The sequence below is a fragment of the Gymnoscopelus braueri genome, assembly GCF_963280865.1.
Source record: "Gymnoscopelus braueri genome assembly, chromosome: 7".
Classification (NCBI taxonomy): domain Eukaryota; kingdom Metazoa; phylum Chordata; class Actinopteri; order Myctophiformes; family Myctophidae; genus Gymnoscopelus; species Gymnoscopelus braueri.
The window spans coordinates 38,492,017-38,636,195 of NC_137608.1; the positions used below are offsets into that span (position 1 = coordinate 38,492,017).

Consider the following 144,179-nt stretch of genomic DNA (forward strand, 5'->3'; position numbering starts at 1 on the left):
ACACTAAAGTGCTATTTTGAGGCTTATCATCATCATGTACCATATTGGCCATGGCAAGACAAGACAATTTTATCTGTATAACACATTTAAACAACAAGGGAATTCAAAGTGCTTTACACAAAACATTAAGCATTGAGACATTAAGACATAGAATATTAAGACACAAAAGAAACACACTATAAAATGGCATTTTAAATACAATTAAAAATAAAACAGACAGATAAAAGAATACAGTGCAGAAGAAATTATTACAACAGTCACTTTCAACCATTTCTACAGGGTCTATTTCACACCATTATCTTACAAGTATTTTGCTGTATGCTGATATTAGAACATCATCATTATTGCTATTATTGCTATGGTGTGTAATGTAATGATCTAGCCTATTTGGATGGAGAGACTAGTGTTGCCCTCTGTGTGTGTGTGTGTGTGTGTGTGTGTGTGTGTGTGTGTGTGTGTGTGTGTGTGTGTGTGTGTGTGTGTGTGTGTGTGTGTGTGTGTGTGTGTTTTCATAATTTTATGATGCGTGATATGATGATAGGCTATATCGTCATGATATAGGCTACATACAGTATGTTGATCTGGCTATTGGCGCTGATTGCAAAACACATTTCCATGAAAATGGACAATAAAATATTGGATTGCAATAGAGATATTAAACTGTTGATGTTTTCAGCCAAGGGTATAATCCTTAGTAGCTTTGATACAAGACTGTCATATTATTATGACCGTCTTGATCCAAGGCTAAATCCTAGGAATACACTCAGTATGATGACAATAGTATGTATGTAGCCAATGAACTTGAAGTCAAATCAGAAATAGTCAGTGGAATCAAATAGCCAGTGGTGGAAAGTAAAGTAAAGTATAGTATAGTAAAGTATATTTCCTCAAGTACTACTTAAAGTACAATGTTTAGGTACTTTTACTTTACTGGAGTATTTCCATTTTTCAATACTTGTACTTACATCTTCACTACATCTCAGAGGCAAATATTGTATGTTAGTTTTTTTATTTAAATTATTATTACAAAACACATACATTAACCACTTCAGCCCTATATACACCCTTTGGAAATGTGAAAATAGCCGATCTACAAGCTCATACCTAGGGGCGGTGCGAAACATTATGAGCTTGTAGAGCTGCTATTTTCAAAAGATTTTTTAATACATTTTAGACATTTTGAAAGCATATTGAGTACTTTTACTTTTGGTACTTTAAGTATATTTTGATACCAATACTTTTGTACTTTTACTCAAGTACATTTTGAATTCTGGACTTTTACTTTTACTTGAAGTAAAAACATTGAGTACTTTTTCCACCACTGCAATTGCAAATAGCTAAATGTTGGATATAAACAATCAATCGCCACGACATATTACTTATTTATGACACAAATAATTAATTGTGTACTTGATTTCAATTCATAAATTTGTTCTCACCGAGGTTAGCCTGTAACTTGTCATACCTTTCTACGCCAATCCCTTCATTCCCTTCCCATGCACACACAGCCCCCCTCCCTCTCTCTCCCCTCCCCCTTTGAAGTCATGATGGCGGAACTCTAGAATTCGGGGCGAGAAAAGTGTGCCACTCTCTCCCAGTTCAGCTATTTTTTATTTATTTATTTTATTTATTCGCCTTTATTACTTCCCCGTAATGACCCGTTGGATCCCAACTAAAAAAGAGAAATATGGCGTTGGTAAGTTTCTACAAACTACTAGATGTTATTGAAACTTCGACGTGGGTTTGTTTTCTTTGCTCTGTCTGCTGCAACTGGCTGTCTCTTTGCTCTTCCCACTGTTCCCAGTCCTGTGGAACTTGAAAGCGGCTCTGAAACCTCTGGAGACGCAGCTTGTTGTCATTGTGTTGCTATTTGGGGATGAAAGAAACTCCGCAAACATTATGCAGTGGTGGAAAAAGTACTCAATTGTTTTTACTTAAATAAAAGTATCAATTCTACAGTGTAGAAATACTCTGTTACAAGTGAAGGTCCGTTTATTCAAAATTTACTTAGTACCAAAAGTAGAAAGTACTCATTATGCAGAATATCCCATTTCACAAGTTTTCAAATGTACAAATTGTATAAACATCTTTTGAATATAACAGATACAAGCTCACAGTGCGTTGCCTCTGTGGTGGAGTAGAAGTAAAATAACGGAAATTTGGAAATACTCCAGTAAAATAAAAATACCTAAAAATTGTACTTGAGTACCCTACAGTACATGGGTAAATGTACTCAGTTACTTTCCACCACTGCATTTATGCGACGAATGCAATGTGAAGCGTTTGGACACAGCACTGACGTGACGCTTTCAATGGCTCTTGCCAGTTCGAGTTATGAAATGCTTAAAGTTAGCTGTTGATTCATGGGAAGCTTTGGCTGTTAAACTTATTTTTGGCTTTCGTTACTCACCGTTACAACTAAAAGATTGTTTCATTACAACATGGTTGTTTAACTACATGTTAGCTACTTTGTGGTTGTAGGGTGTCCCCTTCTCGTGTGTGTGTGTGTGTGCACAGCACACTATCAGGTATGCCTCCACGCCCTCAAGGTAAATCAGTGTTACAGGAAGTGGGGAAACTTATGATGACGCCAACGTTAGTGAACAGTGCTAGTTGAGTCTTAATGTGGGATAATACTGAATGCAGTTGAAATGTTGATGTTACTTTTATGTGTAACTTTAAGACAAACATGTGGGTCACACAAAGAAAGGCCTGAATTGGGCACACACCTACCTAGCACACACCCCTAATTCTTATCTTGACTGGCTACCTGTCCTGGATGGCTGGATCACATTACTGCTTTTATTTTTGTACGGGAAGTATTCAGTTGCCACTAGTCTGGTAAAACACACATTTCTTTGCAGAAATTCCAGTCGGGTTTAGAGAACTCCACGGCATAAAGACCCTCGATCCTCTTGGTTATATATAGCATGATCTTTTTAGAAGCCGATGTGGAGGAATTCTTTCTGTCTTAATCCTTGCAGAGCCAACCACCTTCAGCACTGTTATTCACTCCATTCTGTTTGACTGTAGACAACAATGCTCTTGCCATGTGTCTAAGTTAGTACCACTAACAACACAGTGGTGCTCAACCTTTTCAGGCCATGATACCCCAAAATGATCATGTTTAGACTGGGGACCCCCCACACTGACAAGCACTTGGAATGTAGGAGTTGAGGCATTCAATTTAGTTTGACTCCACAGATAAATGTAGTGAAAATATAAGCTCAAAACGGCAGGCATTGATCGGCTATTTCTTTTTCTTATATTATTTGACAATTTGGCCAATGTGTGACCAGTTTTTATTGTAGGCTATAGTTTGTTGATTACTTTTGATGCAGTAATGGTCTTTTTCTATATTAAAAAAGTCTTAAAAGTCACTTCACTGTCATCCGAGGACCCCCCCCCCCCCAAAATCATGTGGGGACCCCCCTGTGGGCCCGACCCACAGGTTGAGAACCACTGCACTAACACACAACACTCAATACTTTAGACTTCAGCAGGCCCTGTGCTGGGTGTGATGTTTTAATTTGGGATTAGCATAACAAGGCTCAGAGCATATCTATAAATAAGACATCACTCGAGGTTACGAGGTTTCTGATCATATCAATGAATACACATGCTCTGCCTCGTTAATATGGAAACTGAGATAATAAACCTAGTTGTAATGGTGACACTGTCATATAACTGAATGGCTTCCCTGGATTCTCTTCACAGGCTCAAATTAAGTATCAGTAGCCCAAGTGAAGATACTGGAATCAGCAGATAAAGAATATATGCGTAACGTATTCCTCAAGCTAATGGAAAAGTAAATGAACCCAGGCTTTAAACAGTTACTGGAAATTGTTACTTTTTGTCTTGTGTTTTCCTTCGGACGAAGTAAGATTGTATACGTTCATAAACTGTGGCTAGTCATGTGTTTGTTGGTTGAAACATTACAATATAATAATAATAGTACACTTTATTTATATAGCACCTTTCATGACACGAATGCAGCTCAAAGTGCTTTACGGAGCAAAACAAAAAATAAAAATAAAGCAGAAGTGCTTTACAGAAAAGCAATAATACTTTAAAGGAGCACTTCACCCCTGGAAGAAGTTCCAGGGGTGACCACAGGGGGGACCACAGGGGGACCACAGCGTATCACTGCCTATAACTTCAACTCCCAGAATGCTTTGGTGCCTTGTGGCAGGGGAGGTTCCATGTGGGTGTGATCTCCAACAATAACATTCAAACAGCATGCCAGTGTCGCCATGTCTGCTTATTATAAGCGGCTTCTTTCTAAAATGTAGTTGATATTTGGGCTTGTTTCCAAATGTTTTGATTGCTGTTTAAACCAGTGGTTCTCAAACATGTTCATGTATTTTTCCACAGACCCCCATCTGAAATTATAATTTGTGGCAGGGAGCCCCTAACAAATATGTGTCAAAAATATTCCACATTTTGAAAAGCAAATAAAAATATTTTGCAAAAAATCCACATTTTGGACTTTTTCCCCCTCAAGATTTTTTTGTAAATAGCAGATCTACAAGCTCACAATGGGTTGCGAAGCGTTGTGAGCTTGTAGATCAGCAATTTTCAAATATATAATATCCCATGTCTAGGTAAAGTGCTCTTGGCATAGTTATTTTTCTTTTGGGCTTGTTTTCATAGACCTGGCTGCTTATTTCTCTCACAATATCTGGCAACACTGGCTGTCCTCGCAAACGTTCAACTAGTTACATATTATGTCCAAGGATTCGTTAGTGATGTCATATCACTGGGACATATAAGTATCTTCATGCAGTTTCACTTCCGTGTCGCATAGTATTGACATCACTGTCACATCCTTGGTATTATGATCCTAGCCTTTCGTGACGGTGTTTGTTTACCAGCGCTGCTACTCCACGCTGTATTTTTTTTTTCAAGCTTGCGCTTATGAAACACTACACAGGATTATTATTTCATGTCAACATTCAAGTACAACTATCAGAAGATAACTCAGGTAAAGTAATACCTCACTCTGCAAGGGCCGCTGGCCGCAGCTAATGGGAGTGGCCGAGTGGCGAAAGAAGGTTGAACAAAGTGTTACGGACACCCCATTGGGGCTGTCTTTTGAGATGGTCTGACTGAGACACGCCGAGACATGTAGTGCGGAAAGGAATGAGACCAATCTCTCATGATGCAAATAACGTCACGAATATTGCGAAGATTACTAGATATCTAAAAACACAGATTATTCACAAAAAAAACCCAGGATCTTGTTTCTTGACTCCTAAACTTCATTAAAAGACCGAAAACTTCTTCCAGGGGTGAAGTGCTCCTTTAACAATAACGCAAAAAGAAGAGCAAAGGCAAAAATAACATTAAAACCATTTAAAATAATGGCATTAAAATAATGGCCAAAACAAAAAGGCAGTGAATCAAGCAAAACAGTGAATACATGAATAACATGTCTTCACTTTTACATGTCCAATAAAAGTTTAAAGCTAACTTGTTCTGCAGTATGTGTATCCATCCATGGTTGGATCGGGGTCAGGGATGGGCAAAATATGTTATTACAAAAATACACAGCCAAAACAACTGTATCGTTGAAAGACATTTATTTGAATTTTCAAAATATATAAAATACACTTCTCTTCAGACCTCTGCAATAAATGACAAGATGAGTTGTAGTGCTACATGCTCAAAAAATCTGGGTCATGTTTAGTAATTAATGGTAGGGTAAGTGGTATTTTTTGGTTAAAACAAAACGTTTTTTTTGTTATGTTAAAAGGATAAATCACTATCACTATTCTGAGAGTATATTGCTAGAGTGTTTGTTCAGTCACAGGGGTCTCCCTGTCTCTCCATCTCTTTAATAAATAGTAAATACATTTTCAGGCAATCAGGAGAGAGTACCCATTTAACAGCTTCATTTTTATAGCGTTCCAGTTCCGATTTTCTTTGAGTCATCATTTCCAATTTCACTTGTTTAATCTGTATCCTGACTGAGTTCTCTATCCTGTTGGGATACAATTGGTATCCCGACCTGAAAATGCATTTTCTGTTTAATAAAGAGCTGGAGAGACATAGAGACTCCTGTTACTGAACACTCAACACTATAGCAATGAGTATAGAGAATATAGAGCCATTTAACACTTATTTTAACCAAAGAAAATTACCTTACCATTAATCTTCTAACATCTTTTAGAACTAAATATTGAATACCTTAGATGGGGGCCACTAAGATTTGATTTTGACATGTCCACTTATATAATGATGAAAGTGAAGGTTAATAATAACAATAATAATAATGTACAGTATGTTGTGAAATAGAACACTGCGATTGGTGTGATAGGCAGGACCCCCCTCCTGCGGGTCCCCTGCAGGTGCAGTCATCCTCTGCACTGTCTAGATTCACGCCACTGATGCGTGTGCTCAATGTACTCAGCTGGATGGCAAACTCTTTTTGATGTGAACTGGGTACATTTCATAAGAAGCTCATAACTTCCTGGGGGAACATGCATGACGTGCAACACAGACTTCCTATTTAGTTCTGTGGACTTGCTGGTTCTCCCATTGAAATGACCAACATTAGCTGTGTTTTCACTACAGTGCCAGTATTTTACAGGCAAAACTATTTTGCATAACTTGCTGGAATGGCAAGTACATTTTAATACTGTTCTGAGAAGTATGCTATAACAAATTACATGGGCATTTCTTCAGGACAATACAAATGACAAAATACAAAGTAATGGAATATATTTCAAATACATGTAACTGAAATACTGCCCATGGCTTTAGCATATCCACCCATACACTGGAAGGAGTGGGTTCATAGTAGGGCAGTATAATGCTGTTGATCTTTGACCCCACCATTTCTGAGCACACTGAATGAAACACTACTTACAGAGGAACTCTACATATTGCGTGTTTTAACTCTCTACGGTTGTTCTGATGAAACAATCAAGACCGATATGAAATTGTTATAACTTTGTAGCCATACAGCTTTCAGACATGATTAAACCCAGAGGATTTGCACTTGTATTATATCACAGTATAATTTCAGTGATGATAATTTACTTAAAGCAAAGACCTATCTCTTCTGTACACAGTAATTCCTTTGCTTTCTACCTTGTAGACATAGTGATATATAAGGCCTTAAGCCTAGGAAGTACAGTATGGAGTGAGTTAATGTTTTATTAGAAATGGTGTAGTATTTTTCTTAAAGGAAAGGGTTTTGCTGAAGTTTATTTTAAGCTAGTACACTTGTGTTGTCAACTTGGTTTAATGTAAACGGTTTCAGATTCCTGCTGGTCTCAACACAATATCCATTCTCACTCTAATAGAGTATCAGTATCAGAGTGAATGTTTCTGAGCTGCCAGCAGCCTAGTCCACCTTTAAAGATACCTGAGTTGGCATCAAATGTTTCCCAAACTTAATGATAATAAATGTGAGATCGTTCCACTTTCCTAACCCCATAGATCACAATCTTAGCAGTTTGTTTTCTAATGCCAAGCCTGAGGGTTGCATAAAACTTAGACACAGCATTGTTGACCTTGTTGTAAGGTTTGCTGAACTGATACAAAATATATAAATGCTATAAAATGTTACAGCAAGACTATTGGCCAGGTGAAAACAATCAAATGAGATCACATTGTCTCTATTTTAGCCTTAATTGTTTCAACATTAGCTTTGAGTTTTAGAAGTGACTTCACTGACTTTATGATTCATTGATAACTTAAAGATGTTATGACCTGGAGAGCACTCTAAGATATTTGGAGAGATCCCTGGCTGACAGTACTGTACATTGATGGTTAAAGGCCTTTCCATCAATGTTTGTCTGTTTTGAAATGTCTGTATCTAAAGAAATTTTGCTTGGCAGGTGAAAATCTAAAACAAATTTTAATAGACCTGCAATTACGAAAATGTTTTTGTAGGGTGCTCTTTTATTCCTTTGAAGCATTTCAAGTTTGTTGATAAGGAATAACTCAACTACATTTCTATCCGTTTATCTGTTTTGAAATTGTATATAATGTTCATGCTGCAGTTATATTCTCTGCGCTAGTATTGCTGTTTTCAAGGTTCAAGGTTTTGAATAGTTCTGCAAATGATGAGATAATTAGAATTATTTAATTGCATCCATAATTGCAATATGGATGCAATTGCCGTTGCCCTACTAGTACTATTTTGTTTTATCTGTTCATTCAATTGATAGTTTTTCCTCATGAAAACAGCTCCACTCGGTATTGTTTAGTTCTTTAGGCTATTTAAGCATAAAGCTTAAATTAGTATTTCAGGATTTTTGCCAAAACATACAATCATTGCTTATCTTTACATCATTGTTAAAATGCAGTCTTTTGTAAAAAAATAAACTAGAATAAATGACATAGAATGTCATTTATTATGACTGTGGTAACAGGCGTTTTTTCATGCCTCGTGCCCAGGCTGAGCTGTCCCCCGTCCTGGTACGACTCACCGTTTGGGCGCCATCACCGTTTTAAGCCGAAAAGCGTAGATCTGCAAGCACCGGCCAGCGCAGGCCGCCTGTGTCCGCTCTGTGGAGCGCTGTGTCCGGCGGCCGGCTCCGGCCACTGTGGACCAGATTATGTGGTAGCACACTAGCATTGCATCACTTGCTCATGTCTATATGCTAAAGCTATGCAAGTACACGTACATGAGATATTCACACATACCTGAGATATACAAAGTTTTTGAAGGCCTGCAGACGGTCTTCCCACATATCATGATATCGTTGCTGTTGTTATTATCCTGTTCAGCTCTGCCTGCCGTATCGAAATCTCTGACCGCCCCTCCAGAGCATGGGAACCAATCATCATCAAAAAAATTAAATGCCCACATCTTGAAGAAATGCCCCCTTTTTGCCGGGTAAATAAAAGGTGAAACGCCCTTTTTTGCGAAGAAACGCCCCTTTTTACCAGCTAAATGTGGGACTGGTTACCCCACTCAAAAAGAGAGAAAAAAAAAAAAACTGTGGATTATCTCTAGACTTTTGTGTTCTATACAGGCGCAGGGTGTTATGTGCAATGTTCCCATCCTGGTTTTCTGTTGTGTCCATGTCTGACCACCAGATATTATTCATCCAGTTCAGTTCAGTGATAGCACATTCTAAATCCTGCTGACTCTGACTCTGACCAACATTTAATGATGACGCTGCACTTGGACCTGCTAGGAGAAAAGTTTTATTGGATTCCTATAAGAAAGGCCCTGGGCCTAACGTTTCTCTGGCGTTCAACAAGTTAATGTTGGAAATGGTGTGTCATAGATTTTCTGTTGCACCACTGAGCTGTGCTGCTGGAGTCCAGTGAGTGACTGTTGTCCTTAGTGGAGACAGTGGGGCATCACAACATGCTTGAATGGATAGACTGGCATATCGCCCTGCTGTTGCCTGGCCTGGACACTCTGTCAAGTTGGTGAATGGACCATTGTCACTCTAAGCATGACCAGAGAGGCAGATGCCATTTCTCTAGTAAGCTTTTCTTAGCTTTTCTAGTGAGCTTTGTGTGAGGCATCATAAGAGAGTTTTAAAAATGAAAATAGTGAATGTTGTTTTTAGGGATGTTATGGTGTGCCACAAACCTCCTATTAAAAATAGTTTATATCATGTTATGGTTTTCATTTTTAATGGCCTGAACCTGCTCCTTGCCCAGTTCAAGATAAGGGTACAATGGCATGAACAACTTTAAATGAAGCAAAACAACACCTGGTGGTTGGTATGAGGCGTTTCTAGAATCCTTTTATCTGGATTTCTGATCTTTGCTAACGTGGTTGTTTTGGTCATGAGGGTTCTCACAGCAGATGAACCAGCCCAGAGGATATGCTTAACACCCATAGAAGACATGTGCTCCCAGTGTATTTTGACCACTTGAAGTTGGCTCTGTACTTGATCCACTCATTCTTTTTTTTCCCCAAATCTCTTTGCCTAAAATAGCAGATCTACAAGCTCACAACTCATCGCATTGTAAGACGTTTAGAACTTGTAGATCAGCTATTTTCTGCGAATGTTCCCTCCAGAATAGGGATGCTAGGGTTCAACATAGACACAAATTATGAATTATAAGTCCCCAACTAAAACCATTTTTACTAATGTTTTAAGACATTTTAGTTGAGAATTGAGAATGAGAATTTTAGGCTACGATTGTTTGTCTATTCATTCGTGTGAGTTTAAGAAGGCAAGACATGGCATCAATGGGGGATAAATGATGGGGACAGAGTAGTGGTCACATTCATTATTTGTGGCGTTTTGGTATTCAGACTGAGAGGTGTGATGAGCTGAGCCAGTTGAAGCGTGCTTTGAAAGCCCTAGCCTCTGGCAACAAGGATTATCACCATGCAAGTCAGGGCACAGCTCCTGCTCATACCGGTAGTTGCTGTATCTTGCTATGAGTATGTGTCTCTAGTCTCTGTAATGACAAAGAACTGAGCTACAGTGTTGTTTGCAAAAGGTTTCTCGTGTTGCAATGCCGTGTGTGTGTGTGTGTGTGCGTGTGTGTGTGTGAGAGCACACGTGCACATTGCAAATATGTACTGTACTATGTGTACATGAGTGCTTATGTATATCGTCGCTGTCGGGCAGAAATCTTGTATCTCTCCATATTTCAAAATTTAATTTTTTCATAACTTAATGACGACTTTGTCGTACAAGCGTGTCACGCAAAGCAAAGCAAATATAGCCAAAGCCAACATAGCTAATCTACGAGCTCACAACGCGTCGTGAGCTTGTAGATCTGCTATTTTCACTATATATAAGTTGTGCGTGTCTGTGGGTTTTATAAATATTGAACCGATGAAAAGTATTAACAAGATCTTGTAACTAACTGGATCCATTGAAACACAGGTTCTTTTCTCCTTTTTCCTGAAAAGTAACAGTTTTGGACATACAAGGTTTCCAGCCGACTGCGACGATATGCATGTTGTGCATGCATAGGCCTATGCCAGCACACTGAACAGGCAGAAAGAGGTTGCAGGACTTGGAGGAGGGTGTGAGGCTGAGCAGTAGACATATTATGTGATCCTGCATGATTCCTCCCACACATGTCCTTTGGAAACTTAGAAAAGCCAAGCCAGAGCTGCCTCCAGGAATTCTCTTAAGTTTGTAAACTGAGGGCAAGTGTAGAGGAGGGCAGGTCTTGGGGATCACCCTCTTTTCATCTGTTGAGTTTAATCACTGACCAGAGGCTGATATCAAATACAAAAAAAAAAAAAAAAGGATATGATGTCAGCTGTTCTTGAAGCTGTACTTCTGTTTTTGTTTATGTTGTAACAGGCTTGGAAACTACCAGCTCCAACAGTGTCCATTCGCTATACTGCAGAGGCACAGCCTCAGGGCATCAGTAATTCCAATCGGCAGTCATTAAAAGAAAAACGTAGAAACTTCAAGCTTGACTCACGCAGGCCTGCACACAGAACCTGCTGCTAATTAAGTAGAATAAAACAAAGGCATAAATCAACTGATGTCAGACTCAAGGGCCTTTACAATTGCAAATGCAGGGTGATTTATTATATATATATTTATTTTTCAATTCAAAGTCTGATCATCTGAACCAAGGTTTATGCTGTACTCTTCTACACTAGAGTACTCACTAGGCCCATCTTTTTCTATCTTCACTACTTATTCAAAAGGGATCACAACACAGTCTTAATTATTTTCCAGCATTATTGGGCTGTAAGCAAGATTTCATTTTCAAACAGGGTTTACTATAAAAAGTAAAAACGTATAAGAAATCACCACAACATACAGAAACTGGAAATACCTAGTGGCATCCTGATAGGCAAGTGGTTAGGCCGCATACCACATGGGTGCAACTGCCTTTCCTGCCCCCCCCCCCCCCCCCCCAATATACTAGAAATGAAATACTGCATATTATGGAGAGAAGGAGTGAGAGAGCCTATTTTATCAATACAATAACCAAATATGGAGTTCCACATGGCTTCAGACGGGCCGCAAAGTACTCTGATAACGGGTATATAATATATGTAGTGCACGGCTCGCTGCATATAAGTTTATCCTCGAGTCCAAGTGGATGTTTCTGCAAAATTTGAAGAGAGTCCCTGAAAGCGCTCCTGATATATCACGTTCACGAGGCTGGGGCAGACGCACAACCTGAAAACATAATGCCTTGGGCTACGGCTTTCGCCAGCGGAGGCATAAAAACACTGGTTGATTATAAGACCAGACAGGGAGTCGATAGCTTTGATATATTATTTGTGGGAGAACTCAGCATGCAAAATACAAAGTACAGTCAGAAGACGCTGCATCATCTCATGCACAAATGAAGCAATTTGGCCTAATTGCTATGGGCACAAGCAAATCCCCACCTCTCTTAACTCTTGAGTGTAGGAATTCTAAATTCATTAAAGCCATTCATTGGTTCATTTGCTTGAACAAAACATGTCTATCAAATCTGTCATCCAAGGCCTTTTCTTTGTTAGTAATCTTGTCACTATAGTATTGTCATCGTATGTTGTTTACATGATGAGACATTCATGCTATCTTTCTCCCATAGCAATCTACAATTATGATCCCAGAGGCCAGCAGGAGCTGTGTCTACAAGTGGGAGACACGGTGCACATACTTGAGACATTTGAAGGTGAGCAAGCATGTGCCGTTAACAGGCCCCAACATATCCCTTCGTTCCTTACACCAGCGAACTGACTCAGGAAACTGAAATGAAAGACGGCGAACCAACCAGCAGTGTGATGAATCTATTAAGCATAACATAACATTTGTTTTTTATTTGCCATCCAAGAGATAATTCTCCCAACGGCTACCTGTGTGGCTGCTTCTCTCTCATTTACCCCTTCCCTGTTGCTGTTATGTTAATATATCGCTGCCAACCTATCATTCATTTCTCCTCAGGGTGGTTCAGAGGCTACACACTACGGGACAAATCGCAGAAGGTATGGCCATTATCAGTGTAACAAAGTGTTATCAAAGTGTTAATTTAACCAAATTAACACAGAGGATTTCACTGTGCAAGTGGTCTCATAACAAAATGAGCAGTGTTATTATTTTTATTTTTTTTACTAAATACTGTACCTTCCATCTGTCCTCAGGGTATTTTCCCAGGTTCCTACATCCACCTGAAAGACGCGAGAGTTGAGGGAATCGGGTGAGCTCACCAATCACTAAATAACACGACACTGTGATGATAATCCACTTTGCGTTTGCTCCGCTACACCTCGTCACTTTGGCAATAACATTATGCTGCGCTTGTAATTATAATCAGCAAGGCCTCAGTAATGCTTTTGTTGGCTTTTAGCAGGGAAAACGATCAACTATTTATCATGTATAGAAATGTGGCCAGAGTCTATCCAAATGATATGACGTGATTTGTGAATGATGGACCACTTTTCCAATATCGTATTATTCTCTTTCTGGCTGGTAGCCAGCAGGAAATAATTATCCCGGCAGATTTACCCCTGGTGCAGGAGCTGGGGGCCACCCTGAGGGAATGGGCACAGATATGGCACAAACTCTATGTGGTATGTGCAGATTACCTCTATTTCCCCACCCACCCCAAATTCTCTGCTACTTTCATCATATGCACACCCTTGATGTTTTCTACTTTGATACCCAGGCTCTTCTCTGTGATGTTGGTTTGTTAATGCATAGCATGTGGCCCGTTTATCTGACAGGCCAACAAGACTACGCTGTTCAGGAGTGTTCAGCAGATGGCCTATAGTCTCATTGAGTATCGATCTCAGATAGTGTCAGGCACACTCCCCAAGGATGACCTTGTAGAGCTTAAGAAGAAAGTCACCGCAAAGATTGATTATGGAAACAGGTATGAAGCAGCTCACTGCTTTCTTCTTGTGCTGCATCGAAATGCATTCTGACGTAAATGAATAACATGATTCACGGTGCTCTGGATAAACCTGTGTTTTGATGCTCAGGATTCTGGGGCTGGACCTGGTTGTACGAGATGAATCGGGGAACACAATGGATCAAGACAGCACCAGCACAGTCAGTCTGTTCCGGGCCCATGAGATCGCATCCCGCAGTATTGATGACAGGATACAAGAGGAGAAGGCATGATTGTTTTTCAGTGATAACGTCTGGTCACTTCACTCCCATCACATTGGTCTGTGTATGCACGTGAACATTTATACCCATACACCTGTGTGTCTTTGGTCTTTTGCAGACACGACTGCAGAACCTGGAGTCGAGGCGTCAGTCCCTCTTTAGTACTGTGCACACCTACAGTCTTCTGATGAACTTGAAGAACTTTGTGTGCAACATCGGAGAGGATGCAGAGCTGCTCATGTCTCTCTATGACCCTGACCAGTCTGAGTTCATCAGGTCAGGTTGTGTCCATTACAGTTTTAGTTGGCTTTAGTTTCATATTTAGATTACAAGTTTAATTTGTCATTTATTCTTCAATTTCTATTCACAACATGTTGCATTTCCTCTTCTTAAGGTTAAAACATGTATTAGAGAAGCAGATACCTAACTGTGCTTGTGATTGCAATTCATGCAGTGAGAACTTCCTGGTACGCTGGGACAGCATGGGCATGCCTAAAGAAATTGAGAAACTCAACAATCTGCCTGCGCTATTCACGGTAACTAAATCTCACGCTCCTGACTGTAGTATGTCTGCACTTATCTGCTACAATACATAAGCTGGACAGCCAGAAATCCATTGCATGACAAGGCAATTTGCTCCTGATTGTGGCAATTGTTATTACATTTTGTCACTGAAATTCTTAGATTCATGGCACATCTTTGAATCAATATGCTTCTTTCTGCTCTTTGTATGCAGGGCACATCCAATTACTCCTCAAGAATGATAAATGGATAAACCCCCACATTTACTACCTGGAAATAGTCGATCATAAAATGTGATTGCTGTTAAACCAAATTCATTTAGACAAAAATGATCAAATTGTTTATTTGAATTGATCTATAAATGGTTCATAGGTCAAGACTTTTACTAATACCCAAAACCTGTTAAAACATAAACCAATTTGTGAAGCGATACATTTGCCAGCTTTTTTCATACATCTCATAATTTTCAATATACCGGTAATCTCATGGTACACTGGTCCAAAGCACTTCTGGGGTCCCAGGGTGCCGCTTCTCTCTACAGCTGCAACTAAACTATATGTCAGAGTTGGGTAACGTTACTTTTAAAAGTAACTTGTTACGTTACAGGATTATTGCCATTTAAAAGTATTCCGTTATGTTACAGGATTACCTTCTGAGAAAATTAACTTGTTACATTATTTTTGCGTTACCGACGATTAAAACCCCTCTCCAAGGAAGTTTGGTAAACATAAAATCAAGAGTGCAGCCTACCGGAGTGACCACCAGTGTTGTGGAGCTGTGCTGGGCTTCACCATGGCTAATTTGCATTGACGTTCTCCTCCTATCACCAATAAATTAAAAAATAGTGTGAATACTTCCACGACCGTACTAAAGGGCAACCTTTCTGTCTTCTCTCAATCTCTGCCATGTCGCACAGGTGCGGCAAATGAATGTAATAAAAACAAGACCAGTAATACCGTCAGCCGTGTGTCACACCAAAAGTGGTCACCCATTGAATAGAATGATTGTGCAATCACCACAGACTGCTGGCCCAGTCACTGATTATCCTGCAACATCCGCAAAAGTCTCCGTTGACAGAGACGAGCTTGTCCATTTATCAGGAAACAGCGCAAATGCGTCGGATGGATTTTCCTTTTTCTTTGTGGCAAGTTGCAACAGAAAGAACACGGAAATATAGGTCTTAAATGTAACGAAGTACCGCCATTATTTTGGAAAAGTTAACTAAGTAACCGAGTACTCTAATTGCAAAACTAACGTGTTAGGTTACTCCGTTACCCAAAAAAGTATTCTGTTACAGTAACCCCCAACACTGGTCACACTGCCTGAAAGCATAATAATGATTGAATACTGTACGTATAAGCACCTGTTGGTTGAATACCTTGCATTTTATCCTTGAATGTGCTGTGGGTCTCCAAATCACCACATCTGTGGTTGCTCGCTTTATTCAGGACCTGAGCAGCAGTGACCTCATCAGACAGCGCCTGTTCCTAGTGTGTCAGATCATCAGAGTGGGCTGCATGGAGCTCAAAGAGGGCAAAAAACACACTGGAGGCCTAAGAAGACCATTTGGTGTTGCTGGTAAGATTTTTTTTTCTACAACATGGTTCTGCTGGAGTCTAGCCTTCTATAAGAGGGTCGGGTCTGTCTGCGTCCGGAGATAATTTCTCAAACCGCTGGACCAATCGGTGCCAAATATCTTGTGTAAATATCTGTATATACAGTGGTACATCCACTAATTTGTTTTCACATATGTTTTATACTTTAAAAAAATACTTTTTTATATTGGAAGACTGCAGTGGTCTCTGGAATCAGGCTGAAACCTTGATCAAATTTGGAGTCATACATACATGAATGTCATAGACGACAGACATCATAGGCTTACCTCATGAAGTATGAGAACCACATTGGAGCCACGCCGTTCCCATGTGACTGACTCTCAAGATGGACATGATGTGATTTTTCTTTTGTATGTCATGTTTATAAAGCACAAAATAAACAAGCAGCTGTGACAAGCTCTCAGACAGACTGACCGACCAACCCAAACAGAAGTGGCTGCGACGTCTATGCTTTTTATATTATTGCTCTTGCTCACATGGATGGTTGAAATTATACCCTACAAAAAGACAAAGAATCAGTGTGCTGGATAAAATTGGCACACCTGCTTAATTTTCTGATGCATAAAATGCCTTAACTCTGCTTTGGCAACAGAGTCAGTGGAAATGAGTCTAGCAGCCCTTCTTTATATTTGGGGGTGGAAGATTAATGGGCTAGATGAGAAAATAATTTCCTTTGCTGTCCCTTTAAATGAACTGAGACCGGGGCCTGTAAGAAATAAGCAACTCCCATTATTCTTAGCCAGGAAAGAAATATGCCAGAAAAAATCCTGGCTGGCATTATCCATTGCAGCAGAGGATCTGGGTCTTTCAGTCTATCTTATTGTTATTGTACTTGCTGTCTGTTTTTCGTCTGTATGCACCCTCTGGTGCTAGGCAACAGGTGAGTGAGATCAAAAATCTGATTTGGGTATCCCCAGGGGAACAGAAATTACAGTCTCTAAAGTTGCTGTTGGAAAAACTAATTTATAAAATATTCCATCATACCCCCATCATTCCCTCCAGTGTGGAAGGCACACCCACACAGGACATTTTCTTGCACCTATGGGTGCTTTGACTGACATGCACAAGGACACTTTTTGCACCATTGGGTGTGTAGACTTGTGTGCACACACATATCACATCTTGCATCACTACATAACTTGCACATAAATATGAAAGGACCGCGATGGAAATAAGCCGCTGGCTTTTTTGCGTTTTATCCTTTTGATAATGGTGTGACAATACATGTATTTTATGTTTATTATCCATTAAGTGGTCAAAGTCAAATCATTTGCAGCAATAGTAGTTGCAGCAATAGCAGTAGTACCTAACATGTGAATTGTATTGGAGCAGGCAAATTAGCTCATCCTTGACAGCCATCAACTGACAAAAGCTGATGCTCCAAATGTATTATTGTTTTTCCCTAACAGTGATGGACATAACAGATATCGCCCATGGGAAAACGGATGATGAGGACAAGCAGCATTTCATCCCATTTCAGCAGTGAGTCCTTCAATATTGTCATGGACTGCTCATGATTATGTTAACATCAGGAACATTACTTTCCGATGAGTGGTGCGTGTACTGTATAGGAAGAAAACAAAGGACCCAATGATCTGAGCTCTATATGGCTGTACTGTTTATGGGGTTTTAAATATGCTTTGCAAGTTGCTTATATCTTATTTCAAGAATACTATAGTATATAGCAGTTGTGCAAGCTTCAAAGCCATCTGCCCTCCTACCAGCTGCTTGTTCATCAGGGGGTGGGGAGGTGCGGCATATTTTATCACAGGACAACAAGCTTGAAAATGCCCCAAAATATTTTTTATTGAGTCATGACATCTAAAGTTTGCTTTAAGAAAAAACTAAACAAAAAAGTTAAAGATGTTAAAGATGTAATCACCCATTTTCATTTTCATTACCACTTGCAATTACCATCATAAACCATGCATTAATTCAGTTTTGATCATTTGAAAGTATATTTTCAGATTTTCTGACATCGTTTTTACAAATCATCTGAAATCATGAAGTGATTGAAAAATATGAATACAATAATTTTGCAGCAATTCATTCTAGTCAACATGCACAGTCAAAATGTCCTGGCCAGGGGCATATAATTTCTGTTATACAATAATTGACAGTTGGTAGGAGTATCCTTTTTCTTCTATAATCAGTTCAGAAGAACCGAGATGAGGCAACACAGGCAACCTCATCAAACTTCCAGATCTCATATTTTGTTTGGTGCCAAATTTATGTTAATTGTCCTGTACTTGTTAGCTGATATGCTGCAGCTTCAGATATATTACATTATGAAGAAGTGAAATCAACTTTCATATTTTAAACAATAACAAAGCTGTGAAGAGGGAATTTAAGCAGGCAGTATGATGAAATAGGCAAAGTGGAAGAAAAACACCAATCGCCGTAGTCTGCTAAACAGACCAATGGCGTATATATACAGCTGTTATGTGTTTTACCAAGTTCCGGAAAAGACGCGCTGTGATTGGCCAATACAGTCACTTTGATTGGCAGTTGTGCTGAACGCTCACCCCAAAACAGGATTTACGAGACTGTGGCGGCTCGTGTGTGACAACCAAGGCATGGATGCGTGTGTAATGTCAACTAATAACAGATTCATGAAAAAAATAAAACACTTTTGACCTTAACTCTCTCAGTGCCAATGAAATAAAAAAATATGTTCTCTAAACTGCCAGCAATTTTTTTTTTTTTCAAAGTAAAAAAAAAGTGCTTAGGAAGCGAGATACAGCCTTTTTCAGTTATAAGTTAAACAAAGAGTGGATGGACCTGCAAATCTTCAGATAATGATATCTTGGTTTCTGAACATAAACTCAGGATTTTTCGTTCTGGCACTGAGGGCATTCAGAAAAAACTCGGGATAACTCGGGGCTTCGCACTGAGAGAGTTAACAAGTAGTGTAAGTAGCAATATGCTTATGGGCTCCAGGCCACCCTATGCTATGGGGGCTTCTGGGGAAACTGGACAACAGGGGCAATTCTACTAATAGACCCCATGACCAGTAATTTGGGATCAATATAAGTAGAAAAAAATGGATATATGTTATTTTAGTCCGGACTTGTCCTTTAACTCATTGGCCGCCATTATCGCATTAACGCGATCTAATAAATAGCGCGCTTGGCCGCCAGGATCGCATTAATGCGATCTAACGTCTTTATTGATCTTTATGCTCTGATCACGCTATTCTGTTATGAATCAGGCTAAGTTTCGGGTTCCACTTACTTCAACCACCACTGCATCCGGTTCCATGACTTGGGTTCCGTTTTCGGTTTTACATTTTCCCCCCCAGTCATTTTCGACCATAATAGGGAAACAAACGGTTTTTCACACGCTATGAAAAGCGATCGGAGACCTCCCCTCCTATAATCTATGGTCTGGGTGACGAACAGTCATCCCCGTTGTGCATCACAAAGTAATTTTCGCCGATAACAGAATCTGAGTCATTTCACTTCCGGTTCATGTGTTTCACTGTGTGAGTGGGTCTGGGAGGGGGCGAGTGTGATCGAGAGGCGATCAAGCTTGGTATGTGCTGCTCTCTGGTGGTGGAACGATCAAAACGATTCAAGTGTCAAGGTAGACTTTCTAGATGTGAATTAAATAACAAAATAACGAAACAAAAAAACACGAAAATCGCTGGCAAGGGCTGCTATGAACGAGGTTTTAACTCTGGCAGTCAATGAGTTAATACTACATCCTTTTAACTTATTTGTTAAGATATTTGGGGTATTTTCTGCCTTTTATTGATAGTACAGGAGTAGTGTAATGACAGGAAACGAGGAAAGAGTCGGGGAGAGGCACACGCAGCAATGGTCCGTTGGGTTCGGGAATCGAACCCACGACTTGCTGTCAGGCTGCATCAGAGGAGCCCAATCCTACTTCATTTCAATGTAAAATGTAAACCAACCACAAATCTATTTGTATAGATTATATAAAATTGTGTGATTAAAAATGTCTACACTTATTTTGATAGGGCAGTGTAGAGAGAGCGTAAGCTGAGGGTTGATAGGGGGGAACGACATGAAGCCCAGGTCTGCCAGCAGTCGAACCAGGGGAGTTGTGATTATGTAGTCGACACACTCATCCGGTCAGCTATCGGCGCACTCTACCACACTTTGTATTTTGAGCAAGTATGCACAGCACTTCTGAGTTTATAAGCTCTCCCAACATTTGACTTCTCCAGACACGGTCCTCTCCCACGGTGGCGGTGGAAACAAGGTTCTACAGTCCTTACTTAAAGCAAAAACAGTGTTGGGCCGGGGGAGCAATGTCACAGCTTGTCAGGAGACCTAGATTTCCCAGCAGTTGCCTCGCAAATGCAGCTGTAACCGTTCATTTGTTTGTCACCCGTCAGGCAAGTTGACAGCTGATTTCTCTCTCTCTCGTTCCATCCTCTCCCAGGATCGCTATGGAAACCTACATCCGTCAGAGGCAGCTCATCATGTCTCCGCTCATCCCATCTCGAGTCATTGGAGAGAACGAGCCTCTTGCTGCTGTCTTCAACAAAGTGATTGCCACTCGGGAGGTCAATCACAAAGGCCAGGGTAAAGGACAGCCGCTCTCACAGTCACCGTGTCCCCTCTGAATACAGAAGGCCTCGCTTGTTTGGGGTTGATAAATGGTTGTACATGAGGCTGCATATAGTATACATCCTTCCTGTTTCTGGCTCATTGAATTTTGTTATGTGTCCCTGACAGGGCTGTTTGTGACCTTGAAACTCCTCCCTGGTGATCTTGTCCAGGTCAGGAAGGACTACCCTCACTTCGTGGATCGCACCACGGCCATCGTCAGAAAGATGGGATTCCCTGAAATCATCCTCCCAGGTGTGTGCATCTTTGTTGCTTTAGAGACAAGGGAAATGTGCATTGTAGTTGTGTGTGTATATAAATATGGGTTCATAAATCTTAAGGGTACTCTCGTAACCTTGAAAGAAAACCCCTCTGCATGCCCACCTAAAGCCTGAGTTATACTTGGTTGTGCACTGGTGTCGTACAACGAAAATAGCAGATCTACATAATAGCAGAGCTCACAACGCATTGCACTGCAACGCATTTTTATAAATAACCATAGCCATAAGTGTCTGTTTCTCCTTCTTCAGGAATTGTGAGGAATGATATCTATGTGACTTTGCTGCAAGGAGAGTTTGACCGTGGAAAAAAGAAGACACCCAAAAATGTTGAGGTCATAGTGAGTGTGCATGACGACGAAGGCAATCCTATGGAGGTGAGATGCCAGCGCCTCTGTTGATGGACAGTGAAACGCTGTACTGTATAGGCTGCTCTTTATTTGATCAGCATGTATATTTGTTCTTTCAACTATCTTTATGTGACATACTGTCCGACAGTACTTTGGTAGGTCACACTTCCTGTGATACTGTGATATAAAGCTGGATTTGTTGTGCTTTGTTGGCATTCTTAATATTGTGTAAATGTGTTCTCCTTCCCTTCTCTTGTAGAAAGCAATATTTCCTGGGGCTGGGTATGATGGGATCTCAGAGTACAAGTCTGTCATTTACTACCAGGTGAAGCAGCCATGTTGGAATGAAACAGTGAAGGTAAGCCAATGTCCAGGACTGACTTGTGTGTGTGTGTGTGTGTGTGTGTGTGTGTGTGTGTGTGTGTGTGTGTGTGTGTGTGTGTGTGTGTGTGTGTGTGTGTGTGTGTGTGTGTGTGTTTGTTTTCATACTGTACAAGCAACACCCCACAGAATGTCTCAAGCTCACCAATTACTTCCCCAAATGGATTTGGCTGAGAATAATGTAATAATCGTCTGGGGAAGTTATTGGCACAGAACGTGCTTCTCATAATAAAAAACAAAAAAACATTATGTCATCCATGTTTTTCTCAATCCCACTTACTTTCCTACCCCTGCAAGGTGACAATACCCATCGAGGATGTCTGCCGCTGTCACCTGAGGGTGATGTTTCGGCACCGATCATCCCAGGACTGTGAGTTTCCTATTTATCCGAGAGATTTATCAGCACAGTATAATGCTTGTAGCATGGTTAAAGGGGTGCTTAGCTATAACAGAAACCTGTTGGTGTGTGTGTTCCCCTCTTATGTTCCTGTATTCCCTTTAGCCAGGGACAAATCTGAGAAGCCCTTTGGGATGGCCTTTGTCCGTCTCATGAAGGGAGATGGGACCACACTGAGAGATGGCAGGCATGAGCTCATCGTCTACAAGGTAGTTATGCCTGCAAGATTATCTAATTATATTTGTGTACTGAATACATTTTAATGGGGCTCTTTAAAATAGACGGTAGATAGTTTATTGGCTTTATATACAGTACAGTTCTGCACACATAATGGCGCGTTTGACTAGCTGACAGTGTGTACATGGATTATGCATGAATCTCCCGCTCGATCAATAAATATCAAATTAGATCTCCAGCGATCAATGTAGGTTTCAAGATTAATTTCCTGTTTTATGACTTTTTCTCAGGTTGACGTGAAAAAGGCAGAGGATGCAAAGGCGTATCTCACCCTGCCAGGGACCTGGGCTGAGGTGGCGGAGAGAGAGAGACAGTCGGGGAAGACGTATCACCACTCGGGAGTGATTCCTGTGACTAAAGACAGCTTCCAGATCTCCACACTCACCGTCTCCACCAAACTCACTCAGAATGGTAACATAGGGTCCCATTTCTATGCTTTCTGAACTCGGAGCATCAGTGCGTCTATGGCACTGGTTCCCAAACAATGGGTCGGGACCCATCTTTGGGCCACGTACCAGTTTTTATGGGTCGCGACTCGCAAGTTAATATCTCCTTTTTTCCTGCTGTGTGTGTGTGTGTGTGTGTGTGTGTGTGTGTGTGTGTGTGTGTGTGTGTGTGTGTGTGTGTGTGTGTGTGTGTGTGTGTGTGTGTGTGTGTGTGTGTGTGTGTGTGTGTGTGTGTGTGTGTGTGTGTGTGTGTGTGTGGAGAGACCTGGAATAACTTGTTGCAGATCACACAGCAGCAGCGTTTCACCTTAGTGTTATTATGGTATTCTTTTTATTAATGTTGCTGATTATTATGTAGAATAGATGACTGGCATTGACCTATGGTATGAATGGGAGTGTGTGCACTGCCAGGTACTATGCATCCGCTTCATCCGCTGGTGCCAGCGTTTTTTACCTGTTTTGACGATCTTTGGAGAGCCGCAGAAGCCACGACGTGCACGTGGATGTAAACAACAAGTGTCTGGGGGGTGGGGGAGGGTCTCTTCTATCCACTGGAACAAAAACATTTCTACCGCAATCTGCCATTTTGTTGCTATCGCCCGTCGAAAATGGCTCGTTTTCACCCCCCAAAAAAAAGAATCCGAGCTAGAAGTGTTTTTCTACAAATCCTAATATAGGAATGGACGTAAGATGTTTTTTGGGATGACGTCACATCCGTCCATTCCTTCTATCAGTGTCCTTCTATCAGTGTCGAGGATCATTCCTAAGCTGCGTTAGAGCGCCCTCTTGTGGAAAAATATACCGTCTATTCATTCATTAATTAAAGCAGCAGCTTTAGTCACACATTCCTTTGTTGAGCATAGACCCCCAGGGGTCTACTGTATACTAGGCATATGCCCTCTCCTTTTCCACCCTAGCTCTCTGCGTTGCAAGCTGTATTTTCACAGAATGTTTGCCACAGAAAAGGGATGCTAGGGTTCATGTTGTTAATGCAACGCAGCATGTTCTAGGATTGATAGCTGGACCCCCCTCTCCCTTCCAAGATTGGCTTGAAATTCACTTTGCTTATCGATGTTATTAATAATTTGCTGATGTGTTAATGTTGATTGATGCAGATCTGATTAGGTTTTAATGAGCTGCATCCCCGAACCTTGATTCTCATGCAGTAAATTAGAGTTTAATGAGGAGATGTATTAACACCCATCTTTCCTGATGTGTTGATGCTTTCCAGTGGACCTACTTGGCCTGTTAAACTGGAGATCTAACCCTGAGAACTTGGAGCAGAATCTTCTGCGCCTAATGGAGGTTGAGGGAGCAGAGATTGTCAAGGTGAAACGTCTGCTTTGCAGATTGCACAGCAAATATGTAACTTTATGTTTGTTTTATAGAAGGTTTAAAATGCCCGTGTATTTTATGCTCAGTTTCTTCAGGACACTCTAGATGCGCTTTTCAACATCATGATGGAGACCTCGGAAAAAGAGACTTTTGATAAACTGGTGTTCAACGCATTGGTGAGTTTCTCACCGACTCATCTGACCAGACTTACTTGATATCTTACTTAATAGTATTGATAGAATAGTATTCATTTCATTTCATTTATTTTTATTTATTTGTTGTTGACTTACTCTTGCCTGTTCCTGTGTTCCACTCTTATGTTGCTGTGGTTCATTCATTTATCATTTCAAGACATACCTCGGGTAAGATTCTGACATGTCGTTCTATTTTTTTAACAGGTGTTCATAATCACACTGATTGGCGACATCAAGTTCCAGCACTTTAATCCGGTCCTCGAAACGTACATTAACAAGCACTTCAGCGCCACTTTGGCCTACATGTGAGTGCTCTATCATTCTGCTGTGGCACACACCCCCACATGCTGTTATATTTTTATCACTTCTTATGTTTGTCCATCTCCTCCACCCACACACAATTACCGGCATACCTTGATGTCTCTTCTTTCTCAGGAAGCTGACCAAGGTACTGAACTACTATGTTGGCCATGCTGAGGAGCCTGCCCTTACAGAGAGACTCTATGCAGCACTCAAGGCCCTCAAGTACCTGTTCAGGTTCATTGTACAGTCCCGGGTTCTGTACCTAAGGTATCTGGACCATTGCTGTATAAACATAAAAATAACTCCCTGGATAACTCAAGACTTACATACTGTAATGTCTGACCTTGTGCTTTCTTAGGTTCTATGGGCACAGTGAGGACGGTGATGCATTCTTCAACTCTATTCGCACACTCTTCCTCTCCTTCAACACACTTATGGACAGACCACTAGATGAGGGAGTGAAGATAAAGGTAGGTCTTGTAGAAGTTTAGTTTATTTCACTTTAAACACAGTAAATTGGTATTCTATATAAGGCCAAAAAGCTTTTTTGTTCAATTCCTGGCTGTGTTTTATCAGAAAATATATGTAGATGTTTGACAAAATTGATGCCAGCAATATTTTACACTTTGTTTCATGTCCTCATGGGAACTGTTGATTGTCTTTTTAGGGGGCAATATTGAAATACCTACCAAGCATCATTAATGACATCCAGAGTGTCTTTGATCCCATTGAGCTCAGGTAACTCCCTCTAGGTTTTTCAAAAATGGAAAATTATGATAATTGGCTGTCACGGCTCAATGCAAATTACAATGTTTACTCTTCTACAGCAAAGTATGTGCTCACTTTCAAACATTTGTTTCAATGTCACGCTATGGGGAATGCTCTCTGTGTCATCCTCAGAAGCTCGTTTATTGATGTTTCCCAAACATAGGGATCCACTTTGTGTCTGGCTAATAGCAATGCTTTCCTTAAGGACCGGCTACTGGCCAAACAGCCGACCACTCAATTAAGTCCAGTTGAACGAAAATGAACCGAGTTGAACTACATTAGGGTTAACTCAGTAAATGCTATGCGAGTACATTTCTGACCACAAGTAACTCAAAATAATGCAAGCATGACAATAGAGAAAGTGCTTATGGTAAAAGGACTTCATCGCATCACGATACTTGGGTCGTATCACGATATTGGGATATATTGCGATATATTGCGATATATTGCGATATATTGTGATCTATTGCGATATATTGCGATATATTGCGATATATACATATATCGCAACTACATATTGTTTATATATACACTACATATTGAGTAGCTGCAGATATGTAATAGGTTCTTTGAATGTTTTTCATAAAGCCTGTATCTGAAAAAGCAAAAAAATAAATAAATGTTTTTTGTTTTTTTGTTTTTTTATCGCGATATTGATACTGGAGTATCGATACAGTATCGCGAAATAAAATATCGCGATATATCGTGATATCGATAATATTGCCCATCCCTACCCCATACTGTGCTCTTGTCGTTGCGAAATCTCTGGGATGGACACTCATACAGCGTGGGTTTCATGCCTGGGGCTGCAACATGCCCAGGCAGCACTGGCCTCTCTGTGCTCATGTTGAACACTGCGCCTGTTTTACCTCAAAGAGCCTCCGTTGGAGGCTAACATGCCAGGCTACCGTGTCAAGCAATGACCTGATAATGAGGGAGGCTGCCTAGCTGGTCTGAGCCACTATACACCGTTCTCCCATTGTCGTATACTGGCAACAGCTGTGGCTAGCGAGGCAGATATCCTGGAGGCTGTTGAGAATATCGACTCTAATTCAAGGGTGTATCGAAGCATCTCTTGAAGGATGAAGAAGATGCCCTCTTTATTCCTTCTGGCCAAGTTTCCCCAACTGGGAACACATGAGGCTGAAAGAAATAGCAGAGCAAGCCCGCAAGCTCATAGCATGGAATGCGTGACATTGCAAAATGCAGAGCTGAAAAGCATAAAGCGAGGAAGAGATGTACTTATTTTGAATAAGGGCACCAGGCCCTTTTAAAGGTGCCAATACTGGCTGGAGAAAATGCAGAGAGCATTCCCCATAGTGAGACACCTCACTCTTGTTATCTGAGAACTGGAGTTACGGAATAGAAAGCCTTAATTTATATTGTCTGCTGTAAAATGACTCATGTACGGTGTCTGTTCATCATCATCAATGACAAATATAGTACCTGCTGTGATAAATCAACCGACCCCACATGCACTTTCAAAATACAACGTGCTGCATTAAATCAGCCAGTTGGAGATGCAGCTTTTTAAAATTCAAAACGAACAATGCAATACATATCAACTTAAACTAATTCTCTGCCAGCCATAATGTATGACTCGTAACTGCTACTAATATGAAAGCATTTCCACTGCTTTACCATAACTCTGGTCTTTTTCTCTAGCGTCCTTCTGACCAAGTTCATTGAGAGTATTCCCGACTCTCAGCTTGTGCGGCAGAAGCTGGGCTGCATGTGTAAAATGGTAGAAAGTGACCTTTTCAAACAGCCAGGTAGGAGCAGGCTCAAACATGTTTTGAGACGAATGACATTTCTCTTGAAATATACAGGAAATTGTAAAAAAAACAAAAAAATACATGGCTAGATTAAATTACAAGTTTCTCCAGCCTGCTATATACAGCTCCATGATGGCACATTTCTCTGCTTTACCCTCGTAGACTGTCGAGATGTTCTCTTACCACTTGTCACCGACCAGCTGAGTGGGCAGCTGGATGACCACTCCAACAAGCCCGACCACGAGGCCTGTGTCCAGCTACTCAGCACTGTGTTGGACATCTTGGATCGCAAAGACGTGGTGAGATATTTGACTTAACTACCACGTGTGAGTCTCACACACACACACACACACACGCACACACACACGCACACGCACACCTACCATATTTGTATTACGAATTTCATCATTTTATGGGCACGGCCACCTGGCCTTTGGTGGTGTACATTTATTTAGGTCAGGAAAGGCCAAATGCCAGGGAAGGAAGGCCATCAAATAAAACAGTGTTTGTGTGTTTGTTTGTTAGTTTGTTAGTGTTGTAAGTCCACAGAAATGATTAAATTGATACATTTTCAATACATAGTATTACTATCTATGAAATATGTACTGTACATAATAAAGCTGTTCATTTCACAAAATAAATTGGTATATACAAATTACTAATATTTGTAAAACTACTGTGTCAAAACCAAGGGGCAAACCCTCTTCGCTGGAATTGAAGCTCACTTCCGGGTTCTCATTCAGCCTGCTGTCCCAGCAGATGTCGCTATTTCACCTTCTACCGTTTGCAATCCTCCTATAATTTGAGTAACCTCTGTCTGTCTGTCTGTCTTGGGTCTTGGGTCGTGTCTGTCTTGGGTCGTGTCTTCGTCTGTGCCCGATCAAACTGCGCATGCGTCGCATCCAATCCAGCCGCGACACACTGTTGCCCGTGTGTGTGTGTGTGTGTGTGCGCAGGCGCGCACACGCTGGCTCTGTGTGTGCGTGTGCGCGCACGAGACGACTCGCGCTAAACGTTGCGTGTGTGTGTGTGTTTGCGACGGGACCCGGGGGGTTCCGCGACGGGGGGGTGTGTGGGGGGTTGCCCGTGGGGGGGGGGGGGTGGGGGGTTGCCCGTGGGGAGGGGTGACCGCGGGGGGTGCCGCGGGGGGACCGCGCTACAGGACGTGCAATAACCCCAAGTTTGCAACTACTTTCGTCTGCGCCCTTCACCGGGTATGGTCTAGTACATTATAATCTCAATAAAGTCAAACTTTACACTTGATTTTATTACCTTAGTAAATCTTTTCATAAACACTTTATGTTTTCAATCGCTAGTTTAAAGTATTTTTTAAATCGTCATGATATGCGTTTAGTAAATTATGCTCGCATTATTTTTGAAATTAATGATGAAGGAGGGTATGTTTCTAGGGTTTCTACTGGTTCTACCGAGTGAAGACCCGCCCTCGCGGCGGTAGCAGCCAATAGCATACATTTCCAGGTGCATTTCGGACCAGATATAGAAAGATGGCGGATTTGAAATCGCTGAAAAATAGGCTTAATTTACGGTCTATAGAAACCAATGGGCGTAACGTTCAGCTCAGCCATGGCCTTCATGGCCTCCGAGACATTCCTGCCCTGATGTGATCAAAATTGTATGCATGTATGCCAATTTTTGCTTTTATTTTTGGTCATTTTGAATAACCTAAAGCCTGAGTTATACTGTAGTTGAGGTGTCACACAACGAGAGACTTGTAGATCGGCTATTCTGCCCTACAAGGCCAAAGTTCAGTAACTACTAAGTTTTTTTAAAACTGATAAATGGGTTTAAAAGTGTTTCAACTGGTCAGCCAAATGTTTGGGTCTATCCAAAAACGTAGTTACTGCACTTTGGCTTTGTAGGGCAGTATTGTGAGCTTGTAGATCGGCTTATAGATCAGCTATAAACGGAGAACTATAAAAATCTGGCATAACTCCAACCCTAATCTCTCAAGAACAGATTCTGCTCTGCGTTTGAATCTGTCGGTAGCCGTGTTGACAACCCGTGCGCATTGGTTACAAGTGGGCGACTGGGCGTGCTTTCAGATCAGGAAGCAGGCCGCGCTTTACCCAATCAAATGTAGTGGGCGGGATTTACGTGTGTGCTGTTCCTTCCCCACTAGAAACAAACCGAAACTCATTTAACAATAGCGTCCTTGAAGCCGACAAGACCACGGAAAGTTAGTAACATTTTAAATTGCTCTTTCATCATAGAAACAAGTGGGCTTATATCCATGTTCTTTGGGAGAATTGGTGTTAGTGTTCCATGGAGAAATATTGTTAGTGGGAATGAAAACATAGTCGCACCACCGGAAGTGAAAGGCTGAAGGCAGACCAAAAACCCTGGTTTCCTTGCGCACGGGTGCTTCGTTGAGCTCCTCCCAGAGCCAAGTGAATAAGTAAAAAACAGCAGAGGGCGCTGTTTTTCCTTTTCATTTGGCGATGGGTTCCCAGATTGCTCCAACCCTAACCCTAATCCTCACAAATCTATTTTTCAAAACGTACAGTTTTTGGGACATTTGACCCCCTCAAGTATAGTAATATAATACACACACGTTAGAACATTTCTTTTTGTTTGACATGATTGATCACCTAAGCTTGTTGTTTTGTTGCTGCAGGGTCCCACCAGGATCCACGTCCAGACGATAATGGAACGGTTGCTGCGCAGAGTTAATCGCACCGTCATCAGCATGAGCAGATCTTCACTTCTTATTGTAAGGCACTGTGATTGTTTGGACAACTAAATTAATCACATCACCCGTTTATGCTTGGGCGACACAAAGTGTCACGGGGCGTGTTGTTCGACAACTTTTGTTTTGTTGAGCGACATGTTGCAGACGCATAAATCAGACTATGATATGGCTGCTCTGTGATTTGGCAGGGCCACTACCTTGCCTGCATGACAGCCATCTTGAGACAGATGGATGACCTACACTACGCCCACTACATCAGCACCTTCAAGACCAGACAGGATATCATTGTAAGTGTGCCGCCCCTCCACCCCCCACTCCTACCCTCTTCTTGGCTACATCTGTTCCCGAGGCATCTCGTCAATTGCTGGCATCGAACCAGCTGGGCTAGTTACCGTTTCTTAAGTGAATATTGATTATAGACATTTCACACAAAGAAGCAGACTGACATGATAAGGATGTCACTGGACTCATATTGACCTGCGTTACTGTTATCTGTTCCTTACCTGTTGGTGAGATCCCTTGGACTGGCTCCGTTAAGTTTGGCATTTTCATGTGTAGTATATATATATATTTGCATTAGCATTTTGTATTTGTGGTGCTCCCTAAAGGCAGAAGTGAATGCAATTCTGGAGGTGCGCTGTATAGAGGCCCCTCAACACACAATTCCAATTAGGAGATGATTTAAAGTTACTTTCATGATATACAGTATGGTGTTTTTTGAAAGATATAAGCCTGCCCACAAATTTATGAAGGCAATATATTACAGGCAAACTGTATGGAGTAGCAAGACACTGCTTGATGGTCAATGTCACATGACTCTCTAGAGCATTTGTGCCTAATTGTGCCTAACAGTGACATGTGTAGCATTTGTGGTGCCCCTGTAAATTACATTTTGGCTAATTTTTGGCTCTGCGTTGTTTGAAGGCCCTCAATGTGTGATTCAAATTTGGGGAAGATTCATGATTTATGGCTTTTTTGCTAAACTGGCCCCTCCCCCAAAGTTTGGAAGCCAATCGTAGCCAATCGGAATGGAATATAACAAATCTGACTGATAATTCTTGACCATATGTCTCCAGAGACAATGTGTACCTATTTGTTCGAGTTTTGGACACAAGCAACAAAGTAGCTAAATGTTTGTTTTGAAGAAAATTTAAATGGCAGAAAGTCTTGGAAATGGGTGTAGTTTATATGGGGAGTTGCGTCATGATCCAAAGAATCCAGGGGAAAATGTTTTCTTTTTGATTGTACGTAAGTACAAGGATTGTAGGCAAAAACGTGAAGTGGCACCACCATGATCATTGAAATGATTGAAATGTTTGTCATGGAGGTTCTTCCTTTGCCTATTGGGAGTGTGTGTGCAAAGCTTTTTGCTGAACAGTCCAGCGGCACTCGAAATGAGCTCCTCACGGCCACACACAGACACAGACATAATTCCTGCCCCCGAGCCATTCCGGCCTGGTGGAGATATAAACGTGCTTCTCGAGACAAACTAAAAGAAAATAATGAATCGTCGCAGCCCATATAGTGTGTGTGTGTGTATATACAGTATATACACACACACACACACACACACACACACACACACACACACACACACACACACACACACACACACACACACACACACACACACACACTGTGTAGACAAACAAATACAGAATGTCACCCTCCAAATTAATTCAATTTCATCTCCATCATCTTCCTCTTCTCATTTTGCGCTTGTCTCTATTTGACAAATTATCACTCTATCCCACTTCTCAGTTCTTGTCTCTTATTTCTTATCCTAGCACAATCTGCCTCACATGATCATTAAGGATACCAGGAACTATATAGGCCCCATCTATTTTTAGACTGACCTTGGTATTTCTTACTATCCTGGCCTCTTGTAGTGTTAATGACCTAGGACATCAAGTTTATGTTACCGTTTTGCCTGTTCAAAGCCACACTGTATAAGTGTGTCAGCTAAAAGGCCTTAAACATACCCATGTGGTAAGCTGATTGCTCTTTCTCTGCCCTTGGGACTTCCTGATAGAGACATTCATCATGTTTAAGGGCCTGATTGTGAAACTCCTTACTATTGGTTTCTTGTAATGTTAGCCGTCTTGGAATTCATTCAGGCTCATTTTGCAGTTACACCTGTTCTAAGTTGGGTAGTCTGGATGAGAGTGCCAGCTAAATGCCTGAAACATAAGATATATGTTAAACTAACTGCTCTCCCCCCCATTGCCTTCAGGACTTTCTTATGGAGACATTCATCATGTTTAAGGACCTGATGGGGAATGTCTTCCCTGCTGACTGGATGACCATGAACCTGCTGCAGATGCAGGTTTTCCGGAGGGCCATCCACCAGTACTCTGAGGTTCTCAACATGTACTTCCTAGACCAGGCTCATTTTGAACTGCAGGTATTTATGGATTAATTGCATTTCTCCTTATTACAACCTTCTTGGGGTAGAGGTTCTGATTAATTAGAAATTGAGAAAGGCAATGCTGTGACAAGGTAATTATGTCATTAATATTTGAAAATCTGTCTCTCCTTGCAGCTGTGGAATCACTACTTTCATCTGACCGTGGCATTCCTCACCCACAAGTCACTGCAATTGGAATCCTTCTCCCAGGAGAAACGGAATAAGATACTGAACAAGTATGATATAAAAAATGAGTGGTTTACTCACTACGTATAATATCAAAACAATTATGAATAATTGTTTCTTTCAGTAGTTATAATTTACTGCTATAGAATTTCTTTTCCCCTCCATTTTTATTATTGGTTTCCTGTAGTACTAAGTCATGCTAATGTAACATCACCTTAGGGATCGATAAAGTATATGTAAATTAATTCTCTGTTTGACTGTTAAGTAACATTTTTATTTTATTTACTACTACTAATAGGTATGGAGACATGAGGAAAGTCTTTGGATTTAAGATGGGAGATATGTGGTATAATCTAGGTGAGTATTTTGCACCTACATTAAAAATATCCTACTCTCAAGAGAGATTTGCAGGACGGTTTATTCAGTGGCCAGCGGTAATACGAATTATAACAAGACAATATTCTTTTACTGTCCAGTTTCACAGTGCCTTGTTGGTTTTGTTTACTGCTTTATTAGTTTTGTCTCATATTTATTGAGAAGTGAAGATGCAGCTTATTGCCTTCGGAAATTACACTGTGTAATATCCCTGGACGATTAAACCGTGCATTTCTCTCAGGGCCCCACAAAATGAAGTTCATCCCTGCCATGGTGGGGCCCATTCTAGAGGCCACGTTGGTACCAGAGCCTGAACTGAGAAAGGCCACCATCCCCATCTTCTTTGATATGATGCAGTGTGAACACAATTTCAGCCCAGCGCGCACATTTGAAACGGTAAAAAGCTAACAAGAAAATGCACTACTTTTATTTAGTTGGTGTTGATTATTAAAGCTGTTGGTTAAATAACCCCCCCCCCTCTTTCCCTTTTCCCCCTCCAGTTTGAGAACGAACTGATCACAAAGTTGGATCAGGCGGTGGAAGGCGGAGGCGGCGATGAACAATACAAACTTCTGCTTGAGAAAATGTAAGAAAGATCAAACTATTTTACTATGAAATGTATTGCCCAATATATATTAAAAAAAAACACAGCATCCAAATTTTTTATGAAAAATGTTCTGAAACCTAGGCTTCAAGGAGGCCATTGGTGCAGCCTGTTAAGTGCCAGACCTCTACCTATAATCAATAGAAGCCCATCAGTGTTGCATGCCATTTCAAAAGAACACTGCAGGATTCTCCACACGAATCTAATCGTTACAGTAGAAGAGATGTATTTCCTTCCATGTTGAGCGCTCTGGATGATCCCTTTTGAGGACAAAACGATTTGGGCGGCGTGTTGGGTTTTCTTATGTGCAGATTGCTGGAGCACTGTAGGCGCCACAGATACCTGTCACAGTCCGGAGAGGAGCTGGCTCTGCTGCTCAGCAGCCTGCTGGAGAAACTGCTGGCGTACCGGACCATCACACAGGATGAGAGCCCAGAGCACCGCATGAGCTGCACCGTTAACGTTCTGGTACGGTCCACTGGCTGACTGGCCGGGGGTGGGGGTGGGGGCTACCAGTTACCAGAGGTGTATACACATACAGTACAGTACATGTATTAGCCTGCTTTCAGTGTGAACTGGTTAATACAAAATGACTAATACATTTTTATTATGATTCCATTTTGAATAGAACTTCTACAAAGAAAAGAAGAGAGAGGACATTTACATCCGGTGAGTGATATGAAAGCACACTGGTTGGCCCACAGTGGGTTGAAAAAGAACTCTCGTTATGTAATCAAGTTTGCTTTTTCATTTGAATTTTAAAATCGTTTTAGGCATTTTACTTTCGCTTTAGTCGATTTTTTGTTATATATTGTACTCCACAAGAAATACAGCGCAGGAGGCGATTCCATTGAAGTGTTCTTTGAACCTCTTCCCTTATAGTGCAGTCTTTTGAGAAGGATTGGTTGGAAGGATGTTGACCAACAAGTAACAGTACTTCAACTTGAGTAGGATATTCTAGTACTCTTTCCACCCCTGCTGAACAGTATACTGTTCTCGCAAACCAGGTACCTCTACAAGCTGCGAGACTTGCACCTGGACTGTGAGAACTACACAGAGGCAGCCTACACTCTGCTGCTGCATGCTGAGCTGCTGGAGGTGAGGTCTCGTACACATGACTGAACATCCCACACCGGGATCAGGGGATGTTTCGGCTGCATAACCTTTGCTGTTATTAAAATGGTAGTGACCGCTTGTCTACATTTTTAATGTATAGTAATGTGTTTCCTGTCCCTGTCAGTGGTCTGACAAGCAATGTGCGCCCCATCTGATCCCCCGGGACGGGCAACACGTATGGACCCAGCAGGAACTGAAAGAGAGGCTCTTTCAGGAGATCATGTGCTACTTAGACAAGGGCAAGGTAAGCATTAACCATTTATACCATACATGGGGCAACTGGCGGCCCAGGGGCCACATGCGGCCCCCACCTCCACTTAACGCGGCCCACAGGTTAATATCAGAATACTGATATATTATTGATTTCAACAGTTACAGTTCCAAACATGCAAACATGACCCGCTTGAATTACTTCAGTCTATATTAGTAGCTTAATGACTAGTATTAAAATTCTATTGTCTTTTTTATGTCCAATGTATTTGTATTTAAGTTCATAAAGTATACATACATAAGTATAACGAAATGCATTTGAAATTAGATAAAAATGTTACTTTTCAGGATTCCAATTCAAAAATTGATCTACAAGCTCAAAACGTGTCGCATTGCGACGCGTTTTGAGCTTGCAGATCGGCTACTTTTGTGTGACATAGAATGGCGAAGTACGGTATTAATTTACGAAACAAGTGTGGCCCTCTGGAGTGAGTGCAGAAATATAGTGGCCCTCTACATCGTCAAAGTTGCCCACCCCACCCTATACTTCCTTGACCGTGATCCCCTAGAGATCTATACTTGGTCCTCTCTTTTTTTCTCTTAACCCAAAATGTCTTCAACGAAAAGAGCCGATCTACAAGCTCACAACGCATCGCACAGGCAATCTCCATTTTCATCGAATGTTCGCCTATTTTTAGGTTTGCCTATCATGACATGCCCTGAATTGGGATCCCAGGGTTCACTAAAACACATTTTTGATGTGTGAGCTGTGTGTCTAGGTGTTGTTTTGAGACGGGGAGTTTTCATGACCTTTAACTTCCCAGCTTGCAAACCTCTTGCAGAACATGAAGGAAGCCACCCTTTGAGCTTTTGTCACAAGAGCTAGTCAGAATTAACTATGTTGCTCTTTGCATGCATTACAACCACATTTCACGTGTTGACTACAGAGCTTCTTGTCAGGTATTGTTGCAACAATTATGGCAGCGTTAACTGAGGACAGCCCTTAGAGACTGACAGATGGGGCATCACACTATGCTGTTTTCTCTTCTCATTCAAGTTTCATGTGTTTTTTTTTGTATTCCCTAATTGAGCAGCACGCATGTCTTTTCAGATGTGGGAGAAGGCCATAGAGATGGGCAAACAGTTGGCCAAGATGCATGAGATCCACATGTTTGACTACATGGAGCTCAGTCAGCTGCTGGTAAGAAGACCTATTCATAGTAATTAGTCTGTTATTCAGTAAAACATCACTTTTACTACACAGACTTGTTAAATGTAAAAAAAAAAATTGTATAGAGTTTGTGGCATAATATGCTTGTGGCTCTAGATAACGCACTTCACTGCCATCACAAAATGTTTGATAGTACATTGGACTTCGGCCTTTGAGCTGCCCATGTTAAAACGAAGACACAGTACGATCTGCCATGAAGTTGTATTCAGTTTGATTGAATGAAAGCTACAGTATAGTATTGTCCTGTAAGGAGAAATTTGGTATGCAGACAGTGTTCACAAAAAAATAATAAATAAATAGATGTAAGAAAACACCATATCATATGCCATACACACACACCTCAGTGGATGAGACTAGACAGGGAGTCAATAACTCAAATCTATGCAAAAGTTACTCGATAGTGAAAATGCAAAGTTCTTATACAAGCAAATCATACTACTATGAAACTTCAAACTTTTCGTTTGACGTTTCATAGTAATTAGCCTGTTGCTTTGGGATATCCAGTAAACAAACATTCACATGCAGAAGATATAAAAAAATAATACATAGAAAAGCAAATAAATGCACATAACTAAACATGTAGACGGTCTCCGTGGACCCCTTTTCATGGATGGCTAAACACAGCTGAAGTTAATCACATTAACTCTGAAAAACACACTGGGTGTATTTCAATTAGGTGTTACTGTGTGCCAGCAAAGACAGATCCTGTACAGGAGCTGTCTTTGATAGCACCCAGTAACTCTATTTGTCTAACATCACATAACATCATGCCTAGTTTAGACTACACAGTAGACTGGCATGTCAGTTTGTCCAAGTCAATGTAAAAACAACTTCAGGAAATGGGAAAGAGATAAGAGTTGCTGTCAGAATTGTGTGCAATCCCTTTTACCCAACACAGCTCCACACAGACAGCGCCTGCTGTGGCAGTGGTCTATGCTGTATTGTTTCACACTGTATGTTTTATGTGCACTTTTTATAAACCTCTGTCTGTAAATGATTGAACTAATCCACACGTCCTTGCCTGAATTTCTGAAAGTTTTGTTACTTTGATCTCAACAATGAGCTTTCATTGCTGCTAAATAATACATTGAAATATCTGTAAACATGTCTTTTTCTCTACTGTCATGCACAGAAACAGCAAGCCACGTTCTATCAGAATATAATGCATGCTATGCGGCCCCAGCCAGAGTACTTTGCTGTTGGATACTATGGCCTTGGTTTCCCCTCTTTCCAACGGGTAAGGCAATTATTACCTATTTTCAATTAAAACAATTAGTAGAAATAACTCTTTTGAGGCTCTGCTTATCCAGTGAGATGGCTTTTTCAAATGTTACTCGGGGCAAGGTGCAATACAAGTCATAGATGTACTGCAGGTTTTGAATAATCAATATTATCCTGTCAATCAGGCTATTGTAGGAGAATGCCACACTTATATTTTGTATAATACATGTTGACATGTGTATTATATTCAAATAGGAGTTGTTTTCATTCCTTGTAATTTTCCTTAATATGACTTCTGTGCTGCAGAACAAGATCTTCATCCACAGAGGTAAAGAGTACGAGTGGCTGGAAGACTTCAGCCTCAAACTGCTCTCTCAGTTCCCCATCGCTGTGCGGATGACCAGCACAGCGCCCCCTGGGGACAACATCATCAACTCACCAGGACAGCGTATCCTTATATTAGAGTAGCAGCATATAAAAACTTTCATGTGTTTACTTGTATTGGGGGGGTTGTCTCAATTAAATGCAACTGCTCCCTGATTACTATGCTGATAAAGATTAAGATGCCCCAGGATGACTCAGGCATGTATCCTTAGCTGAACCACCCAGACATCCAGTGCTTTACCGTCAAGCCGGTTCTCACTTTGCCACCCCAGTTCAAGGACAAGGGGGTTCCGGAGCAGATATTAAAGTACAGAATAGATTACTTGATGTGATGATTTATTTTCTCATAAAGATCCTTGGATATATGGCACGGTATCATGCCTGAATCTAATTGACCCCTCTTCCTTTCCTCTTTTCTCAAAGCTATTACAGATCCAACGAAGTAGACCAGTTCCAGTATTCCAGACCCTTCAGGAAAGGGGAAAAGGACCCAGACAATGAATTTGCAGTGAGTAATGTGTTTATTTTTTAATAAACTGGCTTGAGTGCATGATGAAGAATAGATCATATCTACCATTATAACTCTACTCCCGTCTTAACACGACTCTGAAGATTGAATATTAAAGATGTTAAATTATTACAGCCTCATGTGTTGAATAATTCTATCCTGCCTCACAGACCATGTGGATTGAGAGAACTACCTACATTACCACCTATCACTTCCCAGGAATCCTGAAATGGTTCGAAGTAAAATCAAGCAATGTGGTAAGAAGCAATGTCAAAAGCCTTGTTACTCATTTTAATACACATCTCATCTTTTCTCCATTCTGTCGCCCTTTCTTCCTCTTACCCTGTTATCTCTCATCATTTACACTTCTTTTCTTGTCAGGAGGAAATTAGCCCTTTGGCGAACGCCGTAGAAACGATGGAGTTGGCCAACGAGAAGCTGAGCAACTTGGTGCAGCACCAGGCCTGTGATCACTCTCTGCCCGTCAATCCTCTGTCCATGATGCTCACTGGTATCATTGACCCCGCCGTCATGGGCGGCTTCTCCAACTATGAGAAGGTTCGTTATTTCCGGTTGTTTGTCAGTGGTTCTCAAAATGTTTCATAAACAATAGCAGATCTATAGCGACGTGTCAGCTTGCAGATGGGCTATTTTTGAGTAGCCGAAAAACAAAATGGGGCTTAAGTCTTTAAACTGTTCCTAATTTTGCTGGGGACCCCCTGGGGGTTCCCAGACCCCACTTTGAGAACCACTTGTTTTACATGTATTTTTGAGTGCAGTGTCCAAGTCATTAGGCTACCACTGTGTTTGTTTGAAGGAAATTATTTTGATTTATGACCAGTTATGACCAAATAAGCTATGGTAGTCATACTTTGTATTTTATTCTACAAATAATACATGCCACAAGTACACTCCTCACAGTGAATGGGGCCAAATTGCCCCATAATTGGCTCTGTAATAAACAAAAATGTAAAGATCTCGGACTTAAAATGTGTTTGAGATACATAACATAATCCAACACACTAAATAATATATTATGTGGTTATTTTTTGTCTCTGATTTGGAAAGTCTAGCTGAAAATAGTAGCTAGAGAAAAATTCAAAAGTCCATTACATATTAACCACACAATGATGATTAGTTAACATCGGTTATTGAGCCAAGTTCTGTAACGTTCCAATGACTATGCAATAACAAATGCAAAATAAAAAGAATGCCATTAACTGCCAAAGTTTTAAGTTATGTACCATATATGGCCAAAGCTGTGAAATGACAATGACATGTATTGACAGTAGTATGGTCCTTTAAAAATGGACATTGTGTGTAGGGTTCTTGGCAGGGCTGAATAAAACATAATTTGGTAAAAGATTGTTCAGTAGGTATTTGGGCCAATCAGACATATCAACTTTTTGTTAAAGAATCACTATTAATTAGTCATGTTTGACATTTCACTCTGTAAAAGTCCTGACTGTAGCTTTTCTGTTTATTTGCAAGTAAATGCTAATGATAACAACATACTCCTGGTTCTCATGAGCCTTACCGTAGGTGGGATTGCTCTAGCTTGCTTTGTGTAGTAAATAATTTAATTCATAAGGTCCTTACACACCGGGGCGAATTCTTCATGCGAATAAATACGTTTTTTTTTAAAACCTTATAAAGTCAATGCAAGCGTCCACATCAGTTTCGCGAAGCGAAAAAGCGTCTTTTAATTATTCGGAACGAGTCCGAATTTTGCGTATATTCGCATATTCGCCGGTGTGTAAGGACCTATACAGGTATACAGAGAGTGTCCTTGTAGTCACGCTCTGGTAACCGGGAATTGCAGCTGCCCATAGCTGTATTTTTTGTATTTATGTTATCTTAAAATGCTACTCAATTTTCACAATATTTTTTCCATCTCTGAAGGCATTTTTCACAGACACCTACATTCACGAGCACCCGGAAGACCTTGAACAAATTGAGGTCCTCAAACATCTTGTTGCCCTGCAGGTAAATCAGCTGACTTTCATTGGTGCTGGCCTTGAACGCTAGAACATGTTTACTATTGGATAATTTATACTCTTTTGTACTACGTTGTCCTGCGATATCACAGGACACTGTACAAGCGTTGAGAGCTTGTAGATCTGCTAAATCACACCCCTTCTCCCCTTAGATTCCTGTCTTGGCAGATGGAATTCGCATCCATGGGGAGAAGTCAACAGAGGAACTGAAGCCCTTACACAACCGACTGGTGACTTGCTTTGCGGACCTACGGGAGAAGGTTGAGAAGCATTACGGCGTCATAACCTTGGTCAGTTGCCAGCCGCAAACTCAATTTAATGTACAAGGGTGCCAACTCAAGCTATTGGCTCTCTTGCCTCCCTATCAAACTCCTCTCATTCAAAGCGGAGTGTACATTATATTGGTGCAGGGCCATAAATCTCCCTCTAGGCAGTCCGTTGTGACCAGTGTTTTGCCCGTCACTTTGTGCTCCTCTCCTGCCAAGTTCCCTCACGACGTTTAATCCTATTTGTGTGTCCCACCCCCAGCCCTGCTCGCTCGCAGAGAAAAAGAAGAGTCGCGTGGGCTCTGTAGTGATGCCCTACATCATGTCCTCTACTCTGCGTCGCATGTCCACCATCTCCACCGTCTCCAATGCCTCCTCGGGCATCTCCAGTGGCTCTGTGTCCTCCGACGGACCCTCCCACATCTCCTCTCAAGAGTCAGTTCCCCAGCTCTTATCTTCTTCTAGCCTAATTTATTCTTTGTCGTACAGCCACGTACCGAAAATAACAGGTGTTTTTAGCTGGAAGTCAATTATTGTCAGTGAGATGACGTGGCTGTATGACGAAGCTTAGATTAGGCTGGTCTCCCTCCCTTTGCCTCAAATAAGTAGCAAAAGTATACTTAGAAGTTGTAGGCGTTGCAATAATTTTAGATTACTTTTAAGTGTGTTTTTTGATACTTGTTGGGACTAAATTGTACCACTTGTAATGAATAAAATGATTATTTGTTTGTTTCTGTAAAACTTTAAAGGAGAATACCGGACAAATTAAGTGTTGTCTTTGATGTCTCGTTACTCACCTATCGACGTGAAAAGTGGCGTTCTTTTTTTCCATAGATTCCCCTGTCGTCATTTTTTAAACCCCCTCCATTGTCATAATGGGAGCGTGTGGGTTAGGGAGATTCGTCTATTATAACCAATGCAAAGTTGTTTTTTTCTCTACGGCTAGTCATTGTGGAGTCTCATGATAGTCAAACATGCGCTGAAATTTCCTGCTAGGCCACCGTTAATGGCGAACGACTTAACACTGGTTGCTTGTTTCCAGAACCTGGCAACACGAGTTGCCAGGTTCTGGAAAGAAACAAGCACTTTGCACGTCGATAGGTGAGTAACGAGACATCAAAGACAACACTTAATTTGTCCGGTATTCTCCTTTAAGTATGTACAATTTTAATTTAATTTAAAGTATGAATTTAATTTAATCCACGTTTTTTTTCTGTACACTTACTGTAAGTGTAATCTGTTGCATACTAAAAGTGTACTTGGTTTAATAGTGTATACTTTACCTCTTCCTTTCCCAGTGTCCATTTGGCCTTTGTGTTTGCTTTTCCTCACATTGTGTACTTTCTGTCCTACATCTTGTGAAGCATGGCAGACCGTGACGTACTGTGTATTGTCCTCATTGTATCTTTTTTTTACACATCTCTTTCTCTGGCCCGATATTGACCAGCAGTTCCTTGTTGTCACGTCCCAGCGATCGCAGGGCCTCTGTTTTGTCCCGCTCAGAGGACGACAACAGGATAAGCCGGAAGAACCGGAAGGAGTGGAGCATGAGCAAGTCGCAAGTTCTGCTGGAGAGACAGTCAGACATCGATGAGGTAAGACCTGGGGAACACATGTGTAACGAAGACCTTTTATCTCCATTGCCACAAAGCAGACTAACATAACTGGGCTCCATCCGAACTATGGTCAGACAAAATAAGACATCGGGTGTATGCTTTGGTATGTATGGGTGTATGCTTCCTTCAAATGGCAAACAAGCAAACCATCTTCAACATTCCTTTATGAGAGACACAGGCCAACAGCCATGTCTTAGTGTGCGTTTATAAATGCACTCTTAGGGCATCAGTGCACACTCTAAGTGCTTGTTTGGAAATTCAGTGTTCAGTGCATTCCTGTTTGGAAATTCAGCGCGCTGCACTCTGTGAGCGCTCAGAGTGCATACAGGTTCAGATGGGTTCAGATGATTAAGCAGAAAAGAGGGTTGTCTGAGTGGCATGGCTGAAGACAAAATGCCATGGTTGTGACTTGTTTGAATAAACATACCCAAAGTGTCACTAGGTCATCTTGTTGCCAGGCTAACATATTTTGGTATAAAACCATTACGTACCTGTGTCTGTATATAAAAATAAATAAATATATATGTATAAAATGATACAAAAATAATTCTACGCTTCGATGAGAGCACTCAGGTATCATACTGTAGCAGAGCATCAGTGTGAATTTACAAATGCATCCTTAGCTTATGGGCTCATTCCCTCCCACGTAGCGGGACAGAATTGGGGGCGGGTAACTGTGAACAGGTGCGCCTTGTCGGCTTGATGGGTCGTCCTTGGCTCTCTTTCCTTACTCAAGCTTGACCCTGCCTGCATCTGCTACAATGTTATCCCTGCTGCTTTTTCACCTATTTAAAGATACTTGGACCCATAAAGTAGAATCCTCATTGGGATGTTATAATGGTATAATTGTACTTCAATAAATAATGATATAAGTGAAGACAGTGTGCTACTTCTGTTTTTCAATGATGCCAGATTGTAATGGTATTAGAAAATCTGTGTTATTTTCAGATCTGCGGTTAATTTCTCATGGTTGAACTCTCTAATTTGTTTGACTGATTTGTGTGTGTGTGTGTGTGTGTGTGTGTGTACGCGCCCCTTCATCACAGGCCCCTGAGAAGCAGCAGAGACCTAAGAGCTTACAGTTAGGCGATCGACGCCTGACTCTCTCCCTGTTCCCCGGTGCGTCCTCTCAGCTCAACCTTTCCAGCCCTCTGAGTCCCTTACCTGCGTCTCCACAGCAAACACTACGCAGCTCCAGTATGTAGCACAGCCACACCGACCCAGTAAACACCATACTGCATGTCATCATTTTTATTTTATTTTATAAGAAAATCTGCCTTGTACACAGAAATGGAGAAATAACCTGCGTACAAAACCTGTGTAAGCATAACCTGCTCTTGTAGTCCTAATCGGGTCATACATACACACACACACACATATACACTGTATACTTGTTTGAAATGTTTTTATTTTCTCTCCTGCAGGTTATTCATCTCTTCTCAGTGAGAATGATGCAAACTCCAGTGACACCCTAGGGCCCCCCCCACCGATGCCTCCAAAGAAACACCCACATGAGATTGACAGCTCCCATTTCCCTTCTGAGGTACATGTAGGGAGGGATGGGGGAGTGGCAGAAAATAACACCTCTACACAAGTGCATACCAGTGGTATATAAAGTAAAACGACAACAATACAAAGACTGAATATTTTAAAGCTTAACTACATCCTCTCTATTTCCCCACAGTTCACTCCTCCGCTACCTGTGAAACACGAGAGCAAGCCTCCTCCGCCCCCTCCCAAAGCACGCAAGTCAATGTTCCCCTCATATGAGCACAGTCCGCAGTGAGGCTACCACCCACACACACACACGCACACGCACATTCGCACACACGCACACACACACGCTCCACTCCCCCACACACAGACACTCCTCACTGTTCTGTCAACTGGCTCATCACCCTCCTGTGATTAAACGCACGGTTCTAATTCGCAGTGCAGCCAGCACTGTTGCAGGACCTTGTATAGTATGTGGCATGTAAGCTAGATTTAGGGTGGTCATATTTCTGATGCAAGCCACTAATAATTCTGTCATCCTTTGCTCTTGGGATCCTATAATGTTTGTAAGCCCTAAGGAAGCATAATACTGTATGTGTGGGGCAATTGTTATACTGTACAAAGGATGTTACAGTCGGAGAACGGATACGCAAGCCCCCCCAATGCATACTTTCATGTCAGTATATTTTTACAGATCGACAAAACTGTGGTTCCACAATTCTCGTCAGTATATTTTTACAAATCGACAAAACTGTGGCTCCACTTTACTCCTCTGAAGAGAAGTAATACACAAAAAAGATCACTTTAATGAAAAAGGGAATGACCAAAGCTGCAATTTTGTAACATGTTTTTTTTTTATTATGTGTTGGATTGACACTGGATCACCTTCATTTTCCCTACCTGTTCACTGGCATTCCATGATAATAGAACAGGAAAGTGCTGCATAACATAACCAGTATGATCAAATCTTTATTTACGTTGATCAAGGGCAGGGAATAAAATAGTGTACAATTTTTTTATTTTATTTTGTATTATAGTGTACCTATTTTTGGTAGTGACTGAATGATTATATCCATAGCAATGCTGGTCTTTGGAAATGTTAGGAGTTAGGACTGTATCGCAATGAAAACGTTTTTAAGCCACAACGTTTCAGAGACACTGGATGGAATTCATGAATGTTATACATGTGTAGGTGTATTTGTTTTGCTGTTTTACATAACAAAATACTCAGCCTAAAGGCCCTGACTTACTCAAAGCATCACTGGTGCACGTCATGGGAGTCCCCCTGTTCACATTGTCTTTTTCATTTTAAAATATTACACATTTCTTGTGTTTCTAGAACAGTCAAACAATTGGGGGAAAAAAAAACACAAGTTTAAAGTAAAAAGAGGTTGCCTTTCTGCAGTGCTCCCGATGGTCTTGTCCATGCTTTACATCGACGCTCCAAAATAGAACTGAGTTCTGAAAGACAATGTCAACAGGTTTGGACCATTTGACGCCCCCAGTGTAGCTACAGCCATTGTAAACAAAGGGTGCATTTGATGACGCTAGTGTCTGACGCTTTGTGTGTCAGGGCCCTAAAGGACAAGTCCGGACTAAATAACATATAGGCTCATTTTTCTACTTATATTGATCCCAAATGACTGGCCATGGGGTCTATTTGCAGAATTGCCCCTGTCGTCCAGTTTCCCCAGCAGCCCCATGCCCCATAGCATAGAGTGGAGTCCATAAGCATATTGCTACTTAAGCAATTTGTTGCGGTCAAAAGCGTTTTTCTTTTCATTCATTAATCTGTTATTAGTTGTCATCATAGTTGTCCAACACGAGCTGCCACAGTCTCGTAAATCATGTTTTAGGGTGAGTGTCCGGCACAACTGCCAATCAAAGTGACTGTTCTGGCCAATCACAGCGAGTCTTTTCTGGGACTTGGCAAAACACATAACCAGACATGCAAACTTGTAGCTTTTCAGCTACAATAGCCGTTTTGAATCCAAATGGGGCAATTGTGTGACACCTGACCCGAAAAAAAAACCTTTCTCACCTCGGGGCTGTTTGCATGCCTGCATAACAGCATAACATCTGTTTAGCAGACTACGGCAGCTCGTGTGGGACAACCAAAGCATGGATGCGTGTGTAATGACAACTAATAACAGATTCATGAAAAAAAAATCACTTTTGATCGCAACAAATTTATTAAGTAGCGATATGCTTATGGCCTCCACTCTATGCTATGAGGGCTGCTGGGGAACCTGGACGACAGGAGCAATTCTGCAAATAGACCCCATGGCCAGTCATTTGGGATCAATATAAGTAGGAAAATGAGCCTATATGTTATTTAGTCCGGACTTGTCCTTTTAATGGGTTTTACCTCCCACCAGCATCAAGTTGATGTGTAAGACTGATTTATACTTAATCATACGACGGTGTCCTGTGCCAAAAATAGGCGTTCTGCAAGTTGCTATTTTCGCAGTGGGACACCATCATAGACAGAAGAGGCATTATACTTTATACAACAGCAGTGTCACTCAACAACAAATTACTTATTTTCAACTGAAGAAACTGCTAGCGCAATTTGTGTTGTCGCTTTTTTCTAAAGCTACGTCATTTTTGTAGACAGAGTGATCGACGATAAATTAAGCCTAAGTTGCGTCTTGGTTAACCTTGAACACTGTATGGTACAGACATGATTTGACTTTGGTTCTGCTTTTCAGGTGTTGGTACAGTAGTACATTTCCTGTTTTCTTTTTGATTTATATCCTTTCTCTTGTGGATTCATTGTCAAATACTTTAAATTATTTTTTATTGAAGATTTCATTCAAGATTTTTATGGTTTTGCACACTCAAGGAATACAGAGTTTATTTTTAAGCTGATACATTTGAATCTAACCATGTATTATCATTTGGTGTTGTTTTTTATAGCAACAGTTTATTTTGTGCCTTCATAATGCTAAATCTATGCATGCAAGCATCTTTCAAATGCTACTTGTGATCAATTTGAATCATTCATTTTAAATTGCCAGTATTTTAGTGTTGCTAGATATTGTAAGATGATTTACAAGGGACTAACTTTTTGTACACCAGGCATTTCATAATGAAGATCAGAGAGATTTTCTGATGATACAATGTATTCTATGTTAGCATGACAAGATCAAATGAGATGTTTATATGAACAAGACAATAAAGTTGACCAAGCAAAAATAAAGACAAATTGATTTAAAATGTTATAGATAAGGCTCTGGCCACTGCACAGGGGGTTGACTCCATATCTTCACAGACCGCCAAACACTTAGATGCCAATTTTTTCGTCAAAGCACCCATTCCAGTTCCACTTGTGTTACAAACGGTTCCATTAATTCTCAAAACATTCAGAACAGGCAATAGAGATTTTCCATTTGCATGTTTTTGAAAACAAGCTGCAGTTGGCAATCTGGCAGTAGATGGATGGTGCATTTGAAAAAGCACCACTTCTCTTGAATCATACAACAAACTCAGTGTAAATGTTAATTAAAGGTCAATAGTATTTGCTGTAAACAAAATGGTGCCTCTGACATGCGTTTTAGACTGCTATTTTTGGGGTGGTGGGTATGAAATGTTCACATCAGTCATGTGAAGTGTACTGGTTATGCTAATCTGGACTGCTAATGGCCTGTTCCTTCCTGTCAGATACCAGGGAACAGCATATCACTCTCCTCCTGTACAGTTACAGGAGCACAAACTAGAAGGTCTAGACTCAGCATGATCTGCACTGTGATGTTTGCCCATGCTTGGGGAGCAGTTCTGCAAGTGCCAAGCCAGTCTTGATCTATATCTCCATGGTAACCACCTCCACTCTTTTTTTTTCTGTGGTTGGATTGAAGTGTTTACAACCCTGTGCTATATGAAATGCCCTACGTGCAGCTAATTGCTTTATTTAATAAAAAATAAATGGCACCCTGAAGCTTCTCAAAGTGACGCCTGTAAAATTATCTGCTTATGACTCAGGGTTAGTAGGTAAAAAGAGGCCGTGTCTAGAGAGAAAAACATAACTCAATGAGAAATAGTTTGGTTTCATTCCAAAATGAGATATATCTATAAATAAATAAAAAACACATGGCTCAATCCTCAAGTATATTACGGTTTTCTAAGTGGTATTCCACAGAGCTAATGTCAAATATATTCAATATTGACCTTTTTATGCTAGCTCTCATTTTGACAGTGTAGGCCCTGCCAAGCAAAACACATTACTTTCACTTGAGATATGTGGGTAGAGATAGGAGCAGGACCGAGTTACCCTGCATCAAAGGAAAAGATGGCCTTTCCTTCTTTGTCCATTTAGCTGCTGGAGCTCCACAGCCTCTGTGGGATTAGAAACTCCATTGTATCTTCACTTTGAACTTCACTAGGTGGTGCCAGAGGGTATGAACTAATGGAGCCCTGCAAAGAGACTGTGTGTGTGTGTGTGTGTGTGTGTACTGTATGTACTGTATGTATGTGAACCAGCAATCCTGTCACAAGCTGCTTTCTCTTAACTTCAGGCTACTGTCGCCCTATTTGCAGCTATGACAGAAAAGCATTGGATAAAACCAAACATTTGTTTTCTGAGTGCTGTATTGCTTTAGTATTGAAGTCTGTGCGCTCACCGCAGTTCTGTGTATTTTTTCAATATTTCATATGGACACTGTTGCATCATCACCATGCAACCATGTCATTGTGGATATATACAGTATAGCATAGGATTACAAGGCAAAACGTTATTTGCAGTCATTCAATATTTCATGAAACAACATCTTGCCATTTGATAAACTGTCAGATTAAAGCCTGATTTATATTTACAGTAGCTAAGTGCCTGTGTTACGCACCGAAAATGGCAGCTCTACAAGTTCACAACGTGTTGCGCTGTAACGCAATGTGAACTTGTAGAACCAAGTACAAATCAGGCATGTTCCATTGGATATTTCTAATGGACATTTTGACGTCAACTTTGGATATATTAACAAAGAAAATAAGCTCTCTATGCTTGGCTTATGATATTCTGGTTTGCTCAACAAGATAACCCCCACAAATTAACACATGTTTTGAAAATGTTTGAGCCAAAGATGTTCATCCTGCAATCTGCCTATTAGATCATGAGATATCTTGTGTGCAAGTGGAAATTATGGCCAAAGGGTTCTAGTAGAGGAAAGGCCATGGGATCACCAAAATCTGTAGTGTTTATCCTCCAGGGTATGAAGGTGCTCAGCACATTGGCAATCCAACCACTTGTTTTTTAGTTGCCTTGTTCCACAGATGGATGGACTGACTAACAGACTGACCTGCTTTCTAGCATGGCTGAAACTCTACTTCCTAATCAAATCAAGCTAGACCAGAGGACAGCTTTTAACATAGTTCAGTAGTACACACTTTATTAAAAAAGCAAATTATAGTACTGCACTTTTAATAATCATACAGAAAATATTTATGGCTGTAATTGCTTCACAACAAAACCCCACCAATCAAGGATAACGATTCATTTATTTAAACACGACAAACTAACTTTTAACTTTCAGTTTTCTGGGGGGGTTGGACTATTTTCACCTTTAGACAAGACAAACATGGATAGCCATCTAGGCAGACATTATAACCATGGATCAGAGCTTTCCAGAGGCTCTTCTTCCCGTAAACCAGCACCATCGCACTAACGGTGGTGTAGATGGACGTGAAGAAGAAGGTGAGAACAATGGCGTTCTCGTGGTTGACCGCAATCTGATAATTCACATACAGGTCAACCACCACGAAGCACAGGAAGGCAAACACCAGCGACAGTGTCATCCGGATCACCCTCATCTGAGTACCGAGCTTTGGTCCATGGGCGCCGTTGCTACTGGCCTTCATATTGTGTAGGTGGATAGCCAGGTGGACCGTGATGGAGAGGCAGCATTTCATCATCAACAGCCCCGGCAGTACATCAGCCATGACCAGATACAGGGCTTCGTAGACCTGACCAGAGGTGGTGTCGGGTATCATGACCCCGCAGTCTTTGCCTTCGATGTTGTCATCGTCGTTCTCATGATGGAGGACCACCAACATGGGCATGCATGTGGCGAGACCACACACAGGAATGAGGAAAATGATCATTGTCACGTGTTTCAGGATGGCGGCTCGAATCTTAGTATAGCACTGATTGGGCGTCGCCACCAGCTTAGTGCTGTAGTAGAAAGTCAGGAAGCCTGAGGTCCACATGATGGTGAACTTGAGGCTGAACATGAGCAGAAGCATAATGGAGTAGGACATCTGGGAGAGGAGACACTTTCCGTCCACCTCGTCCATAGTCATCCAGAAGTAGCAGAGAAGCTGATGGGCTCCATTGGCCATAGACAGCGCTGTGATGATGGTTTCGCTCGCCGTCCACCGTTTGTTTTGGTTGTAATGCCACAGGCTCATCAGGAAGATGTATAGATTAAAGAACACCGTTGTCACAGCCAACAGGCCTGTCATTGCCCAGATGGCTAACTTATTAGCGCCCAGCATGATGCTGCTCTTTGCTTTCCCTAAACAATGCAGAGGAGATATTTGAAATCTCCCCCCCCCTCTTTTTTTCAGATCAGCTCTGCCTCTGTACCACTTGAGTTAACATCAGCAAGGTGTGTGTGTGTGTGTGTGTGTGTGTGTGTGTGTGTGTGTGTGTGTGTGTGTGTGTGTGTGTGTGTGTGTGTGTGTGTGTGTGTGTGTGTGTGTGTGTGTGTGTGTGTGTGTGTGTGTGTGTGTGTGTGTGTGTGTGTGTGTGTGTGTGTGTGTGTGTGTGCAAAGATTTGTTTTCAAAGATCATCTGATATCAAGAATGCAGTGTTTGTGAGGTCTTCAGGACAACATTCTTCATTTCAATGGATTCAGCAGGGTTTTGTCTCTTTGCCTGGGGAAAAGATTCACACATTTAGCTTAAAAATCCATTCCAAATATTCTTTTAACGTTTTTAATTAAGCTGCAATAACATGTAAACATAAAAGCATGTCAAATGTGTGATTGAAAAACGAAGCGCAATATATCTGGATTCCGGTAAAAGCAATCATAAAACTGTCATGTTAAAAAACACAAGTCTACCTCATATACAGGTGCCTTCGGGTTGGATCAGGAATTTCATCGTCTCAGACCTCATTAAAAAGTCTTCGTTCACTTTTCTCATTCCTAATAGGATCGGTTGTCTGACTCAGATTCTTTGTTTGTTTACCCAGTCGCCCAAAGACATTTATTAGCTGTGGCACACTGGCGCTGCAAGGCAAACACAACTGCCATGATCCTTTATATGCAAGCCTTTAACCGTGATTTGCATCTGTGTTGACAGTAGGGAATTGTGGTTAAGTATTTGCCTGGTCATAGGGTGAGGTCACAGGATGTGGAAGATGCGTGTTTATTATGCCTATCCGGACAGCTTACTTGTAATGCAGTGAGAGCGCAGTGGTGTAAGTAACTAAGTAGGCCTATATTTACTCAAGTACTGTACTTAAGTGCAATTTTGAGGTACTTGACATTTTTCCATACTTCACTCCACTTCACATGCTACTCCACTTCTTCTCAGGGGTACATTTTTACTTTTTACTCCACTCCAATTATTTTGAAAACTTAAAATGTTAAACTATTTTATAGTTATCTGTTCGCTCTACTGTATATAGACAGTCTTGATGAAGGTCCAGAGGGACCGAAACCTTAACGCATGAATGAAATTGATGCTGCTGAGCAAAAGCAGTGTGTGGGATTCTTCTTCATGAATATTTATTTGCGAATGGTCATTTGTTACTGTCCAATGCACCTGCACCTGAGCTAAGTGGATGTACGAATATTTCCTTTGCATAGTTTATCCATTTCAAAATAGCTACACTATCTAGTAGGGGTGTGCCGATACACTAATTTCCCGAAACGATACGATACGATATTGGGCGCACAATTTTGATACGATTTCGATACGATACGATACGCACTTTTTTTATTATGAAAATATATGGGGGAGAAAAAAAGCAAATGCAAACAAATAATTCTGTTTCTGTTTTTTTCCCAAAACGATACATATCGTCACGAAAACGTATCGCGATATATCGCGGGACGATATATCGGCACACACCTACATCTAGTATCTACAAGCTCACAGCGTGTCACATGCTTTTTGGGCTTGTAGATCTGCTATTTTCTAAAAAGTTTGACAAATTTGAGTACTTTTACTTTTGTACCGCAAGTATATTCTGACGCCAAGTAAAAGTAAAAGTTTCCGACTTTTACTCAAGTAAAAGTCGGAATACAGGACCTTTTTGTAACAGTATTTCTACGTTGTGGTATTTTACTTAAGTAAAACGTCAGAGTACTTTTTCCACCACTGTGAGAGTGCCTTAACAACTCAGCCAATTCACAGATTCCACTTTACGTCGATAGGGCTTAGAGAAAACCCAATGCAAATTACTATCCCTGGAGCATGACCACATATTTACAAAAGACCATAAAACAGAGCAATTTTTACATGAATAAAGGAGGAGGCATCACCTTGAGTCACCTTCAGGAGCTATGTTTACCTTCCAACATTAGTTGACTCTTCCGGGAACTAATTTTGCAGACCTTTTTTCTTGTTTGTTTTACATTCTGTACTCTGCATAATTAAAATAACAACCCTGTTTATTCAAGCACAAAGTGATTTTACAATGTCATAAACTATTTTGTGACACTCGGCAGCAATGAGGCCTTCGTTCTTTAAAATGAAAATGTTATCAAGTTATAGCAGGGGCGGACTGGCCATTTGGCATACCGGGCATGTGGGGCCACCCAAATTTTTTTTGCTCCCGTTCTAGGATTATTACGGTCATTTCCGGGTCGCGCGGCCCAATTATTAGTTACGTTAATGTTTGGGCTGGATGCTTTTCAGCAGTGGCGTAATTTACATAGCGTTGCTGGGTTAAAACATTGAACCCTATCCCCCCACCCCCCCCCCCGTTGACAAAACGGCCCGGGGGGTGGTGGGCCGGTTCAGACCAAAATGCCAGGACTGAATTTTGGTCCCAGTCCGCCCCCGAGTTATAGGGTATTGATTTCACACAATCAACACCTGTCAAAAGTAGATTCAGGGTGCTTATCCTATGCTTATTTTACTGTGTACTGTGTACACGGTAAAATACTCAGTGTTAATTTAATTCACAGTGCAAATGTAAGGGTCCAATTGGTTACATTCGTACACTCTGAGTTGAGTTAAATTAACACTCAGGATTTTACAGTGTAAAAAAAAAGGGAACTAATAGGCCTAGAATGCCCTTCCTCATGGGAATAAATACAACTTGTTTTGATAGTGTTTTACCCCCATATTTGCTTCTTGAAATGCAATTAAGATCATATTTAGACCGTAAACACTGGCAATAAAACTTTAAAGGTTTATGCTGAAGTGTTTTTGGTCAAATGTCAAATAAATTTGTATTTATGGGGCAAGTTGCTTGAATTACTGGTATATTTACTGCATTCATGTGGATTAAATGATTTAGGCAATAGATTTGTGCATCAATCACAAAGATTATCTTGTTCTTATCCTCCCTTAAAATGATGAACTGGGCATTTACATGATGAACTGGGCAAATACACACACACACACACACACACACACACACACACACACACACACACACACACACACACACACACACACACGGCACCCCTGAGAGCCTTGAGCAGAATGTAACATGCAGCAGTTATTAGATTTTTAAGAAAAGAGAACTATTGTTTAATTTATTTGTACTGTTGTGTTGTTGGTCTTTGTCTGTTATGTTATGTCATGTTTATTTGTTGAAAAATGAATAAATACTTTAATTACAAAAAAAGAAAAGAGAACTAATATTTTGAGATGCCTTTAAAAGCCAAGCATACAGTAGTTTGAAAAATGTATAAAGATCCCAGTCATAGCTACTCAACAACTACAACTATTAGCTGACCAGTTTATGAAAGTGTAAGAGTGAACAAAGGCTATTAAAACTTCCATGATATGTTTCAGGGAAGTTTTAAAAGCCTTTGTTTGTGTAAGAAATCAAAAGTGTAGGACAAGAGGGTGACACCTGAGTTCACTGCAACCTCATAACAAAATAGCCTACTGTATATAGCCTGACTATAATGACAATATGACATTACTGTTGAAATTACTGTATACAGTTTATTGTGTGTGTATACTGTATGTACTGTATGTATGTATTGACATGAATCGGTGACCACTGCTCTGATCAGTGCAAATCTGCCATATGGACTGGACATGCAAATTAGTCAGTCAAATTAGCCTGGCCTTGAATGTGATTAGTAAAAAATAAATTGATTCTAAAGATTGGAAGCCGTGATAGGATAAGAGAAAATTTGATCAATGCATAGCGATGGCTGCACAGTTTATTCATGCATATATTCACTGTACATTTATATTTGTTGATAGACTGTATTATGTTCACTCAGTTGGAGATCCAGTGCAGATACCTAGCGCAGCATTTTGTTTAATTTTAATACATTTTTTATCACCTGTACCTTTCCTGTGTTTCATTCTCACTGCAATGACACCTGACTTTCCCTCCGGGGATCAATAAAGGTTTATCGTATATCATTTTGAATATGTCAATATCGCCACTGAATATGCTCTCTTATCTGTAGGCTATAAAAACTGATGACTGTGTATGGCTGCTAGTCAAGTATCTTCAAGTACTTTCCCTGAATTTTAAATGAATAATAGGCAACGGTAGAATATTAAGTTTAAGCTACTTAAGTAATTTTCACGCAGCCCACCATTAAACATACTGTACAGTAGACCCCACCTGTATTTTAGATGTAGTCAGATCTAAAGGAAATCATCTTGTGTAGTTTGTTCTAGCCTTTTCTTTGTCTAGTTTGAAGCCACTTATAAGTCCTTTTTGATTTCCTGCAATTGGAAGAAGTGGTGGAAGAAGTACTCAGATGTTCTACTCAAGTAAAAGTAATACCACAATGTAAAGGTAATCTTGACTTAAGTAAAAGTAAAAAAAAAAAAAAGTATATACTTACAGTACCAAAGTAAAAGTACTCAAATCTTTCAAAATCTTTCAAAAATAGCTGATCTACAAGCTCACAACACGGTCCTTCTGGTCGATCGACACGGTCACGACTTTTTTCTGTTCTGGCCCCACAGTGGTGGAATGAACTTCCCACTGATGTCAGGACAGCAGAGTCACTGCCCATCTTTCGCCGCAGGCTGAAAACCCACCTCTTCAGGAAACACTACCCTTCCTCTTTGCCTGGCCTACTTGTTGTTAACTAGTTGTACGAACTCTTGTTTTATTTTTGTATTGTTTTATTGGATCTTGTTTAGTTGATACACTTATTTGTTTTAGCTCGTGCTCATTTGATTTTGCTATTTTGTCTCATCTGTTTAAGAAAGTAGGTAGCTGATATATTGCACTTTTACCTTAGCGCTAGGTATACTCTTGGTTCCTTGTTTTTGCAGGAAATGCACTTAAGACTTCTGGTGATTAGTAGTTTCGTTCCCTACCTATGTTGAATGCACTTATTGTAAGTCGCTTTGGATAAAAGCGTCTGCTAAATGACTTAATGTAATGTAATGTTGCATTGTGACACTTGTAGATCGGCTATTTTTGAAAGATTTGGAAACATTTGAGTACCACTACCTTTTATTTTTGGTATGGACATTTTTGAAGTAAATAATAAAACAAAAGTTTAAAAGTATAAAACATAAAAGGCTTCAGTGGTTCATGTATGTTTGGTAAAATGTTTTTGCCTACAAAGTAACTAGTAACTGAAATACTCAAATTAAGTAAAAATGGGCTACCCTCCTTGAATACAGTACTTGAGTACATGTACTTAGCTACTTTCCACCACTGGCTCTTATACTGTATACACGATATATTTGTGCAGTAGACCTTTTGGTGATCCGTCTGGTGCCACCGTCATTTTTAACAGTCCTTGTCAGTCAAATGAGCTCTATGCACAGCAGCAGCTATTGCTAGATATTGAAGTAAGGAAGAGGCAGATTTGGTCTGGCCCTGCTCGGTTGGGATTGAGTTTCGCTGCCCCCGAAGTTGCGGGGCACCAATCAGGGCCCAGTATGCAAATATGGGGAAGGTTTATCGCCAGATGCATTTGTTTAATTCGCCCCTTGGAAATTCAGGTTCCACACAGAGATTCCAGACTAATATCTACGTAGTGATATTAGTCTGGTCATGCCAGGCTACTATTTTACACACCAGTTCAGTGCTGTGGTAACAGGTCGGTCAGAAAACATTTATTTTGTGAAGAGGAAACCTTTTTTTCTGGAGAGTTATTATTTTGTTTTTGGAGAGTACATAAAAGGGATGTTTTGAGTTTGTTTTCTATTTTCAGATTTTCTTTTGTGTTTTTTAAAAGTGAAAACTGATTTTTTTGGTTTCTTTTTTGAACTGACTGAATTTGATTGAATTCCCTTGCCCCTCTGACTTGCAATAGAAAAACCCCCCTCAAACGGAAATACTGTGTGTTATCTTATTATTGTGAACTGTGATTTTCTGTGAGTATACAAGGGTTATGGTATTGAAAGACTGGTTTACTTCTGCATTTGCAAGGGTTCATGAGATGTTGATGACTTGATACATGCACCCTTGTTATTTGCCATTTTCATTCAAGTTTATTATTGTCAGGCCAACCCATCAACCAAAACCTAATGTACCATTTCAAACCGCTACAACCTTTCTAGATTTATTTTGGTAATGCCAAAATAAAATGTTTATGTAGGCCATTATATCATTACCAGAAATGATAACATTACACCGGAGGAATGGATGGGCAGATTTATTAATCTTGGTGGGAATGACATGATTACAAGGTCACAATCAAAGGCAAGGTCCAAATTAAATAATCACATATCTCAGGTGTAAACGGCATATATATATATATTTCTAAGATTTATTTTTGGGCTTTTTATGCCTTTATTATTGACAGGACAGTAGGCTGACAGGAAATGGGGAGAGAGAGAGACTGGGAGTGACATATGGCAAAGGCCATCGGGATCGGGACTTGAACCCGCGACGCGCTGTCAGGCTACATTGTAGCCTAGGTGCCCGGACCGCTACGCCAGCGGTCCAGGCTAAATGGCATATTTTGACTAGTTTTTTGTTACATCCACGCAGATTATCTAAAATAAAACATTCAAGGAGACAATAAAATAAAGTATTAATGTACAGCGAAAACACAGCTAGATGGAATTTTTCATATTTCAAAATAATTGTGTAAAAGAATTTTTATTGTACAAAGATAAAAAGGGTAATATACACATCTTTCAGCTTATGCCTCGTATAAAACAAATATGCATCAAAGATCCTGATAATTATCTATATACACATTTTACATACAGGATTTACAAAATAAGACTTGATATGGCAGCTAATAGCCTGTCATTTAGCATCCGTTCTCTGCAGTTAATCCATTGCACCATTCGTCACATACAGTAGGTCTACATGTCCCTTCCAAGATGTATTTGTGTACTTAACCCATTAAGACCTGTGGCGATTCTTTAAAAAAATCGAAATCCTAACAGTTTAAAAAAAAAAAAAAAAAAATAGCAGATCTACAAGCTCGTAGCGTGGCACTCGGTGCCGCGCTATGAGCTTGTATATCTGCTATTTTTGAATAGCCAAAGACATCTAAAGTGACACAGATGCGTTCCAGGTATCAATGGGTTAAAGCAAAAAGTCTCTCAATACAACACAATTTTACATTCGATACCTCTACATAATCTGTGTCCTCACACAGGGTATCCGTATTTACTGTCATATTCATATTTCTGGGGAGGAGTTATGTGGTCACCATTGGTTAGCTGTGGCGTGCCGTTGCCCCCATCTGTGTGGTTGGCACTTCGGCCAGACTCGGTCCTGCTGGGCTCTGCTCTCCTCGCCGAGCTGTAGCTCATCCCGTTGTGTGCACGATACCCCAACACCGAACGGAAACTAGAGTTTCTGCTGGAGGGCCGGCTCTCTGGGGCTGGGACGTCCTCCCTGAGGAAAGAGCACCACACAGGATTCAAAACTGCTCTTTCTCATATATTGACTACATGTGTTGGTTATTTATAGAACTTTAGGCCTATATATACACACACCCATTCTTGAGAATTGGGACAAACTAATTTCAAAAACAGTTTGGTGAAAATATATTCTTAAAGGATTTATATACTGTACTGTATATGAATTACATAAGATTTATACAATGTCTAGTTTCCTTGCACTCTTTTTTGTTTGCCAGAAAACACCCTTGTCTAAGACAAGGATTCACAACTTCAAACATTTGTATTTATTTTTTGTTAAAAGCATAAAATAAAAAAAACATGTGTATTGATAACATAGGTGTAAGAATGTACTTTTGCCATCAACTTTTTTTTTAAATATGTTTTTTTGTAAAAGTTTTTGCCCTTTAAAGTTGTGTCCAAGATCGCTATATTCTATGGTCCCCTGTCTCAATTCCGCGTTGAGGAAAAGGCAGGAAAGCTGCGAAAGCTCTGGTAAGCTTTTATTTTTTGATAAATGCACTAAATAATATTACTATGGTGTGTCCCAACCATAACATGTCAACTCCGTCAGTCCTAAATCAAAACCCCCAAAAAAGTGCAATTCTATTAGCATTAATGGAACAAACTTTGAAAAATAAATTGTCAACTCACTACGACTACTTGCTGTGGAATATTTAAAAAAAAGCATTTTGTCAACTCCGTCAGACTCCGTCAGATGTCAACTCCGTCAGATATGTCATCTTATGGAGTTGACATCTAAAAAAAACTGGGAGGTTGGCCCATTACATGGTTTAATAGTCAACACTTTGATCTTTTAAAATATATTTTCCCGGCATAATTGAAGAATATATAAAAAAAAACAAGGTTTTGTCCAATTCTCAAGAATGGGTGATAATACACTGTGTGTGTGTGTGTGTGTGTGTGTGTGTGTGTGTGTGTGTGTGTGTGTGTGTGTGTGTGTATATATATATACACACACACATATGTATATGTGTGTGTGTGTGTGTGTGTGTGTGTGTGTGTGTGTGTGTGTGTAAAGTTTCACAAAGTACCTGATCTCATTGCCAACCTCCTTTACATAACGTTTCTTAAGACAGCAGCAAACCAGGAGCCAGATGAGTAGCAGCAGCAGCAGCAGCAACAACAGAGCTCCTATCACCGCACCCACTATGACGCCGGCTTTGTTGGTAGCTAGAGCAGAGGAGAAATGACTCTCAGACGCTGTCCTCATTTACTGTCGATCTCTGCACTGGCTTTTAAATGTCAACCGATATTTTTACTTTGTCACGTCGAATATCACAGCGGATGGATGGCAATACAGCACTGGGGGATTTGCTTCGACTGGGTTCATTGCAAGATCAACGTTTTGATCACCTACTGTATGAATCTTCAGTTCAGATCTGATAATCCTTTAGTGATCGAAATGCTGATTTTACCATAGTGCAATAAACTTAGTGGGAGCAAATCGGACTCCATTATTATTTTTGATGCTTATCTTGTTTGTCCTGCACCTGATTACCAAAGTGGATATACAGTACATGCTCTACTTTTCTAACACATCACTGAGGCCCATGCGTTTGACAGTTCCAATCCTAATGAGGATATCCTAAGGCGTTCAAAAAGTTTTCGAATTTGGAAGTAAAATTAGCAAAGAAGTGACATCACAGATGTCGGATTGACTTACGGTTGTATGCATGCAGCGTGTATTTGCACTTCTGTTTGCCAACAGCATTTGTCACATGGCACAGATAATTCCCCACATAGCTCTCTGAGTGATTCCTTATCAACAGCACCCCGGTCTGTGGGTCTAAATGAAAGAGAGAACATTCAGCACTGTCACACTTCACATACTGGAATATATAATGTGTTATCGACGTAAGCCACAGTATAGTCTACACAGTATGCCTACTTTTTCCTGTATTATCAGTTGGCCTTGAGTTGTACAGTACCTTGAGTGGCAGTTGGTGGGATGTCACCCCCACTGTCTCTCGTCCACACATAGCTGAGAGGAGTGGATCCCAGAGCAGATTTACAGCGGAGGGACACGGTGACTCCCTTCTCCTCACCACCTTCAACCGAGCACTTTGGCACTGATGGGGGAACTAATGCAAGAGAAGAAGAAGAACAACAACAACAACAGAGATCAAACCGGGTTCTTAGAGGGATATTTATCCCTATCATGGGATCTTTATATGTGTGAGAGTAGGCAGTGTCTTGGGTGTGGTTGCTAAACGAAGAGGAACACTACAGGCCAGGGAGTTCGAGGCATGGTTATTAGGAGCGGAAGCAAAACTGCCGGGGCATTAGCATTCCTTGTGAATGACAACAGCTCTGATAAACATAGAACAATAGGGAGGGACAGAACAGGCAAAACAGAAACCAGTCTGGGAGGAGTGTCTGAATGAATTCATCCTCACCCATCACTACGAGAGTGACTTTTCGCATGTCGACACCCGGCGTTTTCTTGACTTTGCATTGGTAAGTGCCCGTGTCCGAGGCCAATGCACCAGAGATGATGATGGAGGCATCTCCCAGCTTAGGGTCTTCCGCAAAGCTGATCCTTTTTGACAGGCTGGAGTCACCATAGTGCAGCGTTTGGCCCCCTGTATACGATAAGATCTGAGATGGGGAGATCCAGTTCAGTGACAAACCAACACAAAATAGTTCGTTGGGAGCAGGTTTTTCCACTAGAATATGAATATACCCTCTAGCTGAAAAGGATTATTTACCTTTGTCTAGAATGTTTGAAATGCAAAGTATGAAATGTTAATTATACTCTCTAGTCAATTCCCCAAACCTCCCAGGCCAGTTTCTCTTGAGAGCCTACAGTAGGCCTACTCTGATCTTCAATGTAACACTTACCAGTTTGTCTTTCTGGGTCATGTCAGGGCTAACATTGGACCATTCAATGTCAAGCTCTCCAGCGTCTGAAGCAGCAAAGGTGTAGGTGCATCCCAGAGTAACCTTATCTCCCTGGGCTCTTTGGATGGTCTGGGGGCCTGTGGATGTCACCTGCAGTGCCCTTGTTAGATCTCAGGGATAAGAGGAATATAGTACATATAAATGTTCTGTCATATGATTCTTTTACATTGTGGCATGTTTTTCACCTTCAACGAAATTCATGCTCTGGGCCGGTATCCATAAATGTATACATAGAGAGGGTGTACTGATGTGCAAACTAATTAGACTCTTAAGTCAAAATGAAGTTTTATACTGGAGTGTATAGAGCCTGAAGAGCAAACAACGTATTATGTGAGAAAATGTGTAAATTAAGGCTCTTCATGAGGTTAATCAATTACAAGTATTTTTGTAAAATTATGACCAAAGTTGAACAGATCAACAATAATTGAAACCAACTTTTAATGAGAATGATATAGGTTTTTTCTTTTTGGTTCTAACCTGTGCACACATCTCCGACTGTTAGGGCAACAGATCTGTGGTATATAATCCTCATCCAAAAAACATTATTTATACTATAGCGTGGAGATTCAAAGATTGTAATAATAATCGTCACACTTATTACATCTTTACCAGTGTAAGAGGCCAAGGATGAAATGTAGTGTAATTATGAATCTTTATTGTATATGTAAAGGAGAGAGTCTAAGACCTCAGCATGGTTCTTCGTTGTACAGCTGTTCAGCTGAAAATGTGACACAATGCTTTACGTTTCTCAACTGAAAATCTGTTATTTTCGTTGAGCAACAGAGTCATACGACAAAGTATAAATTGGGCTTCAAGCCTCGCTTATCGCTGTTTATATCCTGCCTGCACACTGACGGGGACAGAACCGCATCTGCGTCTGCGGTGTTCTTCTGCCATGCACATGTAATTAAACTGAAAAGCTTCAGAATCCAAACAAGTCCATTTAATTCTCACAAAATATAAATATATGATTCTAGGACAACCGCCACAAATTTCAACTGGCCTCTGAGGACCGGCAATGGAGCAGTTGCTCAACTGCCTGTGGGATCTCAAGGGCATCTCAGCAGTTAGTGGAGAGCATTACACACATTTTGTCCCAATTTTCACAGCATATCTGGTGATTCAAACTGGCAGTCTGCTGTCAGTTTGACCATTTAAACCACTTCTCGTTAAGTACGGTTGGAATGTGTTTGCAAATTCACTACAATGCTTCTTTTGAAAAGAAATAAAAGAGCACTTAGAATAGATTGAAAACTGTAAAAGGCAATTTAAGAAAAGATGATTATGGCAGATATGACAAAGAGGAAAGGGTTGATTACTGTCAGTCACACTTAAACAGAACGGCTGTGGTAATTTGTCATTAAAGAAAGATGTACAGTACAGTACATTCACATAATGTGGAGGGAAAAAAACATAGCCAAGATGTGCTTGTCACAATATACTAATGGTTCACTGAAAATTCTCTGAACAGTCTGAAGCTATATTCAGAATATGCAGGTGCACCTAACATTTCCACCCTTTGCAACAAGCAATGGAAATGAAAAAGTGTCCATTCAATGAGTAAAGCTGTCAGATCATGCACAGTGTCTATTAGACATCTGTGATGTAGTCCATGGCACTGGTTTAGGCAGGCGCAGAAGTCTTATTTATGCTTTGTTGTGACGTACAACATATCACTAGTTAAAAACATTGACGCGTCACAATGTTTTCAGTTAAACATATGTTACACTTTGTTGGCGAGGCAGTCACGTCAATAATGCTGGACATGCTAATCTACTGTGTGCATGACAAATCTGACTTGAATCCTGATAACATTCACAGCAAACACCTGTTGTGTTTAATGTATACTGTAGATAAGTCACACTGGCCATCTAACTTAGGCCTGAAGACATGGTTAGGACCATGTTACATACAGTACTGTACAAAGACATGCACTGTAAATAGTAGAGTGGACATAACAAACATACCAGTTGGTTATCAAACCAGACTCACCTGTGTTCAGCTGAAGTGTTAGAAGAAACAGCGCAGCCAACAGCAATCTCATGTTTCTGAAACACTTTTCCATTGTAACCCTGGGAGTAAATGTGATAACAGAATGAATGTAGAAGAATGTAAGCAAATGACTGGTACTTTATTTAAAGTGGCATTTCAGCTCTTATAAATCGGATATTTGATCCCTACATTGTATTTGATTCTTCTTGAGAGAATTAGTTAGAATGTATTGCCTTCTATTTGGTTATTTTTAATTTGAGGCAAAAAAATATAGCCTGAAACCCATATTTCAAAACATTTTAACTATTAATTCACAAAACAGTAAGAACAAGACTGTTTGGGGGATTATATGCAAAATAAATTAGCCTTTGTGTGTGTTTGTGTGTGTGTAAAGTCCTATTGTTTTTTACTTCTCTTTTGTATATTAAACTTCCTGTACATAATGATTACAGCAGGCCAGCTCAGGTTGCAGTCCAGCCTATTCAGCTACTCAAAGCAATGGAATCTATTCCATCTTAAATTTTAAGACATTTTCTCTGCCAACTAATCAGCACATTCGAGACTTTTACATAAATCCAATAGCTAGACAGCAGTACAGTATATCACCAAGAACACTAAATGGAGTTCTGTTCAGCAGTAGAGAATTATGGATTCAAAATAAAATGAATAATGACGCAAACATACCTTTCAGTGGAAAAATAATCCAACCAAGATGAAGGCACAGAGAACTGAAATGTTCTTCACAGCTTAGTTTCTACTTCCTATTTTGCTCTCAGCTGAAACCCAGCAGGTGAGATAAGAGTCAGCCACACCCATCTGTCCACAGTGGTAGCCTATTGGCCACTGCTGAAGCTGGGTGTATTTCAAACAGTCCACATAACTGTTTACTTTTCCAACTTGTTTTTTTTCTACAGAAATGATAGTGATTTTAAATATGTTATAATATATAGTTAATATATAGTTATTTTGCAGTTACTGAATAATCCATGTTTAGAAATGCCCTTAATGAGAAAGAATGTGTTCTTTAAGCAAGAAAAAATAAAGTTTGTTTACAGTCTATAGTCTTCCCTCCTACAGTAAATACTGTAGTTGATTGTGAAATTAATGATTACCTGCTAATGTTGGGAACAGTCCAACCACATGGTACAATTTGTTTACTTACATACAATATTCATAGTATATTAACATGTATTTAGTAGAACATCAACACTATATTGGCAACAAGAGTGGGCAAAAAGAAACCTGTCAAATACGAGCCATTTTGCAGAACAAGAACAAAGGCTGTGTTTTTCACTTCTAGTCTAGTATCCCACCTTAACTCTGCACACGTTTGATGTCAGCAAGTTGTTCTGTGCCCTGGCCCCCTGGATGTTGTTAAAATCAGATTTCTCAAAACTGTCATAGTTTGACAAACTATACACTTTTGAGATTATTTAACTTCTCTCAGGGTGAAAAGGACAATGGTTTCGTAATACATTCCCCCCAGCACTGGCAGCCTGCCACGCCCTTTGGCACTCACATGACAATGCACCACTTACCTCATGAAAGCACTGTAGAGTTGAACAATAAAACATGTCGCTTTTGAACTTATCTGACAAAACACAGTGGCACTGTGACCACGACAATGGATAGAGCACAGGAAACACAGTGACCGGATCATTAGGCAGAATAGGAAAGCTATTGGGGTGTTGCTTGAGTTAGTGCAGTTTGATCCAAAGTCCACACTTTCTTATCAGCTTTGAATCATTTACCAAAATGGAGAGATTAGATTTATTTGGCTTGTTTTTCAATTCCAGAAGGGTTATTTCTGTGTCCCAAATAAAAAATAAATACTATGTGCGCTCCTCTGAGCACAGACCTCCGCCAGGCCGGGTTGGCTACCCAAGGCCGGCAAACTTTAGAAGTCAATCGTAGCCAATTGGAATGGAATATGGAAAATGTGACTGATACATCTTGATCATATGACTCCAGAGATGTACTGATTTGTGTGAATTTTTGGAGTTGTGTCATGAGCTGTATGACTGTATATGACCTACGATTAAGAGTTATGGACCAAAACATGAAGCCTGTGTGCATGGATAGATTGATTGATTGATTGATTGATTGAATACTTTATTAGTCAGAAATGTAAACAGCACAAGGTGCAGTCAGACATTAAGGCTAAAAGGATAACACCAAAAAGTCCTGGGGACTTGTTTCCATCGTGGTCTTGCGCATTCAGTTCATCAACATAGTATAAAAGAAATAACACAATACATAACATCAACAGTTTTACACTGATCGCCTGTCTAGCTGTGCCGGAGATTAGCTGTCCACAGACGGACACAGACAGACAAACAGACACATGGACGGACAGGGGCGGAAACATAATCTCCAGCCTGGCGGAGATAATAATGCTTCATAGCAGCTAGGTGGGAAAAATATAGCGAGGTTAATCTACGAATTAGCAAAAGTTGGACAGGGCTGAACATACCATGGTATAGGCCTAATTTTGTATTGATCGTCACGTTGAGTGTATATGCACCCGGTCACATGATACATGACATTGACATTAGCAGCCTGTAGTGCCGGGTTAATGCAGTCCTGCCAATAACATCCATTAAGGCGAGAAGATGAACAAATTAGGACCACCCAAGATGAATCATGATAAGAATGCAAATTTGAAATTACCACCACAACCTTCCCGGTGCATTCTCTCACCCTCCTTGTAAAAGAACCTTTTCATTCCTGTTCCTTGTGAATAAGGAGCCTGCATTAATGACTGCATATGGTTGTATGCACTACAGTAGACATAACATTCCTTAAGAATAGACATGAATATACCCATAAGCCTAGGAGACAGTACAGCATCATACAATACCGGCTATGTGGTTAATTGCCCCTCTCTCCCCCACTGGTGTAAAGCTGATTGAGCTTGTGGCAACAAAACGTTTGTGACTGGGGCACCATATCAGAGGACCGCTATGAAAAAGTGCTATTCGAAAAATAGAAAAACAGAAAAATAAATGTTGCCATTGAAATAAATCTGATATTATGGCAAGCCTTAATTTCAACATTCTCCATTTGGACACTTGCTTCCTTTTTCCACTAATCGTCCTACCAAGCTTAGTAGATGACAGGAAGCCAAATCTGGCTCTGTCTTACGGCCAAGGTTTGAGATAACCCCCATCTATCTTCCTAGATTTGGCAAAGTTGGCCCTAATCACACCACAGGGTAGCAAACAAACCACCTTGACAGATGTCCAAATTACAAGTAAACAGCCTTGCAGGGGGAGGCCGACAAATGACCCAAAGCAGAGAAAGGGAGAGGCTACGGAGAAGCATGGGCTTGCCAACAGCCATACTGAAATAGCACGGCAGAGTGAGTCACGGTGTGTCAATGTCAGGGAGCCAGTTAGGCACGTATATTTGTCTTTTTAAGGCGGAGCGCGCACTGGGACAAGGAAGGAGCTCCTGGCAAAGAGAGGCTCAACCTCCTCGGAGAGGGTTGCGTGAGCAGAATGCGGCACACAGCCACTCCTGCGGTACAGTATATATACATACCTCATTGAATCTTTACAACGAAATGGCCACTCTGACAGTAAATTGATTTTGGCCCCCCTTTAAATCAATTGGTCATTATTCACAGATCACTTAGGTGTCATACGTAAAAAGCACTGGCGGTGTTACAAACTCCTGTAATGGCTGCGGCATTGTGTTGCATTGTCGGCTGTCAATCACTGTCTGTTCTTTCGCTGAACAATGAAGCATGTATGAATATGTCACTTTTCTTATCCTCCACACACTGCACGCTATTTGTGTGCCGTGCTGCAGAATACATTATGGAGAGGCAAATGCTAAGGATTCTCTCCAATCTTCATGATTCCTCATCTCGGTTAAGGACCCTATCTCAGAAAGGCCACATCTTAACAGTCAACCTCAAGCAGAGCACAGTACCGACCTTGCTGAGATGATGCGGTGCACAGCAGGAAAAATGTATTTGGTCATCCATAAGCCTTTCATTTTCTAATGCCAGTCTTATTAAACATGATATAAAGGTATGGACACCAGATTGAACGGGGATCATCAGCTCAGCTGTATAATACCATTTCCTGTATATTGCTATTATTCCCAATGCTACACAGTATAATGTAGTCTAGCAGTAGGGTTGGCAAGGAATTGAGAGGAAAAGGAAAGAAAAGGAAAGAAACACTAAACTAGAGTGATAACTCCTCTAACACTAGGTGAAGTTTACTGACAACAACAATAGTGGGAAGTATATATACGACAATGAGGAGACACATTACAGAGAGGAAGTCCAACATCTGGTTGAGTGGTGTTTAGACAATAAGCTGCTCCTCCATGTGCCTTTATTTATTATATAGCCTATAGATAGAGAACAATGCCTCATGATATTTGTCTTGTTTTTATTATTATTATTATTATTGTATTCTCTTGTTCTCTATTGCTGTGGGGTAATTCTATAAGAGGCTCACAAGAGATAATATGTCTTTATTTGTTGAATTCACACACTTGCAAGCAGCAGACAACCCAGCTATAGGGAGGTTGAGCGGCTGATATCAGGGAGGCTGAGCGGCTGACAATAGGAAGCTGACTCAGCTCTGTTTCCTCTGTTGTAGAAACCTGCGATGCCTTGTCATGACCTGAAAAGTAAATAATGACCACTGTCACAACTGTCCTCCCATATAACACAATAGTCTCTGCAATATAATAATAGCAACAACAACAATATTAATACCATTATTATTACTAGTAGTAGTAGTAGTAGCAGTAGGCCTAGGAGTATGTATGTATGTATATACGTTTGTATTAATTTCGGAACATTAAATTACACTCTATGGACAGTCGCTGAGGAGCAGTATAGCTGGGGCATTGGTTGGGCTGGTAGCTGGAGGCAATAAAGTTGGCTAGCGGTGTAACTATATCTGCAAAGATCACATAGGGATTCAGGCTCCAGTGCTGTTTTATTTGATAAGAAAGAATATTGTTTTGTTTTTCCTATTTCTGGAAACATATTTTTAAATAGCTTTCCAGCCTGTTTGCAGACTTGGTAAGGGAAGATGAAACATGTGAACTGAACCTCTGCTGGTGTCTTTTTTTAGTACTGGCAAAAACAAAATATTCAATGTCCTTGTACTCATCCTTTCACCTTGTCTCCCTAACAGGCTGTCCATGAAAGACATTTAGATTTCAAAGATTTACCTTTGCCCTCAACGCATTGTTTCTACATTGTTTGAAACAAATTGTATTTGAGCCGGTTCTGCTCAATTGAACCAGGCAACCTCCAGACTTGTTCCAACTAAATTAGATTTGCTACTATTACCTAGCCTGGTAAACCCCTCCCTCCGGATAATGAGATTTCCGGAAGGGGGATGGTTTACCAGGCTAACTATTACCTCCTAAGTACATTTAAATTCATATTTATTCTTTATTCTCTTTATTTATGTGTAAATAAACCTTGCAAATATTATTACAATGCTTAATAATAGCAATAATAGTTAATACTACTACTACTACTACTAACACTAATAATAATAATTATAATTTAGACCTGCTGGTGGCGCTATAACAGACCTAATGTGTCGCAGATGCAACACGTTGTGAGCTTGTAGAACACACGCAGAACAGGAAGCAGCACGAGTCCAGGATGATGGCCAGGTACTTCCTGCTGGGCAGGTGGAGCTGGGCCAAGCGGGCAGGAAGAACTCAGCAGATTCCCGCCGCCAGCTATTTTTTGGCAAGTATTAATCCGGGTTTAACAGTAGGTTTTGCACCCCTTTAAAAAGGTAGACAAAGACAGATATAGTATATCCTATTATAGTAACAATGTCTTCACAATGTGCATTACTTACTAGCGGAGGAAACCATGCAAGGCACCAACCTGCTCATCGGGAGCAATTAGGGGTTCAGTGTCTTGCTCAAGGACACTTCGTCACTAACTCTGGGGGAGCTGGATCGAACTGGGAACCTTACATTTCCCAAGCGGCCGCTCTACCTCCTGAGCCACTTCCGCCCATGTCCTTGATGGACATGCACAGTGCTAATGCTACTGTGTACTCAGTGGCACTCTAGCCGTCTTGTCCTGTGTCTGTAGGCGAGGTATCAGGGAGTTCAGAGGCCTATGACTGTGGACAGCTTTTCTTCTGTTAGTGCTGAGAAACCACCGCTGGTGGCTCATGTTGAGCATCCAGCCGACAAAAAAGGCAAACTCTCCTCCTTACAGTAAGTTTTTTGTATCCCCTCCAAAGGGGAGACAAAGACAGATACAGTATGTCCTTTTATGGTAACATAAAGCCTAACATAATATCCTTGATAGACTTACATACATGTATCATACATGTGTATCCATTTATGGCTTAACATTGACCCCTAGGATAACATACTGTCACTCTACATGTGTAGTGTACTTATTTTTTCCACTAGAGGTACCAAACATACTTTTGTTCTATGCCTACAATGACAAACAAAGTGTCTCATAAAATAGCTTGAATTCTGCGGTAGAAACAAAAACATATTAACAGTCAACTCCACCACTGCTATTGTCTTTGCAGACTGAGCTTGGCTTCTAAATGAAATAATGACAAAGGACACAAGTAATGGTTTTTGTGCCAGTAAATGGCTTTCTCCTTGAATGTACACCAGGGATCGGACAATGATTGAGTGTCATTTCGTCAGTGGAGAGTCCATCTGACCGGGTTGAGTGCCAAACTTCATCCGCCTCCTAAATGCAGACAAAACATTTCCTGCTCAATCACACAAGACTGAAAGGTGAGGTCATTTGGAACAAGAAAAATCTAAGTGATTTTCACACATTTTAAAGGGCATGCAAAAGTTATGGTGCTCTGACACAGAGATGCTGGGCCGGGCTGATTATTGGCTCTACCTGATGAACGTGAAAGGCCAATACCGTATGAGAAATCCTGTGTAGAATAGGAAACTAAAAGGGAATTCATCATGTACTGTATTTTCTCTCTTATGCAATCCCTCTGCACAGACTGCCCACACACATGCATACGCAATCACGCATGCACACGCAATCACGCATGCACACACACACGCGCATGCACACACACACACACACACGCACGCACGCCCGCCCGCCCGCCCGCCCGCCCACACACACACACACACACACACACACACACACACACACACACACACACACACACACACACACACACACACACACACACACACACACACACACACACACACACACACACACACACGAATGCACATGCACTCACGTGCTGTGTTCACAACACAAACACGCACACATTCATGCATGCATGGATGCACACACAGACACACATGCACACACGCACACGCACGCATGCACACACGTACGCATGTGCACACACACACACACACACACACACACACACACACACACACACACACACACACACACACACACACACACACACACACACACACACACACACACACACACACACACACACACACACACACACACACACACACACAGCCTCCAGTAATTTGAGCAGAGACGGTGGACCCCATAATACAGTACTGTAGGTTATGCTTCATGTGCAAAACCCAGTGAGACTGGCTCAGAGGGTCCATGGAGAGCATGGTCCCTTAAGCTTTGCACTGAGTTAGATGGAAACTGATACTTTATGATAAATAACTTCTCTGCTCTCTCTGTCTCTCTCTCTCTCTCTCTCTCTCTCTCTCTCTCTCTCTCTCCCTGTCTGGCTGTCTCTCTCTAACACGTGCACGCACGCACGTGCACACACTGACACACACCTCTTCTCTGTCTCTCTCCGACACACATTCTATTTCCTTCGCCTCAGTCTCATAGTTATGGTGGGAGGAAATGTAAAAGGAAATGAAATAAATTACATTTCCCAGGCAGACCATTCAATCACCAAAAGTTCCACTTAATGAAAATACAGGTGATGTAATGTGTTTTCTTTTTTATTCTTTTTTATTGTATTTCATATGTCATAATATGAAATATGATATGCCAGAAATGCAGTAAAGTGTTTTTTGACAACTTGAAAAACTGTTAAATGGGATCTCAGATATTTTATCGGCCGATCGTCACTAATTGCCGCCCCATCCCAGAGGATGTGCTTTGCCCTGGCGTTTTGTCTCCCTCGGGGGGCCAGCCCATACACACGCACGCACGCACGCACGCACGCACGCACGCACGCACGCACGCACGCACGCACGCACGCACGCACGCACGCACGCACGCACGCACGCACGCACGCACGCACGCACGCACGCACGTAATTGAGGTCCTTGGCCTATACTGCCAGTTGAATTAAGAAATGTGACACTGATTAGCCGTGTAGTGTGCAAGATTGATGCAAGACAGACAGACAGACAAAGAGATGCAAACACACACACACGTACACACGCATGCGCGCACGCACGCGCGCACAGTATCTCCTTGTGAGAAGATAATCAAAATGTTGCCGTGTGAACTTGAAGTTATTCATCAAATTCCTCTTTTGCTGGTTCAGTGACACCAACCTATCATGGCATTGCCTCATGAGAGTAATGGGCTGGGCATGTGCAATAATATGCCAACTTGGTATACCATACTACTCTATAATATAGTTTAGGTAGACTGGACAGTTTTACCTTCTACTATGGTAAGTAGTTCTGATGTCAAAAGTGTCACTATACCGTGAAGGGATGAGAAGGAGGGATTGTCTGATCATGTCAAGTAGCCTAACTCCAGCTGGAAAAGCATGCATGTATAGTGTGTGTGTGTGTGTGTGTGTGTGTGTGTGTGTGTGTGTGTGTGTGTGTGTGTGTGTGTGTGTGTGTGTGTGTGTGTGTGTGTGTGTGTGTGTGTGTGTGTGTGTGTGTGTGAGTGTGAGTGTGAGTGTGAGTGTGAGTGAGTGAGTGAGTGAGTGAGTGAGTGAGTGAGTGAGTGAGTGAGTGAGTGAGTGAGTGAGTGAGTGTGTGTGTGTGTATTAAAGACAAACAAATATCAAATGTCATAACATTCTTTAAGTAATAGGTAGACAGGGAGAGATAATCACTGCAATACTACAGTGCCATATTGTGAAACCTTATGTAATTACATTCATCTATTCTCTGAGCTAAAAAGAAAAAAAAAGAAGAAAACAAAAATAAGAAAGAAGTAATAATTATTGTACTTCACTAAGCACAGTTAGTGGTTTCAGTAACATTCCATTGCAAAAGAAAATATATGTTTTTAAACTTTTGACATGGCACATTTATGATTTATATCAGAAAAGGTCTGTCTCTGGCACCTGGGAATGTAATTTGCATATGACCACACACATGACAGAGATGAGTACATTAAAGACAGCAAAACATTTCAAAATGTCACCGGATATTTTCATAAAAATGTTTGTACACTGTGTGAGATATTACAATATTCAATATTCTACTATAAGCACACACTCGTGAAATAGCCTATCTTCAAAGCAATAATGTCAACCTGAACTCAATAAAAATGATATGATCATCTGCAGTTCCTCATTATTACACGCTATGCTGTAAAGGTAGTCTGTTCATGTTGCCATGGGGAAATGAAATAAAATACAACTTTTTCAATTACACCCTTGAGGTGTCTAAAAGGTCATTTCAGTTTGATTGGTTATGTGTCATACCTTGAGTATATAGAGAATTTATCATTGCTAAGGTTAATTGGTGTGCTACTCCAGTGGATAGTAAAAAATAAAAGAAAGATTTTATTATTATTATTTTATTATTATTCAAAAAAAGAATTATGTTCTGTCACTGATATGAAGGACGACTTTTTTTCCGATGTGGAACTAGCTTGAATTTACCCTGACAGCTTGGTAATTGAAACAGATAAGGGGCAGAGTAATTGTTACTGTCAAAGTAAACAATATCCAAAAAGTCCAAAAGAAAAACACATGTTGAATGGCTTGCCAATAAGATGTGTTTTTTTTTTTTACGTCCTTAACCCTGGTGTCCCAATGTTGAGTGTTATACTCAAAAGTGAAAATAGCCCATCTACAAGCTCTCCATGCGTCACATCACAGAGCTTTGTGAGCTTGTAGATTGTCTTTTCCCCCCTATTTTCCTGCACCACTGATTTATGAATAAGTATAAAACAGGGCATATTAGACCATTTTCTCTTTCTAGTTCAAGACTGGTAAAAATAATATTAAAGTGCAAGACAATCTTCCATCACAAGTAACATAACAATAACTGACAGTGTGATGTCGTTGAAAGAGGATTACTCCACCACTAGTTGTGCTAGAGAAAACATCACTGTTTCACAGTCACCCCAGGGCTTCAGATATGTAACTAAAGTACAGTACACATTAATGCTCATTAGGGATCCCCCACAGAAAGTTCTAAAGGTAAAACAGAGACAGCACTTAGTGCAAAGTACTTCCCAGTGTCATGAGGTGGCAGTTCCTAAAAGGTAATCTAACCCCAGGGATCCACTCTCAAGGCAATGTTCCTCTTTTCATTGTGTCTACTGCTTTCCTGACCTCTAATACCACCATTTTGTCCTTGATGCTAATAAAGATGGAATTGGTGTTTCTTCATCTTCATGGTTCCAGGGTGTAAGCCCCTGCTGCACAAACGTTATCATCCTTCATGCAGTTTAGAGTAGCCCACAGCAAAGCCCTGACGTACTTACAGTTGTTCTGTGGAGAATATAATGACAATAAATTAGAGGCAATTATAATAGTGATGCTGAACAAACAGATATCGTGATTAAGTCATTTTTCATTCAGATCCTTGCTTGTTAACCACTTAATTGAACCGTAGCGTCCCTATTCTGGGCATGTCATAATAGGCAAATATTCTGCAAAAATAGCAGATCTATATGCTCATGATATGTCGCGTTGTGACGCATTGTGAGCTCGTAAATTGGCTATTTTTGGAAAAGAGATTTGGTGTAGAGGGGAAAAAGGAGGGGGCCATGGATAGACCCCTAGGGGACCCTGGTCAAAGAAATACCGTTTAAGTGGCTAAGTATTAAAGGCGTACTTCATCTGTCAATAGAGACTACCAGAGACTCCGCCGGTCATCAATGAGTCAACAGCACTCACCAATTGTATAACATTCGCTGTGTGTAACATAATAAAACATGCGCAGTAAAATCCTCTGTGTTAATGTGCAGTTATTGATATGCACAATAAAAACCTATTGAACTCATAGCGGGCAAGGTATGGTAAAATCAGAGATTCTTCGGTTGAGCAGTTCTGGCAGGTAAAGTCTGCTGTTGTCCGAACAATATAGGGAGGCAAATTGGAACTGTTGAAGCAGCATGGATTAAAACCATTGGCATTGAAGTTAATTTTACATAAAAACGTGGAGCTAAATAACTTATTTTTTGCAGTTCAGACTCAGAGGACAAGGGTAAAAAAAGAAAGAAAAAAGAGCAATAATGAATCCGTCTTTATTTCCCATACTAGACTTCACTTTCAAATTAGATTAATCATGTTTGACTTAATCTTTGACCCAAAGAAAGAAAGAAAGAAAGACAGAAAGAAAGAAAGAAAGAAAGAAAGAAAGAAAGAAAGAAAGAAAGAAAGAAAGACAAATAAATTAAGAAAGATGGATCACAGTTGATTTGACAATGATCATTTCAACAATGATTTTAAACCCACCTTTTAAAAGACCCCATGAATTGTGCTGCAGAGATCAATTCATGGCATTTGGCTAGCTATGAGCACAAGTTTACACTATGTATGTTGAATAATAGGTGCAAACACTGAAGCGGTGACAATAAGTATTTGAGGAGGTGGTATTAAAACAACAGTGGTGAAATATGGATGTGGCTATATTTATTGTACCTTTTTATCAAATTGCCACTAAGGTAATCTAAATAATGCTGACAACAAACTAATGGACCTTTGTATGGATGTTGCCTTGGAAAAGAGCCACCAGTGCATCACCTCAAACTTGCTGAGGGCTACCAATCAAAATGTTACTCCTCATAGTGCAGGTTGCCATGACCTTCGCAGAGTGTTTACAGGACAGACAGGAGACAATTATTTTGAGATGTTTAAAGGGCCATTATTTTACAGGCCTTATTTTGTTTGCGGTGTTTGCATCCTACAGTAGGAGGATGAATCCTATTTGCACCTCAATGTGATTTACCACGATGCATTTAACAAAGGTAAGAGGTAAGGATATATATTCTCCAAGTAGGCTGTGGAATGTGCTTGTATTTGTGTTTTATATACTAACTCAATAGTTTGCCTTTCCACCATTTTTCATCCAGGTTTTGTCAATAATCATTAGTTGCTGTTCTCTAGACAGTATCCCTTCCTCAGCTGCAGAATGCTTACAGACTAATAATGCATAATGGGGTTCCCCCCCCCCCCCCCCAAAAAAAAACACAGAAAATAGCATTTCATCATTCAAGGCATGACAAATCAAACTCTAATTACAATATCTGTCAAAATAAAATAAACAAATCATTTGTCATAGTCATATTTGCTTTGCTGTATAGGCCCACAGAACAGAAGCTTCCATTGGTCTTTCAGAGAAATTCATCATAAATGCGAGTGCCGGAAACAGAATACATGGGTATAAATCCTTTTGGCAGTGAACTCCTACGTCAGCCTGGAGGCAAAAATAATCATGACTCATGTTTAGAAAGTGAATTATGGAGTGCAGCCAGTCTGTTATTTTATGCATATGAATTAGTTAGCACAAGATGTGCAAAGTCCTTATTGACCAATAACAAGGGGATGGTATTGCGTGACTATTGACCGCCTACCAGCAGGAGTCTGGCAGCTTTGGTATGTCTAGCTGATGAGCCCTCTGAGGGGTAAAGGGATTGAAATAAGATGTTGATTATTTTTTCTCAAGCATCAGATTAATACATCCTTGCTTTTTGGATCAGTTGGATAATAAAAGGTATGCATATCTCTGCTGGCAGTGGAACTCCCTTATCCTGTTTGGTATCACACATGCACACCCCCCCATGGATTATTTTAATTTTCTTGCCTCCCTGTGAGCAAACTGAGGGAGGGAGGGAGGAGGTGGAGTGAGAACCGGTGTAGGTGATATTTCCCTAATAGCAAGTACCTTGACCCCACGGGTCACTCAGCCTGTAGAATTTTCTTTCTTGCCTGTCAAGTCCCATAGCAGCAGTATGCACAAATTGTATAGAGCAGATTCTTAACATATTTTGTGCTGAATCAGAGTCCAACATACAGCATGGCTGTGTTTTTGTAGTGGGACCAGCAAATAAATATGTTGGCCATTTGTATTCCAGAAAAACCCGCTGTTTACATCCATTTAGTCATCCCGAACACTGCTTAGTTTCATCACTCAGACTAGACATGGAGTTTGAGAAACACAATGATCAATACATGATGTGTACAGAAAAGTTTGTTTTGTCAGTTTTGGTAGAATACAGGTGTACATCAACAAAAACATGACACCTCACATTTGTTTAATCATCCTAAATCATCTATTATAGTTGTCAAAGGCAGACCTTGGGTGGGGTCAGTGGGGCACAAGAGGGGTTAGTATTATGGCTTTTTTTTTTTGCATGGGTATGTTGTGGTTACTACATTTGCTACATTTTGACACCATTCAGAACCTCTGATATCTTGATAGCATATAACCTTTATGGTAGGGATCTGGAAATTCACGCCTGACAGCTAAATAGGGATCATGGGATGATAACAATTTATTATCGTTTATCGTGATAAAAAAAATGCTCACAATAATTGTATCTCAGAGATTTGTTTAAATGTATTGTGAAATTGTCCGTCATACACTAGGATGAATTAGCTTTTGTTGAGCTTCAGTACCACTTAAACCCTCTATACTTGATAAAAATTAACCTGCAAATTATTTTTTCCTCAATAATCGTGACATCGTCCCATCCCTATAGCTTAATAGCATTTCCTTTCCTTTCCAATGCCATCTGATGGCTGATGGCACTGACAATGGTAATCTTGGTGATCAAAGCTACAATGTTTTCGAAACTACAGGCCAATTACATGCTCCTTCCGACGTCTAAACATTTTGAGGTAATGTAACCACAAATTGACATCATTCAGAACTTCTGATGGGTGGTCTCAGAACTTTTTCTCAGAACTCACATCTAGTGCACCCCTAGATGTCCTGAACTAGTTCAGAAAGCCTGACTGAAACTGAAGGTTTTTTTTCCCGACATTGGAAGGAGCATGTATTGGCCTTATCCTTCTGCTGGAATGGAGATTGTTGAATGCTACCTACAGTATATAGGAAACCCATCACTGACTTGGCAAATGGCCAGCTTCACAAGACGAAGCTATAGAGTGATTTCACCTGCAAACCTGGCAAACTAGTTGTGTGCATATAGTCGAGCTCACCTCCATTTGGGTGATACTGATAGTATGTTTCAGCCATAGAGTTTCAGCCCAAGTATCCTGACTCTCCCAACAATAGTTTGTAAAGCCTGTCTGAACCCCGTCGGGAGGAGTATGTATTGCACACTCTGGTGGACAAATTAGCAGACAGTGACACACAGTCACAGACAGACAGACGGATCACGACTGTAGTGAATGTTGTGGATATAGGGCAGGGGTTTTATTTATTTATTGTGTACTGTATCACTCTGGTGTACTCTGAACTGAAGTTACAATGAAAAGATGACTTACATAAAACAAACCACATCAATGCCGTATCAACTTTTAAATGAGCCTATACATTTATACAGTATCTTATCTGATATGGACCACTCCATAGGTCACTGATAAAACACATTGCATTATGTTATGAATATGGACTCAAGGCAGACTGTTTCATTGTTACATTATAAACATAAAACATTTGAGTACATACGGATGGAGGAATGCAGGTGTATACTCAAATGGTAAATATAAATTACTATTAATTGGAGTCGAGTTAAATTAATTTGTCACAAAAACAATGAACATATAGCAGCCTTTTAGAATGATTGTTTGGGGGGGGGGTCATTTAGTTTTTCTTTGAGGACTTGGCGGGCCGGATTGAGATTGTCAAAGGGCCTGGTCCGGCCCCCGGGCCGTATGCTGCCCATGTGTGACATAGGGCAAAGCAGTGGCGGCCATTTTGTGGTGCCACAGATAGAAAACCCATACATTTTTCCCATAGAGATTTCCAAAAATATTGATATGAATTATTTTAAGCCTAGAACCAAGCCATCCAGGCTCCTGGTGGATCATGACCATAACATATTTTAAAAAATTATTTGAAAACTGCAACAAAAACAAAAAGGGTATTTATTCAATATAGTATAATATAATTAGATATTCAATGTATTTTGACACAGAATCAAATGTTTTTAATGGTCATGATTCGCCAGGAGCCTGGATGGCTTGGTTCCAGGCTTAAAATAATTTATATAAATATTTTCGGAAATCTCTAGGGGAATAATGGGTTTTCTGTGGCACCACAGCTAATAGGGCACGCACTGCTATGCCCTATTAGCCTGGGCATGAAGCCATTTAAGTCTTCATCACCATGACAATATTTCAATAATGAGAATACATTTTACTATACAGTGTAGTCGTCCTGTGCACGAACAAAAAATATTGTGTCCTGCATACTTGTGTCCATAATAGGGTTAACTCCATGACCATGGTCCATAACATATTTAGTTATGTAGCCCAAAGTGTATCATGTGCCATTGTGCCACGTCCCCATAACGATGAAGGACAGGAAAATTAAGCAAAGCAGGCTTGTCATTATGTTAACGGGACATTATGTAGCTAGCAGCTCAATGTTCTACTGTATGTGACGTTTTCATTGGACGATACAAGTTGGTGAGTCCGACATTTTTCTCCAAGTAGTCTAGTAGTCTATGTGTTTTATGTCTGCCTCCCTTTATTATTGCTTCTACTGTACTTGACAACCTCATCATGATAGTTCACTTAATTGGTTTTAGGTAAGGGGGACCGGCTAGGGGGGACAGGCGGTAACCTGAAGAGTGAGCACTTAAACATTGTGGCAACCTCAATGTTAAATTGGCATTTTTTTCCCAAAATGTAAAAAAATATTATAAGGAGAATTTGGAAAAATGATTAGAACATGCTTGAACATTAGACATTTTAGGCCTAATATTTCTACAATTGCTACAAAACCTGTGGCTAGCCAGTCATAATGCCTCAAATCATGAATCACGCTCTTTCCCACTAGGCTGAGGAAGAAATGGCACTTGAAAATGATCAAATCAGCCTCATGGTGGCGCTATAACAGGCCGATTCGTGTTTTTACCTTTACTGCACCGATCGGTGTAAAACCATACATGTGCACTCCCTAGAGGCCAAGGAAAAACCTTTGCCCTGCATTTTTAACATCTGCATTTTATAGCGCCATCAGGATGACTTATGTAAAAATAAAAAAATATATTACTCTTTCAGATTTTATCCAAATTTCACACAAATCGGTACACATGATCTCTATAGTCATGTGATCAAGACAGATCTGTTAGATTTCTTATATTCCATTGTGATTGGCTAAGATTTACATCTAAAGTTTGCAGGAGTGGCCCATTTTGAACAAAATGCCACAAATCATGAACGCAGCGTCCGATTGCGGTGAAACTTTTCACACACATTCGCACTTTGTTGAGGAACAAATGCCATCCTTTTGACATTGCCCTATTACAGTGCCACTAAGAGGCCAATTTTTTCAAAACATCTTTTTTATATTACTCCTACAAAATTTGTCCAAACATCACGCAAATACACATTATCTCTAGTCAAGTGATCAAGACGATTCCGACCGATTTTTTATATTCCATCCTGATTGGCGAATTCCGAACATTGCTGGCCCAATAACCAACCAGACCTGTGCTCCGAGGAGCACGTTTTTCTAGTTATTACTCATTTACACGTACACTGCCCTAATCAAGGATTTTATGTCTATACAATCAATATTTATAGGAATAATGAAATTATTTGACACATTAATTTGACACATTTGACAACATATATTCAGTAGAATACAAATTCTCCTTTGAAAATGTCATTCCTGAGATTAGATTCACACAAAATAATATCACTTCATAGTTCACAAATGGAACTGAAATGCAGCTCTGAATGGACCCTAAAAATGGATTGTACCAGATTGAAAAGTGTCTCATTTGAGGAAAATAAACCTTGGAAGTATCTCGGGACTTTGTGTTCATTCTCCTCTTGCTGATGCCAGTGTGTGTGTGTGTGTGTGTGTGTGTGTGTGTGTGTGTGTGTGTGTGTGTGTGTGTGTGTGTGTGTGTGTGTGTGTGTGTGTGTGTGTGTGTGTGTGTGTGTGTGTGTGTGTGTGTGCGCACGCGCGCGCGCGTGTGTGTGCGTGTGTTTTATGCCGCAGCAAAATTATAATGAAAACGTATTTGTGGACATAAAGGATAGGTGAAAATGAGATTTCTGAAGCAGAACCCACGGAACCCATTTGCCATTGATTTCCACCCACTCCCACATAAACACATCCACTCTGAAATGATTAGGCAGCTACATAACATGACAACCTAAAGGTGTTAAAAGTGCTTGTTGCTCTTTATTTGTGTTTTTTGTTACTTGTTTGTCTGTTTGTTATATGTTGTTTGTATCAGAAATTGTTATTTTATTATAATTTGCTGTCTCTCCTGTCTGTATGAAACAAACATAGATTTGTAAGAAGAAAAAAAAATAAGTGCTTGTTGCTCTTTAACTAACTCCGGTCACCGGCCTACTCGGGAACAATTCAAGTCGGAAATGCATGCTCCACCCAATTATGCAATACTCAATTATGCAATACCCATTGTACCCGTTGTACCCGTCTGTCAGTCTGTGTCCCTTTTATGCCCACTATATGGAGATTTCTGTATCTGTCTGTCTGTGTCCCTTTTATGCCTAAATATGGAGTTCCGTGTCAGGCATACCCATACTGTATATGGAGTCTACGCCAGAGGCCAGTCTATGATGTCATATTGATGACATCAGCGTACTCCATACAGTATATGGGGATTTGTGGTTTTATGTTTTGGAGATCCGCTGTTCCGACCGACTTCCCTCTTGGTGCATCACACCCTCGGGTCCTCATCATAGGCATGCTGAGTTTGAAGTCGTTCGGTCCCATATATGGGCATAGCGATCAGATCGGCAGTTCTGGACAACCGGATATCCATATATGCATATATAGGGGCATATCGGTCACATCGTCGAGTTTGAAGTCGATGTCAGACTTCAAAGTTCAAACAGCTCTCGAGATTTGAACTACAGTCGGATACACAGACAGACGGACAGAGATTGCATATTTATTTGTAATTATAGGCTGAACTCAAGAGAACAGTTCTGATATTTTAAAATAATTTAATTAGTTAGTTCATACTGTAGGCCTATTGTAGCAATGTCAAATTTCAGGGCAATAATTATCAGTTACGCTAATTTCTTAACAACTGCAAAATGAATGAACAAATGCAATAATAATGATAAATAAATGAATTACATTTATTATTATTATTATTATAATTATAATTATCAAAAACATTAACTTGAAATGAAAGAACATTTACCTCTGGCTTGCAATTGCACTTTTTGTCTTTTGAGATGGAGTTGACAGCTCAGACCTCACACTCTATGGATCCTGATATAGTACACGTGCATGGCCTTGCCTCAGTCACCAGAGAATCCAAAGTCTCAGAGTTTGAATGGTAACTCAGGTAGTACTCTTGCAACTGAGAGTTAAGATCACGTTCCTTCCGGGTCTTTTTCCTCCGCTTATGGTTGACCGAGTGCTGTTGCAGCTGCCTCATGGTATTGGGGTAGCGCCTCCACGACGCATAAATAACAAGCAGGATCAATGAAAGTGACAGAAACAGGGCTACGCTGCCTGCAATGATTTTATGGAAGGCCATGTGCTCAAAGATCTCTGGGATGAATGGCGTTGATGTTTCTAGAGGGAGAGGCTGCTCTGTAGAGATCACAACCGTGGACTCTATTGCCTTCCTGTCCGTTACACTTGGAGAGAGTGGTGGTGGAGGGGTGAATCTATGTGTTGGTGTCTCAGGAGAGCCTTGGCTTACAGCGTCTGGGGGAGGTGAGGGAGCGGTAATATTTGCCACTGGCGCCGACGTCTGCGTAGTCAGCGCAGTGGTTGCGGCGATCCCACTGGATACTTCCACGCATGTCGAGTAGTTCCTCACCACATCCACCACCCTGTCTCCCTGAACCAACTTGGGGCTGCTACATATCATGCTGACGTCCTTGGAGTCTTTGAAGGTTTTCAGCCAGGCCATGAGTGGGCATATGCCAGGGCTGCAATCCCAGGCATTTCCTGCCAAGCTGATAGTTGTCAATGAGGTCCATGCCGCGACAGCTTCCATAGGCACATTGCTGAGCTTGTTAGATTCAAGATTGAGTATTTGCAAGCTTGGCATACACTGGAAAATGGCAGGATCCAAGATCTGGATTTCATTTCCTGAAAGGTCTAATTTCTGTAGCTTCTCCCAGGTCCAAGGCAGGCCCTGGTTGATGGCTCGTATGCGGTTCCACTGCAAGTAAAGGGCCTGAAGGTTGGTAAGGCGTGGGAAAAGAAAGAAATTAATCCTGGAAAATTGATTATGCTCCAGATGCAGCTCTTTCAATTTGTACAGCCCTAAGAAGGTGGTGCGGGTGAGACTCCTCAAACGGTTATAACCCAAGTCTAAGAATTCCAGGCTGCGGCACTCCAGAAACGTACGGACAAGGATCTGCTTGAGACCATTCGAGCGAAGGTGGAGGTTTTGGAGCTTGCGTAGGCCATAGAAATGACCTGGATGCAAGACCTGTAGCTGATTATATGACAGGTCAAGATTGCGGAGGTTGGGAATGGCACTGAAAGTGTTATTGTGCAGATGTGTGATCTTGTTAGAGCTCAGGATGAGCTCCTTGAGCCTTCGCACGCCATGAAATGCTAACGCATCAATGATACTGACAGAGTTGTGATCCAGGTAAAGCCAAATAAGCTGGTTGAGGTGAGCGAACTGGTACGGCAACAAGACCAGCAGGTTGTTGTAACGCAGCGACAGACCCTGACAGCCAGTGGAGATATTTTCCGGTACGTCTTGGAAGATGCCTGACTCGCAATAAACAATCTTTCCCTCACAACGGCAACTTGCAGGGCACATCCTCTCCCCCTTGCTGAGCAGCAGCAGAGCACATGTCTGAAGGAGAAGACATGTTAACCTCCAGTCCCAGATCAGAGAACCTGTGGGGCAGAGTGAGAGAGAGGCAATGAAAAGGCAGAGCACTTAAAAAAAGAAAAGGTATACAGTGTTTCATTAAAGTAAATTTGGTATATATTAGTATTAGTATTTTTTTGTGTTCAGATCCAGCTCAGTGCATGAAGAGTGCATGAAGAATTGATCATGGAGAGTGAAGTTCTTGGTGCATTTGTCCAAATCATTTGAAAGACATTCACACTTTGTGATCAATCATTTAGCAGTTAGCAACCATAACTTGAAATAAGCTGTAGGTTAATATTCTTAATAGTCCTCTAGACTTAAAAGTCTATGTGAAAGTTAATACATAAATAAAATAAAATAGAATCATACAGTTGATAAGAGCATGTTACCTTGGCATAACATAAATTGCTGATTAATTTATTAGATAGAATATATTGGCTTACCCATCGTCACTGAAGGAAAAAATCAATCCACTGAAATAAATATGAAGAATATATTAAACTCCTTCCATGAGAGCAAATTGCAGTTTAAACATCCTTTTCCCCATTACAGTAAGCATCACTATCCCTCAATTAGCAGAAAAGACAATGATTTTCAAGTTTACAAAATACAGCTTGGCGTTCATAAAGGCTCTGATCTCTAAAGCGGTGCCACGCTGCACACTTGCTTCTTACTTGGAGCCACTGATAGTTCAGCCTGCTGCATGCGCAATAATCCGTTTGAGCGCGAATAGACCGCCCCACTCTTCATGCTCTCCCTCTGTCTGTCTCCCTCTCATACTCTCTCTCTCATCCTGTCTGGCTCCCCTCCTGCCTCACTTTCTCTCTCTCTCTCCCTCTCTCTCTCCCCCCCTCTCTCTCTCCCTCTCTCTCTCTCTCCCTCTCTCTTTCACTCACTCACTCACTCTCACTCACACACACACACACACACACACACACACACACACACACACACACACACACACACACACACACACACACACACACACACACACACACACACACACACACACACACACACACACACACACACACACACACTCTCTCTCTCTCTCTCTCTCTCTCTCTCTCTCTCTCTCTCTCTCTCTCTTGCTCTCTCAGTTTTAGCTGATGCACAAAGTGTTGCACGTTTAACAGTCCGTAATGGATGATTATAATGTCAGTTGTTGTTAATGTTAAACTTCAGATACTGGAGTGCACACAAAGAGTGAAAAAGACTATTATTCATAATGGGGACATACTGTACCGTTCAAGCTTGATCTTCTTTGGCACTTGTCCATATTTTGGAGGGAATCCAATTTGTATAGTAGGCCTATACAGTAGGTATATATGCTCAGAGAATTAAGCTGTGTATGCATGGCTTTGTGGATTTCAGAAAAATGTGGTCGTTTTTTTATTTTTCTTAAGGATAACTATATGTTTGTATACGATACTCCAAAATGTAGTACGAATTATGTCATTGAGTGTTAGCATTTGAATAACCGATCCACTAAAATTGAGTTATGTAATGTAGTATGTAAATGCATGTTAATAAAACATTATCATTACTTATTAAAAGTAGCCTTCATGGTATCAAAGTTTCATAGTATTTAATGTAGTGTGTATGTAAAACTAAAGGACACCAAAGATATTGCTGAGATTGAATGTAGCCTAACATGGTGAAGTACTACTGTATGTTTGCTATGTGGTAGCAGTATCATTATGCATATGTGGGCACTTTAGACCAAGATTATCAATTTGAGCTACTGACATTGATTATCTTTATTTTTGACAAATACAATAAGTTTAGAAAGGTAACATTATGGGTCACAGCCAGCATCCATTTCAATTTCAATTTGTCCTTAATGTTTGTAACTATTGCTCCTTTATCTTCAGAAGATTCTTTCCATACAGGATACAAAGCAAAATCTCTGTGAGTGTAGAAACAGACTTGAAATTGTTACCCTCTGAAACTTGAGTTAAAGTCACTAATTGTATTAGATACATTACATTTTGCTCTGTCAAAAAGTATTGTGACTCTAATTGGTCTATTTGGTCTGATTAAATGAGTTTGAGAAATTAAGCATCACATTTAAAAACGTTATGAAGCTATACAGTAAAGTTTTCCTGTATAGAACCCCTAATACACATCTAGTTACCAGTTAAGCCTATTCATATCCATCTGAACTTTCTTGAAAATGTATAGTCTAACTCTTGGAGTTATTAAGTCTGTTATAATCAATTGACTGACAATGGTTGTTAAGACAAAACATTGAACCTGGAATCCATGGACTATTAAATGGAGTAACAACAGGGTCCATCACATAACTTAAAGGTTCTATGACATTCATTATTTTATTATAATTTTTATTCATTGTTTTTTGGGGGGTTTTATGACCTCAATTACACCCAAAAAATCTGAACTTTGAACATTCAGTGGATTTTCTGTGGTCTGGGGTTTTCTGAATAATTAGGCTGAAAAGTAATCTAGGAGCTTGGCCCTTCGGCAGTGAGGTCACAGTCGATTAATCCCGCCCACTCTCCTCCTCGCCCCTCCCCTCCCCTCTCCTATCCTTTCCTTTGGGGGGGGGCGGAGCAGAGGCGATGATTGACAGGCAAAATCCCTCACCAGCGACACCCGCAGGCAAAGATTTCTTTTTTCATTGCAGTTGAAAAGGCTTTAGAAATGTGAGAGAAAAACACCTGCCATGGATCAATGGAGTGGAAACTTTCTATACACGTTTGAAGGACCCTGACAAAGACTTTTAATGTGTGGTAAAACTGAACGTCATGAAACCTTTAAGCTATTTTTCAAAAAGGTGCCTCTGTAAACATGAAATAGGCTATTTCACAAGTGCATAAGGTCATAAGATGTAGATCATTGAAAGATGTTTTAAGCTGGTTATTTTTGGTGGAGTGTGAGGTTGTCTCATTTGCCTGATGGTGATAGCTTCCTATCACCTGATACCTACGAATGTTCCTCTGGCCTACCTGTTTTGTCAAAGGTTACACGAATTGAGACAGCCTAGAAAGATACAGGGTAATCAAGCCTCTCACACAACTGTCAACAATCAAGCCTCTTGTGCAATAGAAGAACTGACCGAAAGTATAACCTTTTTGATTATGTTTTCAAGCCATTTCTCTTTTTGTTATTCTATTTTATGGGTGGGTTTATAGCTGGGTTGCCTACCCAGGGCCTGCACAACTTGGAGTAGTTTTGGACAAAATCTAGTAGATTAGAAGTAGGAGTAGAAGCAGAAAGTGTGTTTTAAAGAAAAATATTGTCAGGCGGAAATGGCATGGCCTACAGTTGCGTCATGCGTCATGCGTTAATGCGTATCAAAATGTGACTGTAGGACCTTTGGTTCAAGAGTTCTAGGCGAAAACATGAAGCGGCCTGTTTTAGCGCCACCATGAGGCCAATTTGACAAATATGGGGCAGAGGTTCTTCCTTGGTCAATTGGGAGTTGCAGAGACACATTGACGGACACACTGACAGAGTCTGTCCGTCCACTGGACGGACGGACGGACGGACGGACGGACGGACGGACGGATGGATGGACGGACAGGAGCAAAAATATAATATCTGTCCTGGCAAAGACCAATAAACCATTAAATAACCTGAGGTACAAGTTGTTGGCCTCACCCCACGGCCTTAAGGGATATCCTCAAAATTCTGTCAAATCAAGGTTTAGGCCTTCCTACCTAGCATGTATGCTTCCTACTGCAATTATAAAGTCCAAAGATGCCATATTTAATAAAAAAGCTAAGTACCTAGGAAACTCTAATCAAAACTCTCTTATTTTGTCATTCATCCATCCGTCAGTCATCTGCGGATTTTGATTAATTAATAATAATTCCTAAAGCATATTTTTTTAATCAGTTCATTCGTTCAATAATTGATTGCAATATGTCTGATGTCAGTTGTTAATTAATAGGATTCAAAGCCATGGTTTTGGCACACAACTTTATGTAAATAAACGATAAGCGGTTAACACCTCCCAGTATCTGAAGATAGTGTTGAAAGTAATAGACAGTCCACAGATATAGTGCAAAAAAATAAAATAAAAATAACATATGCTCTGAGCTTGAAGCAAGGGAGATATACCTCTATAATTCCATGGTCATTTAATAGTCATTTTTCACACTTCACTTACTGTGAATGGACATTTATCACATTGAACATTAACAGTCTGGAGAACGTTGAACATTTAACAGCCTGGAGAACATGACTCTGACTCTGTAGAGTTGAATTGAAATGGCCTGAATGGTAACAGCAACCCCTTGTGTATGCAAAGAGAAATGTACTATTACTTGACAATAAGATGACATTTCAAGAATTAAGAAGCCTAGTAATCAGGGAGATTATAAATCCAATCCAATCCAGCATCCAACATTTCTTTTTCCATTTTTATTTGAAACGTACTGAATTATATGAACATTTGCAGTGGATTACAGTAGTAATCTTAAAGTCACGCAAGGATGCTTAAGATTGGTCATTGGCACTGCGGGAATGCTTTTTCAGGCAAACCATAGCAAGTGGGAATCTAATGGGTTTGAAAATGACTGAACGTGTGAGTGAGGCTAATACCTTACACTGTTACATTATCATATTTTGCTCTGAAAGAGACAAATACTCTTGGAAGATTAGAGTGTTTCATACCTTTCATTCCTCAGAGATAAAGAGTAATTAAAATGTGCTGAATCTTGTATGAAGACATTATGTCTAATTGATAAATAAGGCTAAAATCGTTCTGCAAAATACACTGTACTGTAGATATGTAGGAGGTCGTTTTAGACTGCAGATGGCAGTTGTGTATCATTTGAAACTGTGTTACAGTTCACAGGCATCATTTTATTAGGTTTTTGCACAAAAATGAAACCTACAGATCAATGATTTACCTCACATCACATATTTGTCAGTAATCTTATGCCAATACCAGGCATGTTATATCCGTACATTATAGAGGATGAAGTGTGTGAAGTGTGTTTATGCCCTCCCATTGTGCCATTCTATACAATACCAATGATTTACACATTCAAGCTCATCTCAAATCCTACAGCCAGTGAAAAGTGGTACAGACCAGTAGAATTGGATGATAGCTCTTACAATACCTCTTTCATGTACACAACTTGCATCATGCTCCAAAAGATGTAAGGTTGATGTAGGGGTTTGAAGATGTGAATTTTAACCTCTATGCTATTGATGTAAGGCAAGCAAATGCTTACATCATGTTTGTTTCTAGTAAAAATAATACCTTCAAGCATGTTCTGTCACGCTGTACTGTACATTCAATAACCTTGTATATTCCTACAGTATTTATTGCTCGCTTTCTTGATAAATTTACAATGTAATTATATTGTATAATGGATTAAAACTCATTTTGCATGATTTTCATTGGCAGAGCTTTAATCAAAGATTTGACTCAGGTTTGACTCTCATGGTAACAATTTTGAACACTGATTTTCAACAGTACCAGCATCCCTCTTCAAATGTTGAATGGATTCAATCAGTTTTAATGATTAGCTGTTTACTGAGCAGAATAATTACTCAGTACTTAGAGGACCAGGCCTTATAACCCACCACAAATCAGATTTTCATTAAGTGCAGCTCAGACAGAGCTCTTGATGTGAGGAGTGATAATTACAACAGTCCTGATTATGTGAAAGCCATGTGTTTTGAGTTACGTGGGAATCAGAGAGATTTGAGAATCCTTTTTGTTCTGTAAATGCAACCTTTTCTTGCAGCCACCAAGCTACTCAAACAGATGAGATGATTAGGATTTTACATTCAATTAATCTTCAGATGTAGTTCTCCAGAGGGAAAATTAAAGATTTTTATTTTGTTTTAACCACTTTGTCACACAATGTTGCGCAGCAAAAGAAATAGGCCATCTACGATCTCACAACTCTTCATATTACAACTTTGTGAGGTTGTGCATCGGCTACACATTATTTGACACAAATGTTTTTTAAATTGTTTTGATCATTCTCGCCTACAATGAAATGCCCAAAGTAGGGATGCCAGGTAGGTTGAAAGTGGAAAACTTTCCATAATAAAAGCCTGACAAGCACTCGGAATTGTAGGAGTTGAGGCATTACATTTAATTTGACTCGGCTCCACAGATAAGAAATTGTGAAAATAGCCGATCTACAAGCTCAGCAAGATCACAATTTTTGCCTCTTTCCTAGGTAATACTTGACTATTTTTTATAATATAGTTTGTTAATTACTTTTGACATTCAAAATTACCGTAATCAATGTGCAGATACCCTGTATACACTTATACTTTGTTGGTTTGTTTACTGTTGAGTGAGAAAACAATGTTGCACATCAAGCAAATCATCTGGGGACCCCCTAAAATCATTTGGGGACCCCCCTGAGGGTCCTGACCACCAATTTGAGAACCACTGCCCTAACCAAGAATGTTTTGTATCCTTATATTTGTCTCTGCCAGGCTGAAGGCGTGGCCGAGACTATGTTTTGCCCCCTGTCTCTGTGTGTGTGTGTGTGTGTGTGTGTGTGTGTGTGTGTGTGTGTGTGTGTGTGTGTGTGTGTGTGTGTGTGTGTGTGTGTGTGTGTGTGTGTGTGTGTGTGTGTGTGTGTCCGTCTGTGAACTGCTAACCTCCGGCACCGATCAACATGAAACAGTACACACACACTCCCTGGATGCAAGAGCAGAACCTCTGCCCCACATTTTTCACAGCGGCCTGTTATAGTGCCACCAGGAGGCTGATTTTTAAGTGGGGTTGGGACACCTCATTAGTATTAGTTTCCTGCACTGTGATTGGCTCATTAGTAGACCCCTAGCTGTACTGTGATTGGCTGACTCTATTCAGCACTGTGATTGGCTAGCGAGACACATGATGACATTAATAACCTATAAATAGGATTATGCACTTCCAAAAATCTTGTTTTTTGGAAGTGAGCTTCCATCACTATGATGACCACTGTGATGACCACACCGCCCACTTCACACTGGGTGTGATTTTTTATATTACTCCTACAGATTTTGTCCAAACATCATGCAAATCGGTACACATTATCTCTATCATAGTGCACTTTGCACGCACATTCCACAAATCAACATATTTTGTCTGTGTAATAACTTCATCAACATTAATCCCTCAACTTCTACAGATTCCACTCACCTCTATAATGACTGAATTCCAAACATTGCTGGCCCACAATAACCTACCTGACCTGGCGGAGACCTGTGCTCCGAGGAGCCCTTTTTCTAGTTTCAGCATGTACTGCAAGAGGTCGTTCTTGCTTAAATTTTCCATAATGGCCTTTTATGGCCTCCCAAAGACATAAGCTGCCATGTAATCCTTTGATTAAGGCCCTGTGGCCCATGAGATTGCAGGTGGAAAACATTAATCCAGCAAAATGTCAACAGGACTGACATTGCCTTTTTAAACATTAGACCATCTAGAGGTCAAAGGTTTACAAACTTTCTTCTAAAGAGTGTGAAATACATAGGCTATTCATTTGGTTAATGGACCACGTTGGAGATATGTTGTCCTGTTTTCAGTTTATTTTACTAAGAATAATAATTTCTACTAGGTGAGGTACCAGAGGTATGATGAAAGCCAATGATTGGAAAAGCCATTCCCTCTTAACAATATCTACAGTAAAGGTCCTTGCACACTGGTGCGTCTTTTCGTTGCGTTTTTTTTTTTTCCATTGTTTTTTCAATTTTTTTCATTGTTGTAAAAAAAACGCAACGAAAAGACGCACCAGTGTGCAAGGACCTTAACTGAAATAAAATTGTCATGGCTGGCTCTTGCCACGACAAATAATAGGGGAGGGAGACCAACGAAAAGTGTAACAAAGGATGTTTATTAAATAATAAACTAACATAAGCAACTGAGGTATAACTGAAAGTAAAGAGACATCATAACAGTGAGGTGTGGAGTCAGTAAATCAGTAGTGTAAGTGTGCATGAGTGGAACATGGTGTAGTGCAGGGTGTGTGGATGGAAAGAATAATCAAACATAACAGAACAGAAGCATGGGGAGCAGGGTAGAGCTTAAGAAGACAACAGTCCTCTCTCCTTTGGATCTCATCATTGACTAAGCCTGGGCTAGACTCCTGGAGGCACCGGGCCCAGGTGCTCTCCAATGAGCCATTAGCAGATATGTATACTGCCCCCATAGACATATAAAGGTAGACGCCTCCTTCGGCTCTTAAGCATTGGTATCTCGGGCGCCATTTTAGAGGAGGAAAGCTTCCGCGTGTGTCACAGAAGGGGGCGTTCGGTAGGCCAATCAGAGGCTGGTGGGGGCGGGTCTTTTTGTAAGAGGCAGCCGCGCAGCAAAAGTCAGTTAGACGCGCTGTGATTGGCCAGTAGTCAACGCACTGCGATTGGCCAGTGGTCAACGCACTGTGATTGGCCAGTGGTCACTTTGAATGGTAGCTTTCCTCCTCTAAAATGGCAACCGCGATACCAGTCGCTCCAACTAACTGCAGAGGCCAATGAGGTATCTAGGTTTCTATATCTATGTACTGCCCCACCCTGTTCACCTAGAAAGAACAGCATGAGCAGAGCAGACACTCCCAACACACAAGGGAGTGGGGCATCACAAAATTGTAAACTCATTTTGAGGGTGAAGCCCTGAGACCTCTTTCTGAACCACTGGGAGTTCTTGAACCCCAATTTGAAAACCAAGAGGTAGAGATGACTACATAAAGTTACACGCTTGCATGTTATATTCAGTATGTCAACAAAGGCATTGTGATATTTTGGTTAGTAGTGCTAGGTGTTGCCCTTTTCTAGCAGGAGTGTCCCGTTCTGCACACAATGGCACAAATCATGAACGCAGTGTACGATTGCTGTGTAGCTTTGCACGCACCTTCCCACTAGACCCAGGAAGAAGTGCCACCCTACATTTTTCACATTCGGCTTTATGGTGGTGCTATAACAGGCTGCTTCACGTTTTGGCCTATAACTGTAGGTCGTAAAAAACAAAAAAAGTTTTTCCTTGCGTGATGCAACATGCAACTACCTACGTCCATTTCTGTTTTGGGGGAAAAACACACTTTTTGAGACTACTCCTATAGATTTTGTCCACAACTCACTCACATTGGTACACATTATCTCTGTGATCAAAATATGGCAGAATTTGCTGATTCCGTTCCAATTGGCTACGATTGGCTTCTTACTGTAAGTTAGCGGGAGTGGCCTGTTTTGCATCAAAATGCCATAAATCTTGAACACTCACTCAAAACTTTGCACGCAAATACTAGGCCGAGGTAGAACTGCCACCCTGACTGTTTCAAATCAGCCTTATGGTGGTGCTATAACAGGGTACAATACAGCCCTGGGTAGGCAAGTATTTTATTGTTGTGTTATCACAGTCTCTGGGAAACATGGCCCACCAACAAACATTGTGTGTACCTGTCTGTATGAGTGACAAATAAATCCCTCTTGATTCTATCGTAAGCACATGTACAGTATTATTGAGTGTAATTCTCTGTATAATTAAATTAACACATTTGTAAATTGGAGTCAGCCATGCTGTCAAGTAAACAGTACTGTACCTGCTTCAACATGTAGGCATTTTTTCTTGTTGCCCTAATTATTTTACAATTCCAGTTACAGTGGGATGCATCACAAAGAAAAGGTCTTTCTCCTGCTCTGTAATTCAGGCGCTCAGTTAGTCACAGACAGTCATTAAAGTTTCATAGGACACAATTTGGTGTCTTGAGTAGTTGTTATGTGAGGTGTATAGAAATGCAGTGTATCTTTTAATGTTGTTTAAGCCAGAGGAGACAGGAGTTCAGGCTGTATCTAGAAGGTAATACTTATACCAGTCAGTCACATTAATTTGTAGTGATCCGGAGGAGAAATTACTTCTCTACACTGACCCCCATCAGTACTAATAAATAATAAATAAATAAAGAGGGGTTAAAAAACTGTTTGCTCAGACTGACAAACCTGCTGGACACAGCTGCTGTTAATACAGAATGCTTCTAATCATTGGCTGTTCTATTCATTGTCTCATGAACTTAATTGACTGCAAACTCATAAGTCTGTACCAAATAATAGCAATCATGAAATGTAATACAAATACTCAAATTACTCAAATACTCAAATACTCAAATACTCAAATACTTAAATACAGATTTCTTTTAAATATGGCTCTTACAATGTACATCAGAATCCATGCAAAAGCCACAGGGAATTACACAAAACTTAGCATGGTATGATATCACAACAGAAGCTTTGTGTAATGTTTTAAGATTAGGATTACAGTACGATTTATCAGATTTCACTCCATGAGACTCCCTGGCAAATCGTTCCCATAGATTATTCATAGATTTACAGATCAAATCCGCCATTGCTCTGACTGGTTGATGTGAAATGAGAAAATGTGTCAGAGAAGAGCAAGCTGAACTGATGTTCAGTCATGTCCTTTCTAAGGAACAATATTTCTCTCCTGAAGTCAAAGTCGGGTTTAGAAGATTAAAGTATCATGAACAGTATAGCCTTAGGAAACTATCCCTCATATATTATATAACGTATATAGGGTACTGTATCATGTGGTGACCACAAGGGATGGGGGTGTTGCCTCCCTCCAATTCCCTGATTGATTCTCCCAGTGACATTTAAAGGATACCATTAGTGTTTTTTCCACATTTGCTTCCACCAATGTAATTAACGCTTCTTGTAAGTTCTTGACCAATGTAATTAATGCTTTTGACCAGTGTAATTAATCATCAGCACAGTGTGGTTACTTAAAAACAATACAAACTGTCCAAAAAGAAAAATATTGCACTGCATCAAAGTAGACACACTTCTGCATGTTGTCAATATCACTGCCTATTTGCTATTTTGAAACTTGCCATAGCAAATATGCAGAGACATACAGTCTGGTAACATGGGAGTTGGTCAAAGTATTTTTTTTGAGTAAAGTTGGATCAATGTTGGCATCTGGGTGGTACAGGGGTAAAGGTCCTGCCCATCATGGAGACTGGGGTTCGATTTCTCCATGGTGCCTCCGGCTTGGCGGGGTGGTCCAACAAACACAATTGGCCTATTCACGGGTAGGAAGCCGGCAGGGGAGGGCGCTCTCTGTCACTAGTGACTCGGCAGGGCACCTGTTCAGCAGGGAGTGGAAGGAGTTATAGCGTATTCCTCTGTACGTGTTACATCCTCCCGGTCAAACTCCTTACTGTCAGGTTGAAAGAAACGGCTGGCGACTCCATGTGTATCAGAGTGTCTAATGTCTACACGTTCCCTCAGACCAACAGTAAAGGTTTTGCAGTGACAATATTCATGGGGGAAATTGTCAACAACAAAATTGGGAAGAAAATGACATATCATGTCATGGTCTTGTACCACCATGACCATGACATGTCACTCTGTGAAAAGTGAAAAAGCTAGAATCATGATTTCCAGTCCATAGCCAGGGATGCGTGCGCCCCAACTCAAAAAGAAGAAGTTTACTTGTCACTTACTTATACAGATACAAGTAGTGAAATGTTGGGCATGCAGACTTGGGACCGTGACCGCTTCTACCGATCCCATAGCCCACTGTAAAAATGCCAATACACAGCTTAAACTTGTGAAAAGTGAAAAATCTGTCCCTCCATATGCCAATATTCAATGCCCATGTATAATTTCAGACAATTTAGTCAATCCACTTAGGAGAAAAAATGCATGAGTACGGATGCTAGTCCCTGCACATGCCAATGGGCAATGTCCATGTGCAATTTCAGATCAATTGGTCAACCCACTGAAGAGAAAGATGAGTAGAATAATCGACAGAGTCCAGAGTCCAGACAGACGGACAGACAGACAGGGAGTATGTGTTGAGTCAGGATGCACCTTGTCAGACTGTGCGAATTGAATTAAGTCTACCTACCTATTGTGCAATGAAACTATGACCAATACATGAGGTAAGGAACACCGGGCAATGTGTTGCCTTGAGAAAAAGGGGGAAAACAATAAGATTTGGACCCAATCTTGACTTGACTGAAGAGGACAAGAATCACGAATGAAGGCTTATTTTTCACTACTCATACAGGCACGAGCAGCAAAATGTGAGTGTAGGAAGGTACATAATACCGTGCTAACACACAACATAACAGTAACAACAGTAATAATAAAGATAAACATAAAGATATACTAATAAGATAAAGATTAAAAAAAAATAAAGATAAAGCCCCATGAGGAAACATAGCAGTAATTGGGGAGGGGGTAGCTTAGTGTCTGGGTTTATAGAATGTAAGACATGGGTTGGTAATTCTCCAAAGGGATTTGATAATATCTGTGCCTCAGGAAGGGTTGGTTCGGTTTTACTCAGCTGGGATTGAGTCTGTCCTCTCCACCTCCATAACAGTGTGGTTTGGCACTGTAGGACACACCGGCTGCAGTGCATCATCAGCTTTGCAGAAAGGATTATTGGACTAAACCTGCCTTCGCTCCAAGATCTCTTCACCACCAGAGCCAGGAAGCGGGCAGGAAGATCATTGCCTACGCCTCGCATCCTGGCCACCACGTCTTTGAACTCCTCCTCTCCGGAAGGCGCTTCAGAGCACTGTACACCAGAACCTCCAGACACAGGAATAGCTTCTTCCCACGCGCCATCACTCTAATGAATAACTAACCCAGCCATGTGACTGTCATTGCCTGTCCTCAGGACAATGCCTGTCAATCATATATATTCATAGCATACAAACCCACAGCCCAAGTTCATTGTGCAATAATTAATTCATACATTTCTTATATTTAGTTTACAGCTATGTAGTATCTCATTATAGTTAGGCCTATACTGTATTTAGTACATAGGCTATCTATCCAGTGCATCCAATGCAAAAACTCACTTTACTGCTGCTGTGCAAAATAGCACCACTGTTGAACTACATAAAACCCACTCTTGTTGTCATTGCTGTCTTTGACTGTTGTTGAATGTAGCAAGTTACTCTGAGCCTGAATCAATTTCCTTACATGTTTAAAAGCATGTTTGGCCAATAAACCCGTTTCTGAACTATAGACTACATTGTTTTTAGGTTTAATTGTTTTATGATGTGATTATAATGGATTGTTGGTGGAAAAAGCACCTGCCAGTATCCTTTAAACGTCCTTTAAAGGTAGGGTAATACATATATATTTTTTAATTGTTTGTTTGTTAAAAAGTTACAGCTCTATTTTATGATAGTATCATAGTGTTTGTTCAGTAACTGGGGTCTCCCCATCTCTCTAGCTCTTTAATAAGCATAAAATACATTTTCAGGCAGGTTGCAAATGCCATCCAATCAGGAGAGAGCTTCAATTGTGTCTGCTCATTGTCTCCGCCAGGCCGAAAGGCATGGCGAGAGAGTATGTTTTACCCCCTTTCCGTCCGTCCGTCTGTCCGTCCGTGTGTCCGTGTGTCCGTGTGTCCATCTGTCTGCGAGCGGCTAATCTCCGAAACCGTTGGCCCGGTCGCTGCGAAACTGTGCACACACACTCCCTGGATGCCAATTCAGAACCTCTGCACCAAATCTTTTACATTGCCCTGTTATAGCGCCACCAGGAGGCCGATTTGTGCAAAATATCTTTTTTTATATTACTCCTACAGATTTTATCCAAACATCACGCAAATCAGTGCACAGTATCTCTGTAGTCATGTGATCAACACAGATCTGTCTGATTTTCCATATTCCATCCTGATTGGCTAAGGTTGGCTTCCAAAGTTTGCAGAACTGGTCCATTTTTAACTAAATGCCTCAAATCACAGCTTGCAGCTTGCGATTTCTGTGAAATTTCACACGCACATTCCCACTAGGCCGAGGAAGAAATGGCAAATTTTCCAATCAGCCTCATGGTGGCGCTATAAAAGGCCAAATTGTGCTTTTAACTGTAACTGCACCGATCTGCGTGAAACTTTGCACGCATACTCTCTTGAGGCCAAGGAAAAACATCTGCCCTGCATTTTTCACATTAGCCTTTTATAGCGCCACCAGGAGGCCGACTTATGTAAAACACAAATTTTGAGATTAAGCCTTCAGATTTTATCCAAATTTCACGCAAATCGGTACATATGATCTCGTCATGTGATCAAGATGGATCTGTTTGATTTTTCATATTCCATCCTGATTGGCTAACATTGACATCTAAGGTTTGCAGGAGTGGCCCGTTTTGAACAAAATGCTGCAAATCGATTGCGGTGGAACTTACACGTACATTCGCACTACGTTGAAGAACAAACACCACCCTTTTAACATTGCCCTATTATAGCGCCACCAGGAGGCCGATTTTTCTTTTTTATATTACTCCTACAAATTTTGTCATACAAATCAGTACACATTATCTCTATAGTCAAGTGATCAAGATGGTTCCGTCTGATTTTTCATATTCCATCCTGATGGCAAATTCTGAACATTGCTGGACCACAATAACCTACCTGACCTGACCTGAGCACTTTTTCTAGTTTTCTTATCACTTCAAATTTCACTTGTTTATCCTGAAGCCTGTATGAGTTCTTGCTCCTGATTGGATAAAAACGTTATACCGACCTGAACATGCATTTTTCTGTTTAGGCGTCAGAATATAGAGCTATTTAACACTTGAATTAAATGTAATCATAAAAAATAAAATAAAAACATTATCCTACCTTACTACGTTGTTTTAGCTGTAGCTATGTCTGCTTGAGTTGTAGGCCTATTCCTGGCTTTTACACTCTTTTTTTTTGTCAATAACCACTGCAGTGTATTAGCAATATGTGTCCAAACGTCCATTAGGCTATCAGTAATGACGCTGCTCATTAGTGCATGGGCAGAGGGACCCATTAGAAGAGAAGTGATGACTTTGACCCTGACTCAAACTCCTCTCCCATTATGAGGACTGAATGCATCCTTTGTTTATTCATGGCACATTTCAGTGAAAATGTAAAGCAGTGGCTGCATCACGGTGAAAAAGGCAAACTTGGCTGCAAGCTGCAAATAATCAAGCTGGATTGCAGCTCCTGAATCGTGTCCTATACAGGCTTATTGTTGCGTGTGTGTGTGTGTGTGTGTGTGTGTGTGTGTGTGTGTGTGTGTGTGTGTGTGTGTGTGTGTGTGTGTGTGTGTGTGCGTGTGTGTTTTTATATGTAAAATGTGTGTCCCAACTAGGCTAAGTCCCTCCAGTCCTTAGCCTGTGTAGACCACAAAAATAACACATTGATTCAATCTCCAGGAGAGATACAGAAAGCCCAATAATTCACTCCACACCTAATTAGCAGTGGTGGAAAAAGTACTAATTTTTTACTTAAGTAAAAGTATCAATAGGCCTAATGCAATGTATAAAATTTACTTGAGTAAAAGTAGTGTGTGTGTGTGTGTGTGTGTGTGTGTGTGTGTGTGTGTGTGTGTGTGTGTGTGTGTGTGTGTGTGTGTGTATTACAGCGTGTGTGTGCTGTAATACCATCTAGGTTAAGTCCCAGTCCTTAGCCTGTGTAGACCACAAAAGTAACACATTGATTCAATCTACAGGAGAGATACAGAAAGCTCAATAATTCACTCCCCTCCTATAATTAGTCCTATAACTGAGTGTTGAATGAATGTTGACCAAAGAAGAGGTCTCTCTGCTCTCTCACTGACCAGGAGGGGGCAGAAGCAGCTCTGTCTCTGTCTGTGTAAATGTATAATGGTCCAACATCACTCCTGTTGCGATAAGAGTGATTTATATTTTACAGTCCATGGTCAACGGCTCTGATCTATAGCAGACACGACTCAGCCTCCCTCTCGCACCATGAATCGGACTAACACACTACACCTGACGCAACGTTATTGTCCATTGACTAGAACAAGGTTAAATCTGACATTTCTTTACTTGACCAATTTGGGATGATCCCTCATAGTTCATACCCGAGTGAAATTCAACAATTGGCTGCTCCGAGTTGCATCTGTCTTAACGAAAGGGGGACTGATGACGGAAACTGATGTGGCATCATCATCGTAGGCTACATAGTAGGTTAAATCCATTTAATATTGTGTTGAAATAGCAGTCTGTGCATATATAGGCTAATCATTTAGATGCATGTACCGACCGTACAAAACTACAGAGATACAGTTCGGCTCGCTCCTCGCTGATGCTGTCCTCCAGTCCCTGAACCAACGACAGGTGTGCGGCTGTGGGAGAAGCACAACTGGCGACGGCCACCCGGCGGCAGGGATTTTAGGTTCCAGCTGTCCCGACCAGTAGGACCAGTATTAGGCTACATGTCTAACTATCTGGACCCGATGCGGAGCGCGTCTAACATGTGGACTTGGGACCCGTGCAACAGAACGCTCTAGACATGAGGAGCCGCCGATGCCGCGCAGACATGGGTAAGTACCCTAGGGCTCCGCTCCACACTTATAGCCCACATCCATGTGCACATTCCTCATCAATTGTCACAAGATTGAGGGTCAAGTACTTAGGCTGATGGAAACTCATACGCCTCGTCTCCCTCTTATCTGATAATAGTGTCTGATTGAAATATTGAAGCCAGCTGTTCAGGGGAAAATAACGCAGGGGAAAAGGGATAAATCCTCGATCACTTGCTATCTTGTTATCACTGATTACAGGGGATTTGTGTTTCAGTGTAACTAGCGAGCTCATGCTTTTATAGGCTATATCTTGTTATCAATCACCATTCCTGTGTGATGTATCATGTAATATGCGTTTGTTTGACTGTGGTGATTGATAAAGACCTGCACCTCTTCAGTTTGAACATATAGGACACATTAAATAGGTTACTGATAAGGCTGCTCATAGTCATAACACAATTTATCAGCATAATATGCAATAACTTCAAAAGAGATTAAGAATCCTTATTTTAACTCCCTTATTTGAATGTCTATTCCATTCTATTTCTTTCTCATCTCCACCCAGTAATGTGCATGTTTTCCACTGTCAGAGTTAAATTAACACTGAGTGTATGCTGTTATTACTTTAAACAAAACCATGTATACATTTGGATCATGTTATTGTCCTCTTTCACAAGACTAAGTGTTTTTCTTGTGTGTGCGTGTGTGTGTGTGTGTGTGTGTGTGTGTGTGTGTGTGTGTGTGTGTGTGTGGGTGTGTGTGTGTGTGTCTGTGTGCAGGACCTCTGTTGCTGTTGAAATGGCTGGTTATCACAGAATTGGTGGTGCCTGCCTTGTTGGTCGCTGCTCCAAGTGGCATTCGTGAACGTCCCTGCCCTCTGAGCTGTAGATGTGATGGGAAAATAATATACTGCGAGTCCAATGCCTTCCGCGACATGCCAAACAACGTGTCAGTGGGAACACAAGGTCTCTCCCTCCGTTACAACAGCCTAGTGGACCTCAGAGCCAGGCAGTTCTCAGGCCTTAGCCAACTGGTTTGGTTGTACCTTGACCACAATTACATTGCCACTGTGGATGGACAGGCCTTTCACGGGATACGGAGGCTCAAAGAACTGATCCTCAGTTCTAACAAGGTCACTCAGCTGAATAACAACACGTTCCATGATGTACCAAATTTGCGTAATCTTGACCTGTCTTACAATAAATTGCAGGTCCTCCAACCTAATCAGTTCCTGGGCTTACGGAAATTACTTAGTTTACATTTGAGGTCGAATTCCTTAAAAACCATCCCAATGCGAGTTTTCCTGGATTGCCGCAATCTGGAATTCCTCGATATTGGCTACAACAGATTAAGGAGCCTCACACGTAATGCCTTCGCTGGGCTTCTTAAGCTCAACGAGCTTCATTTGGAGCACAACCAGTTTTCTAAGATAAATTTTGCCCACTTCCCTCGCCTCGCCAACCTGAGAGCTCTCTATCTGCAGTGGAATCGTATTAAGTCCTTAACCCAGGGCCCACCTTGGATGTGGACATCCTTGCAAAAGCTGGACCTCTCGGGAAATGAGCTGCAGCAGCTGGATGCCAGCACTTTCCAATGCCTACCCAATGTGCAGACCCTAAACTTGGATTCCAACAAACTCAGTAACTTGTCTCAGCAGACGGTGGAGGCTTGGATCTCCCTCACCACCATCAGTTTGGCTGGGAACTTATGGTACTGTAACGCAAGCATATGTCCCTTGGTGGCTTGGTTGAGGAACTTCAAGGGCAACAAAGAGTCAGCTATGATGTGCGCGGGCCCCAAGGAGACACAAGGAGAGAGGGTGAACGATGTGGTGGATACACTTCACATCTGCAAAGCAACACCCATGCCCATTACCTCCACTACATCCACCTTCACCTCTCCAACTCGGCCCGAGCTTCCACCTCTTCCCTCACTGCCCACAGAGGATAAAAAACTGACCTGGAATGCAACAGCCCTCCCCACACCTTCAGAGGTTTCCCCCACAATCCCTCTGCCAGACACGGAGTATGTGTCCTATCATAAGATCATTGCTGGTAGCGTGGCCCTCCTCTTATCTGTCGCCATAATTCTGCTGGTCATCTACGTCTCGTGGAGGCGCTACCCCAGCAGCATCAAGCAACTTCAAGAGCGTTCCATGGTTAGAAAACGCCAGAAAAAGGTGCGGGAGACTGAGCGCCCTCTAAACTCGCCGCTGCAAGAGTATTACGTGGACTACAAGCCTACGCACTCAGAGACTATGGACGTGTTGGTTAACGGGACGGGGCCCTACACGTACACCATATCAGGCTCCAGGGAATGCGAGGTATGACCGTCGGCCTGCAAAAGTCAGTTTCCACTGCGAGGCACAAGAGGTAAATTTCTCAACAATGTGAAGAAGAGAGAAAGAAACAAAAAGTTATTTTTCTCTCCTCCTGTCTTATCTGTTTCAGGAGTAAAGGTCAGTTTCATGGTGACTTGTAATTGTAACATGTGGGGCTTGTTCATGTCCATTTGATGGCCCAGCTGCTATTCTGAATTATGTAGTTTTATTGTTACATACAAACGCTACTGTATATTAGGATCCCCATTAGCTGAAACTGCAGTGTCAGCTTCAACCACAATGATACAGTAAAAACATATGGATCTATGCATTTGCTGTCAAACTGTTACTTAAGCTCCATTGGTTTGCTGTCAACAATAGAATGATCTAAAATAACATTGGATGAAGTCACCATGCAAGTGGTCCTCTCCTGTCTCATCTGTTTGCTACAACAGTAGGCATTCTCAAGTGCTTCGTTGCAACCATAAATGCATCAGTCACATAAGTCCTCATTGGCTGCGGGTACATGGACAGTTTCATTCGGAATGAATTCATTCTGAATGAATACATGATGGTCCATGTACCCGCAGCCACTGGGTTCTTTGTCTCCTGTATGTAATCACCCAGGAATTTGTCACTGGTGTATCAGACCGCGCTGTGGCCTATGGCTTGAGCTGATACACCTGCCCTCAGCTGCATTATGCATACCATGGGCAATGACAAATGTCAGGCGATAATTTGTTTATCACACCCATAGCCTTTTTTATTCAGAAAGGCAATGAGAAAATAGCATTACTGTCAACAGTTGGCTGCCATTAGGCTGCCATTTTGTGAACCATTTAAGGTTGCTGTTTTACACTTTGTGTTTTGGTTCCTTTGTCCCTGGATAAAGTTCAGTGTCTCCTCAACCATGAATCTTAAGCTCACAACACATCGCATAATAATGCATTGTGAGCTTGTAGATCTGCTATTTTTATTATATTTCACGCAACTAAATATAAATCAGGCTTTACCAAACATCCACAGCAACCATGTTTCGAGTTTCACTTATGTTTGAATGATGAGTTCCTTCAGCAATGAAGTAGCTTGTAGTTCAGCAACTTGTCTCAGTTATAATCCCTAGGACTGATACAGCATCTGACAAATAACCACAAGCTTATCATCCTCTCAGTCCTTTTATCACCCCCCCCCCCCCACACATCAAATAAAGGCTGGGTATGGGATAAATATTTATTGTTTTGTCTGAATATTGTATTTGCAGGTCGTACACATGTTTGTTGTTTGTTATTCTGTTTCAAGCCATTGTGTATTTTAGTTTTTTTTTTATTTGTATATATTGATTGATTTATTAACACATTGCAAAGAGTACAGAAAGACTATTTAATTGTCAAGGTATGAAGAACCAGTCTCTGCAGTAAAGTCATCACAAACGCCCAGTTCCAAACAGTTGACAAAGCATTAATTTGACCTTGACCTTTTGGCAATGCTTTTGCGAAATGGTTTTAGGAAATCCTCCTCTCTGCCATTAGGGGCCACTAGGGGCAATGGCCTCGAGGACATCTCGAGAACCAAGAACCACAAGTGAATTCTGGATATTGTAGGATCAGACAGCAAAGCACCATGTTCAAAATTTTCTCAGTGGATATTGGATTTAATGAAAATGTTTTGGCATCGTCTGACACATTTAATGTCACGAATTAGCTGTGGATATGTAGTCACTAAACAGTCACAAATCTGACAATGGAGTTTCAATTCAGATATTGAAGCTGAACTCCTTTATATGGCTGGATAGGTACTAGTCCACGGTAAGTCTCCCAGAGGAATAATGACAGAAAGCCTGACAGAAAGACTAATCAATTTTCACACATTAATTAGCCATTTTGTGTACTGTGTGTAATGCCATCTATCTGTATTCTCCTGTCATGTGCTGTTTTTGGACATCGTTTGGCAGCGTGGTAGACAGTGATTAACAGGACACTGTATGCTGGCCTGGGAAAGATGTAGTGTCACTGACATGTTCACTGTTTTTTGTCACTATTTATTGAACTAAACACTACACTGTAATACGTGAGGCAACTTTCTCTTGCATTCTCCCCGACAGCACAGCTCAGAGTAGTTTTTATCTTCTTTCCTATGCTCTATACATCACTCTCTCAAATAATTCTGGTGGTTTCCATTTGTGTCCAGTTGTGTTTAAGGAGTTTCAGTAATGTTGAATGTAATATGAAGTACACAGTTAACTTTACCAGATCTTCACCAATACCCAGAATATCCAGCTGAAAATCTTAAAAATACAGTCTGCTGGTGGAAGCTTGAGACAGTCTTGTAGGCCTACCGTAGCTTTTCATGTGAGAACTTGGTGTGGGAGCGTTAACTGGCAGACCTAATGGGGCTTCTGCTAGCTAATAGCCCATCAGAGGTAAGGAGCCGAGACTTCCCTCTGCTTTGTTATTCCTTTCCCTCCTCTACAGCTCATAGGGGAGCAGGCTGAGAGTGCTTAAAAATGCAATAGGCTTATTTTGTTATTTATTCTGTTTATTTCGTGCCAACACCATGCACAGTGCTAAGTGTGAGCCAGCAGGAAGAGATCTGTCTTTATGATTTAATGACTTTGTATCTTGTTAGTTTCTAAGTGAATTCAGAGGAAAATGGGGCATATACAGCATCTATGCTTGCGGTATCATTCCATAACACAAAATGTGTTATTTGTATCAAATCATTTTTATTGGGTGTAACTAAATCCTCCAAACAGGTAGATTGAAATACAATAGATCTGTGCTGTGTATCATTCATGACACAGACGGTGGAGTTGGCTTGGGCGACCCTTGCTATTTTGAGACCGAGTTGAACTGTTGCTTAGAGATGGACAGATTTATTTGAGACATGTAAGTTAACCTGTTATTGAGAGAAATTAACAAAAGACCATTATTGGAGTAAATAAGCCTCTGTCCGTTGTCTTTAAGAGGGGGAGTTACAGTATGTAGGCTACATCACAGCTCTGTGCTCCATGAAATCAATGCTGGCAAGGACAACTGACTTTAGTATTAAAGAAAAATGTAACCTCTGTATTTGGTTATACAGTTTTTACCCAGATGACAAATGTGAAACATTAAAACGATCGGTTTAATAACAATGTCTCCTCTATTCGAACAACAACTCCCTTTTAAAAGTATTTGTCAGTGCTTGCTAGGTGTGACAAAATCACAGCAACATTTTGTTGGGCACATATATTATGGAGAACGGAGATGCAAAGTAAGACGACAATCTTTAGTGTATGTCATTGTGTATTTTAGTGAATGTTTCATATAGATTCTTGTAAACCATGTTTTTTCTGATCTATAGCCCCAGTAGGACACAAAAAACCCGGTTTACATTTTTTTTCCCCGCCCTGGCACTATTTTGGCACCATGGCAACATTTGGCAATGTGACGCAATATTTTATGTCTGTCTGTATGTCTGTCGACATCTTTTCTTCAAATCTGCATGGCCAATTTTCACCAAATTTGGTGCACAAGTGTATGATGTGTCCCAGAAGACCCTATAGAAATTTCACCATGATCGGCCCATAGGTGGCGCTACAGCAACCAATTCAAAACGCAAATTCATGATTACTTACAAACTACTCATCAAATATTTATCAAATTTGATGGGTTGTTGCATCATGAGCTGAGGCACAACCTCTGACTGACAATCCACCTATAGGTGGTGCTACAGCAACAGATTCAATATGCAAATACACAATGGTGCAAGAGCTACCGGACGATTTTTAACAAAAACCTTATTTAAACAGAAACAGAAAGTGTTTATTTTCAATTCAAAGGGTTTATTTGTCTTGAACCTTTGATAAAATGGAACATGGATCCTTGATAATAAGAAAACAAAAATAATAATACTCCCCCTCCAGAGAAATATGTTCTATGATGGACCCTTGCGTTGGACATATCTTTTCCACACCCTGATTGGCCTTGAGCTGTTTAAACATGTGCCACCGAAGTACTTCAGCTGATTCATAGCCAGGTTTGAAGAGCTGACACATAAACTTTTCACACCCAGCTACATCATCACCAGCCTTCATGAATGATTTGAAGCAGGTAGATTTTCCTTTTCCTCTGATGTGACCAGTGGTATCATAACCAGTAAGCGTGTGAAATCCTGGCAATGCTGCTGCTCGTTCAGGACCAATGGCCATGTAGATGGGTCTCAGTTTTATCATCCGTCTTTGATCTCCAGTGCCCATGATGATTGCGCTCTCTGGTTGAAGGTCTGGTACCCTTCGAAGGGCAAGTACCAACACATCAGTGTCACATGAGTATATATGTGGTGTTTTACCTAAACGACTCACTGCTACTGCATACAGAACCAGTAATGTGTCTGCCTCTTCTTGTGTACTTGTGACGTTCACCATGTTTGTGTTTGTGGACATGACACCCTTGTGTGTGTGTGTGTTGTGATTGGCAGTTTGCAAAGCTCAACAGCTTTTTGTGCAAGGTAGAGAACAAGGTTGACCTTGGTTTCCTTGGTTCCCAGAAAAGCCTTGAAGTCTTTGATCGGTGTGGAATCTACTATTTTGTACCCCTTGTCTTGTGCTCTTCCTGCTGTACGGATTTGTCTTGTTCGGTCCTTCATGGATTTTGTGACTGTATAGTTGTCAAATAGCAGGTATATATCTGTGTATTCTCGTGCCTTCATGTCAACACTCCGAGTAAAACATTCTGCAAGATCTCGGCAACATTTTATTTCACCTTTCCGGACAACCATCTCCTGCACGACTGCCATGCCATCAATCAAGATACTTGTCAACATGTGTGCTGATGGGCTACTCTGCATTTCTATCGATTCTTCAGGAGATGCAGTCCCTGAAACCACTCCTTCCAATTCATGGATAAGAGCAGACTTGGCTGAAGTCGGAAACAGAGAACCATCAGACTTCATTAGGCTTGCATTGTGATCCGCAAATTCGTATGTTCCCACAACGTTCTGCAGGTCAAGTTCTCTAGAGGACTTGGCAACGAGAAGCAGGCGAACAAACAGTGAGTTGGTTGATTTCAAGCTGACTACCTCAGATGATGCCTTAAGCTTGATAGTTTTGCATCCATCTTTCCAGGTCAGATACTTAAGCTTTGACATTTTGTCCCACATGTTCTTTTCCCCTCTGACCCTCTCATTCACAAAAAATCCAAGTTCTCTGCTCCCTCGTAACTCAATGTCCAAGACATCGTTCTGTACTGCTGTTGTCATTATTTGTTTGGAAACAAAGTTGACTAACTTCATTTCAGATTCATCATCATTTCCTGGTGGACGGAAGGGATTTGCGCTGCTCAGCACATCCTTCAGTTGTTTCACAGATTTCTCTTGACGTGTATTTCTTGCCATTGAGTGTTGGTGATGCTTCTTTGGGTTGGCATCAGCTATGTTCAGTAAGCGCTCAGTTTCACCAGCCAGTCTTGCCAGTACTGGGGTACTCAGACAGTATTTTAGCAGACCCTGAGGATCAGTGGTCAAGCCAGAAATGGCACCTTCTATTTGATTCTTGAATCTGTTGTTGTTGCGCCACCTATAGGTGGATTGTGGTCAAATTTTCAGAGTTTGTGCCTCAGCTCATGATGCAACAACCCATCAAATTTGATTTGAAAAATCGACGGGTAGTTTGTAAGTAATCATGAATTTGCTTTTTGAATTGGTTGCTGTAGCGCCACCTATTGGCCGATCATGGTGAAAATGTTATGGCGTCTTCTGGGACACATCATACATTTGTGCACCAAATTTGGTGAAGATTGGCCATGCAGATTTGAAGAAATGATGTTGACAGAAATACAGACAGACATAAAATACTGCGTCACATTGCCAAATGTTGCCATGGTGCCAAAATAGTGCCAGGGCGGGGAAAAAAAATGTAAACCACTTTTTTTGTGTCCTACTGGGTCCATAGAACAGAAAAAACATGGTTTACAAGAATCTATATGAAACATTCACTTAACTTCTTTTTGCTACATAACTACATACACTACTTATCTCCACTCTCAAAACTCTGGCTGTGGGGCTACCTGAGTGGACAGTAGGGTGTACTACACATTATAGATTTTTTTAAAAACATCTAATATTGGCGTAGGAAAAAAACATCTGTGATCTTCCCTTCAATCAGTGATATAAGATTCTATTGCCAATCGGCAGTGGTGGACAAAGTACTCAACCCCAGTACTTAGCCTCCTTCGGAAGCCGGAAGCGTTTCAAAAAGCGTTCTTTTAATTGTTTTATACTATCTGCGGATCGTTTCTCTTAGCCAGTGGAGCATTAGTTACCATGAGCTGTGTTTTCTTTTTCTGTTGTTTTTCAATCTTCCGTTCCTACATTCTCTTAAAATCAGCGTGAGGTTCCTTTTTGTTATTAGCGCGGTAGTTCCTGGCCAAACAGGAAACCGGTGGGGTAGTTCCTGGCCAAACAGGAAACCGGTGAATTTTCCGGCCGGATGACGTCATTTTCGCGGGAGAGTCTCCCCCGACACCGTTCAATTGAAAATATATAAATAAAAGGCTTTCGGGGGTGAAATTCATGGAGTGGGTGTTGTGAAACATTTGCCACTCACAAAAGATATACAATTTAACTTTAGTTTTTGTTTTAAAGTTACCTAGTATTACTTTAAAGGTAGGGTAGCAATGATTACTATCAGAATATAGTGCCTTAACCTTTTAACAAAAAACCTTTTGTTTTAACCCAAATATATATGATTTGAAACACAATTAAGTTTGTGCACAGTAAAATCCTCAGTGTTAATTTATCCATTTGTAACGAGTCATTTTAGTAATGTTAGTGTACCCCGGATTCAAACCCTCAGCTTTACAATGTCATTGTACTGTATGCACCCTAGCCTGCTGAGCCAACAATGTGCCTCATAGCACATTAATGTAACCATAGAAGATAACAGACACTTAAGCTTTTAGCTTCATTTTCAATCAGGAGGATGAGCTTGGCAGTAGCAGCTTGTTATCTTTGGCCCCTGGATGCCCCGGTCCACATTGCAGTTAAACTGTTTCTTTAGATTTCCTCCAGCACTGCTCAGCTGTTTGTATTAAAAGCTGCACACTGAACTTGTAGAATGTAAATTTTAATTGGTGCTGTGAAATATGGGGTTTCATGGTTTTCCGTGGGTTTTTCATTGTGGCGCATAATGTGGATAAAATGGCCACTTTCTTATATGCCATCTTGCTCGGCTCTGGAGCAGCAGCTGCAGAACATTGTGAGCACCTATGAATCAGCTGGTAAAATAAGCCAATAAACCTATGAGACGTTACCAGATTTAATCAGAATCATTATTCTGTTTATTGGTTTATATTCACATACAAGAAATGTGACTTCCCCTTACACACATAGATGAACAAAAATTACATTTGGCAGATAAGAAGAAAAGTACATTTATAACATGCAGTGAGTAAGGTTTTAAAAAGTAAATGACAAACAGGAATATAAGGAGTATATCGTCTCTGTCGGGTGGAAACCTCATATGTCCACAGCTGGTAAATAAGCCAATAAACCTATGAGACGTTACCAGATTTAATCAGAATCATTATTCTGTTTATTGGTTTATATTCACATACAAGAAATGTGACTTCCCCTTACACACATAGATGAACAAAAATTACATTTGGCAGATAAGAAGAAAAGTACATTTATAACATGCAGTGAGTAAGGTTTTAAAAAGTAAATGACAAACAGGAATATAAGGAGTATATCGTCTCTGTCGGGTGGAAACCTCATATGTCCAAAACTGTTACTTCAAAAACGGCGAAAGTTCAAAAACAGAGAAAGTAACAGATCTACAAGCTCAAAACGTGTCGATTCGCGCCGTGTTTCGAGCTTGCGGACGCTGTAGTATGATCAAGTAGGGCGTTAATTTACGGGGGAAAAAAACACAAAAAGTTAGAATATGGAGATAAGAGCTTTCTGCCCGACAGCAACGATAGGGTCAGATCAGGCGTGAGCAGTGTGAATAGTGAGGACACGCATATTCTGTAAGCCATGCATCATCAGTAGAGATGAGTTATAAAATATAGCACTAATATTGGACAGGTTCAGGAAATTACTGAATAAAACATAATAAAACACTCAGATGTGGACTTCCGGCACATAGATCAATAAAGTAGGCTGTGAGCGGATGAAATAAATGAAGAGACGGGAAGATCAGACACACTTGCTAGCAGTGGCCAGTGGCACATGGGTTATTTTCACAGAATTGGCACGTACTGTACTGTGCTGTGTTCTACCGCAGTGGTTCCCAACCTGTGGGTTGGGACCCCCAGGGGGTGAATGAAATGAAATGAAAAAAAGACCATTAATGCATCAAAAGTAATCAACAAACTATACCATTAAAACTGAAAAGGTTGAGAACCACTGTTTTACCGTATTGATATTTGGTATGTTTTAATTACTGTAGCTGAAATAGAGCATTTTTTTGTGTGCTACTGTGATAAGTAGCTTACTTCTTGAGCATAACAATGTACAGTAGGTCAGCAATAGCCCAAATTGTGCACCCACATCCCCCTCTCATATTGTTACATATATATCATGATGTGGGGCAACATGTACTCAAGTCTATACTCACTACTTGAGAAAAATAAATTACCCTTTAAAGAATGTTTCTAGGGCAAGTATTGCAATTTCTAGAATATTCTCTAAAGAAATCCTGTGTCCTGTTCGTATGTGCTATATTAATGACTGATACATTCATGTCAGAAATTAGACTAAAACACCATATTACAGGTTAATTTGATAGCCTGTGCACTTTTACATGATATATGGGTTACTCAGTGTGGGGTAGCGTGCCACTGTAAAGTATAAAAAAATTATAAATACAAAATCTATTAAGTTCACTTTGGCATCCATTTACCAAGTTTTGTGTAGTGTAGAACAAACCACGCTGAAATATAATTTATTTCATTTTCTTTAAGCATAAAGTTTTATGCAGTTTTAAGGTTACTGCACACTCATGCCTCAAATCAGCCAGATACAATTAGTATCTACTTAATCATTCATTCATTTCATTGGGATTCATTTATTCAATTATAGCTGTTACATTTTGGCTGAGATACTGTAGTTATGTCTAATGTTCTGCATTAATTCCCTGAACAAGATATTGTGAAAAAGAATTGCTGCAAGCAATGATGATGTAGGCACCCTTTGGGGCAGATTTTACCATACTAAAACAAATTATACTGTTTTGTGGTGAAATCTGACATCTTGCATAACGGAAACTCATAAGTTTGATAACTTTACATCATTAAGGGCTTTTAAATATGCTCAGCAAGTTTGAGGAGGTATCTGGTTAACCTCCTAAAAGGAGTTCATTAAAGTACAGCCCATGTAAATGGGAGAAAAAGAATGTGTCACAATAAATTCAAAATGACTTTGGCTTTAGGCCTATGTAACCTCGCGTCACCAGGCTTTCCACCACGGAGAAAAGCCTGGTATTCATTATAAAACTAAGCCTGTGTGATCCGGTTTAGAAAAAAGGAGGGAAAAAAAGTGGTGTTGTTCCGGTTGGCACATTGTTTTTGTTCCCCACAAAATGCGAATCAATTAGTTTAGTCTAGGTAGTCGTGCTACGAGTTAGAATAAAAGACATACCAAACGATTATTATACCAAAAGAAACAAAACGATTACACCAAACTAAACACATTTTAAACTAGGGGAATCATTTTGGAGGTGCACGGTGCTGGTGGTTCCGGTCGTGTGTTCCGGACGCCTGATGGCGTTAAGTTATTTCCTCCATTCGCTCCAGACCGGATCAGAAACCCGATAATGGTATTGATCTCAGGCGAGGCCATATGGCACCTAAGAGGCTAGAAACGTGCCTACAAAATTTGGCACAGGTGAAACCCAAATGTGGGACTTCAACTCCAAGATGTTCCACTTCTGATGTGAGTGTCTTAGTGTGCACCTTTAGCTAGGCGGAATTATGCCGTTTTCAATACACGATAGTGCACTTGGTGATACAAGCGCGAAATTTGGCACATATGACCTTCATATGACCCTAATTGATAATCAACCTCTGGCCACGCAGAATTCCTAAGATTTCAAGATGGCCACCACCAGTTTTCAAAATGGCTGCAACTGGGCCAATGTGTTGGACTATATCGCTTTGCTGGGGCTTATTTTTATATAAGAGAATGTGTTCTGGAGGTATTCCTACCAAGTAAGATAAAAAATAACATTAGGTTCCAAAATGGCGGCATATTTTCCAATATGGCTGCCGATAAATTGCAGAAATGTAATGTTTTCTGGTCATTAGTGCCTCTGTTTTGAAGCCTAGTTACTGTTACCTGTCTTGTCTTACCAGTCCTGTGATATTGTCAGTGTTTCCACCTGTGTCCTCTTAGTCCCCCAGCCTATCCCAGTGTTGATTGTCTGTCGAGTTCACCTGTATCCTGTTAATCCCTGTCTATTTAAGCCCTGTGTTTGCTCTGTGTTCTTCTTGGTCCGTAGACATCCTAACCCATAGCAATGGACACACCGACAGAAATGCTCTCGTCTTCGGCCCAGGAAGACAGTACAACTAGTACTACCGATTGGAATTCATGCTGTTTGTGCCAACATAACATGGGTGAAAAGTTAGTTGATGCCACTAGCAGTGGTTATGTGACATTGGCTACCAATATTCCCCAGTTCCCAAAATGAACTGCATGTAATTCCTTTTAACCCAAAGCGACTCGATGACGGTGATGGAATTCAGTTGACACTTGAGAGGAACAAAGCCAAATATCACACATCATGCTCAATAAAGTTTAAATCATCTAAATTGGGAAGAAAAAGGAAGTTCATGTCCACATCAGAGAAGTGTGGATGTAAAAAAGCATGTTCTGGACACTGCAAATGCTTTAAGTTTGGACTTATCTGCACACCCCTCTGTGGTTGCAGTTGCTAGTACACTGGCCTGTCACTTGCCCAGCCACCATTATAAATGAGAATGTGTTTATAATGACTCAATCTGGGAACCCATCGCCAACTGAAAATGAAAAACAGCGCCCTCTGCTGTTTGTTCTATGTCTGTTGGCTCTGGGGGGACGATAACGTAACACCAGAGCACAAGGAGCACGGTGTTTGTGATGCGCCTTCAGCGCATCACTTCCGGTTGGTGCGACTATGTTTTCATTCCCACTAACAATATTTCTACACGGAACACTAACACCACTTCTCCCAGAGAACATGGATCGTTTTGGTTATAAGCCCACTTGTTTCTATGATGAAAGAGTAAGTTAAAATGTGAATATATTTCCGTGGTTTTGTCTGCTCCGCGGACGCTATTGTTAAATTAGTTTCGGTTTGTTTCGAGGGGGAAAGATCGACGGACATGTGAATCCCGCCCACTACATTTGATTGGGTAAAGCGCGGCCTGCTTCCTGATCTGAAGGCACGCCCACTTGTAGCCCAGTGTGTACATGTTACGACGAGCCTTCACGACAGATTCTCACGCAGTGCAGAATCTGTTCTTGAGAGATTAATAATGACTTAATAACAAAACAAAAAGTAAGCACTAAGCTTTACCAAGCTAATAAATCACTTTCAAATGTTCCATAAATGGATTCTGTGTATGGTAATTAATACAAATACATGTACTACAAGCTCATATGGATAAACCATAAGCAAATGCACATTTCTGCAATTTATCGGCAGCCATATTGGAAAATATGCCGCCATATTGGAACCTAATGTTATTTTTTATCTTACTTGGTAGGAATACCTCCAGAACATATTCTCTTACATTAAAATAAGCCCCAGCAAAGCGATATAGCCCAACACATTGGCCCAGTTGCAGCCACTTTGAAAACTGGTGGTGGCCATCTTGAAATCTTAGGAATTCCGCGTGGCCAGAGGTTGATTATCAATTAGGGTCATATGAAGGTCATCTGTGCCAAATTTCGCGCTTGTATCACCAAGTGCACTATGGTATCAATTTTCCGCCTAGCTACTTTAGCCCCTCGAAAATGCAATAATTTGGAAAAAGGGTAATTCCTTGCATTAAAGGGATATTTCACTTTCAAAAAAACTTTTGCTCATTTTATCGTCTACTCAGGCTTTTGAGAGCCCCCCAGACAGTTTTTAAGTTGCTTGATTCATTATTTAGATATTTGATATTCATTTTATCAGACACGCCCCCTTCCTATACAAACCCATTATAACTTCAAACTTCATTTTTAACCCGTTAGATTCATCAAAAACACCCGTCCTTGGTTCTGGTGACTCACCCTGCCCTCCTAATACGTGAGGGGGCCGTGTTTTTTCGATTACTTTTTTCATTTATTTTTAATATTTTTTTTGGAAAAAGATAAAAATTAAATACATTAAAAAAAATTAATAAAATAAATGAAAAAAACTAGAAAATGTGCTCCTCGGAGCACAAGTCTCCGCCAGCAGACCTGTGCTATTTTAATAGCACAGGTCGTCTTGGTAGAACGGGTCGTCTTGGTAGAATGCGCGTGGTTTTTGGTGTTCTGCAGGGGCGACTGAATATGTAGTGTCTGCATCTAAAAAACAATCTTCTTGAAGCAATGTGTCATATGGGAGTCCTCGTAATTGACTGGTTTGTTTAAATGCTTGTCTGTCTTCTTCATCTTCATTGTCTTGAACAGTTTCAGCAGTTGATTGGTGTGTTTGATCTATGTCAGTTTTCTTGAAGAAGACTTGTCTGTCTTCTTCATCTTCATTGTCTTGAACAGTTTCAGCAGTTGATTGGTGTGTTTGATCAGCTTTGGCCTTCTGCGCCTTTGTTTGACCAATGTTAGGTGTTCTCAGAGGGACACACACACGCACGGACGGGTGATTTGGACTAGAAGATACTGTTCCAATCAAGACTGATTGATCCTGTCTTACCTCGCTTCAAAAACGTAAACGTTTTTTGAAGTGACACACCTATTTATAGAATTGTATTTCGTCATGCATTCCTCTAGCCAATCAAAGGCATTGGTGTCAACATATTAATACGTATTAAGATTTCGGTCTTGTTGTGGGATCAATTCAACTCTAGTCCTCTTCTGTGTTACTGTTGTAGATGAGTATGCTTTCTTAGCTTTGGCCTTCTGCGCCCTTGCTTGACCAATGTCAGGTGTTCTCAAAGGGACACACACACGCACGGACGGGTGATTTGGACTAGAAGATACTGTTCCAATCAAGACTGATTGATCCTGTCTTACCTCGCTTCAAAAACGTTAACGGCTTTTTGAAGTGACACACCTTTTTATTATAGGATTGTATTTCGTCATGCGTCCCTCTAGCCAATCAGAGACATTGATGTCAACATATTGACACGTATTAAGAGTTCGGCTTTGTTGTGGGATCATTTCAACTCTAGTCCTCTTCTACGTTACAATTGTAGATGAGTATGCTTTCTTAGCTTTGGCCTTCTGCGCCTTTGCTTGACCAATGTTAGGTGTTCTCAGAGGGAAACACACACGCACAGACGGGTGACTTGGACTTACTGAAGGTACTGTTCCAATCAAGTCTGATTGATCCTGTTTTACCTCACTTCAAAAAGTAGGGGCTTTTTGAAGTGACACACCTATTTATAGAATTTTATTTCGTCACGCGTCCCTCTAGCCAATCAGAGGCATTGGTGTCAACAAATTGACACGTGTCACGTGGAGCTTGCCCAATGTTAGCTTGGCTAACAATGTTTGCTCACACAAAGCGAAAACATATTCTCCACCTTCGGCGGAGACAATAATCGAAAAAACACGGCCCCCTCATGTATTAGGAGGGCAGGGTGAGTCACCAGAGCCAAGGACGGGTGTTTTTGATGAATCTAACGGGTTAAAATGGAGTTTGAAGTTATAATGGGTTTGTATAGGAAGGGGGCGTGTCTGATAAAATGAATATCAAATATCTAAATATTAAATCAAGCAACTTAAAAACGGTCTGGGGGGCTCTCAAAAGCCTGAATAGACGATAAAATGACCAAATTTTTTTTTGAAAGTGAAATATCCCTTTAATATGGCCTTTGCAGTTTGCACCGACAATGACATAATGTAATGTTGACACACACAATTACATGCCACGGTATATTGCCGGAATGCTAATTTATTTGGGGGACTTAATCAGAATACTGTTCATTAGGGGCACGGTGGCGCAGTCAGTAGCGCTGTCGCCTCACAGCTAGAAGGTCCAGGACTCTGTGGGGGATGCTGTGGGTGCAGGGGGCTTGTCCGCTCCTCTGTGTCCCTCATCTGTGCCCATACCCTAGGTGGGGTTGGTGAAAGGGCCTTTCTGTGTGGAGTTTGGATGTTCTCCCCGTGTCCCCTAGGGTAGGTACCCTCACAAAAACATGCAGTAATCCTGGTCTCTCTACTGCCTCCCCCTGATGATGGGGGGGAAAGGAGCTGGTTGGAATAACGTGTTCCTTCCACACGCTACATCCAACCGGGAAAACGCCCTCCTGTCAGGTGATAAGAAGGCTTGTTAGCTCCCATGCATTGAAGGAGGCATGAGCTCGGCTCTGGGCTCTCCCTAGGCTGGCAGAGGGAGTGTAGCGCCCAGGATTACTTGGACAATTGGCACTGGGTGAAAAAATGGGGTTGCAAAATCGTGTGATAAAAATTTAAGTAAAAAAAAAAAAAAAAATACTGTTCATTTCTAACTAAGTTAGATTGGATTGTTTTTCTATAGTATCATGGACTTTGATTATTGCTTTTAAGGTCTAAGAATAGTTTTTGTAAAAATCCCTAGCAACTGCAACCGCTGTGGTTTGTCATGTACTGTTACTGTACATGTATTGTATCAGTGTTTTTGCTATGAGATGGCTTGGATGAGTAATGCCGTGCAATAGGAGTGCAATACACTACCTTTGCCTGTTTACATTTGTTTTCCCTTATGAGGATGTGGTAGGCACTGGTCGCTGAGGATCTGAGATGCTGTCTTCATTGAATTGTGTGAAAATATCAATATTTGTGTTAGTGTTTACGTCTCTATAAAGAGAGAATAAAATCTCTAACAAGCCAACAATTTCACTCAAATGCAACAAGCCTCAGCTGTTCATCTAAATCTTGGTATAATAGAATTCCTCTAATTCAGTGTTTTTGAGTGTCACACGGCATTCTGGTGTGAATAATGGTACTGTGTACTGTTCGGATGAATTGTTGTCTTATCATTTGCTATGACCAGAGGCAACGCACAGGTGCAGGGCAGAGGGGGGCCTTTCTTTACTCTGGAAGCCCATATGCTCCTCTCAAGTCGAGCAAATGGGGTCACCCCCCATGTTTTCTCACTGTATTGTTACTTATTTCATACTACGTATTCCAGTTGACCGTTTAGGAGACTCTTGCAAAGAAAAAGTACTGTCAAATGTTTTACTTAAGTAAAAGTATCAGTAATGCAATGTAGAAGTACTCTGTTACGAGTAAAAGTCCAACATTTACTTGAGTAAAAGTACAAAAGTATTGGCATAAAAATGTATTTAAAGTACCAAAAGTAAAAGTACAAAAAATCTACAAGATCTGCTATTTTGTAGATCGTCTATTTTCAAATAGCCTATGTTTAAAATAGGGCTAAAGTGGTGAATGTATGTTTCATAATATCATAATTGATATCTGAAAAGTAACTAGTAACTAAAGTTTTCAAATAATTGTAGTGGTGTAAAAGTATAATATTTGACTCTGAGATGTAGTGGAGTAGAAGTAAAAGTATTGGAAATTGGAAATACTCAAGTAAAGTAAAAGTACCTCCAAATTGTACTTAAGTATAGTACTTGAGTAAATGTACTTAGTTACTTTACACCACTGAAAATGAGCTAGTGAATGACACGATGAACAGCCCACTCGACAGAGAGATGATGGTATTTAGGTGGATTAGAATTGGATTGATACAGACAAGTGAGTTTGATAGGTTAAATCAAATGTTCAGCCTTGCCTGTAATGGTGCAATGACTGCAATCATAGCTACGTTGTCAAATCTATAAGATGGATAATGAGCTGTTTACCGAGTGGAACACTTAACACAGATTTCCAAAATATCCTGGAAGTAATTTGGCTGTATATATACGTGCCTGGAAGTTAGAATGACCTACAATGTTGTGAACGTACAGTAAGGTTCCTTTAATAGCTTAATACGTAAGAGTAAAGGTCCTTACACACCGGGGCGAATTCTTCATGCGAATAAATACGTTTTTTTTTTAAACCTTATAAAGTCAATGCAAGCGTCCACATCAGTTTCGCGAAGCGAAAAAGCGTCTTTTAATTATTCGGAACGAGTCCGAATTTTGCGTATATTCGCATATTCGCCGATGTGTAAGTAATTTTTTCTCCGGCCTGGCGGAGATAACAAGGAAAATATAAAAGGAATAATCAAGTACGAGAATAGTTTGACCGTTTCCCTAGTGACTCACTTTATATCACACCAATAATGTGTATTTCATGTATTTTATTTAAATATTTTAATATATTACTTGCTACTTATTGCTTTAAATTAAGTTACAACATTACTGTGTGTGTCAAGTAATGCGTTATATTACTTTTGTGTTACTTTTAAATTACTTTCACACACAAAAACCCACAAATGAAGCACAAAAGGACAAGGCATAATATTACTGTAAATGTAAAAGGGTACAGTAGGTTCAATGGAATAGAGAATGCCACAATAAACGTGTTGGTATTTAAATGCAATTTGTGCTGCTCACCGTCTACTGGCACAGGGCATATATTTGATCAATCTGATAATGAGCAGACAAACTGCAGTGTCATTATTGTGCATGAATTCCTTAGAAGCTTTAAAAAAACTACAACAATGAGTTTGTGCTTTACTTGACATAGTAATTGTAATATTACCCAATTAACCCCAAATAATGCATTGCTGTGAGACTCATGAAAGTAATATTATGTAATGTGTTACTTATGCAATGCGTTATCCCAACACTGTGTCAGACACTGCAGTGGATAGAGGGAAATTGGAAGAAAGTGGAGAGAGATCAATATTGCATGTCTGTAAAGCATTCTCACCACAGATAAATCAGTGGATGGGATTATCGTTGCAGCCGAGAAGAGAGGCATTTCATCAATTGGAGATCAGGACTCTGTATTGATCGTCCAGCCCATGCATGTTTGACATTATTGAATCCTTTCTGTTTCTGGCAAACTCCTTGGGACCACAGTCAACCTCCATCTCCAGGGGCCCTGAGGAGTGAGCTCGATTGGGTGGCCCCATGTAGAGCTTAGTGGTCAAGTGGCTCCAGAAGGGATATCCCATTCATGCCACCCGGCCAAAACATCTCTTATTACTCTGACTGCCCTCAACTTCAGTTTTATTTTATTTGGGAAGTTTTTGCTTTGTGTAGATCGGAGAGTAGAGAGACAGGAAACTGAGGACAGAGACATGCAACACATAGGTCTCTAACCGGAATCGAACCCAACTATTTTTGGTGACCCCACAGCCTTTTGTCTAGCGCCACTGTCAGGTGAAAACTTCCACTTGCACATGTACTGTATCTCAAAAGCGAATGGCTGGATTCCCATGAAACTGCTTGTGTAGGTGATTCATGCTCCAATGAGGATACATTTGAACCAGAGTTCACAGAGTGATCGCATGACCTTTCCTCTATAGTTCCTCTACTAGTGCTTCTCACAATTGAGTTGTTATGCCAATTTTTGAAAACCTGAAAATAGATAGATAGATAGATTTTGGTTATATATCCCAAGTTTGACACTTTTTGATAGAACTACAAACCTAGCCCACTGTGCAGCCTACTTCACCCTGCATACACTTGGAATTGGATGTGACTGGATTCAGGTGCATGATGGAAGCTTTTCCACCAGCTCAGCATTTTTTGCTTATGAGTTCCCCCCCAAACATAACTATTATCAACACACTGCAGCACTAGTGTATATTTTCTAACATCTCTTTTTCACTTGGGCTGACATGTTGATTCCAAATCTTCAGGAAGATGTCAAGGCAAGGGCTTCTAGCATTCAGACTCACATACTAGACTTGCACACCTTGACTTCTCATCACACTGTTTCAAAACCATACCAGCACACACTCTCTCATGTGCGCCTGCTTTCACACACACACACACACACACACACACACACACACACACACACACACACACACACACACACACACACACACGTCTCACACACACACACACACACACACACACACACACACACACACACACACACACACACACACACACACACACACACACACACGCGCGCGCGCACATGCACGCACGCACACACACACACACACACACACACACACACACACACACACACACACACACACACACACACACACACACACACACACACACACACACACACACACACACACACACACACACACACACACACACACACACACACACACACACACACACACACACACAAGGCAAAAATGGTGAGCCTCTGTGGGGTTACAGAGCGTTCAAGGTGTGCATCTTGACAGGCAGTCTGCCAGGCCTCACACATGATTGGTTTATTCTGTTTAAAACAACAGAAACAGTATTTAAAATATATTTTAGATACTGTAGCGTTTGAAGTCGGTCGGTCCCATATATGCGCATGTATATGGGCATAGCGATCAGATCTGTGGCTCCTGACAACCAGATCTCTATATGTGCCTACATATGGGCGTATCGGGTTTGTTTATGATTGTCTGAGTTATAGTGACGGGCCGCAGTGGTCTTCCTTTATACAGTATGGGCGTATCGAGGTGTTTATGGTTATGTGACGTCTGAGTCATAGGGTCTCACATGAGCAAATTGAGTATTCACCTCCTGTTCACTTCGATTCTATGCAAGTGAATTGGGGTGAACAAAACTTTTGCTTCTGGTGGCAAAGCAGAAGTGAATGTGGCTCTCTTCCAGTAAGGGGAGAACAGGGCCCTTTTGCTAAACATTACATTTAATTATTCAATTAAGTATCCTTAATTGTAATTATAGCCTATCTTTTGAAGTATGTTTAATTATGTACATACATACACGAGGTGTGTCTTGCGTTGGAAGCACTCCTTGTATTACAAAACAAGACTCATTGTGCAGAACCCATGTCAACAAGGTTGAGGTGAGATCGTTGGTAACTTGTTGTTAATTGTCCTGGCTGTGAGTCACGTGTCTACCACACTGAGGAAGAAACTTGTTTCTATTATTTTAAGCCTAGAATTTAACATTTTAATCAAAATGTCTTAATAACATAATTGGATATGACATTCAGAGATGTCATCCTACTTGTTCTAATGGGGTGTCATAACCCAGGAGTTGTTTTCATCGGCTCATTCATTTTTATTTGTATGCTACTGTAGGCTACTCTGTCTGATGACGGAGTTGAGATGGTCTGTATGCAAAGCGTGTAGCCTAGTAGCCCTCTATTACATTATGTAGCCTACACACCAATCTGCTGGCGAGGCACAGCAGCAGGTACCACCAGATAGCAAACCATTCACTGAGAGAGCGCTGAGAATAGTGAGAGGCTGAGAGCAGCCACTACACAACGGGGACAGCCAGACTGAAAAGTGAGGGTGCCCTGTCTGTTTCACCTGTGTTTGCCCCACTACAAAACACACTTTTTGCTACTCCTACAGATTATGTCCCAAACTCACGCAAATCGATATTTAGTACACATGGAGTCATGTGATCAAGATTATGTCAGATTTTTCATATTCTTAAATTGTAAATCATTTTTAAATTGCAGAGGCAGAGCAGTTGCCAGGGAATGGCTGGGTGTCTGGGGGTTGGGGCTAGTGCTGCAGCACCCCAAGGACGCTGCTGTTTTCAGACGGCTGGGCTGATAGCCAGGCTCTGCTGCTGCTCCTCTCTAGGGGAGCTTTGCCGTCGTCCCCCGAGGATACTGCTGCTGGTCCCCAGGTAGCCCGGCTGGTAGCCAGACTGCTGGGTCTCGTAGCCGTACTCTGATGCTGCTCCTCGCTAGGGCACTTATACTATCCCCAGAGGATGCTGCTGATCCACACAGCGCTGGGGCTAGTAGCTGGGCTCCTAGCCAGATTGTTGCTCCTTGTAGGGCCGCTTTGCTGCCGTCAAGGTTCCCAGCCAATGCACCGCAGTAGGAGGGAACAGATGACAGCAGGATATTTCCATTCAAACTCAGTTATTTCCGTGTTGCTGCATGCCATGCATCAACATTCGAAAATATATTATTAATAACAGTAGCAAAGTAATAAAATGGATACAGGAATGTGGGCACCTAGGAAGAGTGGGCTCCTCAATGTTAAATTGGCTATTTTTCCTAAAATGTAAAGTATACATGGTTAGAACATGAATGTTGAATATTTTTATTAGACAGAAATGTAAAAACAGCACGAGTACAGTCAAACACTTTTGTCTAAAAGGATAACACCAAAAAAGTCCTTGCAGTCTTGTTTCCATTGGGGATCAGAACATTTGACAATTAAGGCCTAATATTTCTACAATTGCTACAAATTGCTATAAAACCTGTATAGCCAGTCATTTTGACCATAAACAAGCAGTTGTAAAAGAAGTACCCTATTGCACCTTTAACCATACGCATCATTGAAAGAGCTGGTTTTTCTGCTATACAATTACTCTGTGTTTTGTGTTGATATCCAAATAGCTTGGGACTAAAGTTTATTTGACTTGGCTTTACTTCTCCTCTTTTGACCTGAGAAGTGCTTGAGACAGTATGTGACTAATTTACGGTTCAATCGAGGTTAACTTGGTCTCACCTCAATGTACACAAACCCTGCCTGCTGTGGCCATTCTTAGACAGTAGACACCATATTGACTAATGAGCCCTGGTGAGAGTCAAGGCCATGGGGCTAATTATTCATTGTGATTGATAGCAAGGTTGTCCAGACATGCCAAATTAGCAATGCCTTGGGGAAAGATGACAACGGCTAATGAGTCATGAGACAGGAGTGAGGGTTGAAGCTTATAGAATTGCTTTTGGAGTATAGTCACAGCTATTCAAACTGATGTCAGGTACTGTGATGTTGCCTGGTAGAGAAGTGTTTGATATGGGGGCTTAAGCCTGAGTCATACTCTGTTGCACACGGGTGTCATGCACTGAAAATACCAGATCTACAAGCTCCCAACTGGTCATGTTGCGTTGTGTTGTTCAGTTATTTTAAGTATAAATCAGGCATTGCAGTTCTTGCTGACAGATGTGGTTGAACTTTTTCTTTACTCAAGCACATACAACAGTGCTGTCAGGTTTTTACCTTTTGATGGTAGAATTTTCCTGTAAAGACAATGCATTAATTATAACATCTTTGGTACTATTTCCTATCCTGAATTTTGCACCTTAACTTAAAAGGTGAGAAATTCTTCCATTATTTTACTGCTGATTCTAACTTCATTTGAGCAACTGATTTGTTAAAGAAATGCCATTGGACCACCATGACGATGACCCATCTCTATCCTTGTTGAATGGCTGATTTGCTAAGTATTGTAGATGTGAGGAAAGGCTGGGCAATTTAAAGGATTAGGTAATGTGATTGGCATTTGAGAGCACTGCACTGGGCACCCAGTTCAACTAATAAAGCACAAGTAGCCAATATACTTCAAGTGTTATTGGTTCATCACTATACCTTTCTTCATTCTGTACTGCTTCCAAATGAAGCCAATCGCATTTCCCATCAATTGATTTTTTCCCCCTTAGCATTAGGTAATAATCTTATCAGTGTAATCTCACAGGACTGTATGAAGCAAACGCTCTGTCCTTTGCATCGAAGAGCTATTGTGTATCCAATAACAAGTAGCAATGGGACAAATAAGAATAGAAAGGCTCAAGAACCAACCAGAATTTAATTGGCTTTGAGGCAAAATATAATAAATTCAAAGAAGTGCTTAAAGGTAAAATTGTACAATTAAGAGATTGACCAACATCATTAAATAATCCACAATAATTACCATGATGTATGAGAAAATAAAATCCTGCCACTGTGGGATCATTTGGATCATAAGGGTACATTTGGTTACATGTATACACTCAGAATAAAATGAACACTGACAAATTTACTGTGTTCTCTTTCATTGCTCCTTTATTTTCATACTAGTTCAGTTTTCCATTTTCATCTGAACATGTCCTGTTAGCCTTCATTGGAGTTCTAAGGGCATGCAATAAACATCTCAGAGGCCCTTGTGCCTAGCGTACATACTAACCATCTCATTGCCCTACAAAATTAGATCTGTACCCTTATCTCAACCAAGGTCCTGTGGGCCTGCCTCTTCCACAATGAGGGAAAAAGGCCACAAGGCTGGCAGAGATCTTCCATGGGCAAGAAGTTCAATTACCTCAGTTGTCATGGAGCAATAAATGACAAATTAAGTGTCTGGCACTGAACACTGCTTGAAGCAGGCTGCATCAGAATACTAATGTCAGCTGTGCCTGACGCTGGAGAGAGAGAGGGAGATAGAAAGAGAGAGAGACCACAGAAATGGCTCAAGTTTGCCAATGGAAATGAACAACTTTTTTCTCTTGTTTAAAACATATACAGTATGTATGTACGGTATGTACTTATTATATATAATAATATCATGTGTGTATATATATATATATATACACACACACACACACACACACACACACACACACACACACACCCACACACACACCCACACACACACACACACACACACACACACACACACACACACACACACACACACACACACACACACACACACGAGACGAGAGTGTTTTGTTTTTCTCAAGGGGCCTAGTCTTCAAGAGACTCGGCCGCGGGCTTGGGCTGTATGCGAGAGCTTTGTAGGTGTAGTGACAGATACAAATACAGGTTCCTGCAGTCCCCACTGGCAAGTGGCCAGGGCATTTAATAAACAGAAAATACACGTCAGGAAAAAACTACAAAAAGTCTCTGTCCCTCTCTGGGAGACAAACTAGTCTTCACAGTCATGTAGGGCACTCCTGCTCTGACCAAGGCATCCTCACACACTGACCCTGCCTGCAGTTTACAAACACTCTGCTGCCTTTGATTCAAAACTGGGCCCAGGTGTGTGAAGCCTCTTGGCTGCCTTAGATTGGCAGCAGTTATATATATATAATATATATACACAAACGCTCCCTCCTTCCCACGGACGCGTTCGGGAAAAAAAGGCCCGGCCCCCGGTGGCTGGGGGCGGGGTGGGTTTTTCACTCAAGGCCGGGGGCGTACAGCCCCCAAACGGTCGGCCGTCGGCTTAGCCACCCTCGGCTTTCCGCTTCGTCGCCCGACCTCCTGACAGCGTCAAGAGGAAGGTTTTTCTTGTTCTAAACTGTTGCTGTTCAGCAACATTTGCCAAAACTTAACTATTTAACTTTCTAATTATTTTAATGAGTCTTCTTAATCTTCTCTGTCCATGTTCTTTATTAGAGCCAATTAGACCCATGCACGCACATCCTTGTTCTGCTATATCCTACTTGTGAGGACTTTTGACTGATTCTCATTGAATGCATTAATTTAGCCATTAACCGTCACCATTAGGTGACTAACCTTAACCTTTAGCTAACCTAACCTAACTAATTCTAACCCTAACCCTAACCCTAACCCTAACCCTAACCCTAACCCTAACCCTAAGTCCCAACCCTAAATCAGCCAGAAATAAGGATCAGCAATATGGTCTCACTTTATGTAATTTTCATCATCTCACAAAGATAGTAGACTAGTATATAGTTAGTAGTAAAAGCACACGCACGATCGCACTGACACTCACTGACGCACGCACGCACGCACGCACGCACGCACGCACGCACGCACGCACGCACAGGACATATCTGTCATGTCATTTTTCCCACGGTCAAAATGAGTGTAGTACTATCAATCCAGAAGAGCCCTTTCGGTGTAAATTGCTGTGAATGTGATTGCTCAACAAAGGAGATTAATGTTCAACCCTTAATCTGCTTGTGTGGTTTATTCCCCATTGAGAACAGTGCTAAATAATCAAACTGAGGCCAAATCGAACCATTGGGTCTTGTAATGAATTACATTTACTGCCCCAAATCCTGCAGGGCTTTAGGAACAGATGTAGGGTAGTGTTTCACCAACCAAAAGCCAGACAGCCTTCTTATATCACTGTAGAACACACAGAGCTATGCTGGCATGTTTCACCCCTTCTCTTTCCACATATCTCTTCATATCAGTTGTCTCAAATGGATCTGTTCAGAAGACATCCAGGTTGCTGACCTTGCATGTTCCCTTCCTTCCCTCAGCTTGTTTATCTTATGTGATTTATAACAGTTATTACATACACAGTGCATCTTGCAGTGCTGCAGAAGTGATGACAGCCAATGGGAAAAGCAAACTGAGTCACTGCAGCAGATTTGTCAGACTAACAAAAGGGTTTTTGCTACACATTGACTTGTCCCTCGGATCTTCAAGGTGACCTCCGGAGAGATCCTGTCAAACTACCAGAGTTACCAAGGTGACAGTTAGGCGGGCACCTGCACGGCACACACGTGAGGAATATTCTCCGGTTGAATGAGGCAAGAAGTCACATGGATGAGATTCATTCATCTTAATAATGTGGTGTATGTCAAAGTGGTGTGGCTGAAGAGGTGCTAGTTAGGAGGGATGAAATGCAAAGAGAACATCAGAGAGGAAGCTAGAGTGGAGTGATGAAGGCAGAGTCGCAAGAGATTTCTCAACGCTCCCCACAGTGTTCCTTTTGCAGGATCAATCCTCGGATTAGAACACTTACTCAGTTACCTGTTGACATCACCTTGGCAGAATTGCTCATTCACACAGAAGTGCTGTTTTAATTCAGCCCCTGCCTGCTTGGCAACACAGCAATCCTTAAAGCGTGTGACACTACCCCCCGAGACAGCAATTTCTCAACTTGGTAAAGAATAGCTATACAGCAACGTCTTTGCCCTTTGTTTTGATGGGGCGGGGAAGATAAAGCGTGATAACGTCGTTTTCATGCTACAGCTATTGTATCATGGATTGGAGCTCACGCAGCTTCACTTGAGTTGTGCTTTATCCTGCTGCAATATTCACATCTCATCACTGCAGATGAATCTTTGCAGGGCCTCAGCCTTCATATATCAACCAGAACCTGCGAGTACAGACCCATTCCTCTGTGGTAATATCATAGGAGGCCAACAGCTGGCTGCAGTTCATCTCTTGTCGCCTTACATTTTCGGCTACATCAATATTGGACAAGCCTGTTCAGGTTCAGAAGCTGTCTCGACTCAGACTGTATCACTTAAACAGATGGCCATCCTCTGGCTTCGTTTGAAAGCGACACTGAAATGGAATGGGGATAAACCAAATCTGGTTTTTTTTCCTGTTCCATAGTTCATTGTATTGAATATTCTGCTCTGCCAATCGTTTTCCTGTAGACATTTTGGCTCTCCAACCAAAGCACAATAGGGATGACAAACAATTGCTGAAAAGAAAAGTGTGTGTGTGTGTGTGTGTGTGTGTGTGTGTGTGTGTGTGTGTGTGTGTGTGTGTGTGTGTGTGTGTGTGCGCGTGTGCGTGCGTGCGTGCGTGCGTGCGTGCGTGCGTGTGTGAAAGGGAGAGAGCTCGTTTAATCTGTAGGCAGTACGATTACAGTTCACATCGGTATATAAACAAAGGGTTCATAGAACGATAAAGGTGCACAAACCATCTGTCACACACACACACACACACACACACACACACACACACACACACACACACACACACACACACACACACACACACACACACACACACACACACAGAAGCATGTAATCCTCCACAGTGTTAAGAGTTAGACATACAGCTCATTCTTTAGAGTTATCACCATGGAAACTGGACAGCAGTGAAAGGCCTGTACTGTGGTAGGATTGAGCAATGGCACCACAACATTCTGGGTGTCAGTATGACATTTCCTGTATATCAGAGGGATTTACTCCATATGCAAACTTTCAAACACCATCTGTCTTGTTATGACGTAGACCCACCCCCCACCCACCCCCCCCAGACTGCATTGAAAGGTGGATGTTTTGAATTTGATTGATAATTTGATTGAAATTATCTGTGATTTGCAACATTAGCTTGACATCTCATCTAGAGAACACAATGCTGATAAAACATGGAGTTGACCATCGGTCTACGCTAGCTCCAGTCAACCTCCAGTCTGCTCCCCCGCAGCTCTCGCCCTCTTTCAGCTCCATGGCGTCTCAGCCAGTGATTGCCCACCTTGGCCTCTAGGCCCGGGAGCCTTCGTCTTTGCTGTTTTTTCTCTGTCTTCTGGCAGCCGTCGTACAATTTCTGTCTGACTCACCTTCAACCGGGGTGTACAATTAACCCCCCCCCAGCATTCACTCTTATACACAACAAGGCTGACCGTCTTGGAAGCCACTCACTCTTCCTTCCTATTCCTTCTTTTAGGCCCCTATGCACCTCTCATCCATTTTAGACTATCGCACCAAGCCTCTTGATTGATTTCTAACTGTCTCTCAACCCAACTGGTCAAAACATGTTCTGTTTGAGGATTATTTTCCTTAAAGGAGAAGTTGTTCCTTGTCGCCGTCACCAAGTGCTTGCTCATGGGGGAATTTTGGGGTCTTTGTAAATTAATTTGCTCTATATTAGCGATTGAAGAAATTGCTCCACTACTAAAATATATTTGGAGCATTGTTACCACAGATCAACCCCCCCATTGGACATTGATAAGGGAATTAAACAATCAACTCACGGACCCAGTAACAAAATGAAACATTTGCCTGCATAAAGTGACTTATAATGTGGCACGTACAATCATTCAATTGATGCAGCAGCCAAAGTTTATATTATGCACGGATTAATCATGCAGTATAGCCTAGCCTACAATAGTCGGGCTACAAATCAACAAATACGTCTGCAAAGTGCAAAGTCAGTCAAACTTAATTAATCAAGGGACACATCAATGTGTTCACACTTTGTAGACTTAACAGTATACAACAACACAATAAACACATTTGTGTCGGAACGTGGAGAGCGAGAGAGAAAGAGAGAGAGACAGACAGACAGACAGACAGACAGACAGATAGACAGAGATCAAATATAATATAGAGATAAAATATAAATATAAAGTTGGCACTTGCTTTATTTGTAGACAAAGCTTGCCCCTCTCCCCCTGGACAAAGATGTCTATGACTTTGTTGTAGAAGTCCTCCTTGTTAGGTGTAGGCTATTACTGAATTTCATAAAGCCATTCTACTATCTCACAACGTGTGCAACAGTCGCATAATCAATCAAAGCACTACGGTAAGAAATAATTATGTCCCCAGACGACATCAGCGGAAGACTACATACAGGACATCTAGATCTGAATGTTGTGTAGGTTAGACTTGCATGATATTCAATGAATGGTCTTGGTGAAATACTTTGTCGTACAAGCTCCCACCATTTGCAGTTTTCAGGAAAGGGGGGAAACAAGGAACTTGCGGACTTGTTTCCGTTGGGGTCCTTGAATTAATTTCATAGACATATATAGTAGCAACCAAACAGTTCAAAAATCAACATAAAATACAGAGAAAAAATACCACTATGTACCAAAAAAAAGCATGACATTTTTAAAATATATACAAAAAAAGGGGAGGGGGGGGGTCGTCTGTCTACAGGGAAACTGGTACTAGCTCCTATTTTGGCCTCCAGAAAGATGAGTTTTTAGGGCTGTTTTGAATGGGCCCAGCGAACTGCATTTTTTGAGGGATGGGGTTAGACTATTCCATACCTTGGTGGCTGTGCTGTAGAAGGAGAATTTGCCCATGTTTGTTTTATGGGTGGGTGGTACCAGATTGTTGTTTACGCTCCCTCTAGTTTCGTGACTGTGGGTGTCACTAACTTTTTCGAGGTATTTATACAGATATAGGGGGCATTTCGGGCAAATCTGCATTTACAATTTTGAAGACCAGTCCCATTTTTAGTTGTTTAACTAAACTTGAGCTCTACAGTGTTGTTATTTGTTAACTAAGCTGTCGTGCCGCTGTGCATCTACGTACAGTAGATGGTGTGTGTCTTGCCTTTCCTGGCTTTGCCCTGGGTTGGCACCCATAGTGTCAGTTTGCTTGCCACTAGTTCTGGGTGCCTGACGCAGTGCCCTGCCAGCCTTATCCTTCTCTCTCTGGCTTTGTCTGTGACCCGTGGTAGGTCCCCGTAGAGGACGATATTTCTGATGTGGTCCGTCCATGTGACACCTAGTACTATTTGTAGCAGTCTTAGTGTAGACTCTATCCAGGGCCCTTTACTGTTGTGCTGTGAGTACTGACTCCACTAGCTATACGAACAGTCGCCTCTTGAGGTCTTCTCCCATGTCTGATTTCCACACTCTCCTCATCCCATGCAAGGCATTCCAGGCAAGTGCCCTCCGGACCTTCAGGTCCTGTTCCGTTGAAGTAGTCCAGGCCCGAGATATTTTAAGTCCCCGACTGCCTCGAGCACCGTCCCGTCCGCAGTGGCAGACGGGACACAGAGGGAAATGGTTATGTCCTCTGTGTTAACTGTCAGTACTTTAAAAAAAAAAATATATTCATAATATGAGTAAATACATAAGGAGCATGGTTAAAAGGAAAACATGGCAATGGAATGAGGCAGTTAAATACATAAGGTGCATAGTTTAAAGAGCAATAGCAATAAAATGGCAACAGATACAGTATAGAAACGTAGCCCCTTGTGAATATAGTCACACATGCAGGTGAGACATCATTTAACAGCAGATATCAGATATATCAGTGTAAGGGCACCTCACTGTAGGACTTTTAAAGTCATCAGATCGTTATGCATTTCACACTACACAAGTCTCTGCTTGAAATCGGCTGTCATAATATCGTTGTGGTTTTCATACTATATGATTGATCGCCGACAAAGGATTACACACGGCAAGATCTTTCACAGGAGTCATCGGCGAGAGTAGAGCCCTGCATCGAGAGCGTGTTCCCGCGGTACCCGCAGGTCCCAATGCAAATCTTGCAGGCGCGGGCAATATTTAAATACTTGCGGTCGGGAACAGGCGGTCAAAATTAAAACCCTCGGGCCCGCAAAATCCCGCACCGTCCTGCAATAAACCAGATATAAAGCACCTGGAGCATGTGTGCTCATGCTTTACTTTGCATATTGCAAGATATGAATATTATGTCTACATTCAGAGGAGAACATCATTTCCCCTAATGGGTAGGCTACAGCGGAGCGGAGTCTCTCTCTCTCTCTCTCTCACTCTCTCTCTCTCTCTCTCTCTCTCTCTCTCTCTCTCTCTCTCTCTCTCTCTCTCGTGTGTTCGAAAATAAACACAAACTCTCTCTCTCTGTGTGCAATTCCTCTCAAATTAATAGCCCTCCCACTCTCTCATTCTGTTCTGTAATGTTTTTGGATCTCAATGGAAATATTGCAGGCTTATACAGGACTGGATGGTAATATTGCGGGACTAAATGGCAATACATTTTTGTTGCGGGCAAGAGCAGAAAAGTAGTAGACAAGAGCTGTCATGTCCAGCGACACTCCCCTAGCCACCTGGCTGGTACTGTTCTCTCATTGGCTGTTGCACGGATCTGCTCGGGGTAGTGATTGCAACCCCATTCATACTATATGATTTCCAGTAGGCGACAAAGCCAAATATCCCTCACGACCTTGTTGATGACTACCTCGTTGACGCAACGCACGGTGGTGTCGTGTTACGGGGCAGTGCTTGTTTTGTATCACTGCATTTGTTTCATTGCATGATGCTGCCTTTAGTGAGGCTCTGATTGGTGTTCGCTGTGTGACGTTGCACCACATCTGAATTGCGTGCACTGCGTTATACCCGTTTTCAGAAAGTGGATATGGAAAACCCAGATTTCGGTAGAAAACCCAGATTTTCGATAAACCTCCCCCAGCTGAAGGATTATGTTATTTTGACGACAAATAAGAGCATCTGAATGGATCTCTAGCACAACATATGGTGTTGTGTACAGCTTTGTCAATAAGAAGCAACGACTTCAATGAGAGCTTGTCTGACACGCGAGAGCTTGTCTGACACGCCATTGCATTATGTAGTATTTTTCCAAATAAAATTTTATGATCAGCTCTTACCATCTACAAGTGCATGTCCTACTATTTGTTCTAATTGTCATCCACAGCATGTGGTGCTGCATTTGAACATATGTTTTAAAACGTTTTAAAAAACAACGTTGTTTTTCCCCAAAAACGTATTCTCACGTCTTTCATGCTCAGTCAAGCCATTCTGCTATTTATCCATGCGAAGCAAAGATCTACATAGAAGTGGTCTTTGCAGCCATTAGCATGCCATTCAGCATCCATGGGTGTGTAGCTTAATAGCCAACGATGATAATAGAGGCCTGTCCATTCCATATTCCACCCAATTATGGATACATTTGATCCTCCAGAACAATGGGTAATGCAAGAGTATAGTCACCAAATTCACCTACAGAAAGAACAAGGCAGTCACGACCTCGTTGATGACTACCTCGTTGACACAACGCACGGTGGTGTCGTGTTACGGGGCAGTGCTTGTTTTGTATCACTGCATTTGTTTCATTGCATGATGCTGCCTTTAGTGAGGCTCTGATTGGTGTTCGCTGTGTGACGTTACACCACATCTGAATTGCGTGCACTGCATTGTACCCGTTTTCAGAAAGTGGATATGGAAAACCCAGATTTCGGTAGTTAAAATCCATACTAATATTCTACAGAGACACAGAGTTTTAAAAAACACCAGGGTTTAAATTGGGTAAGCTTCAAAGACATATTAACCTGCTGGAACCCCTTCAAGGACCCATGGGCCCTACTTTGAGAACCACTGCCATACAGTACCATGAATACATCCGCTCTAACTCCAATGATCTCAAATGCTCACCCCACCCTTATTCTGTGATTGTGCTCTCTTTTTTTTGGAGGGGGGGGGGGGTCTTCAGCATCCTTCACCAGCATCTCATGCACAATGGACACCCAAGCCAAAGTCTTAGGGTCCCAGAGTCATCCCACACCTGTACCCCTGGATTCCCAGGCTACTTACACATCATCCCCTTATCTCTTTAGTCCTTCATCCCTTCATCCCTTCAGCCCTCATCCCATCATCCCGTCATACCTTCATTCCTTCATGCCTCCATCCTCACCTCCCCTCATCGTTATCCTCACCTCATCTCTTCAGCGCTCCATTCCCTCATCCCACACCACCCACAGTGATGTTCTATACTTAAACATCTTGCATCTATATTTGTTTGAAGGTGTGGCCTTTTCTGGTAAACTGTTTTATTGCACTTCAGAAATGATGTCATTTGCAGCATTAGCTTGACATCTCATTTTGCAATGCTGATAAAATATATATATATCCGCACGTTTCCTTGGGCATTATTATGGGCATCACTTCCTGTCAATTTGATCAGGTGTCAGGGATCAAATCGACAGGAAGTGATGCCCATAATGCCTTAGGAAACTTGTGGATATATATATGAAATAGAGTCTGTTCTTGGTGCAAGAAAGTGATTTTAGTCTGGCTCCTAGTATATCTGACAGCCTCTGTCTTCCTAGGGTACTTTTGGTTTTTATGAGAAGGTGAATAGTAAATTGAGTCAAAGATATCCTTTGTGCTGTCTTATGATCCTGTTGAACCTGTGTGTTTCATCTGCTCAATACATGAGGCTTATCATTTTGGCTTTGTTCTGTCATTTCTCTGCTAGAAGAATAACACAGGTTTCCAAAATAAAATATTCCATACCATGAAAGATTTCTACCTATCCAGCATTACATTACTAAAACATCAAGAACATTCATGTAAAAGTTATGTTAAATGGTTAATTTAAGGGATAATCTCCACAGCCTTGAATTAGTATGTCATGAAAGACCATACTGTGCTAGAGTCTAGGCTCATGTCAATCACATCAAGTACAGTGTTATAATATATAATGCCAATTCTTTTACACACGCAACAAGGTTTGATTCACTATTTATAGTGCCACACGTTTATGTTACAAACTGTGAGCCATGGCAATTCACCATCTGGGTTATGATAAAATAAGATCACTGTCAGTCCGTGTTCATATGAAAAATAAAAACTGTGTAGTGAATGTTTTATCATGCACTAAAGATAGTTGGAGTTGAAGCAAGATCTGCAGTATTATCCTTGTTTGTTCCATGACTATGAAGCTATGAATAAATATGTACGTACCACTGTGACCTTAGAAATGACATAATTATCAAAAAACTGAGGATCGAGGCATTTAATGAGCGTTTTGGCAGTCAGCACTGCTCTGTGTGTGTGTGTGTGTGTGTGTGTGTGTGTGTGTGTGTGTGTGTGTGTGTGCGCGCTCAGGGGAGTGTGTGGGTGTGTAAAGGCAGGAAAAACAGTAAGTGAGGGAAAGCTGGAGAGTGAATCGTACAGTTCTGTACATACAGCATGTCTTTTCTCTCTGCTCATGGATCAATCCATAACATGATGGATTGATCCATGTACAACAGAAAAAAAAGACATTCATCCTCCTTGCTTTCTATAATCAAGTCTAGCAGTGGTTTGTATCTCTCCATACATCGGAAAAGAGTCTATTAGGACTGATAAAACATCCATCCAGTAAATAAGAAGTCTTAGCATACAGTCCAACATTAAAGAGCAGAAAATAGGATGAGCAGCATTATGGAAAGATAAACCTCCCCCAGCTGAAGGATTATGTTATATTTGACGACAAATAAGAGCATCTGAATGGATCTCTTGCACAACATATGGTGTTGTGTACAGCTTTGTCAATTAGAAGCAACGACTTCAATGAGAGCTTTTCTGACACGCGAGAGCTTGTCTGACACGCCATTGCATTATGTAGTATTTTTCCAAATAAAATGTTATGATCAGCTCTTACCATCTACAAGTGCATGTCCTACTATTTGTTCTAATTATCATCCACATTATGTGGTGCTGCATTTGAACATATGTTTTAAAACGTTTTAAAAAACGACGTTGTTTTTCCCCAAAAACGTATTCTCACGTCTTTCATGCTCAGTCAAGCCATTCTGCTATTTATCCATGCGAAGCAAAGATCTACATAGAAGTGGTCTTTGCAGCCATTAGCATGCCATTCAGCATCCATGGGTGTGTAGCTTAATAGCCAACGATGATAATAGAGGCCTGTCTGTGCTCTCTCTCACTGCAGTGTTGACCGCTGAGTGAATTATCCAGCTGACAGAGAGCAGCAGCGCAGCCAGGGCCAAGGATGTTTTTAAAGGGGCTTCACACACACACACACACACACACACACACACACACACACACACACACACACACACACACACACACACACACACACACACACACACACCATTGAGTTACTCTGCACATACTGTACTATCACACTTGAACTGACTTTTCATCTTGAGAGTTAATGAGTTTTAAATACAGTAGTTTGAATGCATTCTCTCCATGATATTGTCAAGAGGACACTTCTCCATGTAAAATTAGAATTAGAATGTTGGTATTTTGCAGGTGCGCTTGTCCAGAGCAAGATCAGAGTAAATGACATGAACCCATGCCAAACTACGACAGGGTAAATGGTTACGTTAGTAGAGTGCAAAGGAAAACAGTTAATTGCTATCTAGGATACCAGGCAAACACCAAACCTAAACAACATGCTAATTAAATAGCATTCTTAGCATTTGTGGTCAATACATTTAAAAACAATTAACAATGCATCGAAATAATAGATCAACAATATGTGAACAAGTAACCACAGTATGCTGTATCAGCATAGTGTAACTAGCATGGATCAAAACGCTTTGAACACAGCTCTGCATGTGTCATTACAAAATGCAATGGGGGTAATAATAATAATCGCATGACCTTAGGGTAGTATCCCTCGCTGAGGGATACTGCTGGGACTGAAAGTCTCTGTTGAAGAATCATTTACTCTGAAGGCTGTGACAGAATTCAGTTCAGATGTATTATGAGTGAAATGGTCCTTTTAATGTGCCAATCTGAGGCATGCCGGCACAAAGCAGCTGTCTGTCACGTACTGTAAGTCACTGAGAATCCTTTAGGTGCAACTTGACCCAAATTCACAGCAGCCATAAAGAAGAACAACTTAAGTGAATGCTTTTATAAGCTATATAAAAAGGTAATAGCGCAGGAAATTGAGTTAATGGCAGCATGCAGTGTCATAAGTGTCCTATTCAAATCTTCCCTGGGATCCGCAGTTACTGTGTGCAATTAACCAGAGTACTCAAATGTAAAGTCTGCATCTATCCATAAATTCCAGGAGGAATCTCTATATGTCTGTCCTTTGCATAGCTCGAGAACTGTTCATCCGATCCATTTCACACTTGGCGGGTGTATAATTACTGAGGACCCACGGCGTGTCAAGGGTGAAGTTGAATGGATGGGCGGTTCTTCAGAACCAGCCCGCTCCAAATGGCCATGTGTTTCTCACGAAGTGCTCATCTCTCTCGACTTCACACATTTACACAGTGTATTGCTGACGGCCCAAGGAAGTGCAGTGCCCAGCTTTGTGCTCTACTGTACCTCGTTTACTGATGGGTGCTTCATGGTTCTGTTACTGTGATGTATCTACTAGATCCTTTTCAAAAAATAGAAATAAGACATTGCAAGGCACCAGCAGGTGTGGTAAAGCATTAATTTGTGGATTGATTTCATTGGTAAAATTCTGCAAAAAGCAGACTACACAGAATACAGTAAATTATTTTGTTTATTAGTATTTACTGAGAGCTATGTGCACTGGAGTAGTAAACCAGTAGATTTAATGCAGTTAGTATTAGCCTCAAATCTACAGCACTCGTTTTCAAAAGAGAACTATATGCCAAGGGGGTTACGACTCATGAGGGACATTCAGATTAGTGGTTTTAATATATTGCAAATTTGGAAGATGATGCAATCTTGCTACCATAGCACATAAGGTTTAAATATGACTTATTCAATTGGGTCAAATAAAGGATTGCAATGAGCAGTTTGCTGTGTGCATGACATTGAACACAATGACATGTGGACAAAAGATAACTCTTATCTTTTGAATTTTCTTAAGGGTAAATTAGGTTCAAACAGAGTTACTTTAAACTGTTAACTTGAAGACAAATGGCATGGCCAAATCCCTATTCCATTACACACTCACAGTAAAATCCAGTGTTCATTTAACTCTGACTGTTCATGTGTGACATGTGTACATTGTCAGTTACAAATGGATAAATTAGCACTGAGGATTTTGTGTACCTTGGCCAAGAGCCCAAAAGGCAGTAGATACAACAGTCAATAGGAAAATGGAGGGCTTTTCACAGTAAAGTCATTGCAACAAAGATATGTGTTCCTTTTATATCCTTTTGAGTAGTTCAGTAGCACTGTAGATACAGATAGGAGAAGACTTCCTTAGTTTAATGGAAGATGTTGAAGTCGCCACTGTTTGCAGTGTTCAGCCTTATAGCAGTGCTGTTGGCTGCTATCCAGACTGCACTAGCCAGTGAGTCATCTGCCTCTTAGAGCTTCAACCATAACAGCCAGCTCTTTCCCAATATTCTTGATTAAACCTTGATGCTTGCTTCAATTGTTTGGCCAAAAAACCTTTTATTATTTTATTCTTTACACGGTCAAAGGCATATTTAAATTGCCTAGTCTTGCTGAAATAGTCAGAGGATAAGAGCACTCTGCCCAGTGTGAAGGATGCTACCCATGTGGTTAGGGGAAACCTGGTGGCTCAGTCACTCACATTTCTCTCCTCTCTCTCTGCCCTTGGTCTCTACACTCCCTTATCTATGAAATAAAGCATAAAATGATGGGGGGGGGGGGGAGATTCTGGTTAGTTGTGCTGCCAAACATAAATCCCTTTTTGTGTATTTCCTGCATATATACAGTACATGATGTCTGCTGCTGATGTTTAAATATCTGGTTTTAATCCTCCAGTTAAGAGCTTGCAACGCACCCTTAGCACAATTCCAGATGGGAATTATAAGTGTGGCGCTTGCGCACAATGTAACGGCACTTTTAAATGTACAGCTTTTCAACATCCCCATGGTTAGGATTTAAAGTTCAAACTGGAGCCACAAACTACCAGGAAACAAGGTTGCAATCAAATATCCAGTTTATTGATGTATAGGATAATGATGTATAGTGTTGACATTGGGTTTCATGATGATTGCCATGGTTCTAAACAAAGAAACAAAGAAACAAATGATAATATCATGCCAGATAAAATATCAAACATAAATATGGCCTTTAGATCATATTATACATTAAGGTATTGTATATCATCAAAATAATAATTGGCCAAGTATTTACTTCATAATATTAAACACATCTAAATATCCATATAACTCAAGTTCATCAATTCTTAAATATAATCCACATTACTAGAAGTAAAACACTGGAACTTACATTATACCAGGTTTAACAGACGCATGGCAAACATCAGTACATCAGCAGCACACGGCACACACACAGGCCGGCTTGCATGTGTTAGGAAACAAAGGACAAGGGGAGAAGGGGAATCCAGTCCTGCTTTTATAGTGGGAGGAAGTGAGGTACCACTGAACCCCATTGTGGTGTCTCCTTGTGGAGCGGAGGGAAAATGAACCTTGCAGTTTCTGACACCCATTCAGGCAAAAGAATCCCCATTAAGGGGATCATCTCCTGTAACACAAAGGGTGTTATATATGTTATTTACTGCCCATGTGGAAAATGTTATGTTGGTAAAACCACACGTGCACAAGACGCACATAGCGGAACACTGCAGTTCCATCAGATGCAAATATTTGGTATACCCTGTTGCAGAACATTTTATTGAGACTGGTCATTCCATTTCTGATCTGGTCATCTGGACAATACATTGCTTAAGAGAGAAGCCTTTTGGATACACTTTTTGAATGGCCTTAATGTCAAATTTCGATTTGAGACCTTTTCTTTGAGAGTGAGTGGAGCTTAAACGTCCACCATAGAGACACACGGCCGGAAGCGGAAGGCCTACAAATCCACGCCCACTTTTGAGACAGCGCTGCTACTCGAGGTCCGTTAGAACGATGAACTGCAGCTGCCAATGCAATCCCTATGAGAGGATATGAGAGTTAGCCTACTTTTAAAATTATCCTGCATTAACTGAAGACGATATTGATTTAAATAAAAATATGTTTCCAAATGTATGGAGTGTCTTTGTTAACATATCTTCTTGTTTTCTTAATAGTTGATGTGTTTCACATTTAATTTACCACTTTAACGAGTTACCCATAATGTTAACACAGCAGAGGGTAGACAGCAGACAGACAAGTTGTCGCATTTCAGTGACATCACTGTCTTTACGAGCGCCGAGCGCCGACCAGTGGCGTACCCACTGTAGAGCCCAACTAAGATCTCGCCTCCCCTAAAAAAAACAAATAACCCGAAAACGTGTCATTGCGTGCTTAATGTCCTCAAAGTCACGCATCCAACAAGCTTTGAACTGAGCAGATTGGACCTTCTGTTCCAGAGATAATGACCAAAACATATTGAAAACGGCCACTTTCGCCAGTTTTCTGGGTATTGAAAACCTCAAGGGATGCGTCCGTGACGTATATACCATGCGACCACTTAAACTCTGGATCTCCGATGCTAGCGGTTTTGACATACTGATGGAGTATATTATAGTATATTGTGGGTAGTATATCGAGATGAAAGATATGGGACATTAAAAAGGACAAATTAAACAAATGGGACAGATTATTAGAACACAAAAAAAATCGCTACAGCCTCAGTAGTTAACCAGTGAAATGACGGTATTTTACAATGCCTCTCATAGAGATTGCATTGAGAGCTGCAGTTCATCGTTCTAACGGACCTCGAGTAGCGGGCGCTGTGTCAAAAGTGGGCGTGGATTTGTAGGCCTTCCGCTTCCGGCTGTGTGTCTCTATAGGTTATTCCAGCCTGGACATGTTCCCCTCTACCCCTCTCTTCAATCAATTGGGCCCAATCTGTATTTTTTTTTGTTTTTTTGCATTGTTATACATTCCCTTTTTCCTTCAGAAAGATATTAGAAATATAGTATTGGAATTTTGTTCTTTAAAAATGTTTTCCCCTAAAGGTTTTTCCCACCCTCCACTGTACTATCATCAAGTATCATTGAATCTTGTTTTACTATTTTTGACCCAAATGCGTCAAACAGACAGATGACACAAGGTGGTGTTGTTCTCCCTGTGCAGTCTCTTGTCCAAGAGCTCTTCACACTTGAGCACTGGCAACTGTCCCCTCCTTTATTATGGAGAGTTCTTGATCCAGTCTCTTTTTCTGTCTCCTAATGTTGGTTTTGTTCCTATCTGTTACCATATGATCACCATAAATGTATATGTCTCAGAGCTTCCCAGTAACATGTATTTTGTTGTATATTGTTGTTGTATATTTAATATTCAATCTTTTATATTCAATATTTAAGTATGAATAATGAAATTATGAAACGTGCATAATTCACTGCCATACTAAATTAGTGTGTTACCACTACAGTGGCCAACACACTATTTTAGTATGGTAGTAAATGGGTAATTTTCCACCCCACCCATGCTGATGGGTAGATTGAGGACACTCCCATGTAATGAACACACCTTTGTCCCAGTCCCTATAAGTGATGAGTGCATTAATTCTCTGTTAAACCCTGAGGAAGACTTCACTGTTGAAACTTTGGTTTCATTTTAAAAGAAACTTTTTGCATCGTGGCTAAGAGCTGTGCGGCCAGACGCGTTGCTAGGTCTCTACTAGGTTGGGGGCTTAGCCCCCCAGGCAACGGACACATGCACGTGCGCACAGCGCGCGTGCATGTGTCCCTCCCCCCGCGGATTTGGGTACTTTTCCCCCCGTTTTTTGTTACTTTATTTCGGTTTTAGGGAATGGTTTGGGTTGGACTTCAGTGGTAAGCCTTTTTAGAAAGGGCATCCTTTCAGAAAAAGGCAAAGCAAGGAATTTTTGCTCTCGCCATCTTGTTTTTGAAAGAAAGTCTTTTTGGGATCCCATTACTCCTTATAATTAAGTCATCCTATTTCGGTTTTAGGGTTAGGGGTAGGGTTATAGATATATAATATAATAATATAATTTTTTATTGGTGGCTTTGGATAAAACATTGGTGGCTATAGCCACCGAAGCCCCCGCGTAACGACACCCCTGTGTGCGGCCTCATACTTTGTCAATACTGTCACCTGCCGTGGCCAGCACCTCATCAACACAGGTGTGCGCTCCCTCCTTCTGTGTTTTCCCAAATATCTGGTTTTGACAATTGGTTGGATTCTGGGTTGAATGTACTTACTTAAACCATATGCTGTTTAGAGTGACAGAAATTATAGCAGAGATCATGAGCTGGATTCCAAACCTCCATTTTGCATTATCCTACAATAAATGCACAAAATGTCTGTATGTACGTACATCTGTACGTCCGTCTGTAGTTCACGTATTTTGAGAACCGTCCGATTGACCGACTCTACGTGTGGTCGCCGACGACCTGAGGGAGTGCCGTGCCAGCCATCGAGTCGGTCGGTTCGCCGATTGTCCAGAACCAGCAATACTACCGAATATGCACATATACAGTATACAGTAGGCATAGCCTATGGAGATCGGGTTGTCCAGAACCACAGATCCTGCTATGCCCATATATGGTCATATGTATAGTATATAGGTATAACTTGGTTCGTGCATCGGCGAGGACTCAAGGGAGTGTGGTGCCTGGCGCTGTGTCGTTTGGATAGGCGGGTTGTCCAGAACACCCGATCCGACATGCCCATGTACTGTATTGGCATATATGGAGATCTAGTTGTACAGAACCGCCGATCCAACCTATATGCCCATGTATGGATACATACTGATATCAGGGATCGCCATATATGGGCATAAAAGAAAGAAATCACTGACAATTTTGCCTTCAGCCTTGCAAATGGTTGATGATCGATGTAGAGAATTACATTGAGCCGGGCAGTGCAGCTCAATATTGCTAGTGTAATTCAATTAAACTACACCTACCAATGGAAATGCTTAAAATATTAGTTCCCTCTGTCGAGACATGAGACAGATTTACACAAACTTCATCAACCACATCATATTACAATGGAGGTGTCTGTTGGAATAAATGGCTGTCAAAGGAATAAGCAGAGTTCCTAGAAATAACATTCACATTTCTTCTTAGAACATTACACCCCCACCTGAAACAGAGATTCTACTTTAATTCATAGTGTCTTCTATAAGTGCAAAATGAGCATTAGTTTGTGAAGTGAAAGGTGGGAGGACATTGTGCTGGTGACAGTGTTGGCCATGAATGCTTGAGGAGGTGGCAGTAAAAAAACATCAAGCCATGATAAAATATGATCATAGTTAAACCGATTTTATCACCATACTACCCAGGGACAGATAGTGTGTGTGTGTGTGTGTGTGTGTGTGTGTGTGTGTGTGTGTGTGTGTGTGTGTGTGTGTGTGTGTGTGTGTGTGTGTGTGTGTGTGTGTGTGTGTGTGTGTGTGTGTGTGTGTGTGTGTGTGTGCGCGTGCGCACGCGTGTGCCTGTGCGTCTGTGTCTGTGTCTGTGTGGAATCGTGTACTAGTGTGAACAACCTTTTAAGAAGGGTAGAATCTTAAGCAAGCTGCATAGTGGTAGTGAGTAGGTTGCAAGAGTAGAGAAGGGAATAATATCTGGAGTTTCTAGTTAATTAGACCAGGATTTCCCTTCTCTGAGAATTTTGACAGATGATACTCCCTCACCTAAAACTTGCTTGTCATAACCATGATGATCCCACACCTGTCAGGGAGATGTATTCAAACATTGTCATAACAGAGACTTAGAAATCACTGAAGCAGACATTAAGCCTTTTTGGTCTCAGACAGTATAGCCTCAATAGAGTTTGGATATGAACAGAGCTAGACCAGAGACATTTTAGTACATTTTATCCGTTGTTTAAGGATAAAAATGTGCTGTTTAAGCTGTAGTTCCGCCCTACCAACCACTGTCATTCAAAGAGAGAGAAAGGTTATTTGTTCAACCAACCAGCCTGTGCCATGAGCTAATTTAAAATGTTCAGCAATATGTTTGCCTCTCCTTATTTCACTAATTAGGGACAATTTGTTCTCAATGTAGCCTTTTCTACAGGCAATTTGTGCAGCGAGCTTTCAGATGCAGACCTCCTACTGTGCTCATTTTGCATTCAGGGCATTGTTGTTCATGAATAGTGTATTGACTTGCTAAGATGTGAAGTTCAGCTGCTGAATTAGACAGTCAAGTGCCTCCAAGTAAACTTTCTATTAAAGCTGTGAACACTCTGAACGGAACTATTCCTGGAAGATAAAATACGTGTAGCATTTTCGAAGTTATGATCTCAAGTTTAGAATGGTGGCAGCATTGTGAAATTGACCAAACCTGATTCTATAGGCAGACAAATGTTCTGTAAAGGCCTCAGGTCATCAGCTAGAGTAAATCCTATTGGAATTCAACATTACAGTGGTCTGTGATCTTTCATGGATGCACTTTGAAGGCATTGCAACTTCCTTAGTGGAGTAGTCTTTTATTAGTTCGTTCATTCAATCTAATACAACAATAATGTAGTAGCCAGCTAGCCTACATGTGAAGCAATCAGAAACACAGAGAATTCACAGGAAACAGGAGTTCTCTTTTTTAAACCTACTGTATGAGAGCTGAGTCTGAATGCAAATGTCTTTTGTGCCATTATCTGCTATACATACATAACTGTGTGCTCTTCAACATGCATGAGTGCATTCATATTTTACAAATGAAACATTAACATACACCAAGATAGTCCTAACGGTATCACAAAAGTCTAGATGTAGCATTTTCCATTTAATTGACATAATTCAGAGCGCAGTGGCACATAAAACTGGGAGGACCCTTTGAATCAGCAAAGTGCTTGTAATGTAATAAGCACTCTCTACTAAATGGAGTCTTGACTCCATTTAAAAGAGGGCACAAAATATGTTTGCACTCTAGCTTAAGGCTTTCATCTTGCATATGAATCACTTTAGCTGAAAGTGGGTGTTTGAACACTACGGCCGGCTTCCAGGTCTTGAGGGCCTGCCACTGTATCACTGGTCTAGCTTGCATTAATGTCAGTGCTGTTCTACCCTCCCCACATGTGTTTAATTAAAAACAGCTCCGAGTGCTCTGAAACCCTTTTAAAAATGCTGCAAACAGAACCTTTTTGACTGACTTATATGCCTACGTCGGTTTTTTCTCTCTCTCTCTCTCTCTCTCTCTCTCTCTCTCTCTCTCTCTCTCTCTCTCTCTCTCTCTCTCCTTCCCTTCTACCCTTTTCTTTATTTATTCCATCCAGATACAACAGCAGCTGAGTGCTCTGACGTTGTACCGGTATGAGCAGTCAGTTCCAGACTACTGCCCTGCCCACCTGTCACTGCACCTCCACTTGGGCGTAGAACCCCCTACCACTCAGGCTCCTGGGAGGTGCCAGGCCAGCGGGATGCCCCTACACCACAGGCCCCATGGCCACCCTTCCCTCTGAGCCCACACTGCCTTGCACCCAGACCCACCAGTCCATCCAATGGTGAGCTGTGTACAGAGCACACAGCGAGGCTTGGAGAAGCACCTCTGTGTCAACCAGTGTCTGTGGGGTGGACTTAACGGTCTTAAGCCTCGGATATGTTGTGCCATACAGTATGCCCCTTATTACGGTCTATTTATTATTTTATTATAAATATATATATTATATATATTTTTTATCATCTTAAAATTCCCCTTCCCAGATATTATTCAGCACAGATTGAAACAAAGATTATGCTGATAGGGGTGATGTGGTATTTAGTCTGAAGACAAGAGCACATAGTTCATAGTCTCTCAACACTCACATAGCAGCTCTGAGCCTGTCACGGCGGGTATGAGGCGAGAACTGGGAACATACTCAAATATTATTGTTAAATACTGTTCTTATTATAATTATTTTACATGAGCTAACGTACTATGCTACTGCTAATGTTAGCTAGCTGGTAATTGATTTAATACATGATGTTGCAGGCATACATTGTTATTATTATTTTTTGCTTGTAATGTCATGTCACTTGTGGTCTGTTGTTCTTATTTGTTTACTCATACTGTTAAAATATATGGGTTATTTGTGACTTCTTTCTAGATCCATGGTTATTTAAGAAGCCTATTGATCACTGGTCCCATTCAGCTAGCTATAAATGTATTACTGTTGCATTGCTTACAGAGTAGGTGAAAATAGGACT

General features: G+C 41.0%; 5 protein-coding genes across 9 annotated transcripts in view; 2 read left to right on the forward strand and 3 right to left on the reverse strand.

The window, feature by feature from the left end:
• Nucleotides 1-1,547: 1,547 nt before the first annotated feature.
• Nucleotides 1,548-47,399, forward strand: dock5 (dedicator of cytokinesis 5). 3 transcript variants are annotated; one of them, XM_080432228.1, is made up of 51 exons: nt 1,548-1,696; nt 12,490-12,573; nt 12,843-12,883; nt 13,040-13,095; nt 13,372-13,468; nt 13,622-13,770; nt 13,880-14,015; nt 14,128-14,285; nt 14,464-14,545; nt 15,980-16,109; nt 17,557-17,629; nt 20,558-20,700; nt 20,854-20,979; nt 21,255-21,379; nt 21,612-21,710; nt 22,031-22,103; nt 22,236-22,339; nt 22,598-22,778; nt 24,045-24,142; nt 24,235-24,324; nt 24,547-24,647; nt 24,778-24,912; nt 25,004-25,115; nt 25,313-25,383; nt 27,079-27,185; nt 27,351-27,487; nt 29,824-29,919; nt 30,087-30,185; nt 32,132-32,302; nt 32,441-32,541; nt 32,790-32,848; nt 33,108-33,262; nt 33,367-33,452; nt 33,782-33,938; nt 34,099-34,139; nt 34,478-34,568; nt 34,711-34,830; nt 35,908-35,997; nt 37,160-37,264; nt 37,555-37,696; nt 37,858-37,939; nt 38,056-38,140; nt 38,311-38,397; nt 38,522-38,698; nt 40,043-40,126; nt 40,290-40,427; nt 40,666-40,838; nt 41,851-41,998; nt 43,066-43,216; nt 43,444-43,562; nt 43,704-47,399. In XM_080432228.1, exons 1-51 carry the CDS (start codon nt 1,654-1,656, stop codon nt 43,803-43,805), a joined length of 5,610 nt encoding a protein of 1,869 aa, XP_080288354.1. In that variant the 5' UTR covers nt 1,548-1,653; the 3' UTR covers nt 43,806-47,399. The 3 variants fall into 3 exon arrangements, with proteins under 3 accessions (XP_080288354.1, XP_080288355.1, XP_080288356.1); XM_080432229.1 differs by having other exon boundaries at nt 41,854-41,998; nt 43,704-47,398; XM_080432230.1 differs by having other exon boundaries at nt 41,875-41,998; nt 43,704-47,398.
• A 1,628-nt stretch (nt 47,400-49,027) lies between these two features.
• On the reverse strand, nt 49,028-50,014 carry tas2r202 (taste receptor, type 2, member 202; the record flags this gene model as incomplete). The annotated part of the gene is made up of 1 exon (XM_080433594.1): nt 49,028-50,014. Exon 1 carries the CDS (start codon nt 49,997-49,999, stop codon nt 49,028-49,030), a length of 972 nt encoding a protein of 323 aa, XP_080289720.1. The 5' UTR covers nt 50,000-50,014.
• A 7,096-nt stretch (nt 50,015-57,110) lies between these two features.
• Nucleotides 57,111-63,207, reverse strand: vsig8b (V-set and immunoglobulin domain containing 8b). The gene is made up of 8 exons (XM_080432231.1): nt 63,090-63,207; nt 62,406-62,485; nt 60,354-60,523; nt 59,909-60,110; nt 59,441-59,593; nt 59,176-59,298; nt 58,544-58,682; nt 57,111-57,483 (listed from the first exon to the last, which is right to left on the reverse strand). The coding sequence occupies exons 2-8, from the start codon at nt 62,476-62,478 to the stop codon at nt 57,234-57,236; spliced, it is 1,110 nt and encodes a 369-aa protein (XP_080288357.1). The 5' UTR covers nt 62,479-62,485; nt 63,090-63,207; the 3' UTR covers nt 57,111-57,233.
• An 8,216-nt stretch (nt 63,208-71,423) lies between these two features.
• Nucleotides 71,424-83,297, reverse strand: LOC308088299 (leucine-rich repeat transmembrane neuronal protein 4-like). 3 transcript variants are annotated; one of them, XM_080432700.1, is made up of 4 exons: nt 83,208-83,297; nt 82,977-83,006; nt 80,884-82,556; nt 79,360-80,584 (listed from the first exon to the last, which is right to left on the reverse strand). In XM_080432700.1, exons 2-3 carry the CDS (start codon nt 82,978-82,980, stop codon nt 80,932-80,934), a joined length of 1,629 nt encoding a protein of 542 aa, XP_080288826.1. In that variant the 5' UTR covers nt 82,981-83,006; nt 83,208-83,297; the 3' UTR covers nt 79,360-80,584; nt 80,884-80,931. The 3 variants fall into 3 exon arrangements, 2 of the variants coding, with proteins under 2 accessions (XP_080288825.1, XP_080288826.1); XM_080432699.1 differs by lacking the exons at nt 79,360-80,584; nt 83,208-83,297 and adding an exon at nt 71,424-73,042 and having other exon boundaries at nt 82,977-83,150; XR_013933428.1 differs by lacking the exon at nt 83,208-83,297 and having other exon boundaries at nt 79,360-80,552; nt 80,857-82,556; nt 82,977-83,150.
• A 15,129-nt stretch (nt 83,298-98,426) lies between these two features.
• Nucleotides 98,427-144,179, forward strand: part of LOC308088037 (leucine-rich repeat transmembrane neuronal protein 4) — a 45,808-nt gene continuing 55 nt past the window's right edge. Inside the window, 4 exon segments of the mRNA XM_080432374.1 lie at nt 98,427-98,810; nt 99,572-101,115; nt 143,270-143,389; nt 143,391-144,179. The exon segment at nt 143,391-144,179 is cut by the window's right edge and continues 55 nt beyond it. Of these exon segments, the coding sequence (XP_080288500.1) occupies nt 98,780-98,810; nt 99,572-101,115; nt 143,270-143,389; nt 143,391-143,501 (1,806 nt within the window). The 5' untranslated portion in view covers nt 98,427-98,779 and the 3' untranslated portion in view covers nt 143,502-144,179.

What these genes read in the sequence shown, in the direction of transcription:
- vsig8b (XM_080432231.1), bottom strand. Translation starts at nt 62,478, where the DNA reads ATGGAAAAGTGTTTCAGAAACATGAGATTGCTGTTGGCTGCGCTGTTT. An exon ending in AACACTTCAGCTGAACACAG is followed by an intron (nt 60,524 to 62,405) that starts GTGAGTCTGGTT and finishes CTTATCCCTGAG; the next exon opens with ATCTAACAAGGGCACTGCAG. An exon ending in CACGCTGCATGCATACAACC is followed by an intron (nt 58,683 to 59,175) that starts GTAAGTCAATCC and finishes CCTCTGCTCTAG; the next exon opens with CTACCAACAAAGCCGGCGTC.
- dock5 (XM_080432228.1), top strand. Translation starts at nt 1,654, where the DNA reads ATGACCCGTTGGATCCCAACTAAAAAAGAGAAATATGGCGTTG. An exon ending in CAGCGCGCACATTTGAAACG is followed by an intron (nt 33,263 to 33,366) that starts GTAAAAAGCTAA and finishes TTCCCCCTCCAG; the next exon opens with TTTGAGAACGAACTGATCAC. An exon ending in ACCCAGACAATGAATTTGCA is followed by an intron (nt 38,141 to 38,310) that starts GTGAGTAATGTG and finishes CCTGCCTCACAG; the next exon opens with ACCATGTGGATTGAGAGAAC.